The sequence below is a fragment of the Sesamum indicum genome, linkage group LG6, assembly GCF_026168435.1.
Source record: "Sesamum indicum cultivar Baizhima isolate 11 linkage group LG6, ASM2616843v1, whole genome shotgun sequence".
In the NCBI taxonomy this organism is placed as follows: Eukaryota; Viridiplantae; Streptophyta; class Magnoliopsida; order Lamiales; family Pedaliaceae; genus Sesamum; species Sesamum indicum.
Genome location: NC_142662.1, coordinates 10,111,169 through 10,255,347, shown reverse-complemented (window position 1 = coordinate 10,255,347; position 144,179 = coordinate 10,111,169). Strand labels below are relative to the sequence as shown.

General features: G+C 35.0%; 4 protein-coding genes and 3 long non-coding RNA genes across 22 annotated transcripts in view; 4 read left to right on the top strand and 3 right to left on the bottom strand.

Annotated features, from left to right (window-relative positions):
- LOC105179302 (uncharacterized) overlaps positions 1–2,439 on the top strand; it is a 2,673-nt gene extending 234 nt beyond the window's left edge. The window contains exons 1-2 of the mRNA XM_088881761.1: positions 1–185; positions 538–2,439. The exon at positions 1–185 is cut by the window's left edge and continues 234 nt beyond it. Coding sequence (XP_088737887.1) covers positions 23–185; positions 538–2,102 — 1,728 coding nt within the window. The 5' untranslated portion in view covers positions 1–22 and the 3' untranslated portion in view covers positions 2,103–2,439. The remainder of the gene's footprint in view (positions 186–537) is intronic.
- Positions 2,440–2,687: 248 nt separating this feature from the next.
- On the top strand, positions 2,688–7,137 carry LOC148787734 (uncharacterized). Its single transcript, XM_088881762.1, has 2 exons — positions 2,688–5,862; positions 6,023–7,137. Exon 1 carries the CDS (start codon positions 5,404–5,406, stop codon positions 5,851–5,853), a length of 450 nt encoding a protein of 149 aa, XP_088737888.1. The 5' UTR covers positions 2,688–5,403; the 3' UTR covers positions 5,854–5,862; positions 6,023–7,137.
- An 8,443-nt stretch (positions 7,138–15,580) lies between these two features.
- LOC105179296 (uncharacterized) lies at positions 15,581–26,528 on the top strand. The gene is made up of 3 exons (XR_016065762.1): positions 15,581–18,019; positions 18,601–18,771; positions 24,948–26,528. It is a non-coding gene; the product is annotated as an uncharacterized LOC105179296 (long non-coding RNA).
- On the bottom strand, positions 20,418–26,244 carry LOC148787733 (uncharacterized). Of its 2 annotated transcripts, XR_016065764.1 has the most exons (6): positions 26,105–26,244; positions 21,651–21,960; positions 21,449–21,553; positions 21,083–21,355; positions 20,912–21,003; positions 20,418–20,831 (listed from the first exon to the last, which is right to left on the bottom strand). It is a non-coding gene; the product is annotated as an uncharacterized LOC148787733 (long non-coding RNA). The 2 variants fall into 2 exon arrangements; XR_016065763.1 differs by having other exon boundaries at positions 20,418–21,003.
- Positions 26,529–27,532: 1,004 nt separating the features above from the next.
- On the bottom strand, positions 27,533–35,165 carry LOC105179297 (short-chain dehydrogenase RED1). 2 transcript variants are annotated; one of them, XM_020691276.2, is made up of 3 exons: positions 34,791–35,165; positions 34,191–34,350; positions 27,533–28,090 (listed from the first exon to the last, which is right to left on the bottom strand). In XM_020691276.2, exons 1-3 carry the CDS (start codon positions 35,125–35,127, stop codon positions 27,739–27,741), a joined length of 849 nt encoding a protein of 282 aa, XP_020546935.2. In that variant the 5' UTR covers positions 35,128–35,165; the 3' UTR covers positions 27,533–27,738. The 2 variants fall into 2 exon arrangements, with proteins under 2 accessions (XP_020546935.2, XP_011101208.2); XM_011102906.3 differs by having other exon boundaries at positions 27,533–28,075; positions 34,791–35,160.
- A 1,427-nt stretch (positions 35,166–36,592) lies between these two features.
- On the top strand, positions 36,593–38,524 carry LOC105179303 (uncharacterized). The gene is made up of 2 exons (XM_011102911.2): positions 36,593–36,664; positions 37,459–38,524. The coding sequence occupies exon 2, from the start codon at positions 37,463–37,465 to the stop codon at positions 38,522–38,524; it is 1,062 nt and encodes a 353-aa protein (XP_011101213.2). The 5' UTR covers positions 36,593–36,664; positions 37,459–37,462.
- A 49,601-nt stretch (positions 38,525–88,125) lies between these two features.
- On the bottom strand, positions 88,126–110,527 carry LOC148787732 (uncharacterized). Of its 14 annotated transcripts, XR_016065889.1 has the most exons (22): positions 110,085–110,527; positions 109,538–109,604; positions 108,639–108,697; positions 107,536–107,593; positions 106,989–107,055; positions 106,090–106,148; positions 104,983–105,040; positions 104,436–104,502; positions 102,436–103,595; positions 101,890–101,956; positions 99,884–101,049; positions 99,337–99,403; positions 97,331–98,496; positions 96,784–96,850; positions 94,784–95,943; positions 94,237–94,303; positions 92,239–93,396; positions 91,693–91,759; positions 90,832–90,890; positions 89,731–89,784; positions 89,185–89,251; positions 88,126–88,382 (listed from the first exon to the last, which is right to left on the bottom strand). It is a non-coding gene; the product is annotated as an uncharacterized LOC148787732 (long non-coding RNA). The 14 variants fall into 14 exon arrangements; XR_016065894.1 differs by lacking the exon at positions 89,731–89,784; XR_016065902.1 differs by lacking the exon at positions 94,784–95,943.
- Between the last annotated feature and the right edge of the window lie 33,652 nt (positions 110,528–144,179).

Here is a 144,179-nt window from a genome sequence, read left to right as displayed (position 1 = left end):
TTGGTGGAGTTGGTTGGGGAAAATGGCGAAGAAGAAAGAGGGGTCGGTGAACGTTTCGGGGAAGCCGGAGCACTCGTTGGATGTTAACAGAGATGGCGGCATAACTAAATCCAATAATGGACGGAGCGCCGCCACGGCGCAGCGGCTCAAGGAATTGCCATCAACTCGTATTATGCCTGACGGACGTAAGCTGTGTTACAGTCAGATTGTTTATTACTTGTGATTTTTTGAGCCAAAGACTATATGAATTGTGTTAAATTGGTGATTTTTATTTTTCGTATGGCATATGAGGGCGTAGGAACAATTGTTGCTATCTTTGTGCAACATTCGCTATTTTTATTTGCACTAACATCTAGAGGTCTGCCCTAATCTCATCAAATCTAGTTTATCAAACAAAAGAAAAATAGTTATTTTTGCCGGTTTAGATGTTATTATCTGCAGTTGTCATGTGATACTTAGCTATGAGGGTTTTTTGTTATAAATTATGCAATGCAATCCCCTTAATTATTTATCTTATTCTTTTTTCCAATTATGTAGCTATGGCGCAAGACATGGGTATGTTTACTGTGCCACAGACGATTGGTAGTGTTTTATGCTGCAAATGTGGTATTTTAATGCAACCAAATGCGGCGAACATGTGTGCCAAATGCCTGCGGTCTGAAGTAGACATAACAGAGGGCCTTCAGAAGCATGTTATTATCATCCATTGCCCTGAATGTGACACTTACTTGCAACCACCAAGGACTTGGATCAAAGCTCAGCTGGAATCGAAAGAGCTACTGACCTTCTGTGTGAAGAGGTTGAAGAACTTGAACAAGGTTCGTTTGATACATGCAGAGTTCATTTGGACTGAACCTCACTCCAAGAGGATTAAAGTCAAGTTGAGGGTCCAGAAAGAGGTTCTCAATGGAGCAATACTTGAACAAGCTTACACTGTTGAATATGTTGTGCAAGATCAGATGTGTGAGTCTTGCTCGAGGGTCCAAGCGAATCCTGATCAGTGGGTTGCTGCAGTGCAACTGCGGCAGCATGTTTCTCACAGACGCACTTTCTTCTATCTTGAGCAGCTAATTCTTAAACATGATGCTGCTAAATATGCCATCAGGATTAAGCAGATGGACGAAGGCGTTGATTTCTTCTTCAGTAATCGGAGTCATGGTGTAAAGTTTGTTGAGTTCTTGGGCAAAGTAACTCCAATTAGGAGTCGTAATGACAAACAACTTGTGTCTCATGATCCAAAGAGCAATAATTACAATTATCAGTATACTTTCTCGGTTGAAATCAGCCCTATTTGTCGTGAGGATTTGATTTGTCTTCCACCTAAACTTGCTGTCAGCTTGGGAAACTTCGGACCACTTGTAATATGCAACAAAGTGACCAACAGCATAGCTCTATTAGATCCATTCACCCTTAGGCAAAGCTTCCTGGATGCTGAGCAATATTGGAGATCATCATTTAAGGCCTTATTGTCGAGTAAGCAGCTGGTTGAATACATAGTATTGGATGTGGAGCCTGTTTCTTCTGAAGTCAATGTTGGTGGCTTAAAGTATGTTTTAGCTGATGCCCAAGTAGCTCGTTTATCTGATTTTGGAAAGAATGACACGATTTTTAATGTGAGGACACACTTGGGACATATTTTGAATCCCGGCGATTATGCTCTTGGTTATGACTTATATGGTGCCAACAATAATGATATCGAATTGGACAAGTACAAAGGTCTTGTGCTCCCAGATGTGATACTTATTAAAAAGAGCTATGAAGAGAAGCGCCAAAAGAGGCGGGGAAAACCTCGTTCCTGGAAGCTTAAGTCTCTCAATATGGAGATTGATAATACCGCCAGAGGTAAAGATAATGAGGAGAAGATGAATTCAGAGTATGAACAGTTCTTGAGAGATTTGGAGGAGAACCCTGATTTAAGATTTAATCTGTCCCTTTACCGCAACAAAGAATACCAGCCATCAGAAATGGCTTCTATGACTGATGGTGAGGATGTTCCTTCTGTTCCATTAGACGAGTTGCTTGCAGATCTTGATTTAAGTGATGAGGAAGAAGATGGTGATGGTGATAATGATAGTATGAAGGGCGCGGTAAGCATTTTTTGATAAGCTGTATGGTTTAATGTTTCTTGATGCTTTGTTTAGGATAGACTTCTCTCAAATCAAAATCACTCCTGATATTATTGGTAAGAAGATTTGTGAAGCATGAATTAGAAACCTTAAAATTGTTTCTTGGCTTCATTTTACTTTCATAGTTATAGGTTAAATTCAAGGAAGTGGTAAAAGAGCTGCTCCAGATTTACCTTTGTTTCTTTCTGTGTTCAAATTCAAGGGAGGTGTTGAAATTCTGTTGATATGTTCTCATGGGAAGTTATACCCAACTTCTGCCTCATATATTTATTTTTCTGGAGATTCTTGTAATAGAAATCTGAGCTTTAATGTTTTTGGTAGCCCCCACTTAGAGTTCCTCTTTCCTTTCCTTACATGTATGACTTTTGTAGCTGCCGCTGAATTTTGTTATCCATATCTATGGAGGAACTTCATTCACAATCATCTGTGGTTAACATTAAATAATCCAATACTTTGATTCAAAATTTGAAGTGAGCTATTTCCTTGGTATTTGAGAATTATTGATGTAGCTAAATGGGCGGTATCGGTTGCATCATACATTTTAGGCAAGATTTTTCATGGGTTGGTGCATGTATATGTGTAATGATTATGATTGCCATTTTGTAGTGTCTGCTATTATAGAGACTCTGAATTTTTGCAATATGTCTCGTTGCATGGAATATGCAAATGGGTCATGCTGCACATGTTCATGTGCGATGAGTATAATCGAAGGGACCAAATTGTACTACTATTTTGTTTAATTGGAAAAAAGAATTAAGTGATGCTTGAGCACTTATTAACCTCTCTTTATTTTTTTGATTTACAATCGACCAATCTAAATCATCAAACATCTACTAATATTTATATATGTGCAGCTCAATTCCTTTGGATTGTAGTTCAAATTTAAAAAAAGATACAAGGAAAATGAAAAAAGGAAACGGACGTGGGGGCAAAATTCATGGTAAATATGTATCACGATATGACCAAATTTAACTTTTGTAATGCAGGAATGGTGGTTAAGGGCCGAAGGTTACCAACCTTGTGTATCGATACACAACAAATTTAATTTTTTTTTATTCGAATAAGATTTTGCGGGATCAAATTAATCGCAAAAAGTAGATTTTTTCTTGTGGTAGCTTCCTTTGTTTCACTTTTATTCTCTATTACGTAATTTTGTATGTAATATTTCCTTTTTTTTTCCCTTTTTCTTTTTCCATTAGGCTTCTTTTATTTTTCTAGTGGTTTGTTTGTTTGTAATTGAGTGATATGTTTGGGTAAGTTTTCTGTTGGGGAAATAGGTATTAATTTTGTTATTATAGTTGGAGTGGGCTGCTGATGGTTAATCATTGCTTGATTCTTTTAATGGTTGTGTGGTACAGATCAAACGTGTAACTCCAATAAGTTTCTTACTGAACAGATTCTTTAATAATTCTTTTGGATTTTTAGTAATGGGAGTACCAAGTTGTTTTGCTATTTTGAGTTCAATGACGGAGCAAGAAAAGTTATGCGAGTGAACTGATCTAGATTGGTATTATAGAATAGAATTGTTGATGACAATAAAAATGACTTGTTATTAAGGTCGCATTTGAGTCCTTGATTTGAACGTAATCTTTACGCAATTGTTATTTTTGCCAGTGTAGATGTTATTTTCTGTAGTTGTCATGTTGTACTTAGCTATGAGGGTTTTTCTTATAAATTATGCGATGCAAAGATGTTATATCTGTGTCTTTTACATAATATTCTCCTTAATTATTTTATTTTATTTTATTTTTTAATTATGTAGCTATGGCACAAGACATGTGTATGTTTTACTGTGCGACAGATGATTGGTAGTGGTTTATGTTTCAAATGTGGTACTTTAATGCCACCAAATGCGGCGAACATGTGTGTCAAATGCATGTGGTCCGAGTTTTAATGAGTTTCAATTTGCTCCATTCAAGTTTTAATATATTATTATTTTAATTTATAGTTCTCGATGATTAAATTTTTTTAATAATTATTATTAGTGTCTCAATTAGGTATCAAATTATATGGATGTCACATAAACACATTAAGAGGTAGTATTAAAATTAATGTGATTTTTAGTAATATTTTAGATATTTAAAGAAACCTAAAAATATTTTAGATAATTTTTAGAAATCTTCTAGATAGTTATGATTTGTTGAGCAAGTTATCAATTACAATCACAAATGTATGATCAAGAACCTTCCACCATCTACTACAGCTAGGCTTGTAGGAAGATGATATGTGTAGAGAAAAAGTACGCAATAAACTACAAACTATCCTTCTCCAAGCTTTCTTGTTTCAGCTCCTCTTTTGTCGATATAGCCAACACCTTCCAATCTACCTTGTTCTTCATATTTCTAAGTAATTAACTTAATATTCTTTCAATCACCAATCCCCTTTTTTTAAAGTAAAACTATTTGTAGGTGCACGTGATTCTTACGAGTATATAACAATTATAGTGTGAGATAGAACAAAAAAAAATAATAATAAACAACTCAAAAACGTAGTGAGGTGATGAAAAGGAAAGAAATATGTAGAAAAATAAATTGTGGGGTAAAGTAAGAGAGACAAAATAAATTATAATTATAAATTTTTTAGAAAGATGAAAGATCGTTATAAAAAATAAATATGGAGAATGTGGGAGAGGAAAAATAGTTGTAATAGGGTTCATTAAAATTATAGAAGTTTGTAAGGGCAAAAATATGGAGAACGTGAGAGAGAAAAATGGAGTAGTGAGTTGAGTAGGGAAAAATTATAATTATAAAATAATTAAAAAGTAACAGCAAGAATCACAAGTTGGGGCAGTGGTGTTTGATTTTGAATTGCTGTGCTGTTTCAGTCAGGCCGCGAGTCCAAATTAATTGCTATAGCAGAAGATTCCGTGTTTGAAAATCCAAGAAGTCGAGGGTTTTGAATTTCGAAATTAGGGTTTTGCATGGGAGACGCGGCGCTGGGGAGGAAGATGACGGAAATTGGCTCCTATCCGGTCACAGACAATTGCTTTAGCAATATTGGGGATGGAGGTCGGATTCCTATGGATAAAAGAGAAGTCTTGATGATGTGGGGGGATATATCGTATCTAGGGTTTGGCCAAGCGAACCCTAGCGATGACAATGGAGAAAGTGATGCAAACCAGTCGCTGGCTAAATTCAATATTGAGGAGTTCTTGAATCTGGCGAACAAAGTGGTCGATGGTGACTATGCGTCCATGGATGCACTGAAAAAATTGCAGGTGTGGTGGGAAGCTAAATTTGGGTGATGTGGGTCGAGACAGGAGGTGGTGGCGCCGGTTATGCGTCAGCAGCCATGGAAAACGCTAGTGCCAATGTCTATGACCGGAAAACGCACGGGAGAAATACATATCCTGCCGGAAAAGAGGGTTGCAGTGCCTGAACATGCGAAAGATGTTGTTGCAGCAGAGTACGGCGACAAGCAGCAGGTTCCGGCTGGTTGCTTTCAGACTGTTCCGACGAAGGGCCGTATAGATGGGCCGGCGGCCAGGTTACTGTTCAATTTGTCCGATCAGCGAAGGCGGTGCGTTGACGATGATAATCAGGTTGAATTTCATGTGGATGAGTGTGCTGAGGTGGCACACGTAAGTGGTGACGTGGAGGCTGACATGGCGAGTAGTGGGAAGGATGAGGTGGACTGCGTGGGTTCGAACAATGCGATAAATGCTGCTGCCCAGTTGGAGAAACGGGTGCATGATGTGGATAAAGTTCATGAGATGGCATACAAATAAGCCCCTAAGGTACAATTTGGTCCCACCGAGTTATTTATTGGCAATGTTCCGTTGCATGCATGTCCTGAGCCTGTTGTGGATGATTAAATAGCTGATGTTTTTAATAATTCCTCCTGAAAAACTTTATCGTATATTGCTCCGATGGTACAAAATGGTGAGATCATTGCAGGTCCGACATTGGATTCCATTCAGAAGGGTTCTCGACGATGGAGATCTATGGCTGTGAGATATTTTCTTGAGAAATGGCCTTACTTTCATTACTTGAAGGAGTACGCCGAATCTGTATAGCCAGCTTTGCGTGAGGTCAATGCGACTGCAAATGAGTTCTTTTTCTTCCAATTCAAAACGATTATTGACATGGAAGAGGTTATTGAAGGGGGACCGTGGTTGTTCCAGTACACCTATTGTCCTGCAAAAGTGGGAACCAAGTATGGTGATGAGAAAGCTCAAGCATAAGCAAGTTCCTGTTTGGATCCGGTTACGTCACCTTCCAATGGAACTATGGACGGAAGAAGGGTTTAGCACGGTGGCTAGTGGTGTGGGGAAACCGTTGTATCCGGACGCCATTACGAGAGCATGCACGAGACTGGATTTCGCTCGTGTGTGTGTGATGCTTGATATCAGCTCTAAACTGTCAAAACATATTATCATGATGAGTCCTGATGAAGATGGAGGAGAATCGACCTGTAAGATCGACATTGAGTATGAGTGGTTGCCGCTAAAGTGTACCAATTGTATGACGTTAGGTCATAGTGCAAAAGAGTGTGGGGTGAAGAAAGTGGTCCAATCTAACAAGCCTCCGGTGACTGTCTATGTACGCAAATTGGGTCCTGCTCGAGATGGTTGTGAGAAGGGGACTAACCAGTTAGCTTATAGCGAGCAAGTTGAAAATCGAGACATACTAACGAAGGAAACGAGGCTGAGTTGAGTGGAAAGGGTAAGACCATTGTTACCTATAATGCTTTTGATGTTTTGCAATTGATTGATGAAGCAGATGAAGTTCTTGGGGGTCCTAAAGCACACAGCCCCTTGTGCCTTGAACCATGTTGAATGTTGGCATATGGAATGTTCGTGGCTGAACAAGCGGGACCACTAACTAGCTGTCAGAGATCTAGTTGCGGAGTTCAGGTTACAGTTATTTGGTCTTATTGAAACTCGTGTTCAGTTGAATAATGTTGCTCGTATTCAGTCTTTCTTAATGCCCTAGTGAAAATGGTTTGTGGATTATGCAACTGTTGGTAACCGTATTTGGTTGGCATGGGATGATAACTCTATTAATGTTAATGTGCTATCGTTGGGATTTTAATTTATCCATGCTCGTATTACATTTAGAGCCTCGCATAATCCTATTATCATTACTATTATTTATGGTGCTAATGAGGTAGCTGCTAGGAGGGATTTTTAGGGTACCTTGGAGGCTCTAGCGCTAAATTGTGTTGATATCCCATGGATGGTTGGAGGGAATTTCAATGCAGTTAGAGATCTTAGTGAAGTTTGTGGTACGTCGGGCGATATAAGGATAGCGATGGAGGAATTTAATTCCTGTATTCAGAATAGTGAACTTTTACCATTGCCTATGCAGGGTGAATGGTTTACTTGGCTTACTACAGTGCTAGCCCGCACAACCTTTGGAAGCGGCTGGATAGGATCCTCACGAATAATATTTGGATGTTGAGATATCCGAGTTGTCATATACATGCCTCACCCCCCGTATGTTTGATCATTCGCCCTCGGTGATTTCTGGGGACTGTCAGAGGCAGTTTGGAGGTATGTTTCGATTTGATAACTACCTTACGCTCTCACCGTCTTTTATCTCACGAGTGCAACAGATTTAGCAGCATGAGATAGTTGGTATACCTATGTATGCGGTCACTCGAAAGTTGAAAACCTTAAAACCTATTTTTCATGAATTAAGAAGGGAGAAAGGGAACCTTTCACATAACGTCCAGCTTGCAAAAGCGTTTCTTGACATGGCGCAAAATCTGGTAAGTTTGAACAGACATGATGAGTTTTACATATATTTAGAGCATTGTTGTCGATTAGTGTATGCAAAAGCAACCAAGTTGGAACAAAATATGTTACAATAGAAGGAAAAGATGCAGTAGATGAAGGAAGGAGACCAGTGCACACGTGTATTCTTTCGCAAGATTGCACATCGACGTGCAGTGAAGAGGGTGTTACAGATTAACAATGGTCATGGAGTCACCCAGATCGATCCTAATGCGGTGAGTGAGGAGTTTGTCTCCTATTATCAGTACTTACTTGGCGGAAATCGACGACGGGAAGTGCTGGATCTCCGATTTTTTGCGACCTTGGGCGCAACATCTTTTTGACGAGGACGAAACCTCGCACCTTATCAAGCCCTTCACGGCTGAGGATGTGAAACTGGCAATGTTTGATATAGCAGAGGACAAAGCTCCAGGGCCAGATGGCTATTTGTCTGGATTTTTTAAAGCTGCATGGACAGTCGTGGGTGATGAAATCACTAGAGCTGTCTTGGATTTCTTTGCTATGGGGAAACTTTTAAAACAGGTCAATTGTACACTCTTGGCGGTTATTCCCAAGGTACACTCTCCTATTACTGTAGCTGACTTTCGTCCCATTTCTTGTTGCAATGTGATTTATAAGGTTATTGCTAAGCTACTGGTCCAACGTTTGAGTGTGGTCTTGGGCAAGCTAGTTAGTCCTTGTCAGGCGGCTTTCATACCTGGCAAGAGTATTGGGGATAACATCATAATGGCACAAGAGTTATTCACCGATATAATCAGAAGCGATTACCTCCACGGTGTGCCTCGAAAGTGGACATACGTAAAGCATATGATACTGTGGAGTGGGATTTCCTCCTTGCCATACTTCAATTATTCGAGTTTCTGATCATATTTATGAGATGGATTGAAGAGTGTATTACAACACCATCATCCTCGGTGGGCTTGAATGGGAAGGCACACGGTTTTTTTGTGGGCTCAAGAGGGCTTCGCCAATGTGATCCTCTATCTCCATACCTCTTTGTCCTTGTTATGGAAGTGATGCACTTAGTCTTCCAACAAATTATTGAGCAAGATGGACGCTTCCAATTTCATTGGAAATGTGAAGCCTCCAATATCTTCCAACTGGGTTTCGCCGATGATGTTATCTTATTCAGTCGAGCAGCGGTGGACTCTATACGTGTATTCAAGGACGGATTGCATCGCTTTGGTGATTGGTTGGGGCTTCGGTTAAATGAGCAAAAAAGTTATCTCATACTGTCCCGAGCGGCTCAAAGAATGAAAGAGGAGCTGCTGACGATGCTTGAGTTCCAGGAGAGACAACTGCCGATGAGGTATTTAGGACTCCCCTTAATATCATCTAGACTTTCGATATCTGATTGCCTACCCTTGCTGAATAAAATTGAGTTTCATATTGCTGGATGGGAGGGGTTGGCTTTATCATATGCAGGACGAGTGCAAATTATTGAATTTGTGCTTTCGTCCCTTAGTATTTATTGGTTTTCGGCTTTCATTCTCCCAAAAACGGTCATTAATGAAATTGAAAAATGCTTACGAAAGTTCCTATGGAAGTCACGGGGAGTAGTGGGTATGCTACAGTTGCTTGGAGGGAGTTGTGTAAGCCGAAAGATGAGGGGGGTCAAGGATTGAAAGACATTGAGACGATGAATCGGGCCCTCATGTATAAAAAATTGTGCGATGTTATCGTTGTGACATGACATCAATTTGGGTGGAATGGTTACACCAAGGACGACTTCGGTACTCCTCTATTTGGAATATATCTGAAAATAGAGGCTCATGGTGTTGGAAGAAACTTATACGGTTAAGGGCATGGCTGTGATCAGAGGTTGTTTACCGCCTCGGTAATGGGCGGGATTTTTATTTATGGAGGGACCCTTGGCACCATCTAGGCCCTCTTATTCAGAGAGTTCCCATGCACCTATTGTTACGGAATTGCAGAAATCCAGTAGGTTGTGGGCTGTCATTTACGAGGGTTAGTGGCAATGGCCTTCTATCATTGACTTCGAATGTTTGGAGATGTTGCAGGTACTACCTATCATTCACAGAGGTAATGACCGAATTTTGTGGCGGTTCTCGGGCAACATTGTCACCACGCAAGCCCTCTATCGCTTATTTGATCCCCTGGGTTCAAAAGTAAGCTGATATTCACTACTTTCTGGACCTCTAAAAATTTCTCGGCACATGTTCATTCTCTGGTTCGATATTCAGGAAAAGCTTGCTACAACGGACAAGCAATGGTTATCACATTTAGGAGGATGTGTCATATGTATTGGGGACAACTTGAAGATACACACGCATTTGTTCTTTCATTATCAGTATAGTAGACGTTGTTTGACTATTATCAGACGAACTATTCGATTTCTCTGGCCTAACAGACAGTGGCGGATGGATATTGAATGGGCTTCTAGGAACTAGAGGGGCAAACACATTATTAACATGGCATACCGTGCGCTACTTGGGCCATGCGTTTATCACATTTGGAAGGAACGCAACATGAGATGGTTCAAACACACTTCGAGGTCGCCGGCTATGTTAGCTAGCTTAATCATAGAGGATGTTAGATTATGGATTATTAGCAAAAATCTTCCTAGCTCTGTTAGCTCTAGTGCACTTTATAGATTATGGCGTATCCCTTGGTCTGTCGAGGGATAACATATCATTCGAGCACTGTTGTATTATACCTCCTTTAAAATTATTTATGATCAAGTTTTTTTTGAAATAATAAATTGAATGAGGAGGTAAATAACAAGAAAAAATGTAGAGACAATGGACACTCAAAATTCTCTCTTCTCTCTCACACACTAGCACACCAAAAAATACACACACTAACACAAATATTTTCCTAGCTCATTCTTCACCGGCAGGCGACTCGGGAGACTGCGGCGACTCGCCGGCGGTTGACTGTGAAGTGGAGGAGGATGGAGGACAACAAAGGGAGACTGCCATGGTGGAGTTTCATCATGAACCGCCACTTTCTACCGCGGAATACGGACAGTCGGGGGACTGTTTGGAGGCTACAACAGGCGACGTTTCGTCTTCTACTTGCCTAATAGGCTTTGGGGATGGAGAAGAAGTTGTTTGGCCGGAAAAGATGGAGTTTTGACTGCTGGTTCGTTGCCTTCGGATTTAGGGTTTGGCACTGCCATGTGCAACGTGAATGGAGAAAAATCGGCGACTGTTCATTCGCTTGAATTTAACCTCGAGGAATCCTCATCCTTGCAAACAAGGTTGTTGACAAAGGAGATACCTATGCCATGGAAGCTCTCAAGGACCTGAAGAAATGGTGGGAGATGAAATTTGGGGCTGTTGCTCGAACACCGGCGACTGTGACGAAAGTGGACGCTCATCCTCTTGCTCGAGGATTCAGGCAGGCTTGCAGACGGCTTCTGACGCCGGCGAGTAGGTTTCAGACGACTGAAAATAATGGGTTGAAGGCTGCGTCATTTCAGTTTCTAGCAGCGGCGTGTTCCAATCGGATTTCTGCGATGGAGGCGCGTTGAACGTCTGCCCAGTTTTCGGCGACTGTTGTTGACATTGCATCACCACCTGTAACTATTCAGACTTCTTCGATGGTGACTGCAGCTCCAAAATAGCTGCTGCCGATGACTTCTCTGATGAATGGCGATGGCGAGTTGTCGGACTCATCGCTTGGTGATCACTTGATCCCGAAGGTACGTCCTGATCACACGGGTATTTTTGTTGGGAATATACCGCTGCATGCAAGTTCGAAAAATTGCTTAAGCATTCAATAATACATCCCATAAAACCCCATCATACATTACCCCAACAATGCAAAACGGGGAGGTTTTGGTTCGTCCGTCTTTGGACACAGTTTGTGATGGGTCTAAATGATGGAAATCTACAACAGTAGGATATATTTTGGGGAAACGACTGTATTATCAAGTTGAAGGAATTTGCTCACTCGGTTTAGCCAGCTTTACGTGCGATCACAGTGACTGTTAATGGCTTCTTTTTCTTTTAGTTTAAACCTGTTATTGAGATGCAAGAGGTGATAGAGAGGGGTCCGTAGCTGTTTCAAGGACAACCGGTAGTACTCCAGAAATGTGAACCGGGCATGGCTATGAGGAAGTTGAAGCATACACAGGTGCTTGTCTGGATCAAACTTAGGCACCTTCCGATGGAATTCTGGACAACGGAAGGATTGAGTACCGTTGTGAGTGAAGTGGGTACGCCCCTTTACCCAGATGAGATAACGAGAGCATGCACGAGACTAGATTTCGCTCGTGTATGCGTGATGCTTGATGTTACACAAAAGCTGCCAAAACATATTATCATCATGACACCTGATGAAGATGGAGGGGAGACATCTTGCAAAGTTGATGTTGAATATGAATGGCTCCCAACGAAATGTACAGGTTGAATGGCATTGGGACATACTGCGAAGGATTGTTCTCTGAATAAATCCAACAAACCTACTCAGCCACCGGTAACTGTATACGTGCCAAAAGAAACGCTCCCCGATAGCCACCGGCCACGGTTTGGAAAAAGGATAGAAGATCACAAGGTCCAGATTGTGAGGTTGTTGAGGTATCGAGACCCAAGGCGAGCAATGTCCCTGCTGAACGCAATGTCTCCAATCATAACAATAAGGGTAAGGCAGTGGTCACCTATAATGCCTTTGACGTTTTACATTTACTTGATGACACATATGAGCCTGCTAGGGGTTCTAATACATGCAACCTCGTTAGTAGTGATCCATGTTGAATGCCGTTGTATAAAATATCGTGGGCTGAATAAATAGGACCATCAACTCGTATTAAAGGACCTTGTCTCGGAATTTAGCGTTATATTTTGTGGGCATTTTAGAAACTCGCGTTCGCATTAATAATGTTATGCATATACAGTTTTTTCTGTTACCTCAATGAAAATGGTTTGTCGATTATTCTTCTATTGGAAATCGTATATGCCTTGCATGGGATAATAATGTTATTGATGTCCATGTACTTGATTTGAGAGAACAATTTATGCACTATTGTGTAACTACTAGGGTTGTCAATGAATCCATTATGTTTACTGTTGTTTATGGTGCATCTAAGGTGGTTGACCGTCGGGCTCTTTGGATCCGTGGCTGGTGAGGGCAGATTTCAATGCAGTTCGAGATCTTAATGAGGTATGTGGCATTTCTGGAGATATAAGGACGGACATGGAAGAATTTAATGCTGGTATTCAGGAGGCTGGATTGATGCCATTGCCTATGCAAGGTGAATGGTATACATGGCATAATCGCAGTTTGAGCCCGCGGAGTTTATGGAAGCGGTTGGATCGGCTTCTCATTAATGATAGATGGTTGGCACAATTTCCTACTTCATCTTAGTATAGCCTTACGCCACGGACTTCTAATCACTCTCCATTAGTCTTATATGGAGATAGACAACGGCAATTCAGAGGTATGTTTCGCTTTGATAACTACCTAACTCTTTTCGCTTAATTTCATCCCCAGTGTGCAAAATATTTGGCAACATGAGGTGGTCGGCGTGCCTATGTTTGCGGTCACACGTAAACTTAAGGCCCTGAAACCTGTATTCCAATAGCAGAGGAGGAGTAAGGGGAATTTGATGCTCAATGTCCAATTGGCTAAAGAATTTCTTGAAGAAGCACAAAACCTGTTGGGCTCTAACAGACATAATGAGCTCTACTGGTGCTTAGAACATTGTTGTTGCCTAGTGTATGCCAAAGCGGCGAAACTTGAACAAATTATGCTGCAGTAGAGAGCCAAGATGCAGAGGATGAAGGGAGGTGACCGATGCTCCCGGGTTTTCTTCCGCAAGAGTGCTCAGAGACGGGTGGCAAGGATAATCTTGCAGATTAATGATGAGTAGGGTACTGTCCACACAGAGCCAGGGGAGATTATCCATGAGTTTGTCTCATACTATCAGAGTCTTTTAGGCGGTACCAGACAGCGAGTATCAGTGGATATAAGATATATTAGACCGTGGACGAGACATGTACTTACAGATGATAAGACTCGCCAATTATTACTGCCATTCACTCTGGATAACGTGAAGCAGGCAGTGTTTGACATTGCCGAGGATAAGGCATGGGAACGAGTGGCTATGCAATAGTAGCATGGCAGGAGGTATGTAAGCCGAAGGAGGAGGGTGGACTAAGGCTTAAACATATTGGCACTCTTAATCGTGTCCTAATGTGCAAAAAATTGTGTGACGTCAGCCGGTGTGACATGACTTCTATCTGGATGGAGTGGCTTTACCACGGGAGGTTACGGGATACCTCCGTTTGGACTGTTAGTGATCGTGGGGGATCGTGGGGCTGGAGGAAGATGCTATGACTACACAGTGTGCTTCGACCTATGGCAGACTACCAAATTGGTGATGGACGGAGCTTCTATCTTTGGAAGGACCCATGGCACCACCTCGGCCCCCTCATTGATAGCTTCCCACATGGACTAGATCTTCTTGAGCTACTGGGCGAAATGAAGCTTAGCAGTGTTAGCAAGGAGGGGTAATGACACTGGCCCATCATCATTGACATTGAGTGCTTAGAGATTACAGAGGCACTGCCGCCAATCCTTAGAGGGAATGATCGTATCACATGGCGTTTTGAGAAGGGCAGACCCACACAGCACAAGGCTTTTACAGATTATGGAAGTCGTCGGGGACGAAAATAGCTTGGGCTGCACTACTTTCGGGCTCTTTGAAGATCCCTCGCCATTTATTTATCTTGTGGATGGCAATCCTTGGCAAACTATCCACGACGGATGAGCCTTGGCTTTCCCATCTTGGAAACTGTGTGTCATGTAACGAGGGGGTGACGGAGACACACACTCACCTGTTGTTTCGGTGTCGCTTTAGCAGGAGATGCCTTACAGAGGTATGAAGACTGGTTCGATTTATATAGCCTAACCGGGATTGGGAACAGACATTCAGTGGGCTTCACAGAAATAGAGAGGTAAGCATATCATCAACATAGCGTTTCGAGCCTTACTTGCCTCATACGTTTATCACATTTGGAGGGAAAGGAACATCCGGCGATTTGAGCATATAGAGAGGACGCCTGTCACATTAGCTATCTTGATCGTGGATGATGTCAGACATATGATTCTTAGCATTAATCTTGCCAGTTCTGTTAGTACAAGTGCTTTATATAGATTATGGCGTACCCATTGGACAGCCGAGGGAGAAACCAACTGATGAACACCTTGTTGTACAACTATTTTACTTAATGAAAATTATATTTACCCAAAAAAAAATATAAAGTGAATGAACGGTAAAATGTGACAATAAATATTGGTACGATCAATGGATTTTCTTATATAATAACTCATCGTCGTGGCATGCTGTCCCTGCGCGCATATAATAAATAATATTTTACGTTTTAAACTATATTATGAATAAGAAAAAATATATTAAACCAATACATTATATTTCTTTAAAGAAAAACGGAATAAAGAAAGAAAGCAATAAAGGAAAAAAGAAAATCAACTCAAGGGTATAATTGGTCTAACAATAAAATTGATGCTGCAGCATCTTAACCGCCGTTGTGAGAGAAAAATGCCTTTTTTTTTATATATATATAGATATACGAAATTAAATAATTGCAATTATATTCATGCCAACTGAGGGCATTGGGCTAGTTTATTAGTCACAAACCAACCCAACTAATATTCTAGGATGTTGAAATGGGTCGAGCCTAAAACATAATGGTTGAAATCCAAAACAGTTGTCCAGCCCAATTCAGCAATTTCTCTAAAACATCTTGTTTCAATAGCCCAAAATGCAAACCTAAACCGACTTCTCGACAAACAAATACCGCTATCCCTTTCCCCTTTCTCATTTCAAATCATTATTCAATTCCTCCCTCTCTGTTTGCAGCCGGCGCGAGATCAACTATCGCCTGAATTCTACTGCCGGAGTCCTCATCCAACATCACTCCTCAAGTCAATCAATTAATAGGATTTGTTAATCGTCGTTCCACGAACACCGCACCTAAAACACAAGGTCGCTGCGAAGCTAACTCTCAGTTATTTCCCGAGCTACTATCAATTGGATTTTTGCAAAAAAGGCACGCAAAAAGGTAGGTCATCTCTTGTGGTAGCTCTCTTTGTGTTGCTTCTATCACTGTGCATAATGTTTCTTTTTATTTTTTCCCCTTTTCCTCTTTCTTTTTTCATCGGACTTCTTTAATTTTTCTGGTGGTTTGTTTTTTTATTTGGAGTTTAGTGATATGTTTGGGTAAGTTTTCTATTGGGGATATAGGTAATAATTTTGTTATAATAGTTGGAGTCGGCTGTTGAGGATTAGTCGTTGCTTGATTATTTTAATGGTTGTGTGGTACAGATCAAAAGTGGAGACTCTAATAAGTTCTTTACTGAACTAATTGTTTAATAATACTTTTGGATTTTGTTGATACTTTAGTAATGGGAGTATAATTGGTAATACAATAAAATTGGTAATGCCACCAAATGCGGCGAACATGTGTGTCAAATGCCTGTGGTCCGAGTTTTAATGAGTTTCAATTTGCTCCATTCAAGTTTTAATATATTATTATTTTAATTTATAGTTCTCTATGATTAAATTTTTTTAATAATTATTATTAGTGTCTCAATTAGGTATGAAATTATATGGATGTCACATAAACACATTAAGAGGTAGTATTAAAATTAATGTGCTTTTTAGTAATATTTTAGATATTTAAAAAAGCCTAAAAATATTTTAGATAATTTTTAGAAATCTTCTAGATAGTTATGATTTGTTGAGCAAGTTATTAATTATAATTACAAATGTATGATCAAGAACCATCCACTATCTAGTACGAATAGGCTTGTAGGAAGATGAAATGTGTAGAGAAAAACTATACAATAAACTACTAACTATCCTCTCCAAGCTTTCTAGCTTTCTTGCTCCTCTTTTATTGGTCTATCCAACACCTTCTAGTCTAGCCTTGTTTTCATATTTCTAAATAATCAACTTGATATTCTTTCAATCACCAATCCCTTTTTTAATATAAAACTATTTGTTGGTGTACACGATTTTTGTGAGCATATAGAAAATTAGAGTATGAGATAGAGAAAAAAAAACTATAAACAACTCAAACGTAGTGAAGTGATGGAAAAGAAAGAAATATGTAGAAAAAAAAAAGAAATATGGTGTAAAGTAAGAGAGACAAAATAAATTATAATTATGAGTTTATTAGAAATATGAAAGATTGTAAGAAAAAATAAATATGGAGAATGTGCGAGAGAAAAAGTTAATTGTAATATGGTTCATTAAAATTTTGGAAGTTTGTGAGGACAAAAACTATGGAGAAAATGAGAGCGAAAAATGGAGTGGTGGATTGAGTCGAAAAAAATTATAATCATAAAATAATTAAAAAGTATTAAAATTATTATTATGAGCAATTTTGTTTGAAAGACTAAAGTTAATGAAAAGGGTAAAATGGGACAATAAAAGTTGGTACGATCAATGTGTTTTGTTTTATAAAAACTAACCATCGTGGCAGACCATCCCTGCGTGTATATAATAAACAATATTTTATATTTTAAACTATATTACGAATAAGAAAAAATATATCTAAACCAACATATTATATTTGTAAAAGAAAAAAGAAAGAAAGAAAGAAAGCACTCGGATGAGGGATACTTCCATGCTCGATGTCACACAGGATTTACCCCCGACTAGCGGTGTTTGAGATTCTATTTTCCTTGATGGCGGTTCTTATGCTAATAAAACAGTTTATGATATTTTTCGGCATTCAGGCCCAAAAGTAGGTTGATCTTCACTATTTATGGGCCTTTCAAGATTCCCCAAAACACCTTTCTACTATGATTAGCATTGCATGAGAGACTCTCCATCATGGATCGGCCGTGGCTTCATCACCTCCATGGTGAGTGCGTATTATGTTCCAGTGGCACCCTTGAGACTCAGCAACACCTATTCTTTTGTTGCCCATACACTAGACAGTGTGTTCGACTGTTGCGACGTGAGATCCGCTTCTCTTAGACCACTAGAGGATGAACCATTGACGTATTGATTGCTGCACGGAGATGGAGGGGGAAGCATGTTATCAATGCTGCTTATCGCAGTCTTTTGGCATTCCTTGTGTATCACATTTGACAAGAATAGAATCGACGGAGATATCAACAACTGATCGTGATGCATTATCCCTCGCTCGGATTATTCTTGGTGAGATTAGACTCCTTATACTGAGTGTTGAACTACCTCATAGTACTATTACTTTGTATAGAGTATGGTGGATATCATGACATACTAAGATCGCCATTTGCTTTATACACTCTGTACCTTTGCTTTACTTTAATGAAATTTACCTTTATCGAAAAAAGAAAGAAAGAAAGCAACAAAGAAAAAAAGAAAATCAACTTAGGGGTATAATTAGGAATACAATAAAATTGGTATTGCGGGGCCTTAACTGCCGTTTGTGTGAAAAAAATATTTTTTCTTTTTATATAGTATAGATATACGAAATTAAACAATTGCAATTACATTCATGCCAACTGTGGGCTAGTATAGTAGTCACAGGCCCAACCCGATTAATATTCTAGAAAGTTGAAACGGGCCGAGCCCAAAAACATAATGGTTGAAGCCCAATACTGTTGTCTAGCCCAATTCAACCATTGCTCTAAAAAGTCTTGTTTCAACAGTCCAACAAAGCAAACCTAAAGTGACGTCTCAGCAAGCAAATATTGCGTCCCCTTCCTGTTTTCTCATTGCACATCATTATTCAACTCCTACCTCTCTGTCTGCAGCCGGCACGCGATCAACCGCCTCCTGAGTTCTACCGCCAGAGTCTTTATTCGTCATCACTCCTCAAGTGAGTCAATTAATAAGATTTGTTAATCGTTGTTGCGCGAAGCCAACTCTCTGTAATTTCCCTAGCTACCATCAATCGGATTTCTGCAAAAAAGGCTCACAAAAAGGTAGGTATTCTCTTGTAGTAGCTCTCTTTGTTGTTCTTCTATTCTCTATTACGTGGTTTTGTGCGTAATGTTTCTTTTTTTTCTTTTTACAATCGGCTTCTTTTATTTTTCTAGTGTTTCTTTTTATTTGTAATTTAGTGATATGTTTAGGTATGTTTTCTGCTGCGGATATAGGTAATAGTTTTGTTATAATAGATGGAGTCGGCTGCTGAGAGTTAATCGTTGCTTGATTCTTCTAATGGTTGTATGGTACAAATCAAAGGTGGAGGCTCGAATAAGTTTCTTACTGAACTGATTGTTTAATAATTCATTTGAATTTGGCTGATACTTTTAGTAATGAGAGTACCATGTTTTTATGCTATTTTGTGTTAAAAGATGGAACAAGTAAAGTTATGTGACTGAACTGATGTAAATTGGTATAATACAACAGAATTGTTGATGACAATAAAATGGGTTTGTTTAATTCTATTAAGGTCCCATTGGAGTCCTTGATTTGAATGTAATCCTAATGCAACTGTAGATGTTATTATCTGCGGTTTTCATGTGATACTTAGTTATGAGGGTTTTTTGTAATAAATTATGTGATGCAAAGATGTTATATATTTGTCTTTTACATAATATCCCCCTCAATTATTTTGTTCTGTTTTTTTCCAAATTATGTAGCTATGGCGCAAGACACGGATACATTTACTGTGCCAACAGATGATTGGCAGTGTTTATACTGCAAATGTGGTACTTTATTACAAAACATGTGTGCCAAATGCCTGTGGTCTGAGCTTTAGAGTTTCAATTTGCTCCATTGAAGTTTTAATATATTTCAATTTTAATTTATAACTCTTTATGATTAAATTTTCTTAAAAATTATTAATTAATGTCTTAATTATGTATGAAATTATGTAGACGTCACATAAACACATTAAGAGGGAGTATTAAAATTGTTGTGTTTTTTAGTAATATTTTAGATATTTAAAGAAACCTAAAAATAACCTCAATAACTTTGACAAATCTTTTGGATATTCATGGTTTGTTGAGTAAGCCATTAGTTACAATCACAAATGTATAATCAAGAAACTTCCACCATCTAGTACAAATATGCTTGTAGGAAGATGAAATGTGTAGAGAAAACTATGCAATAAACTACTAACTACCCTTCTTCAAGCTTTCCAGCTTTCTTGCTCCTCTTTTGCTGATCTAGTCAATACATTCCAATTTAGCGTTGTTCTTCATATTTCTAAGTAATTAACTTAATATACTTTCAATCACTTGGAACACATATTAGATACTGATTAATAATTCTAATTGAAATGGTTATATATTAATTTGGAATGATTTGTCCAATTTAGGAACACTTTTTGGGGCAGTCGTTGGAACATGATTAGGAATGAGTATTTATTAAATTTGTAATACTTTTTAAAGCATTGCTAAACCCATTCATAAGTTTTGAGTTTTACAATTTTATATAAATTATTAATATATTTAATAAATTTGAAAAATAAATAAATTTATACATTTTAATAAATTTACAATTAACTTAATGAAATTTGAATTAATTTTATCTACAAATTTAATTAATAGAATAAATATAAAATGATGGAATTTAATCAACATTATGAAATAATTAATAGTTTAAAATATTATATCAATATGAAAAATTATGTAATTACAAAAATGAAAAAAAATATAAAATCTAATCTAAATGGTCCTCATCAGCGTCGTCCTGATTCTCAGCCTGGGGATCGTCAGAGGCCGTGCTACAGTGGACGAGGAGGCCTGCATCATGTCCATCATGTCACCCATCATTATCTCGAGATGGCCGATGCAGTCCTCCATGGCTGGATCTGGTGGTAGCGGTGGTGATGGTGATGTGAATGTGGGGCTAGACTAGACACGTGGGCATCAGAACCAAAGCCGAATACTCGACCCTTGTTCTTGCCACTGACTGCAGCCAACCACATCTGTTCCTCCATCATCGCCACCGAAGCCTCGAACTCGACGGGAGCATCGAGATCGTTGACCATGGGCTGTGGTTGACGATCCTCCAGCATCTTCTGGAACATCTCCTGCAAAATAAACAAAACTATTAGTACTTTATTAAATCAAGAATTAATTATTAAAAGAATAATATTAAATATTTAGCTACTTTCCGTGACCTCCGCCGCCATCGTCCTCTTTCTTCTTATAGCACCGCTCAAATAATTCCATCTACTTGGGCTGCCTACAAAGCTCTGTCTCCTGTATAAGAAAAAAGTAGTTAACTAATTAACATCATAATTAAAAATAATAATTTAATACATAAATAATTTTTATTTACTTATCAACTTGCTCTTGTGCATGTCGATTGAGGAAGACCCCCTCAGTACACCATCGAGGACGCTGTGGGGTTCACCTTATTCTTGGAGAACTCCTACTGGAAGTCCTTGCTGGCCCAATACAACTGGAGCTGGAGCCAGACCTCGTTGGCCAGCCATAGTGGCTTGACCAGGCTAGACCAGGCGACGGAGAAAGTCTTCCGGATGTACTTCCCAGCCGACCTGTGAAAGACCCAGAATGTGGACTCATCATCACAGTCCCACCAGGAGGTCATCTGTAGTAATAAAATTTTTTAAAACACTAGTTAAACAAATTAAACAATTAGATTTTATATTAGATTAAAAAAAATTAATTTAAAACTAATTACCTTCATGCTGTCAAACCAAAAATGCTAGTGCTCCGGCACTTGCTTCAGACACGACCACAGGTGGGGGAAATGTTCCCGCACGACCACATTGATACGCTTGTGGAACTGTAGGTCAGATCTTAATTTAGTTTGATATTAAATAATTAATTAACATTTTCAGGATAAAATTATTCATAATAGAAAGATTATTTAACAAACTTACCTTGCGTTATCGAGGCTGATGTACTGGTGCGCTGATAGTGGGGGGATTAATGGTGGTGGTGGTGGAGCAGCCGCTGGTGTGGCAGGCTATTGTAACGCGTCACCTGTAGCTGTACATGCAGCACCAGATATACCAGCATCATCTGGAGTCTGCGGGACAGGGGACAGTGCGAGCGTATCAGGGGTGTGGGTGGTCAAGGGAATGCTTCCCCAATATGAGAAGCATCTAATGGTACTAGTGGCAGTACAGGGCCACAACCGCGGCCACGACCACGACCACGCGATAGAGACGGTGTACCAATAGACATTATCTACAAAAATTATATAAAAGTATTAGTTTAAAGCTCGTTGGATTATAGACATTAATATGTTAAGAAAAAAGAATATACTAATTCTTTTTATTATTATGTAAAAATATTAATATTGGAGAAATTGGACCAGATTAATTTTGTGATTATTTACATTATTATGTAAAAATGTTAGTATGTATTGGGAATATTATTCTAATTTATTTTCCTAATATGTATTGAATCTAATTAAATACATAAACCCTTATTGTCTTCATTAGTTATCAAGATCCAACTTATTAAATAATAAGGTAATCTAATAACTTATGGAATTAATTTCAAATTAATTCTTTGTCCATTCCCGATGATTTGTCTGTGACTCTTTAGGTTCATCTTTCACCTAAACTCGGGGTAGTGTCTAAAATTATTATTAGTTAAATCTAATTTAATTAATAATGCTTGATTAACTCTTAATCAAGAAAGCCCGTTATTATGGGTGGCCGTTTAGCAACGGTCCATGGCACTAGAGACCAGGTGAATGTCCGTGTAAATATTTAAGCTCTCGATTCCATATAGATACGATTCTTCGATCTACCGTCTCCCGGCCTTAGTCTAAGGCATGGGATTAGGTATCGATTTCCATCCTAAACTAGGCTTCTATGCTTTAATACTTGAGACTGCGCAACGCTTAATTGATTAACATAGCAACCTCCTTACCTATTCGATAAACCACTATGGCCACAGGTTCATAAGGTGTAAGCGCGTCTTCAAGTACATAGGAGACAATTCTACCAGATATTGATAGGGGATGGATCCTTTTCTTGGAACTCACCATCCTCGATACATACTCCGATTGCACTCGACGAGGTTTATGATGATCATGTCTGCAACACAATCACCTCTCGCACATATCCAAGATACAGTCATCGTATGCATGTGATTGTTGTGGTTCCTTAAGTGTGAGGACTACTCCTGTAGTATTGGAACCGGGGATTCAAGTCGTACCGACCAAGCCTCCAATGCTTCCATATGATGATCCCTGCGAGTTAGTTCAGTTGATTCGGACACCTAGTCGATTGACCTACTAAGACATAAACACCCCATGTTTGTTACCGATGAAACACGGTACTCACTAATTGAATGCGACTCTTAGTGCAAGTCTCAATAGGACTCTCGATGCCCAATCTCGAGGTTCTCGACCTGGAACGTTTCAGACCTAACCGTTTGAAAATTGGTTTCATAACCACCATCTAATACCCGACCTAACTGCACGGTTGCCAATTGGTCTGTGAGCTTTGTTATGTTGTTCAAACAGATGCAAACATACAATATGAGCACAACAAACGAATACTCATTTTATTCACTTAAAATAATATTACATAATACCGATTAATTGTTATAGTAGAATACATCAAGGCCAATCTAATTGGTCTTTTGGTCATCTATCCTAACACCAGCTCCCCCCATAAATCTTGGGTTCGGGCTTTGTGCCGCGCCATTCGTAGGGAAAAAGGCTAAGATTGACCAAGTGGAGGACGGATAAAAAAGAAATTATCTGTCCAAGGGCTTACATTAGATTTGAGCTTATCTAAAAATTTACAGTTTGACTTAGCAGTAACATAGAAGAAGCACGGATCCCCGGACATCTTCGAGGTCACAAACTTATCAAGGGACTAGAAGTTATCAAAACTAGGCTCGTGATGACAATAACGCATAACTAATATAAACATGAGTATATGAAGAATCGAATTTGGGGCTAGCTTCATAGGGCATATGTCTAAGCGACCTAATATTTTGGATGTGGGTTGAGTAAGTGGAAAAACGAAGACCTGCTTCGAGGTGAACCGTAGATATTATGCAAAAGCCCTTAGGAGGTCGATGCATTCTAACAGAAGAATGAGGAAGAATTATCTCAAATTCATTGGGAATATAACACTTTTTGCTAATCGCTCTGGGAGAAATGTATGAAGATCTAACGACTCCAACCTAAAGGTTCCTAGACATCATAACTTCATACTGTTCTATGTTTTTATCACTCGGATCTACTATTTCTAAGTCGGTTTCTACCCTAGTTAGAGGAACGACTGAAGGACCAGCCTTAGTCGGAGGAACAACGCAAGGACCTACTCCATGAGGAATTGGTTGGGGCGAAGTTGCGGTCGACCTCGAAGAATTGGATTTGGGGCTAGACTCTGAGCTCGAACCAGGATTTGAAGATATAATGAAAAAGAATTAAGGGAAGGAGATCGTGAAAGATACCTAGAGAACGGGCCTCTTAAGCTCAACAGATCACACCTAGGCAAGCAGCTCACATGAAGGGTTTATGGAACAAGTCAATAGGTCGGCATATATATAGGCGATGGAAGGTGGAAAGGCGCGCTAAAATGGATGGTGGGATGCGAAGGACTATAAACAGATCCAGGGGTTCAGAATGAGTGATTGTTTAAATTCTTTTAGTGGGTTTCACACAGTAAGAACAATTGAGCGAGTATTGACGGGGATTTAAGTAATTATTAATGAAAATGACATACATACACCTTAGAGTAGATATTTATTAACAGGTTCTACCCCCGGGATCTGCGAACTATGATTCTGGGTCGGGTTGTGGAGCCGACCTGGATATGCGACCTGACCGAACGACCCACTTTAGGATGTTTACCTGCACATCCAAGTCTGGTCCCAAAACCTGACCCGTATCCACAATTTGGCTCCAAGATCCATTACGAGGGACCATTGATTATTCTAACACCTTATGAATTAAGATCACGACACGTAGTGCAATGTGAATGAACCGCTCCAGGCATGCAAATGGATTCATTCAGATATTATATAAATACCCCATATACAGTTCATTTATGGTAAGATATTAATTACAATGAATACCATACTAGTTTGCTTGAGATTGCATTTAGCTTGCTTATTCTATCTCGAATTCCTTCAATGATTTAGGCATCAGAGGGTTTTAGTTGAGGATGTCCCAACAAGCCTAATGATCTGCTCTCTTTTCTCAGGTACCAGACTTTTTGGAGGACGCGAGGTAGCCGATGACCTGCGACCCGGATCAGGGGGAGTGCCACTTTCACGGATTGCAACGCGTTCTTGGGCATCGCGGACAGCGGCCGCGAGCTGTGACATTTGAAACCACTGGATGTGGCGGCCGCGACTATACAAGCCAAACATGTCTCGCGGGCGACATCTATCTAGACAACATCAGGCGACTGGCAAAGGCGTGCGCTTGCCGGAGGGGGTTTTGCTAGGTGGACCACATAGAAATGGGATGGAGTGATATCTGACTCGGATTTAGGGGTAAGGTTTGTTTTAGACAAAGGAGAAAAAATGGAAATTGACTGCATAATAAGTACCAAACAAAGGATAAAATGTCCAATACCAACTAAAACACACCAAGTTAAGCTGGGTCAAATCTATCAAAATATTTATTATGTTTCGGTCCATCTCCATGAAAATGAAAACAAGCACAACGATAATTTTCTGTCTTTCATGCAAGCACATGTCTAGGCAAACATAAACAAATTCATCAAACCTTTATGGGACAAGCACGGAAGATTCATAAATACCTGTCACCCCTTCAACTAGTATATTCATCAAAACTGTACACAATAACAATATTATTGTTGCCACTTCAATGGTCCTTGTTCAATGCCTCTATAATACTGGCAAAATACAAAGGTATTATGCTGTTATTTTTGTATTTTTTCCTCAAATTGAATTTTTTATTTCAAATTTTATATATTATATTTGGGTAAAAAGCAATTTACCTTATTATATTATGAAAAAAGATAAAAAAATATCTCCCTATGATAAATAAATTAGCAAAAATCTCACCTATGAAAAAATTAAATAGGGAAAATACCCTTGTGGGGTAGGATTTGGGGTACACAATTCCATTTTCAGGTATTTTTATTTTTTAATTAGATAATCATATTTATTACCCTTTATTATGGACCGTCGACTCTTAACTAGTTAAAATCAATGATGAAGATTCTATTTCTTTTATTTATACATATATATATATATATTAATAAAGATAACCAAAAATTATGAAATACTTGATATTTAATATAAAATAATTAAAAATTACAAAAAAAAAATAAGAATTATAATTCAAATTACATTTAAAATGTAAAAGGAAAAAGATAAAAAAAATAACCTTGTAGCTTTCTCCCTTCACCCAAGGCAGCCCCCCTTCCCTCGTCCTCAGTTGCCACCACCGTTGTCTTCTTCAGTCTTCGTTGCCACTGCCATCTTCCCCCCTCTCTGACGCAGCCTTTGTTGTGAATATTGAATGGCATCCTGGTTGATTGTGGCTGGTTGATCATAGTGGTAGCAGACCAGGAACAGAGGAGAAATCATCCATGGAAGAAGATGCGTGTTAACGTTTTCTTGTTTTCTTTGTAATTGTAATTCCTGCCTTTATAAGTTGTTGACGGGGCATGACGTGTATGCCACCTAGTGCTGGTGTGGATTAGTGGTTTGGGTAAGTGGTTAGTTGAGTTTCTGTTCATCGTCTTCTCCCTTGTATTTAATAGAAACTGTACATTTTTTCTTTGGAATGAAATCTTGATTTCTGCACTTGAGAATGACGTTCTCCTTCATTGAATTCTACGTTCAAATCACTCAATTTCTGAACAGCTTTGCTTCCCCCTCTCTCCTCCCCTTTTCCCTTCCACCGCCTCCTCCTTCCCTTCCCCCTCAGCCCCCCTCTCCCTTCTGCTCCCCCCAGCTCATAGCTCCTAGCCTCCCGCTCAGCTGTCGTCTCTTCCCATCGCTTCCCCCTCCTCCTCCGCCCCTTCTTTCTCTTTCTATATATATTAGATATATATCTTTTAATTGTATATATATTACATATATATAATTTTAACTATATACATATATACTATATATACAATTTTAAATTTAAAGCCTTGATTCAAATTAAATACAATCTGAGCCATTCATTTTGATCAAATAAAATATAAATCATAGTCTCGTTAAGTGAAATCTAAACCGTTCGATTTTAGTTTGACAAATTTGGCCCTTTGATTTGTATTACTTAAATATAAACCATTGATTCATATAAAATAATATCTGACGGTGGGTAAACAAGGACATTTTTGTCGTTATACATGTACAAAACAAAAAATCCACATATTATTGGCGCGTGTACCACAACTCCAGTCCAAGGGGGTATTTTGTCTGTTCATTTTTCCAAAGAGGGTTCTTTTGCTATTTTTTTAGTATAAGGGAGTCTTTTTGATCTTTTTTGACAACACATGGGAATGAATTGTTTTTCACACTATTATATCTTATACCTCATTTAATATATTCGTGAGTGCGACTCATTCTAAGTATGTGCATAATTATTATAAAATATTTAAAATAAAATATTTTTAAAAATTATATTATTTAAATTTTATAGAGTTAAAAATTATCTAAAATATATAATATAATACATATTTAAAATATAAATGAATGAGAGAAAAAAAACTATCAAAAGGTAGTTATGAAAAATCATGATGAGTGGAAAAGTTAAAAACATTTATTCAGTATAAAAAAAATAAAAAAGTAACACATCAATAAATTAAAAATACCGGTAGGATGCTCTTCAATTATATATACTATAGATGCACACTACGTCTCATTTTTCTTGATATAGAATACATAACATAATTTTTACATATTAAATAAAATAAAAAATATAATATAATCTGAAAATTGAAAATTCAAATTCTACGGATCTGCATCATATATCACGGGGTTATAAGAGGAAACTAGCCAAGTTATTGCGGGACATAGCAAGATATATCAACAGTTGAATTTCTTCCTGACGAGGAAATCTCTGATGGAAAGGGGCATATGGTGCAAGATTGCCATTGCTCCGGACAGATGGCCTAAGGAAAGCCAAGCAGGTGGATTCTGCTTCAGCACTGCGTCGACCGTCTTCTTTGCAAACTCTTCTGCAAGCGTTGATTTAATGTTCTGGGAAAGCATTGCTCTTGCTCGAATTGCTTCTTCAAACTTCTTGTACAACTTCGATTCTGGCAGCCTATTGTATGTTGCTATGGAAGAGTTTCCTATGTTGGACTTCACAGCACCAGGTACAACATTGATCACATCAATCCCAAAGGGTCGTAGTTCCAGTCTGCACAAATATTTACTGATTCTCAGTTGTCTCAATGTCCTCTTGGACAATATATTTTGCTAACTTTTATGATCATATTTTCAACATAATTCGTTTAACTCTTACTAATAGTCCATCAAATAGGATTTACATGTGCAACACAAATGATCCTTTATCTTCCTAAACTCATAATTAAGTAACAAAGAATGACAGTGTTTGTGCTAGATCTACAGAGAAAGCAAAACACACTAATAGTTTAGTATTTGGGCTCTTATAGTTAGCAAGTATGGGAAAAATAAGTAGTATACAAGCAAAAATATGAAAACAGTTGCAAAATGCAATAGTGATGACCACAACAAGGCAGAACGGGTTCAATGCTTCTTTTTTGAAATATTGAAACAAAAAGATCGATCTGACTCGCATGTAAACCAACTATGTTGGGAAGTGGAAGGGCAGTGGCTGGTTTGAAGGTTGGTGGATAGGGGTTGATTTTATTATTTTTATTATTAAATAAAAATGTAGATATTATTAAAACTATTATATATTATATATAAAATAGTATATTCATTCTTTTTATAAATATTTGTATATATTTTAAATTAGATATTTAATATAAAAATAATTTTTTTGGAGAAAAAACTATGCACACTCGCAATAGGAGCGAGTGTATTACAGACGCCCTCCTAAGAGGATAAATTGCTTTAATTTTCAAAATACAGAGAGAGAATTTGATATATTTTTTTTCATAGGAAGATATTTTGCACATTACCCAAATCACATCGGAACAAAGATATCTTTATACTTGCCCAATTCTCCATCAAATATTATAAGGTTTTACGAACTTTAAATGGGGTGATTGTGGTTTTCAATCTAATTGAGATATATATTAATTGAGGCAAACCTCATGAGATGTAGATATGATGGACCCTATGTAAAATTACAGCATCAATGGAGGTTTATATCACTGTTACTCAGCTGCTGAAGGATAGCTTGACTCATTGCCGTAACAAGAAGAAACGTAATAAAACAAAGTTGCGCTTCCATTAGTTGCTCGTGACTTTATTAGTTGTGTATTGTATTAGAACTTGTTCTGTTCTTAAAAGCGCACACACGCCTTTATCAGTTAAAAGGCGAGTTAGTTTTAGTTAGTTGAGAATAGTAACTCTATATATATTTGTGTACGTCTTCTTGAAACAGAACAAGAAGAACAAAGAAGAAACTTGAGCTTTTGAATGAAACTTCTTTTCTTGCTGATTTTAATTCTCCATTCATTTTCTTTAACGAATTTCTCCATAGTTTCCATTGCCAATTTTACATGGTATCAGAGCCATCATTGATGGTTTCTGATTCCTTTCGCTTTGAAACCAAGAAAATCAAGATCACTGCCTTGTCGATTTCAAGAATCAGAAAAGGCTTCAAGAATGGTTGATGATGCAGAAGCACTCAAATTACAACCCAGTGACAATTCAGGGTTGAGGTTAGTCACTACACTTCTAGATGGAACCAATTTTCTATCCTGGAGCAGATTAATAAAATTGGCTCTAAGAGCCAAGATGAAATTGAGTTTCATCAGTGAAGATACAAAGAAACCTGAAGAAAATACGAAAGAAATGGAGCAGTGGGACAGAACAGATTCCATGGTGACTTCATGAATTCTGAACTCAATCTTACGAGACATAGTTGAGAGTTTTATGTGTACTAACACATCAAGAGAGTTGTGGATCTTGAAAGCAGATTTGGACAGAGTCATGGTCCATTGGAATATCGATTGAAGAAAGAACTTGGTGTGTCACAAGGATCTTTAACAGTTTCTGCCTACTTTTCAAAATTAAAGAAACTGTGGGATGAGTTAGCTTGCATAACCTACACTCCAAAATGTACCTGTGGGGCGGCAAAAGAAACCGTGGACATCAAAAGCCATTATCAAACCATTCAATTCCTTATGGGATTGAATGAAATACATGACCACGAGAGGAATCAAATCCTCATGATGGATCAAATGCCTGGAGTTAGTAGAGCTTATGCAATGATTCTCAGAGTTGAAAAACAGAAAGAAGCAGCCAAATACGTCCCAGAATATGGCAATGCAGGTGTACAAAAAGCCAGAATTTCAGAAAAAATTCCAAAGAAAGAAAAATTTTCCAGACAAGAGACTGCAGATATGTAAGGAATGGGGGAAGTCAGGGCATCTCAAGGAAGCATGTTTTGAGATACATGGATACCCTGACTGGTACCAGACGTTTGTGGAATAGAGAAAAGGCACTGCACTTACAGCAAATAAAGCAGCTGCAGCCATTGACATGAAAAATACTGGAACTGGTGGTGTGGATGGAAAAGCCAAAACTGCGATGTTGAGAATCGAATTTCACAAGATTCTTGGAGAACTAAAGCCCCAAACATTGACAATAACAGATGAAGACAAATATGATTTCATAGGTAAAACTGCAGAACCTGATTCTTTTAATACCAGAAATTCTAATACTTGGATTATTGATAGTGGTTCCACATCTCATATGAGCAATGACGAATTAATGTTTACTAATAAAAGAACCAATCTATCCAATATCTTTATACACTTGGCTGATGGAACTAGACATAAGGTTGAAAAATCAGGAGACATTAGACTTAACAACAAAATTACCTTAAAAGATACACTATATGTCCCTGGTTTACAATTCAACTTACTTTTTGTCAGCAAATTATGTGGTAGCCTTCGTATTAAGATTAAATTTATTGAATCTTGTTGTGTTATGCAGGACCACAAGACTAAAGAAGTCATTTCAGTGGCCTGCTTAGTAGGGAAACTTTACGTCTTGAACTCACAGTCATTTAACAAAAAAATCATAGAAGAAACCATCCACAATCATAGTGAACTTGGTCTTCATACTTCTCATGTATCATTAGAAATATGGCACAAAAGATGAGGACATTTGTCCCACAATGTACTCTTGCATACTGGATTACCAAAACTTGATAAGAATCATGATTTCACATGTGAAATATGCCCACAAGCTAAACAGCAGAGATTACCCTTTTCTATCAGTACTTCTATCTCCAAACATTGTTTTGAGCTTCTACATGTTGACCTATAGGGTGATTACAATGAGTATTCTACCTAAATGTACTTATATGTTCACTATAGTAGATGATTACTCTAGATGAACCTGGACTTATCTCATGCAACAGAAATCTCAAACTTTAGAACTGTTAGAAACCTTTCACAAGATGATCTTGACATAATTCAACATTAGAATTAAGAAAATTAGGAGTGATAATGACTCTGAATTCATGGGGAACAATGTCAAAACTTCTTTAAAAATGAGGGGATTATCCACCAAACTACATGCACATACACCCCGCAACAAAATGCCATTGTGGAATGAAAGCATAAACATCTCTTGCAAGTAGCTAGGTGCTTAATGTTTCAAGCTAACGTACCTAAAATGTTTTTGGCTGAGGCCATTTTAACTTCTACTTTCTTCATAAATAGAACACCAACTCCTATATTGAATTGGAAAACTCCTTATGAAATCTTATTTAATAAGCCTGCAGATTATTCTTCTCTTAAAATCTTTGGTTGTATGTGTTTTGCCACCAACAATATGGCTAACAAATCCATATTTGACATAAGAGCCATGAAATGTGTCTTCTTAGGATATGCTCCCAATCAAAGGGGTTATAAAGTGTATGACATGACAAAAAAATGCATGATGGTTTCTAGGGATATCATCTTTCATGAGGATGTGTTCCCTTTTGCTAAAAAATTAATGATCCTATAACATGTTAATTGCCAATGATTCTATCTGAAAATAACCGGGATGACACAGAGGTTGCTAAAGAACCAGAAAGAATAATAGATACTGAAGTTCATGATCATATAGATGAGAAACAAGATAATATCACTATCCTTAGAAGATCTTCTAAACAAACATCTGAACCTATAAGGTTTCAAGACTACATCTCCCTCCCAGACAGAATCTGATTTAGACATGCCTTCTATCATTCATTCTCCTCATATACACAAATGTCTACATACACCCTGTAGAAAATCCCATGGAACCTAGTAATTTTAATGAAGCTATCAAGAAATGGGAATGGGTAGATGGTATGACAAATGAAATAAAAGCACTAGAAGATAACAAAACTTGGGAAATAACCATATTACCAAAGGATAAAAGACCTATAGGATGCAAGTGGATCTATAAACTTAAGTTGAAACAAGATGGTACCATAGATAGATATTAAGGTAGGCTAGTTGCCAAGGGATATAACCAAATAGAAGGTGTAGACTACCTAGACAGCTTTTCACCTGTTGCAAAGGCTGTTACAATAAGAGTTTTACTTGCAATAGCAGCAAAACATAACTAGTATTTACACCAATTAGACATTAACAATGCCTTCTTGCATGATTTTTTGGATGAAGAGATTTATATGATACCACATGAAGGGTATTCAGTCCCTAAGGATCATGTGTGTAAACTTAAAAGATCACTTTATGTGCTTAAACAAGCCTCTAGGCAATGGAATCAAGAGTCTACATCCCAATTAGTGAATTATGGATTCATACAATCCAAGCTTGATCATTGTTTATTCACAAAACAAACTGAAAATGGATTATTCTGTCTTCTAGTATATATCAATGATGCCCTGCTTGCAGGACCATGCAAGAAGACTATAGCAGACATTAAAAGTTATCTGCATAACCTGTTCACTATTAAAGATCTGGAAGAAGCCGGATTTTTCCTTGGTTTGGAAATCTGCAGGTTAAGAGATGGGATTATGCTGTCACAAACCAATACATAAATGACATTATTGCTGATGTGGAATTATCTCAAGCAAAGTCTACAAACACACCTCTTCCAGCAGGGATCAAACTAAGAAACACTGAAGGAGAGCAAATGCAGAATCCAGAGGCTTACAGGAGATTATTAGGAAGGCTACTGTATTTGGGGTTCACAAGGCCTGATATATGCCATGGAACTCAACAATTAAGCCAACATATGCAGCATCCTAATAAGTCACATTGGGACGTAGCTATTCACCTAGTTAAGTATCTGAAAGGTACAACAAATAGAGGTCTTTTATTCAGTGCACACGATGAGTTTGAGTTGCAAGTTTTTTGGATGCTGATTGGGCAAGCTGCAAAGACACAAGCAGATCACTTACAGGTTACTGCATTTTTCTTAGAAAGGTCTTAGTTTCATGGAAAACAAAGAAACAAACAACGGTCTCAAAATCATCTGTCGAAGCAGAATACAGAAGTATTATCACTACTACTCGTGAACTGATATGGATCCATAATCAGCTTCAAGACCTTCAAATACATCCACCTACACCTATTCAATTCTACAGTGACAATCAAGCTGCTCTCTACATTACAGCTAGTCCAGTCTTCCATGAGAGAACAAAGCATATCGAAATTGAGTGGCATTTAGTTAGGGATAAATACAAGCAAGGATTTATTTCACCAATGCATATCTCTTCAAAATTGCAGCCTGCAAATTTATTCGCAAAAGCTTTACCAGGTCCTAGATTCGACTATTTGATATCCAAGTTAGGTCTTGTCAACATAGTGACAAGCTCCACTGTTGCTCACTATTTGGATGCTCAATGGAGGTTTATATCGGTTTGGATGCTCATTGTTACTCAGTTGCTGAAGGATGGCTTGACTCATTATCGTGATAAGAAGAAACGTAATAAAACAAAGTTGCGCTTCTATTAGTTGCTAGCGACTTTATTAGTTGTGTATTGTATTAGAAATTGTTCTGTTCTTAAAAGCGCACGCACGCCTTTATTTGTTAAAAGGCAAGTTAGTTTTAGTTAGTTGAGAATAGCAACTCTATATATATCTGTGTACGTCTTCTTCATCAAATAGAACAAGAAGAACTGAGAAGAAACTTGAGCTTTTGAATGAAACTTCTTTTCTTGCTGATTTTGATTCTCCTTTCATTTTCTTCAATGAATTTGTCCATAGTTTCCGTTGCCAATTTTACACCCTATAAGGCTACTCAAGTGATCAAGCTACAGTCTTGTCGTTGCTTACACAGGAGGAAGGTGTTTCGTATCTTGAATAGAAATGGAAGCTCAGACAAAATATTTATGGACGAATTTGGAGATAGGAAACATTCAGACACACCTGAGAGTATCAGTAACTGCATGTAGAGCAGCTTTGGATGCAGTATAACCACCTGCCCATGGCAAAGGGGCCAAAGCCGTGACGCTTCCAACATTAACGATTTTGCCCTTCTTCCTCAATGCCATGTGAGGTACTACAGCTTGAATCAACCTTAATGCACCTTAAAATTAAGAGGAATACAGACATTATCATCAGGCAAAACAGACAACTACACATGCTAGAATCCATCGAAATGCAAGACAGAGGGCTACAAGCGAAGGAACTTACTACAATGAAATAGTGCAAAAGCTTAAATATATCCTACATCCTTAACTACAATATTGATCAAGCAAACTTACCAACCAATTTTTAATTTTGGATCAAATAATATAGATCCATAAAAATTTTATTTGCTAATTAATTCTAACTATTTTTTTTTAACCAAAAGTGCACCCAATTTTCCGCAAACATATATCTACCTAAACTTCTTGAAGCAGAATCATCAGATATGGGTTCCAACAAGCTATAAAAATAAAGAAGGCAGAGTGAGCATCCAAACACCACAGAGACAAAGAAATTAAGATAGTAAAATTCTCAAAGATTAAACACTCTTTTGATCACCATAAACATTGGTATTGAAGGTCTGTTCAATGGCGGACAGTGGCACTTCAGCGAGGGGCCCCACGCACGGGACTCCAGCGTTGTTCACCACGACATCGATGCGCTCGAACTTCTTCAGAACAGTGGAGAGAGCATGGCGGACGCTCTTGTCGGAGGACACGTCGAGCTCTTGAAGGAAGAACCTTGGGTCTCTCTGTAGGTCGGAGACGGAGGAAAGCGAACGGGCAGTCGCTACCACGAGGAAGTCCCGGGCGGCGAACTCGAGGGCGAGTGCGTGGCCTATACCTCCGATGGAACACCCCGTTATCACAACCACTTGCTTCTCGTCGGTGCCCATGATACTTCACAGGGATTGCTACTGCTGGATAAGGATAAGGGCAAATGACATGGTAACTATTACTGGAAAATATCAATTCACCCCCCAAAAATTAGGTTAATTCAATTTTTGGGTCAATATTACAAGACTTATTACACTTTTTCTCATATTCTTTTAGAAATATACAGTTTGAGTCTTTAGTGTAGTCTCTGACTCTATATTAGTTATTTTTTTTAAAGAATTTGGACGTGTATGTAAATGAGGTATTATTCAACTAGTAAATCGGGACTCCACAATTAATTAGAAGACTTTAAATTTTATTTATTTAACTATATTGATATTAATAAAGAACACATCTTTGGTGTCTCTTCGTTTTTGGGTAGGTTTTATTTATATTTAATTTGATATTTTTAAATTTTTATTTGACTTCCTACCTCAATAATTATTTCATTTCTTTTTTTAAATAATCTTTCATTTTTTTCTATCCTTATTTTTTTATAAATTTGATATTAACTTATTATTTTAAATATACCTTTTTAAATAATAAAATATAAAAATATTTTATTTTAAATGGTATTTATAAAAGTTACGTAAACATGTGGCGTATCAGAAATTACTAAATTTTATGAAAGGGGAAGATGTCTCTGAATTTGAATACCAAGAACGTGGGTGTTCATTTATTTTATAATAATTTATTTTTTTTATTTGAAAATTGCCGATGTGTTGGATATTTCTTTTATATTATGAATATATTGAATGATATTAAAAATATTATGAACAGAAATATGCCAACTTTTCTAGAATCTAGTAGCATTGGTATTTATCTCGAAAATTCATCTATAACGAATTTATGTAATTTATATAAGTAATCACACTAAAGAAAAGATGATTCTTCAATACAGCTAATTGTTGTGGTTAAAAAAAAAACTATGATGAATACAAATTAGTCATCGACATATCAATCGTTGTTTTGCAAGTGAGGTCAAAATATAAAGTCATTGATATAATTTTGATCGAAGCTAAAAATTATAGAAAATATTAATTAATCATGATAAACAATTAATTTTTTACATTAATTTTATACTAAGTTAGTAGTATTAATTTACCCAATTAGATCATGGTCATTTATAGTGTAATAAAAAAAATATGTTTTTGATAGTCTCACCTCATTACGTAGAAAAGAGAAGATTAACACCCAAAAAACAGATTGAAGTAACAATTTTAATTTTATTATATATAATATGTATATATAAATGCATACACCTCTTCATATTCTTTTTTAAATACCCATTATGTTATATACCCTTTTGTATCCCCCATTATGATTTGTAATTATAATGATTTATGGTGTATTTTGTAACCACATTTTTTGTGGTCTATAAATACCACCATGTATTTCATTTGTAAAGAGATTTTTTGAGAGTGAATAAGAAAGTTTGTTGGAGAAATACATATATTATTTCTTTATATTCTATTAAGAGTGATAGGCCAATAAACTTAGAATTTCTCTAAGTTTATAACACGTTATCAGCACGACGTTACGTTACGATCGATCAAGGTAAAATATTAATTGTATTATTATAATTTTTATTATTTGTTTGTTTATCTCTACAATATCATAGTTACTTTTATTTTTGAATATTTCATAATAAAATATTATATATTTCAATGACTCCTGAAGTAGACATATATATATAAATTCTTGATTTTATCCCCTCAAGTGGATGTGATATTGCCTCCAGAAGCAGGCATACAATTCTTGATATTATCCCCTGAAGTGGATATATTCTATAAAATTTCATTGCTTCCTGAAGTAAGTAATGAGTTAAAATCATCTCCAGTAGTAGGTGAAATATTTTATACCAACTATGTGCAAATTTTATACCAACTATGTGCAATATCATCCCTGAAGCGATGATAAGTATATGTTTAATTTTCTCACCACCTGAAGTGTTTTGAGATAATGGCTTGATCAAGAAGCCCGATGCTTCTTCGTTTATTTATTTCATTTCTGATAATTTTTCGATAACATAGTTTTGTTTCATATGCCCATGTATGTATTTTACATGTTTTGCTAGTATTTGCAACAAAATTTATTTGTTAAGAAAATGATTTGGCATGAATACCATTTAATTGCTATTTGTAACATTATAAGATTTAAGGCAAACATTTTTATTTAATTCCATGTATACATGCCATTATAATTCATACTAATTACATGGTAACTTATATGTAACTTAATGTTAGTAATATTTCATGTCATTTTTACTTTATATCATGTGTAATACATATTATTTTACTTATATGTATATGTTGAATATTATGCTAAAAGTGTATATTAACTTGTTGTAGCTTAATGGCCAATCTCACAAAATTGGATTTCGTTGCTCTTGATGTTTCTGGAAAAAACTACCTATCATGGGTTCTTGATGCCGAACTACATTTGGCAAGTAGCAAATTGGGAGAAACAATAAAAGAAAATACTGTTGCTTCTGAGCAAGACTGTGCTAAAGCAATGATTTTGCTTCGTCATCATCTTCATGAGAGCCTGAAGTCTCAATATTTAACAGTCAAAAGTCCTTTTCAACTCTGGAAGAGTTTAAAGGATCGATTTGACCATCAAAAGACTGTAATCTTACCACGTGCAAGATATGAGTGGATACAATTACGACTGCAAGATTTCAAAACGATTGCTGAATATAATTCTGAAATGTTTCGAATTGTATCAAAGTTGAGGTTATGTGGAGAAGATGTGACGGATGAACAAATGTTGGAAAAAATATTTTCTACTTTTCATGCATCCAACCTTGTACTCCAGCAGCAGTACAGGGAACGTGGGTTCAAAACCTATTCAGAGTTGATTTCGTGCATGCTTGTTGTAGAAGAAAATAATCAGCTTTTGTTGAATAACCATCACACCCGACCCACTGGTTCTAAGCCACTTCCTGAAATTTCAGCGGCATTGCCTGAAGCAAATGCTACTTCTTCACGAAAGGGGCGTGGTCGTTACCATGGCTCACCACGGGGCCATTCTTATGGTCGTGGTCGTGGTCGTGGTCGTGGTAATGGTCGTGGTAATACATGGATCAATCCCATTATTCAGAAGCACAATGGGAACAAGGCAAAGAATCAACAAGAGAAAACTACAAATGAAGATCTTTGCTATAGATGTGGGATGTCTGGGCATTGGTCCCGTACCTGTCGTACGGTACAACATCTGGTCAAATTATACCAGGCTTCTGTAAAAGCAAAAGGTAAAGAAGTTGAGACTAATTTTGTTAAGGCTGGAATCTCAGACAATACCCACATGGATGCTTCAGATTTTTTTCAGTCTATTGAAAATGAAGATAAAAATCTCCCTGAGCTGCCCCTACAGTTTGGTGACATTACTGAGGATTTTGACATGCTTGTTGATTAGATTTGTCTCATATGTCATTAGTATGTTTCTATTATTCAGTTACGTTTACTTTCATTGATAGGGTATTTCTTTTAATCTTGTAATGCTTTTATATTTTATGAATGAAGTTTTTCTTTTACTTATTATATGTCTATTTCATTTATATAGAATGGATCAAGCCATTACAAATCTCAATGACAAGGAACATTGTCTTGTTGATAGTGCCACTAGGCATACAATTTTGAGAAACAAGAAATTTTTCTCAAGTTTGTTAATGACAAGAACAAATGTGAGTACTATTTCAGGAGTTAGTAATCTTATTGAAGGCTCCGGAAGAGCTACAATCTTGTTACCTGAAGGAACAAGATTACATATCAATGATGCCTTATATTCGAGTAAATCACAAAGGAACTTATTGAGTTTCAAGGATATTCGACAAAATGGTTTTCATATTGAAACCATGAATGAAAATGGTATCGAATATCTGTACCTTACAACATATAAAACTGGCTAGAAGCAAGTTTTAGAAAGAATGAGAACATATAGTTCTGGTTTATATGGCACATTGATAAGCTCCGTTGAAACACATAGTATCACTAACCCGAAGTTAGTTGATCAAAGTATTTTTACTTTGTGGCATGATAGACTTGGCCACCCAGGTAAAACAATGATGTATAGGATCATTGAAAATTTACATGGACACCCACTAAAGGACCTGAAGTTCCTTGTTAAAAGTAATTTCATATGTTCGGCTTGTTCTCTTGGAAAATTAATTACAAAGCCATCTATGACAAAAGTGAATGTAGAATCTCCTATGTTTCTTGAACGAATTCAAGGAGACATATGCGGGCCAATAACACCGTCATGTGGGCCATTTAAATACTTTATGGTGTTGATTGACGCATCAACACGTTGGTCACATATAAGTTTGTTGTCAACACGAAATGTTGCTTTTGCAAGACTGTTAGCCCAAATTATTAAATTGAGGGCTCATTTTCCTGATTATCCTATTAAAAGGATACGGCTAGATAATGCGGGAGAATTTACTTCTAAATCCTTCAATGATTATTGTCAATCAATTGGGATAGTTGTAGAGCATCCAGTTGCTCATGTACATACTCAAAACGGCCTGGCAGAGTCGTTAATTAAGCGGTTACAATTAATAGCTAGACCCTTATTGATGAGGTCAAAATTGCCTTCATCGTCATGAGGGCATGCAATTTTGCATGCAGCGGCTCTAATTCGTCTCAGACCTACCGCTTACCACAAATTTTCTCCATTACAATTGGTCTCCGGAAGAGAACCAAATATATCTCATTTAAAGGTGTTTGGTTGTGCGGTGTATGTCCTGATACCCCCTCCTCAACGAACTAAAATGGGGCCACAACGAAGATTGGGAATTTATGTTGGTTTTGAATCTCCCTCAATTATTAAATATCTTGAACCAATGACCAGTGATCAATTCACTGCTAGGTACTTGAATTGTCAATTTAATGAGACAGTATTCCCGGCATTAGGGGGAGTAGATAAGGAGATTAAAAGGAAAGATATTGCATGGAATGCAACATCTATGTCTTTTATGGATCCACGAACAAATGATAGTGAACTTGAAGTTCAACTGATCATACATTTGCAAAGTGTTGCAAATAGGCTACCAGAAGCGTTGATAGATACCAAAAAGATCACAAAATCACATATTCCGGCTGAAAATGTTCCAGCTCGTTTAGAAGTCCCTGAAGTGATTCTTAATAAATCAAATGCATTCTGAGTCACGAATACGCCGGAAGCGTGGTAGACCACTTGGCTCTAAAGATGCAAATCCTCGAAAGAGAAAGGAACATATCGTCTCAGTTAATCATGATATGAATGTGACCACTAGTGTCTCTAAGGATAAAATCCCTGAAGCGGTTTTATCTGAAGACTCTAAAAGTAATGAGCGAGATCTCGAGGACAGTTATGAGATGTCTATTAATTATGCTCATAACAGTTTAGGTTGGTATCATAAAGAAATTGAAATGAATGATATTTTTGCCTATTCTGTAGCCATCCAAATCATGGATGAAGATGAAAATGATCCTCAAACTATGGAGGAATGTAGACATCGAAATGATTGGAAAAGTTGGAAAAAGGTCATACAAGATGAGCTAGACTCGCTAAATAAGTGAGAAGTATTTGGACCTATAACTCCAACACCAAAAGGTGTCAAACCTGTTGGCTATAAGTGGGTGTTCATACGCAAGAGAAATGAACGAAATGAAGTTGTAAGGTACAAAGCTAGACTTGTGGCCCAAGGCTTTACTCAAAAGCCCGAAATTGATTTTACTGAAACATATTCACCTGTAGTGAATGCTACCACACTTAGATTTTTAATCAGTTTATCAGTAATTGAACAACTACAAATGCAGCTCATGGATGTGGTAACTGCATATCTGTATGGGTCATTGGATACAGATATCTATATGAGAATCCCTGAAGGATTAAAATTGCCTGAAGCATTACAGTCAAAGTCTCGTCATATGTACTCCATCAAATTGAAAAGGTCCTTGTACGGACTTAAACAATCAGGACGTATGACAATCGTCTTAGTGAGTACTTAATAAAGAAAGGATTTTGCCATAGTCAAATAAGTCCATGTTTATTCATAAAGAGGACAGAGTCGGGATTTGTAATCATAGCTGTGTATGTTGATGAGTTGAATATTATTGGATCTCCTGAAGAGATTCGACAAGCAGCTAATTACTTAAAAAGTGAGTTTGAGATGAAAGATTTAGGCACTACAAAGTATTGTCTCGGCCTGCAGTTCGAACATACTAAGGGTGGAATTTTCATTCATCAATCGAACTATATAGAAAAAGTCCTTAAGCGTTTTCATATGGACAAAGCTCATCCATTGAGTACACCTATGGTAGTTCGATCGCTTGATGTTAATAAAGATCCATTTCGTCCTCCAGCATATAACAATGAGATTTTAGGTCCAGAAGTACCATATCTCAGTGCAATTGGTGCATTGATGTATCTTGCTAATAATACCCGACCAGATATTGCATTTTCTGTTAATCTACTAGCAAGATATAGTTCAACACCAACAAAGAGACACTGGAATGGTGTTAAACACGTTCTACGTTATTTACGTGGAACAAGTGACATGGGACTATATTTTAAAAGGCATGATGATGCCAAAACAACCAAATTAGTTGGTTATTCAGATGCGGGGTATTTATCTGATCCACATAAAGCTATATCTCAATCTGGATATGTATTCATGTATGGTGGAACTGCTATTTCATGGCGTTCAACCAAACAGACTTTGGTAGCCACCTCATCAAATCATGCAGAATTAATTGCATTATACGAGGCTGGGCGTGAATGTGTATGGCTTAGATCACTAATACATTATGTGCATGAATCATGTGGACTACAATCAATCGAGAAAAGTCCCACAGTAATATATGAAGACAATGCGGCGTGCATCGCCCAAATCAAAGGATGGTTGTATTAAAGGCGACAGAACCAAGCACATATTACCAAAATTTTTCTCCACTCACGAGCTTCAAGTGGAAGGCAAAGTTGATGTTCAACAAATTTCATCAAGTCAGAACTTAGCAGATTTGTTTACGAAGGCATTACCAACAAAGTGTTCAAACAACTCATACGTAATATTGGCATGCGACACCTGAAAGATATCTGCCTCAATTGAGGGGGAGATTATACAACTGTACTCTTTTCCTTAGCCTTGGTTTTTATCTCATTGGGTTTTTCCAGGCAAGGTTTTTAACGAGGCAGGATGTATATGATAAAGAGGTATGCATTCAAGGGGGAGTATTATATATAATATGTATATATGAATGCATACACCTCTTCATATTCTTTTTTTAATACCCATTATGTTATATACCCTTTTGTATCCTCCATTATGATTTGTAATTATAATGATTTATGGTGTATTTTGTAACCACATTTTTTGTGGTCTATAAATACCACCATGTATTTCATTTGTAAAGAGATTTTTTGAGAGTGAATAAGAAAGTTTGTTGGAGAAATACATATATTATTTCTTTATATTCTATTAAGAGTGATAGGCCAATAAACTTAGAATTTCTCTAAGTTTATAACAAATTTCTAATTAATTATGGAACTTTTTTAGTAATAATAATTTTTATTTCATGACAAGGAGTCTTATAGTTTTAATAATGGCTATTATTTTCTATAAGATATTACGAGCAATAATTTTTGACAGAAAAAATGCATATAAACTTGTCAAAAAAAAAATAATTAGTGATGATCTAAGTGATGAAACAAGCAAGTTGTCAGTGATTACTTATATTAGTAATTTCATCTATAATTTTTGTCACTAATTATAATTATATAAAAGTAAGATAAAAATTATTATCACTTTGTACATATTTTTATTAACAACTTTGAAAGTATCACCTAATATTTGTCATTAATGCTCCATTTTGTTATAGTGCCTCTTATAATTGAGAAATTTAACTTTTCATTTTTTTTTTTTTTTGCATGTTTGGATGTCCCATGGTATTGGTTGGAGACTAGTCGACCCAATCAAACTGCAAAAAGGTGAAGAGCTTGAGATTGGAGGAATATATTTTTTGAAAAATCAAATTTAATATGGTGAGTCACATAACAATCCAAAAAAATTGTATAGGACCTAATTTTGAGAAAAAGAGTTTACAACAAATGGGTTGTAAGAGGAAAGAAGTGACTGGAGGATTATGTTAATGTACGTGTCGTTATCAACCCAACTTGAAGATCCTCGAGCTTTTCCACGTGGTAAAGCATCTTGATCCCATGCTATTGCACAGAGGATCTCTTTAGAGCTGCTAGCTGGTTTACAAAAGATCCCAATCCTAACGATAGATCTAGGGCCGGTTGTATAAATCCTTGTTCTTTTGTTCTAGATAAAAAAGATTTCATTCATTCATTCAAGTAGTTTCTTTTAGCCTTATTTTATTTATACTAGCTTATATAAAGGAAAGTGTCTATGTCGATATCTTTCTAGTGCAGAAAAATATTTTTGTGGCGGCATATCTAATATGCTTATCTGGAATCGGATAAACATCTTTCATGCGAAGCATTATCGACGCGACATCATTGTGCCTATTGTATTATTTCTAGATATCGTTTGGCATCGATGCCAGTACCATGTTGCTGACCTTCCGATTATCGTCGTGCCACCATCCAAACGTCATACGTTCTTCAAATGTGGAACCCTTGGACAAGGTCCTATGAAGAGACTTATCCAGATTGAAGTCTGGTCCTTGAAATTGAGGACAATCCTCATATTTCTAAGCCAATCCTTGTAGTTCGTTCTATTAAATTTGTTTGTCTCCAAAATCATAGTTAATGGATTATTAGAAATTAACATTCAAAATGTAAAGCAGAAATCAGCAAATTGATTGTAACATTAAATACAAGTTAAGACTTAGCCTTTAGTCATTAACCGCTCCCACTATTTCTTCAAAAGTCCATCACTCTCAAGTGGGATCCAGAAAATTATTTCCCAGTGGGCTTAGGATCAACAAATACAATTCTCCATGTCCCGCTTTTACGATTCACAAGGAAAAAAGTTTTGTGGGAGGTAACCATTATCATTTTCATCTAATGGGATTCCCAAGATATTTTGCCTTACCTCTTCACATAACCCCATGGACGCCAAGCGAATCACATTACTCTTCATTAGGCCCGACCTATCAACCAAATGAATATCTCAACTGTCGGCCCCACGACTCGAGAGATAGGAAAATAGGAGCATATTCCATTTGTTCACAATAATAGTGTTGCTTTCTACTATTCCAAATGTGCCACAACTCGTGAGACCACACAAGGGTGGAAGTAGCATCCACATTACATTATTGTGGATGGGAGGCTCGGAATTATCAAACCATTTGATTTAAATCTATTTTAGCCTAATATTTACTTAGACCATCTAAGTGAATTCAAGTTTGTTGTGACCGAGACCTCATCATTATAACATTTTACATGACAAAGATTTAATGATTGAGTATAAATGCATTTCAAACACATCATACATAAAAAATTAAAATATTTACCACATTAATAAACAAGCCTAGAAACCCCCGTATTGGATGATCACAAGCCCAATCCTATGTGACCCACTGAACCCCCAATGAGTCTATGGTCAATCTAGGGTGTGGCCTAACTATTACAAAATAGTAACCCATTATCATTCTAATGGGCCTTCCTCTTTGCTTTTCTTCCATCGTGAGCTCCATCCAACAGGCCTGCCTTAATCTCCTCATAAGCTTATATTTATTCAAAATAAATAAAATATCACAATCCTAACTACACTCATTATAACTAAAATTGAAAACCCCAATCAAAAGTTGGGGGAGTTCAAAAGAAGGGAGAAAGCAAAGCTTATTATTTCAAGGATAAAAATGAAAGAAGGAATTAAAACAAAGAGACATGCAGGCCTCACCGAATATAAAAGTAAACCATACATTCGGTCAATGCGCTTTGTGATCATCACTATTGTTTGTCTAATAAACAATAATTAACACATTTGTATCAAATATAAATATGTTGAACAAATAAATACAATTCATGAATTTAACAATTGATATCCAATATCAAATATCAAAAGAAAACATAATTAAATGCAGAAAATAACATACTAATAATGTAATTAAAAAATGGATAATATCCATGCATGCAATGTACAAATATTCTTTTGTTTGTTCGAAAATCGTTTTCAAATTAATTTAAGACACAATTTAATTTCAGAAAATTAGCAAAAATAAGGAAAACCAAATTTTCCAAGAAAAATGGCACAAAACGGCCCAAACGCTAAAACATCAGACGCTGTTTAATGTCGGCCGCGTGTGCGCTCGTCCTGGACGCTGCGTGCAGGCGCCCCTGTTTGTGTGCCGCGCATGCACGCCCTGTCGGCAAGTACCCGACCACACACCCTGCTGCCCAGTTTTCGGCCGGCAGGGTCGCAACGACTGTACTGCCTTATTTTTCATTGTTTTTTAATTTTTGCAATTAAAAAATTATATTAAAATTATGCATTTACAGACAAAACAATTTTCAAAAAATTCATACATATCGATAATTTAAAAGCAAAATTAATACCTATTTTCCAAACATATAATCATAAGTCAAAGCTATAAAACATGCTTCCCAAAAGCAAATTAAACACGTTGTTCATGTTCAACACATAATAACATGTTAATCCTATAGCCACAACAATGAACCGGAATTTGATACCACAATACATAATAAGATGACCGGGGAATATGATGGAAGCGTGAAATAAAAAATAAAATGAAACCGGTTCAAAGGGGTGTTTCCTTTGAAATTCCCTGGTGTTTGGTGTTTGGTGTTTGTCAAAAGCATAATAGCAAATATATAAACATGCTAGATAAGTGGCAACAAAAAGCATAGAAACAAAACATGAAACTTTACCTTTTTCTTTCTATAGGTAATCAGCAATATACGTTGTTCCCTTTACGTTCTCTAATTTCGTTTACTTGAGAATTCAAACTAGAATTCCTCTAAGTTGTCCACACCACAAAATAAAAGAGATATAGTTCGTTTTCTATTGCTAGATAGAATAAAGAACAAGAAGAAAAACAACTGCAAACAAACACTATTGTTTAGTGCTTTTGGATTGTTTTATGTTCTAACTTGAATCCAATTTAATATAGAACAAAAGGAGAATATTTAGAGGGAAAAAGAGAGCAAAATTCGTGGCTTACAGGTAGGTTATGTTGGATGTGTGTGTAGTTTTTAAATATCACATACAATTAAATTCAAAATTCAATAACTACCAAGTTTGCCTTCAAGACAACCTATACAACCACATGCATATAACCTCCAATCATGATGAAATAATGACTCCATCATGTTCATCATGGTGAGGAGTTTCAACTCATTCTTAGCTTGATCCAACCTCCCTCAAATGGGCTTGGACTTCAAGTATGCACCGAAATTAATTTAAACAAATTAAATCAAGCCCAACCAAAGTCTATTGGACAATAATTAATTAAATTAATTTTAATCAAATTACGTTCAAAGATTTATTTGATTCAGTTAAATAAATCTAAGCGCAAACACTAATTGATTGATCCAATCAAGTAATTAACCTAATAATTAATCCAATTAATTTAAAAGTATTAAGCCCAAAAATGTATTAATCCAAGTAATTAATTCTTGAGCCATCCATCAAATGGATGATTAAGTAATGATCCAATTATTTATATATTCTCCTTCTATTAATTTAACCCAATTAAGTTAATTCATTTTTTCTCGAATTAATTTTAAATTAATTCCACCAATTCATAGTAATTTGTGTGTAACTCTTTATGTTCACCCTCCCAGCTAGACTAGCTTGTGTCTAACAAAATTATTAATTAAATCAAATTTAATTAATTTATTTCTAATTAACCATTAATTGGAAATTCCCATCACCATAGGTGGCCGTCTAGCAATAGTACATGGTATTAGAGACTAGGTAAATGTTGCCGTGAACATTTAGGTCCCAAGTACCATACAGGTATGGTCCTTCTATCATCTATCTCCTGATCTAAGTGTAGGGCATGAAATTTGGCGTCAATTCGCATCTTGGACTAGACACTATGCTAGATAGCTCGAAATGTGTTTACTCTATTGATTACATAGGAAACCATTCTCAACTCAACCAATCGCCGTGGTCACAGACTTTAAGAGCTCAAACCATCTTTGAGCGCATAGACACCACTGTCATATACTGATAGGTGATGGATTTACCTTGGAACCCACCGTCCTACTATATATTCTAATTACACTAAACAAGATTTGTAATGACCACATCAAAGATAAGGTCCTCTTTTCATCAGATCCATGATACAACCATCATATGCATGCAACTGCCATGGTTCCTCAAGTTCAAGGTCTAATCCCATACTATCGGAGCCAGGAAGATCTAGTCATATCGACCAACCCTCCAAGGCTTTCATATGACGACTTCCCAAGAGTTAGTTTAGTAGGCTTGACAACCTTGTCAACCACCCACTAAAACTGCATAGACGTCCAACGTCTGCCACCGTGAAACACAACACCCATTCAATGAATGCAATTTTAGTGCAAGTCTTAATAGGACTCTTGATGCCCAGTCTTGAGGTCCTCGACTTGGAAAGTTTCAAACTTAACCATCAGAAATTGATTTCATGGGCACCAATTTAATGAGCAGCCCAACTACATAAGTTGTACAATTTTGTTTGTGAGCTTTGTTGTGATGTTAAGCATATAAACATAATTTGAACAAACTTCTCTATATGGATTCGCGGGGAAGGTAATCCATCTTAGGGGCATGGTTTCACTCCCCTTAACCCTAGGTACTGGCGCTACTCGAAAGACTTGCCTGTTGAAATTCTTAGTGGTAGATACCTCATCAGCCTACAACATCATTTTGGGAAGGCCCACCCTCAACGCTTTCCAAGCTGTCATCTCCACTTATCACATGAAAATGAAGTTCCCTACGCCTGAACGTATAGGAGAATAACAAGGAGACCCCCTCCAATCTTTCAATTGTTACGTAGAGGCTGTACACAAAGGACAAAAAAAATAGAGACGAAGTGCCAAAGGAGGAGTCCTCGAGCAAGTGAGAGAAGGGGCGGGATGAAGATAAAGAAAAGGAGGGGTTATCCTCCAAGTTTCAGCTGACTGAAAAGCTATTGAATATTGAAGTTGTACTTGGAAATCTAGAAACACTTACACGCATTGGTTTCCAAATAGAGGATGCGAAACGTGAGGAAATAATTCAATGCTTATGTCGCAATGCAGACATCTTTGCATGGACCCCCCATGACTCTGAAGGAATCGACCTTAATGTCATAAGCCACCATCTCAATATAGATTCCAACATCAAGCCAGTGAAACAATAGAAGAGACACTTTGCACAGGAAAGGACATAATTGTCCAAGCTGAAGTCGACAAACTATTGGCGGCGGGTGACATCGAAGAAATACAATTCCCGAAGTGGTTATCTAACGCTGTGTTAGTACCTAAGCCCGAAGGAAAATAGAAAATATGCAATGACTTCAGGAATCTCAACAAGGTGTGGCATAAGGATTTTTATCCTCTACCTCAAATCTATCAACTGGTGGACTCTACATCTAGATGTGGATTGTTAAGCATGATAGACATATCTCAAGGATATCATCAAATAATGTTAACTCCAGAAGATCGAAAAAAAGTCAGTTTCATCATGTCTGCTGGAACATTCTAGTACATGGCCATGCCAATTGGCCTGAAGGATGCTAGAACCACATATCAACGTCTGGTGGATAAAATATTTCGTCCACAAATTGGGAAAACATCAAGGTGTACGCAAATGATATGTTAGTGAAAAGTAAGGAAACCAAGGACCATGTTGCAGACTTGGAAGAGACATTCTCCATTTTGAGAAACTACTGAATAAAGCTCAATCCTGGAAAGTATGCCTTCTAGAGTGAAAGGGGAATGCTTTCTAGGATTCATGGTCACCTAAAGAGGAATCGAGGCCAACCCCCTCAAAATCAAGGCCATCCTCGACATGAAAGCACCCTCCAACACTAATGAAGTACAGAGGCTAATTGGGAGGATAGTAGCACTTAGCCGTTTTATCTCCAAGTTGACAGAAAAAAGCCTACCCTTTTTCAAAGTCCTTCGGAAGGCTAAAAATTTTGACTAGGACAATTCATGTCAACAAGATTTTGAAAAACTCGAGCGATATTTAACGGGACTCCTTCTACTGGTGAAACCATCTCTAGGGGATACCCTCTATGTGTATTTATCGGTCACCTCCTAAGTGATGAGCTCCATCCTCATTCTTGAAGATAATGGGAAACAAATGTCAATCTATTATGTCAGCAAAGTGCTCAATAGAGAGAAGAGCGATTCTCCTGTTCAGGAAAAATGGCTCTCGTACTGGTCATCACTACTAGGAGGCTACGACTATATTTCCTTTCGCATCCTATTGGAGTAAAAACTAACCTGCCTTCTGAAACAAACGCTGGGTAAGTCAGATACATCAGGATCACTGGTAAAATGGGCGGTCGAATTGAGTGAGTACGATATCTCTTATCTACCTCGAACTAGCATCAAAGCCCAAGCCTTAGCCGAATTTGTCTTAGAGAGAGCAGGGACGTCTAAGAAGGCACCTCTTAAAATGAAAAATGGCTATTGCATGTAGATGGATCATCTACGATTCAAAACTGTGGTGCGGGCATAATCATCACTTCATCTCGAGGAGAAGATCTAGAATTTGTTGTCAAGTTTGGGTTTAGGGCCTCTAAGAATGAGGTTGAATGCGAAGCACTCATAACAGGGCTTAGAATGGTGCATGAAGTAGGAGCCAGACACTCAATAGCATATTCAGATTTGCAGCTAATAGTCAAACAAGTGGATGGGTTATACGAAGCGAAGGAAGAAAATATGATCTAATATCTACAGTAGATAGCAGAATTAAAGATGGTGTTTGAAAATTTTCAAATTGTCTGAGGGAAGAAGACGTCAAAGCTGACTACCTCTCCAAATTGGCTAGTGCTTTAGAAGATTATAGGACGAGGCGTATTACCATATAGCACCTCCCTAAGCCAAGAGGTCCAATTCATGTTCAAGTTATATCCTCCTCGTGAAATTGGAGGACCCCTGCTATCTGATGGCTTGGAGAGGGGCACTTCCCAAACAGTAGATGGGAGGCCGCAAGACGCAGGGCTTGAGCTGCCCACTTCCTACTACAAGGAGGCTTCCTTTACAAGAAATCTTTTATACATCCTCTATTTCGGTGTTTATCCCAGCCAGAATGATTGCATATTCTTGAAGAAATACACAGTGGCTACTGTGGAACGCATGCGGGAATCTGGATACTCACCAACAAAGCATTGTGGGTGGGATACTTCTGTTCTTCCATGAAACAAGATGCGAGACAGCTGGTGAGCAAATGTGATAAGTGCTAGAAACACTCCTCCCTCATATACCAACCTGCAGAGCCCCTAACGACCATGCTATCGCCATGTGTTGTCGCACAATGTGGTAATAAATATCGTGGGACCTTTCCCCCTGACTCTTGACCAAAGAAAATTCCTTCTAGTAGCCATTGATTAGTTTTCCAAGTGGGTGGAAGTTGAGCCACTAGCTCGTATCATAGAACAAGAGGTGATGAAGTTTATATGGAAGAATATCATTTGTCGCTTTGGGCTCCCACGAGAAATAATCTCAAATAACAGTTGGCAGTTCTAAGGCCATAAAGTATAAGACAGGTGGAAAGGACTGCATATCAAATAGAGATTCACATCTATAGCACACCCCAGGGCAATGGGCAAGTAGAGGTCACCAACTGAATCCTCGTTCATGGAATTAAGAGACAATTAAAACGAGTTGATGGAAATTGGACAGAAAAATTAACTAGTGTACTATGGGCGTATCGCACGACTCCTCGAGGATCTATGGGAGAAAGTCCCTTCACCATGATTTATGGAACCGAAGCGATCATTCCAGCTAAATTGGGTGTGCCCTCCCACTGAATTTTCCATTTCTTTGAAGAAAACAATACAAAGTCATTAAAAAATTTTTGGATCTTATTGAAGAATTGAGACAAAAAGCTTTCCTTCGCATTCGGAGATACAAGAACACTATGATTAATGCCCATAATAGAAGAGTAAAAATACGATGTTTCCAAGTGGGGGATCTAGTATTAAGAAGGATGGACACATAAAACCAATGGAAAAATTAGACCGCACTAGGAAAAGACCCTTCAAAGTCATAGGGGTAATAGGACAAGGAGCATATGAGCTAGAAGACCTTGAGGGACGCCCACTATCACTTCCTTGGAACATACCAAACCTCAAGAAATATTATGCATGAAAAGGGCATCCCCTCCACGTTCAAAGAACCTTCCTGTAAGTCTCTTGAAAGACACCCTCTAAAATGTCCTGTTGAATGACATCCTCCAATAAGTCCTTTTGAAGGACTCCCTCTAAAAATGTTCGTTTGAAAAACATCCTCTAATAAGTCCTCTTGAAGGACTCTCTCTAAAATGTCCTTCCTGAAGGACACCCTTTGACAAGTCATCCTGAAAGATTCCCTCTAAAAATATCCTGTTGAAGGACACCCTCTGACAAGTCCTCCTGAAAGACTCCCTCTAAAAGGTCTACACCTGCAGACATCAAAAAAGGCAAATCATCACTCCCCTGTTGGGAGCACCCCCTTGAAAGGTACGCTTTATTGCATTTCTCGAGGCGAGGCACAAAAAGAACATAAAGTAAGCACTGCCAGAATTCATGTAGGTTCCATCATTGAGGGAGCCTCCAAGACTCCCATTTTAAGCCTTCATACGCTTCCCATTCATTTCTTTTCACATAAGTATATTTCATGATATGATATGGGCAGTAACCCTATGTTTGAGTACTCAGATACAGGAAAGATAAGGGAGGCATCCCTCTAGAAAGGTGAAGGGAACCCCCTAAAGGAAAGGTAAATGAGGCATCCCTCAAGAAAGCTGAAGGGAACCCCTACAAGGAAGGCAAAAGAGGTATCCTCCAGGATAATCCTCTCTACTGTTGTACTCATAAGTATGAGTCAGAAATATATGGATATATCCATTTCATGTCAAAAGAGATTCTTTATTTGTACATGCCTATAGAAAACATGAAGCTTCAGAAAAAGTGTTGCATGAAGAAAAGAAAGATAGCGAGAGAACAGTACCTTGAACAGATAATAAGTTCCCATTCCCTCAAGCTTCTCCTTAGGAAGGAGGCCTAGAAGCTGGTTATCCCCAAGAGATAAAACCTCCATTCTTAGGTCAACCACTAGGTGATTTCTCTCCCTCTCTGGATCCAGTAATTGACTGCTGTGAAAGCAGGCAGAGGAGGTGTGCAAAGACCGGGGTGTCCTTCCCTGTACCAGGGGGCAGGAAGATGCACAAATGAATGACGTGAGGGGGGAGTCCCCATTGAGTCTGTACGATGCCTCTTTGAAGTACTCCTAACTACTGGACCCAGAGACAAGGACGAGGAAGGTGTTTTTCCCATTCAATTCACTGGAGGCGGGGCCCCCCTTTGAAGACCTTGGAGTAGGGGTCACTCCAGCGCGACCCCTCAACACGTGGTCCTTCATGAGTTTACTAAACATGATATTCTCTGCAAACAAACATAGGAGAAGTTAATACTTCAAGAAGGCACAAGAAAGAAGATGCAACAGGAAGCAAAAAAAAAAAAAAAAAAAAAAAATACCAAAAGGATCCCCTAAAGCTTCCGTTTGAGGGGCGAAACCTAATGTACCCTAAAAGCCTCTTGTTAATAAGGAACTGACAGTCATAAAGAGCTTCGTTCAATCTAGCCAGCAAGGTAGATAGAGCTGCTGTTCTTGGGAGGATTAGGAGGCGACAAGAAGGACACCCCCTTTCGGGGAACAAAACAGAAAAATTCTTTTCAAGCCCACTTAAGACGATAGCACTTAGCAAATACGTGTGCTGTTACTGGGTGAAGCGAGGCAAAATAGGGTATGTCTTCCTGGCGGTGGCTTGAGAAGGATCATCTCTTAGAAAAGTCTCTTTAAGGAAATGCACTGATTCACTAGAAGAAGACATTTGAGGAAAAGATGAACCCTGGGAAGAAGGGAGAAGAATACTTACAAAGATGAAGACAAAAAACCCTTGTGCTTCAAAGGAGATTTTTGAAAGAAGAGGATAGAGAAAGGTTACGATTAGCCAAGATAATGGCTGAAGAAATTAACCCCATGATCCTCTAGTAACCACTTAGATGTGGGCGGTTACCACGAGTGTGGGAGGATGGTTACCAAATGCGGCCTCAGTGGTCACCCAAACGTTGCCTATCTTGCCATGATTACTGTTATCAAATTAATTTGACAAAAGCTGAGATACACTTTCCCAAAAATTGCAAAAGTCTATAGAAAGGAACAGGCACCAGAGTATTGAAGAAGGGTCCTTCTCGCGCTACAAAGGTTTCTAGTCTAAGGAGTTAGGGGCCATCCTTCCTCCTTAGAGTAGGGAGGACCGAATGATGTGTATGTCCCAAAAGAACTTGGCCTAAAAAAAGGTTTAACGCCCAAACCAGGCCCACCAGCCCATGATGAAAACAGCCTACTGGAAGATTACCAAACTCGGCCCAAGAGGAAAGCACAGTACAAGGCTTTCCAAACCTCAGGCCTGCCTGCAAGCCCAACCTAGGAGACGGGAGCCACTCCAAAAACTTTGGACTCTTTGACCTAGAAGGACTCCTTGTAGAGTAGGAGTTCTCTTCCAGACTGAAACGTGCTGATCAAGCTAAGGATAAGATGGAATCGTGCCTTATCCACAAATTTCTTGTCCTTTTTCATAGAGATATAGGCAACGTGTAGAATCCCCATGAAGGGGGACGCCTTCTCTATAAGTACAGGTAGCATCCTCCAATGGGAACACCTTCAAGAATCTGGAGATTACTTTATCATTTTTTGTTGCAACTCTCAACTTGTGTTCTAACCATATTATGCTTATAAAATTCTTACTTTTATCTCAATTTCTCATTATAATTTATTTCTTCACCTATTTATTCCTAAATAATGAACTAACTTGAGTGTCGGAGTACTAACATATTTTTTTTATAGGTCCTATTTCTCAAAGTTCTTTTGTTCAGTCAACCCAAATCTATCGTCAAGATTCAAGGACATGAAACCCATGCTAAAATCACACACATCACCTGTAATATTAACATAGGGGATTTCGCGCCATTTCACTCAAACATATAGGCATGTTATGCAATTTTCCCTAGTTTATAAGATTAGAAATAAAAAGAGTAGGAAATTTTCATGTTAATATGCTTTTTGCAAACCAATATCTCTTAATAAGGTCAATTTTATTGGGACAACAAAAGTTCTAAATGTTCTCATATACTCATAATAACAACATGATATAAACATTTACTATATAATACATCATGCTTGGAATTTAGTATTTTGGAACTTTTCCATATGATCCCCAACAAGTTTACACATTTTTGTGTATTAATTAAGAAATTGTGATACTCTAAAACTTTCAATAAGTCTCAGCATTGCTTCATCATCACGTCATTTTACTTACTGTTTTCTTTTTTTTCAATTGTGGTTTTGAATATAAAAACTATAACTAAGTGAAAATATCTCTTTCTCTTCCAACATATGTATATATACACATATAAATTAACATGTTCATATTTGCCAAGAGGGCTACGCCAAGTCCAATGTTGTTCACCTTAACTAGGGCATGTGCTTGCTCGTGCATGTGACATGTTATTTATAATTGATTTTTAACTTATAATCTGATGAAAAAAAGAAAAAAAGAGACAAATTCTTTAAGTATACAAAATAAAAAATGTTAGACAAATTACCTAAGTAACAGTCAAATGGAACTTGAAACTATAGAGAAAAAAGTCAAGTAATTATTAAAATAAAAAGATATATGAAATCTACTACATTGGTTCTTGTTCCACTTAGGCTATCAAAATATATCTTAAATTTTTTGAATTGTCTGAAGTTTCATTAATTTGAACAACTAATATCTTGACCCTCCTTTTGTTGCGGTTTTATAAGACTCTTGATTGTCTTTGAAGTAGCATTTACAATATGTGGTTATTCATTGTTTCTTTATTAGATCTTTGGTATACTCAAAAAGAGCAAGTGCAAAACTACATGTGGTGTGTGAATTACTAGAGATTTGTGCTTGATTGTCTTCCTTTCTTTTGTGGCTTTAAAGATTTTCATATATGTCAATGTCAATTTTGAAAGCTAAATAAGTAGTTATTAAGAAAGAAAGATATGAAATCTATTACTTTCGTATTGAACTATATTTAAAAATTTTCGAATAATTCAAAATTTAATAAACTTGAACAACCACCTCTTGTTGTCATTCTATAAGACCATTTATTGTTCTCAAAGAAACATTACTACATGTTGTCTTTCATTGTTACTTTATCAATTTTTTGACATACTCAATAAGAGCAAGGACACAGGCGCGTGTGGCTTGCGGATCTCCATGACCTTTGTGCTTGATTTTTCCACTTTGTTTTGTGGCTCTTAAGGTTTTTGCATATGCCAACGTCAATTTTGAAATCCAAATTAAGTAATTATTAGAAAAGATATATATGAAATCTTCCATGTTAGTTCTAGTTCCATTTAGACCTATCAAATTGCATCTAAAAATTTTCAAACTTTCCTAAGTTTCATCAATATTAAGAACCACTATGTTGACACTCCTTTTGTTATGGCTCTATAAGACCCTTAAATGTCCTTAAAGAAACTTTTGCTACATATAGTCTTTAATTATTGCTTTATTCTAAGATTTGACATACTCAACAAGAGCAAGTGCAAAAGTAAATGTGGCGTGCAGATCACTGGAGACTCTCTGTGCTATATTTTTCTTCTTTCTTGTATGGCTTTTAAGGTTTTCGTATATGTCAATATGAATTTTTAAAGTCAAAATGAGAAATAAGAAATCTACTACTTTGAGTCGTGTTTCATTTAGGCTTATCGAATTGCATTCAACAATATGTCAAACAATACTATATTTCATCCCCATGAACAACTACTATCTTGACTTGCTGTGATTCTATAAGACCATTAATTGTCATCGAAGAAATATTTACTACATGTGGTCTTTCACTGTTGCTTTATTAACCAATCTTCAACATACTCGACAAGAACAAGTGCGAAAGCACGTGTGGCTTGCGAACCATTGAACACCCTATTTGCTGTATTTTTCTTCTTTCTTTTCTGTTTTTAAGATTTTCAGATATGCCAATATCAATTTTAAATTCCAAATTAATTAATTATTAAAAAAAAACACATTAAATGTACAATTTGTTTTTCCACTAAGGCCTAATAAATTGCATTTAAAAATATCTTGAATAATCCTAAATTTCATCAACTTGAAATATTCAACTAGAGCAAGTGCAGAAGCGCGTGTGGCATGCGAATTACTGAAGACCCTATCTGCTCTATTTTGCTTCTTTCTTTTGTGGTTTTTAAGATTTACACATATGCCAATATCAATTTTTGAAGCACAATTAAGTAATTATTTATTTTTCTTTCTTCTTCTTTCTTCCAAAATTGACATTGGAATATAACTAAATATTAAAAGCCACAAAACAAAAAATAAATAAATAAATAAAGCACAGAGATCTCTACAGTGATCTGCATACCAAACGTGTTCTACACTTGCTCTTGTTGAGTATGTCAAAAATCTAATAAAGTTCGATGAAAGACCACGTGTAGTAAATATTTTTTCATTATTACTTTATTATCCAATTTTTCACATACTCGACAAGAGCAAGTGCAGAAGCATGTGTGGCTTGCGGATCACAGGAGACTCTCTATATTATATTTCCCTTCTTTCCTTTGTGGCATATATGGTTTAATATATTCGAATGTCAATTTCAAAAGCCAAATTAAGTGTTTATTAAAATAGAGAAATATTATAATCTACTTATTTGGTTTTTCTTCCACTAACGCCTTTTGAATTGAATTTAATAACATTTTGAACACTCCTAATTTTCATCAACTTGAACAACCACTATCTTTATCCAACCATTGTGGTTGTATAAGACCATTAATTGTGTTTGAAGAAACATTTTTTAATATGGTCTTTCAGTGCTTTAATCCGATTTTTAACATACACAACAAGAGCATATGTAGAAGCACTTATGGTTAGCGGATCTTTGAAGAGACCTTTGTGCTTAGTTTTCTTTGTTATTTTTTTGGTTTTTAATTTTTATATATATCAATGTTATTTTCAAAATAGAGAAATATTAAATCTACTTACATTTGTTATTCTTTCACTTAGGTCTTTCGAATTACATTTAAAAATATTTTGAACGGTCCTAAATTTCATCAAACTAAACAACCACTATCTTTATATACCAGTTATATGGATCTATTAGACAATTAATTATTGTTGAAGAAACATCTACTAAATGTAGTCTTTCGTTGTTGCTTTATCAAATTTTTGACATACTCAACAAGAGAAAGTGAAGAAGCACTAGTATTGTGCGGATCTTTGAAGAGACCTAAGTGCTTTGTTTTCTTCTTTTTTCTTTTTTTTTTCAGATTTTAATATTTGCATACATGCAAATGTCAATTTTGAAAGCAAACTAAAGTAATTATTAAAAAAGAGATTTGTGAAATCTACTTCTTTTGGTTCTTGTTCCACTTAAGCATATCAAATTGCATTTGAAATTTTAGAAAAAGTTCTAAGTTTGATCTAATTAAAGAGCCACTATATTGACTTTCATCCTGTTTTGGTTCTATAACTCCCTTAAATGTCTTCTAAGCAAATTTTACGGCATGTAGTCTTTAACTGGTGCTTCATTTTTAGATCTTGACAAACTCATCAAGATTAACTACAAAGGCCTGTGTGGCATGTGAATCACTAGAGACTCTTGGTACCATAGTTTTATTCTTTCCTTTGTGGTTTCTAAGGGTTTCATATATGCAAATGAAAATTTTGGAAGGCAAATTGATAAATTATTAAAAAGGAGAAATATTAAATCTATAGTTTTTTTTTTCACTTAGGTGTAACAAATTATATTTAAAAATATTTCGAACAATCCTAAATTTCATCAACTTGAACAACCAATATCTTGACCCACTTGTTGTGCTTCTATAAGACCGCTATTTGTTTTTGAATAAACATTTACTATATGGGGTCTTTCATCATTGCTTTATCAAATTTTTGACATACTCAACAAGAGCAAGTGGAGAAGCACGTGTGGAGTGTGAGTCACTGAAGTTCATTTGTGCTGTATCCTTCTTCTTTCATTTTTGATTTTTATGGTTCTAACATATGGCAATATCAATTTTGGAAGTGAAATTAAGTAATTATTAAAAAAAGAATATTAAATCTAAAGATTTTGTTTTTTTGTTCCACTTAGGCCTATCGAATTGCGTTAAAAATATTTCAAGCAGTCCCAAATTTCATCAGTTTGAACAATCACTATCTCGACCCACCTATTGTTGTGGTTCTATAAGACCATTAATAATATTTAAAAAAACGTTTACTACATGCGGTCGTTCATCATTGCTCTATAAGATTATCGACATACTCAACGAGTGCAAGTCCAAACGAAGTTAAGTTATTATAAAAAAATAGGATTGTTGAAATCTACATCTTTAGTTCTTGTTCCACTTAAGCTTATCAAATTGTATTTGAAAATTTTCAAACAGTCCTAAACTTTATCAACTTGAAAATCCACTAAGTTGACACTCCTTCTAGTGTGGTTCTACAGCACCATTAAATGTCTTGTATGCAACTTTTACTATATGCAATCTTTCATTGCTCCTTTATTGTCTGATCTTTGAAATACTCAATAAAAGTCAATGCAAATGCACATGTGGAGTGCGGATCACTGGAGACCCTCTGTGCTATATTTTTCAACTTTTTTTTGTGGCTTTCAAGGTTTAATATATTTCATTCTCCATTTTGCAAGCCAAATTAAGTACTTATTAAAATAGAGGAATGTTAAATCTGTGTATTCGGTTTTTGTTCGACTTAACCTTAAGAATTGCATCCAAAGCTATTTTGAATAGTCCTAAATTTCATCTATCTGAACAACCACTATCTTGACCCATGTGTTGTGCGTAGTTCTATAAGATTATTAATTGTGTTTGAAGAAGCGTTTACTAGATGTGGTCTTTCATCGTTTCTTTATCAAATTATTTACATACTCGAAAAGTAAAGCACGTGTGGTGTGCGGGTCTCTATAGAGACCTTTCTACTTTGTTTTTCGCTTTTGTTTTAGGCTTTTAATGTTTAGGGATATGCAAGTGTTAATTTATAAGAAAATTGAGTAATTATTAAAAAAGATGTTTATGAAATCTACATCTTTGGTTCTTTTTCTACTTAAGCCTATCAAATTACATTTGAAATTTTTCTAACAATTCTAAGTTTTATCAACTTGAAGATCCGCTAATTTGACCCTCCTTTTGTTGTGGTTATGTAACAGCCTTGAATGTATTTTTAGCAAGTTTTACTACATCTAGTCTTCCATTGTTGATTTATTATCAAATCTTTGACATACTCAATAAGAGTAAGTGCATAGCACATGTGGAGTGCAGATCACTAGAGACCCACTGTGCAAATTTTGTCCTTCTTTCTTTCGTGGCTTTTAAAATTTTCATATATCCAATGTAATGGAAGCTAAATTAATTAATTATTAAAAAATAAAAATATTAAATCTAATGATTTTGTTCTTGTTCCACTTAGGCTTGTCAAATTGTAAAAATATTTTGATGAATCCTAAATTTCATAGACTTGAACAACTACTATCTTGACCCACCTGTTGCTGTTCTATATGACCATTAATAATATTCAAAGGAAGCCAAACTCTTACTCTGGTGTAGTTTATGTTGTTGCTTTCTTATCTGATCTTTGACATGCTCAACAAGAGCAATCGCAAAAGCATGTGTTGCGTGCAGATCACTGGAGACCCTCTGTGTTATATGTTTTTTTCTCATTTCGTGACTTTTAAGTTTAAGTATATGCCAATATCAATTTTGAAAGCCTATCGAGTTACGTTTAAAAATATTTCGAACAGTCCTAAATTCTATCAACTTGAACCCATTATCTTCATTCTCCTGTTGTGGTACTAAAAGACCATTAATTGACTTTCAAGAAATATTTTGGTACATGTTGTCTCTCATTATTACTTTATAAGTTTTTGCCATAGTCAACAAGAGCAAGTGCAGGAGCACATGTGGCGTGCGAATATCCGGTGAGACCTCTGTGTTTGATTTTCCTACTTTATCTTGTGTCTTCTAATGTTTGCTTGTATGAAAATGTTGATTTTGGAAGCCAACTCAAGTAGTTATTAAAAGTGATGTTTATGAAATCTACTACTTTAGTTCATGTTCCTCTTAGGTCTGCCAAATTCTATTTGGATGTTTTAAAACCATACTAAGTTTCATCACCACTATCTTGACCCTCCTTCCATTTTCCTTCTATAAGACCCTTAATTGCCTTCAAAGCAACGTTTTCAACTTCTAGATTTTCATTATTGCTTTATTATCATATTTTGACGATTGGTTAACATCAATGGCATATGTGAATGTACTTTTGGGTACATACTGATTAATGTATCAAACTCTAGACGCTAATATTGTGGAATCATGTGTTGTTGTTCAAGATTTTTAACATTATTATCACGATATTCAATAAAGTAGTAGTGCAAAAAATTCTTTTCATTTAATTGGATAAGATTGTATGCATTTCTTGAGTATAAGGGACTCTTCATTGTAATATTAGTCTTGGTTGCTGAGCTAAAAGCTTTTAGAATATGTTAGTGATTTTTAGAGACGATAGGATTCTCTTCTAGGTCAATGACGACGAATATTTATTGTTGGGATCTCAACATTGCTCCCTTTGCAATACATCGTTTGATGCTGGACCGGATTTTGAGAAAAAAGAGTGAGTTGATGTTATTCCTGATTCTTTCTTAATCTTATTGACAAGTAATGATCCTACTGAGCATTCAAGGTTTGTTTTGCATATAATATCGGAAATAAATTCTTTGTAGTTAGGGTTCAATTGTAGGATCAGGATTTGTTTTAGATCCTTACTGGTGAGAAATGGAGTTCCTTTTTTTATGTTTTCCTGGAAACACATCCTCACAGGTCTCAAAGCTTCCTTACTTTTTTTTTTTTGGTATGAAAAATCATGTTTATGATGATAGTTGTGTGTATGCGGTCAACTAAAATATGGTGTATGCAATTTGGCATCTTTATTTTTTTGAATCTTTTTCTATGTCAATTGACCAATCAATTTTGTTTTCATTATGTGCTAGAAGAGAAGTCTAGACATGTCAGCCAACAAATTCTGGTGCAAAGGAGTTCAACTTTGGGAAGTGTATGAACCAAATTCTTAGTGTTGCACCATGAGGACATAACATTGCGACTTGCCACGTTAAAGAGTGTAACATATTAGAGCAATTCAAACTCTAGAAACTTTACACCTAGGTAAGGGATGAGACCATGCAGTTGGTAGAGAATGATTTGATTCTAGGTTTTGTAGGAAGATGATACTCGTGGAGAAGTAGTTTCTCTTTGTAGCATCTGTTTAGTGTAGTTCCCTTTTGATTTGCTTAATTCTAGACAAACACATGCTTCTATAGACCATTTTATATTTCATTGTTGTTTTTCATCTTGTTCATTGTGGAGTCATTCATCTTATCTTAATTCTAAACATAAAGATATAAAGGGGAGGGTTTTCAAACTGGGAGGCTCTGATCATGTTCTAATCCATGTGAGTTTGGTGGAGATTCTCAATATTCAGCAGCACAACACTTCTTCACCATCTACTGAATATTGTCTCCAAGTCCATGGTTGTCAGCGGACTCTAGGTGCTAATTCCTTGTAATTGCAGTTTGAGAGCTTGTTTTTTCATGTATTTTGCACCTCTTGGTTTGGCACGGAATATGTAAATTTATTTTGCCATCTTGTAAGTCCTTTGATGGTGACATGTATCTATATTTGGATCAATCAGAATTTGATGATTGTTCAGAAGCAAGATGGTGGATTCAATCTTGGGAAAGGAAAACAAAGTGTTCAGAAGCAAGATGGAACATGATTTGTGCTCTATGTGTAGTCTATGTAGGACTTCATATGAAAAACCAATAGGCTTAACGAATTGCATTTACAATTATCTCAAAAAATCCTATATTTCATCAACTTGAAAAACCACTATATCTTGGCCCACCTGTTATGGTTCTATAGGACCAGTAATTGTGTCTGAAGAAATATTTACTACATGTAGTCTCTCATCGTTACTTTATTAGATTATTGACATACTCGACAAGAGCAAGTGTAGAAACACGTGTGGTGTGCGGATCTCTGTAGGACCTCTGTGCTTTATTTTTCTTTTTTGTTTTGTGGCTTTTAATATTTACTTATATCCTAATGTTAATTTTGCAAGAAAAATTACGTATTTATTAGAAAAGAGACTTATCAAATCTACATCTTGATCCTTGTTCCACTTAAACCTATCAAATTGCATTTGAAAATTTTCAAACAGTCTTAAGTTTCATCAACTTGAAGAATAACTATCTTGACATTCCTTTTATTGTGATTCTATATCACCATTAAATGTCTAGGAACTTTCACAACATGTAACCATAGTGTCTTTATTATTAGATTTTTGACATATTCAACTAGAGCGAGTGCAGAAGCACGTGTGGCATGCGAATCACTTGAGACCGTATGTGCTCTACTTTTTTTTCTTTCTTTTGTGATTTACATAAGATTTTCACATATGCCAATTTCATTTTTTGGAGCACAATTAGGTAATTAGTAAAAAAAGGAAATGTAAAATGTAAAGGTTTTATTTTTTTTTTCAACTAAGCCCATCGAATTGCCGTTAAAAGTATTTCAAGCAGTCCTAAACTTCATGAATTTGAATAACCATTATCTTCGCCGGCCATTTGTGGTTTTATAAGACCATTAATAATATTCGAGGAATGCGTGTACTACATGTGGTCCTTCGTCTTGCTTTATAAGATTATTGACATACTCAAGGAGAGTAAGTCCAGAAGCATGTGCGTGTGGATCTCTGTAGAGACCCCTATTTCGAATTTTCCTTTATTCCCTTTTGGCTATTAATGTGCTTATTTATGTCAATGTTAATTTTGATAACCAAATTGAGTAATTATTCAAAAATCAGATTTATGAAATCTACTACTTTGGTTCTTGTTCTACGAAGGCCTATCCAATTGCATTTAAAATTTTTTCAAAAGTCCTAAGTTTTCTCAACTTCATGAACCACTATCTTAAATCTCATTCTATTTTGGTTCTATCACCGCCTTAAATGTCTTCTAATCAAATTATACTACATGTAGTCTTTCATTGGTGCTTTATTATTAGATCTTGACAGACTCACCAAGATCAAGTAAAAAGGCACGTGTGGCGTGCGAATGACTGGAGACTCTTGGTCCCGTATTTTTCTTCTTTCTTTTGTGGTTTTCAGGGTTTCATATATGCAAATAAAAATTTGGGAAGGAAAATTCATAAGTTATTTAAAACGAGAAATATTAAATATATAGAGTTTTATTTTTTTTTCTTACTTACGTGTAACAAAATGTATTTAAAAATAATTCAAACAATTCTAAATTTCCTCAACTTCAACAACCAGTATCTAGACCCACTTGTTGTGGTTCTATAAGGCCATTATTTGTGTTTGAAGAAATGCTTATTATATGAGTTCTTTCATCATTGCTTTATCAGATTTTTGACATACTCAACAAGAGCAAGTGCAGAAGCACGTGCGGGTGTGAATCATTTAAGACCCTTGGTGTTGTATCTTTCTTCTTTGTTCTTTATCTTTATTCTTTAATTTGTGGTTTTTAATGTTTTCATATATGCCAATATCAATTTTGGAAGCCAAAAAGTAATTATTGAAAAAATAAATATTAAATCTAAAGATTTTAATTTTTTGTTCCACTTAGACTTATCGAATTGCATTAAAAATATTTCAAATAGTCCCACATTTCATCAGTTTGAACCACCACTATCTTGACCGACCTGTTGTGGTTCTATAAGACCATTAATATTATTTAAAGAAATGTTTACTACATATGGTCATTCATCATTGCTTTATAAGGTTTTTGACATACTCAACGAGAGCAAGCGCAAACGAAATTCAGTTATTATAAAAAATAAGATTGTGAAATCTACATCTTTAGTTCTTGCTCCACTTGCCTACAAAATTGCATTTGAAAAATTTCAAACAGTCCTAAGCTTCATTAACTTGAAAATTCACTAACTTGACACTCCTTGTGTTATGGTTCTATTACATCATTAAATGTCTTGTAAGCAACTTTTACAATATGTAGTCTTTCATTGTTGCTTTATTGTTTGATCTTTGAAATACTCAACAAGAGTCAGTGCAAAAGCACATTTGGAAGGCGGATCACTGGAGACCCTCTGTGCTGCATTTTTCTACTTTTTTTGGGGGCTTTCAAGGTTTAATATATTTCATTCTCAATTTTGAAAGCCAAATTCAGTACTAACCAAAATAGAGAAATGTTAAATCTACTTATTTGGTTTTTATTCGAAATAGCCTATAGAAATGCATTTAAAACTATTTTGAATAGTCCTAAATTTCATCTATATGAACAACCACTATCTTGACCAATGTGTTGTATGTGGTTCTACAAGTTCATTAATTGTATTTGAAGAAACGTTTACTACATGTGCTCTTTCATCGTTTCTTTATGAATTTTTTTACAAACTCAACAAGTAAAGCACGTGTGGCGTGCCGATCTCTATAAAGACCTTTCTACTTTATTTTTTGCTTTTGTTTTGTGGCTTTTAATGTTTATGCATATACAAGTGTTAATTTTGAAAGAAAAATTAAGTAATTATTAAAAATAATGTTTATGAAATCTACATCTTTGGTTCTTTTTCTACTTAAATCTATCAAATTACATTTGAAAATTTTCTAACAATACTAAGTTTTATCAACTTGAAGATTAACTTGAAGATTAAATAACTTGACCATTCTTTTGTTGTGGTTATGTAATAGCCTTGAATGTATTTTAAGCAAGTTTTACTATATCTAGTCATTCATTGTTCATTTATTAGCAAATCTTTGACATACTCAATAAGACTAAGTGCAAAAGCACATGTGGAGTGCGGATCACTGTAGACCCATTGTGCAGATTTTTCCTTCGTTCTTTCGTGGCTTTTAAGGTTTTCATATATCCAATGTAAATTTGGGAAGCTAAATTAATTAATTATTAAAAAAATAGAAATATTAAACCTAATGATTTTGTTCTTGTTCCATTTAGCCTGTCGAACTGCAGTTAAAAATATTTCGATGAGTTCTAAATTTCATCAACCTGAACCACCACTATCTTTTCCCACCTGTTGTTGTTTTATATGACCATTAATAATATTCAAAGAAATGATAGCTACTTGTGGTTTTTCATTGTTGCTTTATAAGATTTTTCTACTCAATACGATGTGTAGAAGTACACGTGGCATGCGATCTCTATAGAGACCTCTATGGTTGATTTTCCATATTTTCTTTTGTGGCTTATAATGTGTATGTATATGCTAATGTCTACTACTTTGTTTCTTGTTCCACTATGGCCAATGAAATTGCATTTAAAAATTTTCAAACAATCCTAAGTTTCATCAACATGAAGAACCATTATCTTGATCGTCCTTGAGTTGTAGTTCTATTAGTCTTGCATTGTTGCTTTATTCTCATATCTTTGACATACTCAACAAGTGCAATTGGAAAACCACATGTGGCGTGCAGATCACTATAGACCCTTTATGTTGTATTTCCATTTTTCTTTTATGGCTTTTAAGGTTTTTGCATATGCGATAGTCAATTTTGGCAGCTAGATTCCGTAATTACTAAAAAAGTGATGTATGAAATCTACTGATTTGGTCTTGATCTACTTAGGCCAATTGAATTGCCTTGAAAAATATTTGAAAAAGCCCCACATTCTATTAACTTGAACAACAACTTTCTTGACTGTCCTACTGTGAATCTGTAAGACCATTAGTTGTCTTTGAATACTTAATTATATGAGGTTTCTCATTCTTACTTTATCATATTTTTCATATACTGACATGAGCAAGTGCAGAAGCAACTGTGGCACACAGATCTCATTAGAGACCTTTGTGCTTGCTTTCCTTCATTGTGTCTTGGTTATTAATATGTACGTATATGAAATTGTCAATTTTGAAGTCAAATTAAGTAATTATTGAAAAAAAAGATTTACAAATTATACAACTTTGGTTCTTGTCTACTCAGGTGTATCAAATTGCATTTTAAAAATTTTCAAAAGTCATAAGTTTTCTCAACGTGAAGAACCACTATCTTGCTCCTCCTTCTATTGTGGTTCTCTAAGACCTTTAAATGTCTTCAAAGCAACTTTACTATATGAAGTCTTTCATTGCCGCTTTATTATCAATTCTTTGACATACTCAACTAGAGCAAGTGTAAGAGTGCGTGTCGTGTGTGGATCAATGGAGACCCTCTATGTTGTAAAATATTTGTAAATGCCAATGTCAGTTTTGAAAGCCAAACTCTTACTCCATGTAGTTTAAGTTGTTACTTTCTTATCAGATCTTTGACATACTCAACAAGGGCAATTGCAAAGTATGTGTCGCTTGCAGATCACTGGAGACCCTCTGTGTCATATGTTTTTTTCATCTTTCGTGGCTTATAAGTTCTAGTATATGCCAATGTATATTTTGAAAGCCAAATTAAGTAATTCTTAAAGTACAGAAATGTTAATTCTGCAAATTTGGTTCTTTCTAAACTTAAGCCTATCGAGTTACGTTTAAAAATATTTCGAATAGTCCTAAATTCCATCAACTTGAACCCATCATCTTCATTCTCCTGTTGTGGTACTATAAGACCATTAATTGACTTTCAAGAAATATTTTGGTACATGTTCTGTCTCATAGTTACTTTATAGATTTTTGTCATACTCTACAAGAGCAAGTGAAGAAGCACATGTGGCGTGTGAATATTCGGTGAGACCACTGTGTTTGATTTTCCTACAGTATTTTGTGTCATTTAATGTTTTCTTGTAGGCAAATGTCGATTTTTCGAAAGCCAAGTTAAGTAGTTATTAAAAATGATATTTATGAAATATAGTACTTTAGTTCATGTTCCTCTTAGATCTATCAAATTCTATTTGAATGTTTTAAAATCGTCCTAGGTTTCATCACCACTATCGTGACCCTACTTTCATTTTCATTCTAAGGCACCCTTAATTGCCATCAAAGCAACATTTTCAACTTCTAGCATTTCATTATTGCTTTATTATCAGATTTTGACAATTGGTTAACATCAATGGCATATGTGAATCAACTTCTGGGTACATACTGATTCATGTATCAAATTCTAGACACTTGTTTTGTGGAATCATGTCTTGTTGTTCAAGATTTTCAACATTATTATCACCATATTCTATGAAGTAATAGTGCAACAAATTCTTTTAATTTGATTGGATAAGATTGTATGCAATTCTTGAGTATAAAGGACTCTTCATTGTAATTTTAATCTTGGTTGCTGAGGTTCATGCTTTTAGAAAATGTTAGTGATTTTTAGAGAAGATAGAATTCTCTTCTAAGTCAATGACGATGGATATATGTTGTTGGGATCTCAACATTGCTCCCTTTGCAACACATCGTTTGATGTTGGACCGGATTTTGTGAAGAAAGATTGAGTTGTTGTTATTCCTGATCTTTCTTAATCTTATTGACAAGTGATGATCCTACTGAGGATTCAAGGTTTGTTTTGCATATATTACTGAAAATAAATTCATTATAGTTAGGGTTCAATTGTACGTTCGGGATTTCATTTAGATCTTTACCGGTGAGAAATGGAGTTCTTTTTTTGATGTTTTCCCAGAAACACATCCTGACAGGTTTCAAAGCTTCTTGACTTTTTCTTTTTTGGTTTGAAAGATCATGTTTATGATGATAGTTGTGTGTATATGGACAAGTGAAATATGGTGTATCCAATTTGGTATCTCTATTTTTTGAGTCTTTTCCTATGGCATTTGACCAATCAATTTTGTTTTCGTTATGTGCTAGAAGAGAAGCCTAGACATGTTGGCCAACAAATTCTAGTGCAAAGGAGTTCAACTTTGGGAAACGTATCAACAACATTCTTAATGTTGCACCATACTTGCATGAATAAGAAAACATGGGGACATAACATTGTGACTTCCCACGTTAAAGAGTGTAACATATTAGAGCAATTCAAACTCGGAAAACCTGGTAATACACCCAGGTAAGGGATGAGACTATGGAGTTGGTAGAGAATGATTTGATTATGGGTTTTGTAAGAAGACGATCCTGTTGGAGTATTAGTTTCTCTTTGTGGCATTTGTTTAGTGTAGTTTCTCTTTTGATTTGCTTAATTCTAGACAAACAGATGCTTGTATAGACCATTTTATATTCCATTGTTGTTTTTTATCTTGTTCATTGTGGAGTCATTCATCTTATCTTAATTCTACACATAAAGATATAAAGGGGAGGGTTGTCAAATTGCGAGGCTCTGATCATGTTCCAGTCCATGTGAGTTTGGTGGAGATCCTCAATATTCAGTAGCACAACATTTCTGCACCATCTACTGAATATTGTCTCCAAGTCAATGGATGTCAGCGGACTCTAGGTGCTAATTCCTTGTATTTGCAGTATGAAAGCTTGTTTTTACATGTATTTTGCACCCCTTGGTTTGGCAGGGAATCCAAAGTTATTTTGCCTTCTTGTAAGTCCATTGATGGTGACACGTATTTATATTTTGATCAATTAGAATTTTAAGATTGTTTAGAAGCAAGATGGTGGATTCAGTATTGGAAAAGGAAAAAAAAATGTTGAGTTCACTTAGTAAAAGTTAACTTGCCATAACCTAAAACCAAATTCAAACAGTTAATATGGGCTTGGCTTAATAGTTTTGTGTTTTGACTTGTCATTCATCATATTATGGAACATGATTTGTGCTCCATGTGTAGTCGATGTAGGACTTCTTCTGAAAAACCACTAGGCTTAATGAATTGCATTTACAAATAATTTGAATAATCCTAAATTTCATCAACTTAAAAAATCACTATATCTTGGCCCACCTGTTATGGTTCTATATGACAATTAATTGTTTCTAAAGAAATGTTTACTACATGTGGTCTCTCATCGTTACTTTATTACATTTTTGACACACTCAACAAGAGCAAATGTAGAAATACGTGTGGTGTGCGGATCTCGGTAGAGACCTCGGTGCTTTATTCTTTTTTTTTTTTGTTTTGTGGCTTTTAATATTTACTTATATTCCAATTTCAATTTTGCAAGAAAAATTACGTATCTATTAGAAAAAGAGACTTATCAAATCTACATCATGGTTCTTGTTCTACTTAAACATATCAAATTGCATTTTAAAATTTTCAAATAGTCCTAAGTTTCATCAACTTGAAGAATAACTATCTTGACATTCCTTCTATTGTGCTTCTATATCACCATTAAATGTCTAGCAACTTTCACAACATGTAATCATTGTTGCTTTATTATTAGATGTTTGTCATATTCCACTAGAGCAAGAATAACTATCTTGACATTCCTTCTATTGTGCTTCTATATCACCATTAAATGTCTAGCAACTTTCACAACATGTAATCATTATTGCTTTATTATTAGATGTTTGTCATATTCCACTAGAGCAAGTGCAGAAGCATATGTGGCATGCGAATCACTTGAGACCCTATGTGCTTTTTTTTTTTTCTTTCTTTCGTGCTTTTTATGATTTTCACATATGCCAATTTCATTTTTTGAAGAACAATTACGTAATTAGTAAAAAAAAGGAAATGTAAAATGTAAAGGTTTTATTTTTTTTTCAATTAAGCCCATCGAATTGACGTTAAAAGTATTTCAAACAGTCCTAAACTTCATGAATTTGAACAACCATTATCTTCGCCGGCCATTTGTGGTTTTATAAGACCATTAATAATATTCAAAGAATGCGCGTACAACATGTGGTCCTTCATCTTGCTTTATAAGATTATTCACATACTCAACGAGAGTAAGTGCAGAAGCATGTGTGTGTGTGGATCTCTGTAGAGACCCCTATTCCGGATTTTCCTTCATTCCCTTTTGGCTATTAATGTGCACATTTATGTCAATGTCGATTTTGATAATCAAATTGAGTAATTATAGAAGAGCAGATTTATGAAATCTACTAATTTCGCTCTTGTTCTACGAAGGCCTATCCAATTGCATTTAAAAATTTTCCCAAAAAAGTCCTATGTTTCTCAACTTGAAGAACCACTATCTTGACTCTCATCCTATTTTGGTTCTATAACCCCCTTAAATTTCTTTTAAGCGAATTATACTACATGTAGTCTTTCATTGGTGCTTTAATATTAGATCTTGACAGACTCACCATGATCAAGTAAAAAGGCACGTGTGACGTGCGAATCACTGGAGACTCATGGTGCCGTATTTTTCTTCTTTCTTTTGTGGTTTTCAGGATTTCATATATGAAAATACAAATTTGGGAAGTCAAATTGATAAATTATTTAAAAAGAAAAATATTAAATATATAGAGTTTTGTTTTTTTTTTTCACTTATGTGCAACAAATTGTATTTAAAAATAATTCGAACAATCTTAAATTTCATCAACTTGAGCAACCAGTATCTTGACCCACATATTGTGGTTCTATAAGGCCATTATTTGTGTTTGAAGAAATGTTTACTATATGGGGTCTTTTCATCATTGCTTTATCAGATTTTTGACATACTCAACAAAACCCTTTGTGCTGTATCTTTCTTTTTTGTTCTGTTTCTTTCTTCTTTCATTTGTGGTTTTTAAGGTTTTCACATATGCCAATGTCATTTTGGAAGCCAAAAAGAAATTATTGAAAAAATAAAGATTTAATTTTTTGTTCCACTGAAGCTTATCGAATTCCATTAAAAATATTTCAAGCAATCCCACATTTCAACCGTTTGAACCACCACTATCTTGTCCCACCTGTCGTGGTTCTATAAGACCATTAATAATATTTAAAGAAATATTTACTACATATGGTCGTTCATCGTTTCTTTATAAGATTATTGACATACTCAACGAGAGTAAGTGCAAACCAAATTAAGTTATTATAAAAAATGAGATTGTGAAATGTACATCTTTAGTTCTTGTTCCACTTAAGCCTATCAAATTGCATTCGAAAATTTTTAAACAGTCTTAAGTTTCATCAACTTGAAAATCCCCTTACTTGACACTCCTTCTATTATGGTTCTATTACAACATTAAATGTCCTGTAAGCAACTTTTACCATATGCAGTCTTTTATTGTTGCTTTATTGTCGCTTTATTGTCTGATCCTTGAAATACTTAACAAGAGTCGGTGCAAAAGCACATGTGGAGTGCGGATCACTGGAGACCCTTTGTGCTATATTTTCCAGCTCTTTTTTGCGGCGTTCATGGTTTAATATATTTCATTCTCAATTTTGAAAGCCAAATTAAGTGCTTATTAAAATAGGGAAATGTTAAATCTTCCTATTTGGTATTTATTAGACTTAGCCTATAGAAATGTATTTAAAACTATTATGAATAGTTCTACATTTCATTTATCTGAACAACCACTATCTTGACCAATGTGTTGTGCGTGGTTTTGTGGCTTTTAAGTAAAACACGTGTGGCGTGCAGATCCTTATAGTGACCTTTCTGCTTTATTTTTCGCTTTTGTTTTGTGGCTTTTAATGTTTACACATATACAAGTGTTAATTTTGAAAGAAAAATTAAGTAATTATTAAACATGATATTTTTGAAATCTACATCTTTGGTTCTTTTTCTACTTAAGCCTATCGAATTACATTTGAAAATATTCTAACAATTCTAAGTTTTATCAACTTGAAGATTCACTAACCTGACCACTCTTTTGTTGTGGTTATGGAACAGCCTTGAACGTATTTTAAGCAAGTTTACTACATCTAGCCTTTCATTGCTCATTTATTATCAAATCTTTGACATAATCAATAAGAGTAAGTGCAAAAGCACATGTGGAGTGCGGATCACTAGAGAACCACTGTGCAGATTTTTTCCTTCGTTCTTTTGTGGTTTCTAAGGTTTTCATATATCCAATGTAAATTTGGGAAGCTAAATTATAATAATTAAAAAATAGAAATATTAAATCTAATGATTCTGTTCTTGTTCCACTTTGGCCTGTTGAATTGCAGTTCAAAAAATTTCGATGAGTCCTAAATTTCATCAACTTGAACAACCACTAACTTGACCCACCTGTTGCCGTTCAACATTACCATTAATAATATTCGAAGAAATGATTGCTACTTGTGGTATTTCATTGTTGTTTTATAAGAAGTTTCTACACAATAAGATGTGTAGAAGTACACTTGGCATGAGATCTCTATAGAAACCTCTATGGTTGATTTTTCATATATTCTTTTGTAGCTTCTAATGTGTATGTAAATGCTAATGTCTACTACTTTGTTTCTTGTTCCACTAAGGCCAATCAAATTGCATTTGAAAATTTCTAAACAATCCTAAGTTTATTCAACTTGAAGAACCATTATCTTATCCTTCTTGAGTTGTAGTTCTATTAGTCTTGCATTGTTGCTTTATTATCAGATCTTTGACATACTCAACAAGTCTAATTGGAAAACCACATGTGGCGTGCGGATCACTACAGACCCTCTAGTATTTCCCTTTTTCTTTTAAGACTTTTAAGGTTTTCGTATATGCGATTGTCAGTTTTGGTAGCTGGATTCCGTAATTACTAAAAGAGAGATGTATGAAATCTACTGATTTGGTTCTTGATCTACTTAGGCCAATTGAATTGCATTCAAAAATATTTGGAGAAGTCCAACTTTCTATTAACTTGAACAACAACTTTCTTGACTGTCCTGCTGTGAATCTGTAAGACCATTAATTGTCTTTGAATAGTTTATTATATGTGGTTTCTCATTCTTACTTTATCATATTTTTCGTATATTGAAGATGAGCAAGTGCAGAAGCAACTGTGGCGCACCGATCTCATTAGAGACCTCTGTGTTTGGTTTCCTTCATTGTGTCTTGGATATTAATATGTACATATATGCCATTGTTAATTTTGAAGCCAAATTAAGTAATTATTGAAAAAATAGATTTATGAATTATACAACGTTGGTTGTTGTTCTACTCAGGTGTATCAAATTGCATTTTAAAAATTTTCAGAAGTCCTAAGTTTTCTCAACTTGAAGAACCACTATCTTGCTCCTCCTATTGTGGTTCTATAGGATCTTTAAATGTCTTCAAAGCAACTCTACTATATGAAGTATTTCATTGCCGCTTTATTATCAATTCTTTGACATAATCAACAAGGGCAAGTGTAAAAGTACGTGTCGCGTGTGGATCAATGGAGACCCTCTATGTTGTATTTCTTTTTTCCTTTTTGTAGCTTTAAAGATATTTGTAAATGTCAATGTCAGTTTTGAAAGCCAAACTTTTAGTCCGTGTAGTTTAAGTAGTTGCTTTGTTACCAGATCTTTGACATGCTCAACAAGAGCAATTGGAAAAGCATGTGTCGCATGCAGATCACTAGAGACCCTCTGTGTTATATGTTTTTTTCTACTTTCATGGCTTCTAAGTTTTAGTATTTGCCAATGTGAATTTTGAAAGCCAAATTAAGTATTTCTTAAAAGAGAGAAATGTTAATTCTGCAAATTTGGTCCTTTCTAAACTTGAGCTTATCGAGTTATGTTTAAAAATATTTCAGGCAGTCCTAAATTCCGTCAACTAGAACCCATAATCTTCATTCTCCTGTTGTGGTACTATAAGACCATTAATTGACTTTCAAGAAACATTGTGGTACATGTTGTCTCTCATTGTTACTTTGTAGATTTTTGTCATACTCTACAAGAGTAAGTGAAGAAGCACATGTGGCGTGCGAATATCCAATAAGACCTCTATGTCTGCTTTTCCTACTTTGTTTTGTGTCTTTTTAATTTTTGCTTGTATGCAAATTTCGATTTTGAAAGCCAAATTAAGTAGTTATTAACAATGATTTTATGAAATCTACTACTTTAGTTCATGTTCCTCTTAGATCCGTCAAATTCTATTTGAATGTTTTAAAACCATCCTAAGTTTCAAACCCAATATCTTGACCCTCCTTCCAATTTCATTCTATAGGACCCTTAATTGCCTTCAAAGCAATATTTTTTACTTCTAGCCTTTTATTATTGCTTTATTATCAGATTTTAACAATTGGTTAACATCAATTGCATATGTGAATCAACTTCTGGGTACATACTGATTAATGTATCAAATTCTAGACACTAATATTATGGAATCATATCTTGTTGTTCAAGATTTTTAACATTATTATCACCATATTCTATGAAGTAATCATGCAACGAATTCTTTTAATTTGATTCGATAAGATTGTATGCAATTCTTGAGTATAAAGGACTCTTCATTGTAATTTTAATATTGGTTGCTGAGCTTCATGCTTTTAGAAAATGTTAGTGATTATTGGAGAAGATAGGATTCTCTTCTAGGTCAATGACGATGGATATTTTTTGTAGGGATCTCAACAATGCTCCTTTTGCAACACATCGTTTGATGTTGGACCGGATCTTAGGAAAAAAGAGTGAGTTGTTGTTATGCATAATTCTTTCTTAATCTTATTGACAAGTGATGATCCTATTGAGGATTCAAGGTTTGTTTTGCATATATTATTGGACATAAAATTCTTTATAGTTAGGGTTCAATTGTAGGTTCAGGATTTGATTTAGTTCTTTACTGGTGAGAAATGGAGTTCTTTTTTTGATGTTTTCTCGGAAGCACATCCTGACAGGTCTCAAAGGTTCTTCTTTTTTTTTCTGTTGGTTTGAAAGATCATGTTTCATCAACTTGAAAATTTGAAAATTTGAAAATTTCAAACAGTCCTATGTTTATCAACTTGAAGAACAACTATCTTGACATTCCTTCTTTTGTGGTTCTATATGACCATTAAATGTCTAGCCACTTTCACAACATGTAATCATTGTTGCTTTATTACAAGATTTTTGACATATTCAACTAGAGAAGGTTGAGAAGCGCGTGTGGTATGCGAATCACTTGAGACCCTATGTGCTTTATTTTTTTCTTTCTTTTGTGGTTTTTAAGATTTTCACATATGCCAATATAAATTTTTGAAGCACAATTAGGTAATTAATAAAAAAGAAAATATTAAATGTAAAGGTTTTAATTTTTTTTTCAATTAAGTCCATCGATTGCCGTTAAAAGTAATTCAAACCGCCCTAAACTTCATGAATTTGAACAACCATTTTCTTAGCCAGTCATTTGTCGTTTTATAAGACCATTAATAATATTCGAAGAATGCGGGTACTACATATGGTCCTTCATTATTGCTTTATAAGATTGTTGACATACTCAACGACAGTAAGTGCAGAAGCATGTGTACGTGTGATCTCTTTAGATATCCCTATTCCGGATTTTCCTTCATTCCCTATTGGCTATGAATGTGCACATTTATATCAATGTTAATTTTGATAGCCAAATTGAGTAATTATAAAAAATCAGATTTTTGAAATCTACTACTTTGGTTCTTGTTCTACCAAGGCCTATCCAATTACATATAAATTTTTTCCCAAAAGTCCGAAGTTTTCTGAATTTTGAAGAACAACTATCTTGACCGTCCTTCAGTCGTTATTCTATAAGATCGTTAAATGTCTTCGAAGCAACTTTTACTACATTTAGTCTTTCATTATTGCTTTATTATTCAATCTTTCACATACTGAACAGGAGCAAGTGCAAAAGCATGTGTGGCGTGCGAATCACAGGAGACCCTCTATACTATATTTCCCATCTTTTATTTGAGTCTTTTACGGTTTACTATATTCAAATGTCAATTTTGAAAGCCAAGTTAAGTATTTATTATAATAGAGAAATATTATAATCTGCTAATTTGATTTTTCTTCCAGTTAGGCCTTCCGAATTGAATTTAATAATATTTTGAACATTCCTAAATTTCATCAACTTGAAAAACTACTATCTTTAACCAACCATTGTGGTTCTATAAAATCATTAATTGTGTTTGAACAAACGTTTCTTAAATGTGGTCTTTCAGCATTGGTTTGTCCGATTTTTGGCGTTCATAATAAGAGCAAGTGTAGAAGCACTTATGGTTTGGGGATCTTTGAAGAGACCTATGTACTTTTTTTTTTTTTTTTTTTTTAGTTTTTTGGCTTATAATTTTTACATATATGCCAATGTCATTTTTAAAATAGGAAAATATTAAATCCACTTACATTTGTTATTCTTCCACTCATGCCTTTCGAATTACATTTAAAAATATTTTGAACAGTCCTAAATTTCATCAAAATTGAACAACCACTATTTTTACAAATCAGTTATGGATCTATTAGACTTTTAATTGTGGTTGAAGAAATGTTTACTACATGTAGTCTTTCATCGTTGCCTTATCAGATTTTTGACATACTCGACAAGAGAAAGTGAAGAAGCACATTCTTTTAACATTATTATCACCACATTCTATGAAGTAATAGTGCAACAAATTCTTTTAATTTCATTGGATAAGATTGTATGCATTTCTTGAGTATAAAGGACTATTCATTGTAATTTTAATCTTGGTTGCTGTGCCTTATGCTTTTAGAAAATGTTAGTGACTTTTAGAGAAGATAGGATTCTCTTCTAGGTCAATGACGATGGATATTTTTTGTTGGGATCTCAACAATGCTCCCTTTGCAACACATCATTTGATGCTGGACCGGATTTTAAGAAAAAAGAGTGAGTTTGTTGTTATACCTAATTCTTTCTTAATCTTATTGACAAGTGATGATCCTACTGCGGATTCAAGGTTTGTTTTGAATATATTATTGGAAAAAAATTCTTTATAGTTAGGGTTCAATTTTAGGTTCAGGATTTGATTTAGTTTTTTACTGATGAGAAATGGAGTTCATTTTTTGATGTTTTCCCAGAAGCACATCCTAACAGGTTTCAAAGCTTCTTGACTTGGTTTTTTTATTGGTTTGAAAGATCATGTTTATGATGATAGTTGTGTGTATGTGATCAACTAAAATATAGTGTATTCAATTTGGTATCTTTTTTTTTTTTGAGTCTTTTTCTATGTTACTTGACCAATCAATTTTTTTTTATTATGTGGTAGAAGAGAAGCCTATACATGTCGGCCAACAAATTCTGGTGTGAAGGAGTTCAACTTTGGAAAACGTATCAACCACATTCTTAATGTTGCACCATGCTTTCATGAAGAAGAAAACATGGGGACATAACATTGTGACCTTCCATGTTAAAGAGTGTGACATATTAGAGCAATTCAAACTCTAGAGACATGGTAATACACCTTGGTAAGGGATGAGACTATGGAGTTGGTAGAGAATAATTGGATTCTAGTTTTTGTAGGAAGACGATACTAGTGGAGAAGGAGTTTCTCTTTGTAGCACCTGTTTAGTGTAGTTCCCTTTTGATTTGCTTAATTCTAGACAAACACATGCTTGTATACACCATTTTATATTCCATTGTTGTTTTTCATCTTGTTCATTGTGGAGTCATTCATCTTATCTTAATTCTAGACATAACGACATAAGGGGGAGGGTTGTCAAATTGGAAGGCTCTGATCATGTTCCAGTCCATGTGAGTTTGGTGGAGATCCTCAATATTCAACAGCACAACACTTCTTCACCATATACTGAATATTGTCTCCAAGTCTATGGATGTCAACGGACTCGAGGTGCTAATTCCTTGTAATTGCAGTCTGAGAGCTTGTTTTTCATGTATTTTGCACCCTTGGTTTGGCAGCGAATATTTAAATTTAGTTTGCCTTCTTGTAAGTCCTTTGATGGTGATATGTATTTATATTTGATCAAGTAAAGAGGCACGTGTGGCGTGCGAATCACTATAGACTCTTTGTGCCGTATGTTTTGTCTTTGTTTTGTGATTTTTAAGGGTTTCAGATATGTAAATACAAATTTGGAAGGCAAATTGAGAAATTATTTAATATGAGAAATATTAAATCTACAGAGTTTTGTTTTTTTCTCCACTTAGGTGTAACAAATTGTATTTAAAAATGATTCGAACAATCCTAAATTTTATCAACTTGAACAACCAGTATCTTGACCCACTTGTTGTGGTTCTATAAGACCATCAATTGTGTTTGAAGAAATATTTACTATATGGGGTCTTTCATCATTGCTTTATCATATTTTTTACTTACTCAACAAGAGCAAGTGCAGAAGGACGTGTGGGGTGTGAATCACTGAAGACGCTTTGTGTTGTATCTTCCTTTTTTCATTTGTGGTTTTTAAGGTTTTCATATATGCCAACATCAATTTGGGAAGCCAAAAAGTAATTATTGAAAAAAGAAATATTACATCTAAAGATTTTAATTTGTTGTTCCACTTAGACTTATCGAATTGCAGTAAAAATATTTCAAATAGTCTCAGTTTGAACAACCACTATCTTATCCCACCTATCGTGGTGCTATAAGACAATTAATAATATTTAAAGAAATGTTTACTACATTTGGTCGTTTAACGTTTCTTTATAAGATTATTGACATACTTCCGATGCCGATTTAGTCGCTGATGCCTCACAGCTATTCGACGAGTTGCACGGTTCACTTGACCTAATAGAGAGTGGGCAATAGACATTGATTGGGCGTTAACAAAATGGATGGGTAAGCATATTATTATTGACATAGTCAACTAGAGCAAGTGCAAACCAAATTAAGTTATTATAAAAAATTAGATTGTGAAGATTAGTTCTTGTTCCACTTACGCCTATCAAATTGCATTTGAAAATTTTGAAACAGCCCTAAGCTTCATCAACATGAAAATCTACTAACTTGACAGTCCTTCTGTTATAGTTCTATTACATCATTAAATGTCTTGTAAGTAACTTTTACTATATGTAGTCTTTCATTGTTGCTTTATTGTCTAATCTTTGAAATACTCAACAAGAGTCAGTGCAAAAGCACATGTGTAGTGCGGATCACTGGAGACCCTCTGTGCTATATTGTCCTGCTTTTTTTTTTGGGGCTTTCAAGGTTTAATATATTTCATTCCCAATTTTGAAAGCCATATTAAATGCCTATTAAAATAGAGAAATGTTACATCTAGTTATTTGGTTTATATTCGACTTAGCCTATAGAAATGCATATAAAACTATTTTGAATAGTCCTAAATTTCATCTATCTGAACAACCACTATCTTGGCCCATGTGTTGTGGTTCTATAAGATCATTAATTGTGTTTGAAGAAACGTTTACAACATGTGGTCTTTCATCGTTTCTAAAGTAAAGCATGTGTGGCGTGCGGATCTCTATAGAGACCTTTGTGTTTTGTTTTTCGCTTTTGGTTTGTGGCTTGTAATGTTTACGCATATACAAGTGTTAATTTTGAAAGAATAATTAAGTAATTATTAAAAACGATGTTTATGAAATTTACATCTTTGGTTCTTTTTCTACTTAATCCTATCTAATTGCATTTGAAAATTTTCTAACAATTCTAAGTTTTATCAAGTTGACGATCCACTATCTTGACCCTCCTTTTGTTGTGGTTATATAACAGCCTTGAATGTATTTGAAGCAAGTTTTACTACATCTAGTCATTCATTGTTGATTTATTATCAGATCTCTGACATAGTCAACAACAAGTGCAAAATCACATGTGGAGTGCGGATCACTAGAGACGCACTGCAGATATTCCTTGTTTCTTTCGTGGCATTTAAAGTTTTCATATATCCAATGTAAATTTGGGAAGCTAATTTAATTAATTATTAAAAAAGAAATATATTAAATCTACTAATTTTGTTCTTGTTACACTTGGGCCTGTCGAATTGCATTTAAAAAAAACTCGATGAGTCCCAAATTTCATTAACTTGAATAGCCACTATCTTGATTCACCTATTGTTGTTCTATATGATCATTAATAATATTCAAAGAAATATTTACTACTTGTGGTTTTTCATTGTTGCTTTATAGGATTTTCCTACGTAATAAGATGAAGTGTAGAAGTACATGTGGCTTGTGGATCTCTATACAGACCTCAAACTTGAGCAACCACTATCTTGTTCCTCCTTCAGTTGTAGTTCTATTAATCTTGCATTGTTGCTTTATTGTCAAATCTTTAACATACTGAACAAGTGCAATTGGAAAACTACATGTGGCGTGCGGATCACTACTAACCTCTATGTTGTATTTCCCTTTTCTTTTATGAATTTTAGGATTTTTGTATTTGAGAATGTCAATTTTGGCAGCTAGATTCCGTAATTATTAAAAAGGAGATGTATGCAATCTACTGATTTGGTTCTTGATCTACTTAAGCCAATTGAATTACATTAAAAAATATTTGGAAAAGTCACACATACTATTAACTTGAACAATAACTTTCTTGATCGTCCTGTTGTGGTTCTATAAGTCCAGTAGTTATGTTTGAATTGTTTACTATATGTGGTCTCTCATTCTTACTTTGTCATATTTTTAATATATTGAACATGAGCAAGTGTGGAAGCAACTGTGGCGTACGGATCTTGTTAGAGATCTCTGTGCTGGATTTCCTTCATTGTTTCTTGGCTATTACTATGTACGTATATGCAAATGTCAATTTTGAAGCCAAATTAAGTAATTATTGAAAAAATAGATTTATGAAATATACTACTTTGGTTCTTGTTCTACTAAGGCGTATCAAATTGCATTTTAAAAATTTTCAAAAGTCCTAAGTTTCCTCAACTTAAAGAACCACTATCTTGCTCGTTCTTCTATTGTGGTTCTATAAGATCCTTAAATGTCTTTAAAGCAACTTTTACAATATGACGTCTATCATTGCCACTTTATTATCAATTCTTTGACATACTCAACAAGAGCAAGTGTAAAAGTACATGTCACGTGTGTATCAATGGAGACCCTCTATGTTGTATTTCTTTTATCCTTTTTGTAGCTTTCAAGGTATTTGTAAATGCCAATCTCAGTTTTAAAAGCAAAACTTTTACTACGTGTAGTCTATGTTGTTGCTTTCTTATCAGATCTTTGACACGATCAACAAGAGAAAGTGCAAAAGCATGTGTCGTATGCAAATCACTGGAGACCCTCTGTATTATATGTTATTTTTCCCTTTCGTGGCTTCTAAGTTTCACATAGGTAAGGGATGAGACTATGGAGTTAGTAGAGAATGAATTGGTTCAAGGTTTCGTAGGAAGATGATACTTGTGGAGAAGTAGTTTCCCTTTGTAGCATCAGTTTTGTGTTGTTTCCTTTTGATTTGCTTAGTTCTAGACAAACACATGCTTGTATACACTATTTTATGTTCCATTGTTGTTTTTCATCTTGTTCATTGTGGAGTCGTTCATCTTATCTTAATTCTAGACATAAAGACATAAAGGGAAGGGTTGTCAAATTGGAAGGCTCTTATCATGTTCTAGTCCATGTGAGTTTGGTGGAGGTCCTCAATATTCAGTAGTACAACACTTCTTCATCATCTGCTATATATTGTCTCCAAGTCTATGGATGTCAGCAGACTCTAGGTGCTAATTCCTTGTAATTACAGTTTGAGAGCATGTTTTTTCAAGTATTTTGCACCCCTTGGTTTGGCATGAAATTGTAAATTTATTTTGCCTTCTTGTAAGTGCTTTGTTGATGACATGCATTTAAGTCCAGGGGAAGTGCACATAGAACTTAATAATTATGTGATTCTAGTCAAGAGCTGCCAATACCGCATTGTGTTTATTACCTTTTTCTGCAATTACTAGTTCATCTTTCATTGACTTGTTAACTTGTTTGGATGTTTGACGATATGAAAGTTCAAACTTCTACATTCTGTTTTATGACATAAAATAAACTTTGCTAAAAAAATCATGAAAATTTCTTCTTCGTAAATAGTGAATAAGGAATCCGTGTCAGTTAGTGATTATTGTATTTGCTATCTGGAGGAGAAAGCTAAATATAATTTATCCTAGTCAAGATGTGTTCTCAAAATAAATACATAGATTGCTTGCAGCTTTCTAATCTGATAATTTTTTTTCTTGCTCTAGCAGGTACCAGTTATCACAAAATTTCATTTTAGGATGCCATTCTTACTAAGAAAATTGACAATCGAGGATATAAATACTTTAACAATCAAATAACTATGAAAATCATCAGAGTGAATGGCATGAAAGAAAGGTATTTCTTAAGTTTTCTGGATAGAATTTTATATGATAAAACACTATGAAATAGACTATTGGGAATGGAAATAATTTGGATTCTTCCGAACTAAGGAACTCCTTCTATATGTTTAGATGACACAAAACTTTTCTTGAGTCAATTTCCCCACCACCAGGCCTATCTTAAGAGATTAAGGTTTTAGATGAACATTTATTTCATAGTTGTGGATGTCATGCTTAACTCAAGAGGATATGTTGGAGTAAAGGTTAACTTTCATTTTTATCTTCCTAGGATGAGGTTATGGCTGGGTATTGGGTGTGCGTTTACTTTAGATGATAGGACTAACTGTAAAGCCCGTTGCATGCCAATTCCATGTAAAGCCAAATACATGCCAAAATTCCATGTTTACTTTAGATGGTCGGACTAATTGTAAAGCTGAATACATGCTAATTCCATGTTTTAATGCTTTTAAATTTTTTCATAAGAAACTTTAAATAGTATTTTGGTTTTGTAACTGAATTTATATATTTAAGTTCTTCATAGTAGTTTCTTATCAAGTAAGAGAAGTAAGAAAATAGGTTGTTACTTAATCAATATAAATGTAACTAAATATTATTTGATGTACATTTTCTTATACATATTTTTAGTAATCGTAACGCATTGTGTCATCATTACTAAGAAATCCTTTGTCGAGGCATAAAAAAATGTCTCAATGTGGTGCATATTGGGGCGCTTATAATTTTTGGGGCACTTAATATAAATGTCGCATATATTGGTGTCACATAAAGATTTAGGGCACCTAAAGTGCCTCTATATGATGATCTATTGGGCCACTTATATATGTGGTATTGATATATTTACAAGGCACAAACAAGTGCCTCTATAACAAAATAAAAAATAAAAATAAAAAACTATAATGAGACACTTATTTGTGCCATAAAACATATAGGCGACAACTATACATGTCGTTTAATATACTTTAAAATGTATCCAAACGAACATGATAGGACATTTATAAGTGTGAAGATTTAGTTTGGAGACAAAACTCAAGTGTCCCAACAAAATTCCAAAATGGCTAATTATTTTTGAGTTATTTGTAAGTGTCATTTAATAAACCAACAAAATTCCAAAAGTAGTTGCACAATCCATTCATTTATACTAGATTCATTTAATAAACCAACAAAATATACAAATCGAGAAGACCAAAATAATCATATTTTTATGATTATTATGTAATTTATGATTATTTACATTTATTGATATATTATTGTTAATATTGCATAAGTTGTTCCAAATTTGTTTATTAATGTGATTATTATGAAAAATTTTATTAAATTGCATAAATTCTACATACATTGCATAAATCACAAATAAAGTGCATAAATTTATTAAATTGCATAAATTACACATATATCACATAAATTACATATAAATTACATGATTACAAATAAATTGCATAAATTACACATGAATGCATAAATTTATTAAATTGTATAAATTACGCATAAATCGAATAAATTGCATAAATTTCACATAAATATATTCTAAAAGTATTTTGAAAATGTTTTCACAAAATATTTTGAAAATATTTTTGTGAAAATATTTTCTGAGGGTGGGGGTGCGGTTAAGTAGAAATGGAGGGGGGGGGGCGGGTTTGAAGAAGTAGAAATGGAGAGGGGTTAGGGGAAAGCAAAAATAAGGGGTGCGGGGTGGGGGCAAGTAAATCGCAGAAAAGGGGCAGGGAGAGGGAAGGAGGGAGGGAGGGAGGAGGAGGGAGATGCACCAGAAAATGGGGCTGGTGGCGGCAGACGGTGACTCACAACAGGAGGAGGTGATGAGGCACACTTCACAGCGGTAAACGGGGGGAGGGAGAAGAAGGAAGGAGGAAGAAGGATAAGAGAAAAAATTCTGCTAAGTATTATATATATATATATTGATTTTTGGAAAGGGCATTGGAACGGTCAGTTTTAAACGAACCATTCCTACGAAAAACAGTTCCTACTGAGTAAAACAACATCATTAGATTTCACGACCATCAATTAAAAAATCATTCGTATTTAGTAACAATTCCAAATACCCGTTCCAAATAGAACAAGATGATGCCGTTTTTGTATAAACTTAACGAGATCGTTCCTAATAATCACAAACCGTTCCTAATAGTGTCTCAAAATGAATGTCTCAAAAAATTAAGAAAAATAAAAAATATTGAAAAAACGTCCAGACATGTTAATGATTAGAAAAAAGTACACCAACAAGTAATTAAGGCAATTGGAAACATCTAATGTTACGAATAAAATTTGGCAACTGTTCAAAAGATCAAGTATGTTTGTATGTAAAGAATTGTTAGTATTACATAGATATAAATAGGATCTTATACTGTTGTAGTGGATCACATAATCAAACCGTTAAAATTTTAATCGGACAATTGGATATTATTAAATCAACGAAATACTACATTCAATGATGTTTTAGACATTTTTGTGGTACGTATCCTAAGATATAGTATCTGATACACAATCAATGATGTTAACAACGAGACAACTGTTTATTAGAACATCTGTTAAGTTGCAGAACACTAACATTGAGACAAAACTTGAACAGAAGCAGGGGCCCTTTCAGGCGTGTACCAGAGGAAGAAAGAGCATGACTTCAAAATTGTGTTTTCACTTATTAAGACGTGTTTTGGGCTCATGTTTTTAGTAACCGTTGGGTTATTCAGTTTAGTGGTTAGGGTCAGTTAATTAGTTAATTTCCCTCTTCTTTATTAATACGTTTGCTGTATTTTTTCTCCTCTTCAGTTTTTCTTCTTGAACAGTTTTCTTCCACAGAGTTCTTACTGTAACTTTCACTGCGCTTCAATGGAATTCTATTATTCATTGCTATCAATTTACATGGCATCAGAGTAGTAGATCTTATTCTACTGTCTCTTCCAAGTTCCCATCTCTATATACTCAAATCATATTGCCACGAAAACTACTCCCATTATCCTTCTTGACAATAGACAAGATGAGTGACACCAGACCTTCAAATCTTTCAGAAAATTTTAAACTGCAAGGCAATGACCACCTAGGGATGAGCCTTGTCATAGCACCACTCACAGGAGACAATTATTTTTCATGGGTGAGATCTATTAAGTTTGCACTAGGGGCCAAACAGAGGATTGGTTTTATCGACGGAACATGAGCATAAGCCAACTGATGATGTTAATGCCATAGAACAATGGCAGAAAAGCGACTGTATGGTGATCTCCTGGATCATAAATTCCATGTCGTAAGATATAGCTGAAGCTTTCCTCTATGCTACGTCTGCGAGGGATTTGTGGGTTGAATTAGAATCAAGATTTGGTGAAAGCAACGGACCATTGCTCTACCAAATCCAAAGGGAGATAGCATCCATACAGCAAGGTAAGGTGTCTATTGTTGTGTATTATACCAAATTGAAGAAATTATGGGACGAGTTAAACAGCCTAGATCCATTACCCTCGTGCACCTGTGGAACTAGTAACAAAATGGCTGAAAGAATTGCATCCTATCAACTGATACAATTCTTGATGGGTCTTAATGACGTGTACGAGCATGTGAGAAACCAAGTACTTTTGATGGATCCACTTCCCACTGTTGCGAAGGTATATTCAATGGTTCAAAGAGTTGAAAAAAGAGGCAAGTCCACTCTGGAATTACAGCCATTGACAAACAAGGAGTAATGAATGTTTGGACTGGAGAAATCAAAAGAAATTCGGCTGGCAGAGGTTTTCCAAGGAAAGGAGGAACCATAGACAAAAGATTCCTACACTGTGAACACTGCAAGAGAACGGACATACAAGGGACACCTGTTTTAAGCTGAATGGATTCCCAGAATGTTTTAAAAACCTCACTGAACAGAAAAGAAGAAATAACATAACCCCTAACTTAAAGGCCTTGAGTGCAGAAGTTGAAAGAGGTGACAGTTCACTCAATACTCTTTCAGGTCTAATAAGAACATAAATTCAGAAGGCACTCCAAAAACCAGATATTGATCTGGAATACTCCAATTTTGTAGATATCGAGGATTTTGCAGGTATGACTCTAACCTCTACACTGAACTTTGGATAATTGATTCTAGAGCTTCTGCTCACATATGCACTAAAGCTGTTTTTTTTTTTATTCTTTGAAACCTCTTGAAAATGATATATCAATAAGACTTCCCAATGGCTCATTGGAAAGTTTAGACAAGCTGGTAGTGTTCGCATATCTGAAAACATTACCTTAAAAGCAGTACTATATGTACCATCCTTTAAGTATAATCTCTTATCTGTTTACCAACTCTGTAAAGATAATTGTGTTAATGTGATTTTCACATACAAAAGTTTCATTGTGCAGGACCATCAAACCGACAAAGTCATTGCTAGGGGTAAACAACAAGGGAAACTATATGTAGTAAGTGGAGATATACTCCAGAACAAGAATAAAGATTCAGACCTAGCCAACACTACAAGAGAGAGCCTTGATTAAGAAAATAGCTTTGTATGCAAGGATAGAAAATTAGGAAATAGCAATTTGGGGCACTGCAGGCTAGGACATGCTAGAATAGATGTGATGAACGTTTACACCTTTGTAATAATGAACAGATTGATCAACTGATATGTGAAATATGTCCCTTGGGCAAACAACATAGACCCCCTTTTCCTCATAGTGATTCAAAACCCAAATCTCCTTTTGAACTAATTCATGTGGATGTTTGGGGGCCATATAGAGAGTATTCTATATCTCATTGTACCTTTATGCTCACCATTATGGATGATTTCACTAGAGCTACTTGGTCATACATGATGATGCACAAAACACAAACACAGCAAAAACTAGAAGGTTTTTATAACATGGTCCTAACTTAGTTTAATAAGAAAATTAAGCAGATTAGGACGGATAATGGAATAGAATTTGTTAATGAACAATGTCAAAGCTTCTTCCATGATAAAGGAGTAATACATTAAAGAACTTGTAATTATACTCCACAATAAAACATCAAAGTTGAAAGGAAACACCAACATTTGCTTCAAGTTGCTAGGTCCTTAATGTTTCTAGCAAGCATGCCTTCAAAATTTTGGACAGAAGCTTTATTAGCTGCCACCTACATCATTAACAGATTACCTACACTAACTTTGAATTGGAAAACCCCCTATAAGCTTTTATACAAAAAGGTTCCTAATTACAACAATATCAAAGTTTTTGGATGCATGTGTTTTGCTACTAATGTGACTCCATTTAAAAGGAAGTTTGAACCAAGAGCCATAAAGTGTGTGTCCTTAGGATACACACAAGGCCAAAAGGACTACAAAGTCATGGACTTAGAGAGTGAGAATGTATATGTGACTAGAGATGTCATTTTTCATGAAAATTCTTTTCCCTTTGCTAATGATTCCAAGCCAAAACTGACCTGTCCTTTACCTAATGTAGTTGAAGAAGAAGAAAATGACCCTAGTGAAGAATTAGCAGATAAGGACATAAATGAAGAAACTCAGACACAACCTAGGAGAACAAGCAGAGCTTACGCTAGGCCTGCCTGGATGAGGGATTATGTGTGCAATAATTCTGAAAATACTGAAGTTACCACTAACATTTGCATGAATCATGAATATAGATGCTTCATAGAAAGTTTTTCTTGCAAGCAAGAACCCAAAAATTACCTGGAAGCTCAAAGGAAACCAGAGTGGAGACATGCAATGGAACAACAGATAAGTGCACTAGAAAAGAATGGAACATGGACCATCACTACTTTGCCTCATGGAAAGAACACAGTTTGTTGCAGGTGGATATACAAGACTAAGCTCAAGCCTGATGGAATATTGGAGAGATGTCAAGCAAGACTCGTTCCCAAAGGCTATACCCAAATAGAGGGAGAAGATTACAGTGATTGTGTAGCACCCCCTTCGCTACAAGGGCTATATCTACCCTAAACGTCATACTTATAGCAATCCCTGTGTTTATAAATATAAATGCACATAATAATTTAATCCATATGAATACGTAACCCCAACGTCATAACAACATAATCAACCGACAACATCATATATACAAATCAAACACCTCGAGTAGTCCACCACAGTTAATCTCCATTCCTACGTTCTCTTTATACAAACAAACTAAGATTCGTACTCTAGCTGACAAAAAGGAGAAACAGCATACTGGCCCGACCTGACTGAGTATAGTGCGTAGACCTATTCTTCAACAGTCAGATACCTCAAAGTCTACTCCTGAAATAAAATGTCAACAGAGGGATGAGCCTGCCACTCAATAAGTAAATAATCAGCCCTATCTATATATGTACATCAAACACAGCCCAAACATGACAAGTAGGCAACATGCATGGATTACAGTCAATTTAACTCCAACATAATCAACTGTAGTACACCGCATAGCTATCTCACAATAAAATAATCAATTAAACTTCTTTTTTTCCTAGTTTGCTTACCAGAAGGTGATATCGTGTTTTTCCCGTCAACTCAGTCTCACCGTCAAATAAATTTAAGTGAATCCCCTTGACAGCCGGCTCATCAATCTCATTTCGCATCATAGCTCTTTTCAATTCGCATCATAGCTCTTTCAATTCGCATCATAGCTCTTTTATTTCGCATCATAGCTCTTTTCACATCACATCTTTTTTTTTTTCATATCGCATCAAAGCTCTTTTCATTTCATTTCTTTCTCATATCGCATCAAAGCTCTTTTCAACACGTCAAGGGGTATTCACGCCACAATTATATTCAATTTCCACCACTCCCTCATTTCCACATATCACCATTCTTGTAAGCAACTAGTAACGTAAAACAATATATCATTACATTCTCATTTTCAGATACCCACAACACAACATACAACAAACATGATATTCAACATATTTTCTCATTCCACGTACACAATGCCATCAATCAATTCAAATCATTCGCCACGCATATATTTTCAGATAAAACAATATCAGCATGAATCACAAAGTCATATAATAGTAATACCACAAATAAAGAGAACATATATAGATAATACTAATTGTTTACTTACCTCGACCTTACAACGTTTCTTTCTACTCAATCGCTAATTGTCAGCCATTTCACCTCACCCCCGTATCCTATAATGAGTTATACCACATACAATTAATATATCGAGAATATCGTAATTTCTTTTAAATATAATATTGACTATCATTTGTATCTATCGAAGTACAAATCTTCGTTTTTCCTCTTTATTAACATACCATTTATTAAATATAATTTTCAGAATATTTCTACGGATTTCTTATCACTTTCTCGCTATTATATAATTTAATTAAGCATAATACATAGAATTGCGTATTTGGTTAATCATTCCGATGGAATTACATAAATTGGCTATAACAACATTCAAATCTAATAAATTTAACAATCTAATTGACCAATGATATCATTTTTATATCCAATTTAATATTTAATTCGACACTATTTGAAATAGCCAAACTCGTAAAATACTCCGATTAAATAGTACATCACTTAGTATAAACAACATTTAATAAACGGACTAATTAAATACTATAATTATATAAATTAATAAAAATTAAATTACAATTCGTACCTCTGTTTCTTCCTCTTTCTTTTCGCTGAATTTGTGTGAGTTATGTGTATACAACTACAAAACAAAAGAAAAGAAAAGGAAAGGGATGGTGAGGCGGTGGGAGGTGGGCCACAGCCCACTCTCATCTTTTTCTCTACTCTTTCATATATATATATATATATATATATATTATTACTTAAATATATATATATATTATTATTTACTTACTAACATATATATATATAATATTATTATTTTATTTATTTAATTAAACTTTTCATAAAATACCAATTACGTCCTTCTTAATTTTCTTAACTAATACAAATTGTCCCAAAATATTATAACAATCTCCAATTTAATTCATTCAAGTGTTATTATATTCCAATTATAGCCCATAATTTATTTACTAATTAACTAAATTTCACAAAAGAATTATCAATTAATCCCCCAATTATATATTATAATTTTTGGGGCGTCACAATTCTCCCCTCCTAATAGAATTTCGTCCTCGAAATTTAACTATCTTACCTGCTCACGGAATAAATATGGGTGTTTTTCTCTCAGGTCCACTGAATCATTTCAACAAACTGTTGCATAAAAGGGTTTATTTCTGGTTGTGGGGCATTTTTATTTTGGGATTCTAACCCCTGATGTTCTGATCCTGAATCATGACCCTGCACAGACTCTATTGACTCAGCTGGGCCAGCAGCGTTTTCCCTTGACGCTTCCATCTTATATGAAATACACACATGTGAGTAGATTCCTAACATATACACCTTAAGTATAAAATAACATTTCATCTACTATCCCAAGGAAATCTAATCCCTGCTCTGATACCACCTAATGTAGCACCCCCTTCGCTACAAGGGCTATATCTACCCTAAACGTCATACTTATAGCAATCCCTGTGTTTATAAATATAAATGCACATAATAATTTAATCCATATGAATACGTAACCCCAACGTCATAACAACATAATCAACCGACAACATCATATATACAAATCAAACACCTCGAGTAGTCCACCACAGTTAATCTCCATTCCTACGTTCTCTTTATACAAACAAACTAAGATTCGTACTCTAGCTGACAAAAAGGAGAAACAGCATACTGGCCCGACCTGACTGAGTATAGTGCGTAGACCTATTCTTCAACAGTCAGATACCTCAAAGTCTACTCCTGAAAGAAAATGTCAACAGAGGGATGAGCCTGCCACTCAGTAAGTAAATAATCAGCCCTATCTATATATGTACATCAAACACAGCCCAAACATGACAAGTAGGCAACATGCATGGATTACAGTCAATTTAACTCCAACATAATCAACTGTAGTACACCGCATAGCTATCTCACAATAAAATAATCAATTAAACTTCTTTTTTTCCTAGTTTGCTTACCAGAAGGTGATATCGTGTTTTTCCCGTCAACTCAGTCTCACCGTCAAATAAATTTAAGTGAATCCCCTTGACAGCCGGCTCATCAATCTCATTTCGCATCATAGCTCTTTTCAATTCGCATCATAGCTCTTTCAATTCGCATCATAGCTCTTTTATTTCGCATCATAGCTCTTTTCACATCACATCTTTTTTTTTTTCATATCGCATCAAAGCTCTTTTCATTTCATTTCTTTCTCATATCGCATCAAAGCTCTTTTCAACACGTCAAGGGGTATTCACGCCACAATTATATTCAATTTCCACCACTCCCTCATTTCCACATATCACCATTCTTGTAAGCAACTAGTAACGTAAAACAATATATCATTACATTCTCATTTTCAGATACCCACAACACAACATACAACAAACATGATATTCAACATATTTTCTCATTCCACGTACACAATGCCATCAATCAATTCAAATCATTCGCCACGCATATATTTTCAGATAAAACAATATCAGCATGAATCACAAAGTCATATAATAGTAATACCACAAATAAAGAGAACATATATAGATAATACTAATTGTTTACTTACCTCGACCTTACAACGTTTCTTTCTACTCAATCGCTAATTGTCAGCCATTTCACCTCACCCCCGTATCCTATAATGAGTTATACCACATACAATTAATATATCGAGAATATCGTAATTTCTTTTAAATATAATATTGACTATCATTTGTATCTATCGAAGTACAAATCTTCGTTTTTCCTCTTTATTAACATACCATTTATTAAATATAATTTTCAGAATATTTCTACGGATTTCTTATCACTTTCTCGCTATTATATAATTTAATTAAGCATAATACATAGAATTGCGTATTTGGTTAATCATTCCGATGGAATTACATAAATTGGCTATAACAACATTCAAATCTAATAAATTTAACAATCTAATTGACCAATGATATCATTTTTATATCCAATTTAATATTTAATTCGACACTATTTGAAATAGCCAAACTCGTAAAATACTCCGATTAAATAGTACATCACTTAGTATAAACAACATTTAATAAACGGACTAATTAAATACTATAATTATATAAATTAATAAAAATTAAATTACAATTCGTACCTCTGTTTCTTCCTCTTTCTTTTCGCTGAATTTGTGTGAGTTATGTGTATACAACTACAAAACAAAAGAAAAGAAAAGGAAAGGGATGGTGAGGCGGTGGGAGGTGGGCCACAGCCCACTCTCATCTTTTTCTCTACTCTTTCATATATATATATATATATATATATTATTACTTAAATATATATATATATTATTATTTACTTACTAACATATATATATATAATATTATTATTTTATTTATTTAATTAAACTTTTCATAAAATACCAATTACGTCCTTCTTAATTTTCTTAACTAATACAAATTGTCCCAAAATATTATAACAATCTCCAATTTAATTCATTCAAGTGTTATTATATTCCAATTATAGCCCATAATTTATTTACTAATTAACTAAATTTCACAAAAGAATTATCAATTAATCCCCCAATTATATATTATAATTTTTGGGGCGTCACAATTCTCCCCTCCTAATAGAATTTCGTCCTCGAAATTTAACTATCTTACCTGCTCACGGAATAAATATGGGTGTTTTTCTCTCAGGTCCACTGAATCATTTCAACAAACTGTTGCATAAAAGGGTTTATTTCTGGTTGTGGGGCATTTTTATTTTGGGATTCTAACCCCTGATGTTCTGATCCTGAATCATGACCCTGCACAGACTCTATTGACTCAGCTGGGCCAGCAGCGTTTTCCCTTGACGCTTCCATCTTATATGAAATACACACATGTGAGTAGATTCCTAACATATACACCTTAAGTATAAAATAACATTTCATCTACTATCCCAAGGAAATCTAATCCCTGCTCTGATACCACCTAATGTAGCACCCCCTTCGCTACAAGGGCTATATCTACCCTAAACGTCATACTTATAGCAATCCCTGTGTTTATAAATATAAATGCACATAATAATTTAATCCATATGAATACGTAACCCCAACGTCATAACAACATAATCAACCGACAACATCATATATACAAATCAAACACCTCGAGTAGTCCACCACAGTTAATCTCCATTCCTACGTTCTCTTTATACAAACAAACTAAGATTCGTACTCTAGCTGACAAAAAGGAGAAACAGCATACTGGCCCGACCTGACTGAGTATAGTGCGTAGACCTATTCTTCAACAGTCAGATACCTCAAAGTCTACTCCTGAAAGAAAATGTCAACAGAGGGATGAGCCTGCCACTCAGTAAGTAAATAATCAGCCCTATCTATATATGTACATCAAACACAGCCCAAACATGACAAGTAGGCAACATGCATGGATTACAGTCAATTTAACTCCAACATAATCAACTGTAGTACACCGCATAGCTATCTCACAATAAAATAATCAATTAAACTTCTTTTTTTCCTAGTTTGCTTACCAGAAGGTGATATCGTGTTTTTCCCGTCAACTCAGTCTCACCGTCAAATAAATTTAAGTGAATCCCCTTGACAGCCGGCTCATCAATCTCATTTCGCATCATAGCTCTTTTCAATTCGCATCATAGCTCTTTCAATTCGCATCATAGCTCTTTTATTTCGCATCATAGCTCTTTTCACATCACATCTTTTTTTTTTTCATATCGCATCAAAGCTCTTTTCATTTCATTTCTTTCTCATATCGCATCAAAGCTCTTTTCATTTCATTTCTTTCTCATATCGCATCAAAGCTCTTTTCAACACGTCAAGGGGTATTCACGCCACAATTATATTCAATTTCCACCACTCCCTCATTTCCACATATCACCATTCTTGTAAGCAACTAGTAACGTAAAACAATATATCATTACATTCTCATTTTCAGATACCCACAACACAACATACAACAAACATGATATTCAACATATTTTCTCATTCCACGTACACAATGCCATCAATCAATTCAAATCATTCGCCACGCATATATTTTCAGATAAAACAATATCAGCATGAATCACAAAGTCATATAATAGTAATACCATAAATAAAGAGAACATATATAGATAATACTAATTGTTTACTTACCTCGACCTTACAACGTTTCTTTCTACTCAATCGCTAATTGTCAGCCATTTCACCTCACCCCCGTATCCTATAATGAGTTATACCACATACAATTAATATATCGAGAATATCGTAATTTCTTTTAAATATAATATTGACTATCATTTGTATCTATCGAAGTACAAATCTTCGTTTTTCCTCTTTATTAACATACCATTTATTAAATATAATTTTCAGAATATTTCTACGGATTTCTTATCACTTTCTCGCTATTATATAATTTAATTAAGCAATAATACATAGAATTGCGTATTTGGTTAATCATTCCGATGGAATTACATAAATTGGCTATAACAACATTCAAATCTAATAAATTTAACAATCTAATTGACCAATGATATCATTTTTATATCCAATTTAATATTTAATTCGACACTATTTGAAATAGCCAAACTCGTAAAATACTCCGATTAAATAGTACATCACTTAGTATAAACAACATTTAATAAACGGACTAATTAAATACTATAATTATATAAATTAATAAAAATTAAATTACAATTCGTACCTCTGTTTCTTCCTCTTTCTTTTCGCTGAATTTGTGTGTGTGAGTTATGTGTATACAACTACAAAACAAAAGAAAAGAAAAGGAAAGGGATGGTGAGGCGGTGGGAGGTGGGCCACAGCCCACTCTCATCTTTTTCTCTACTCTTTCATATATATATATATATATATATTATTACTTAAATATATATATATATTATTATTTACTTACTAACATATATATATATAATATTATTATTTTATTTATTTAATTAAACTTTTCATAAAATACCAATTACGTCCTTCTTAATTTTCTTAACTAATACAAATTGTCCCAAAATATTATAACAATCTCCAATTTAATTCATTCAAGTGTTATTATATTCCAATTATAGCCCATAATTTATTTACTAATTAACTAAATTTCACAAAAGAATTATCAATTAATCCCCCAATTATATATTATAATTTTTGGGGCGTCACAATTCTCCCCTCCTAATAGAATTTCGTCCTCGAAATTTAACTATCTTACCTGCTCACGGAATAAATATGGGTGTTTTTCTCTCAGGTCCACTGAATCATTTCAACAAACTGTTGCATAAAAGGGTTTATTTCTGGTTGTGGGGCATTTTTATTTTGGGATTCTAACCCCTGATGTTCTGATCCTGAATCATGACCCTGCACAGACTCTATTGACTCAGCTGGGCCAGCAGCGTTTTCCCTTGACGCTTCCATCTTATATGAAATACACACATGTGAGTAGATTCCTAACATATACACCTTAAGTATAAAATAACATTTCATCTACTATCCCAAGGAAATCTAATCCCTGCTCTGATACCACCTAATGTAGCACCCCCTTCGCTACAAGGGCTATATCTACCCTAAACGTCATACTTATAGCAATCCCTGTGTTTATAAATATAAATGCACATAATAATTTAATCCATATGAATACGTAACCCCAACGTCATAACAACATAATCAACCGACAACATCATATATACAAATCAAACACCTCGAGTAGTCCACCACAGTTAATCTCCATTCCTACGTTCTCTTTATACAAACAAACTAAGATTCGTACTCTAGCTGACAAAAAGGAGAAACAGCATACTGGCCCGACCTGACTGAGTATAGTGCGTAGACCTATTCTTCAACAGTCAGATACCTCAAAGTCTACTCCTGAAAGAAAATGTCAACAGAGGGATGAGCCTGCCACTCAGTAAGTAAATAATCAGCCCTATCTATATATGTACATCAAACACAGCCCAAACATGACAAGTAGGCAACATGCATGGATTACAGTCAATTTAACTCCAACATAATCAACTGTAGTACACCGCATAGCTATCTCACAATAAAATAATCAATTAAACTTCTTTTTTTCCTAGTTTGCTTACCAGAAGGTGATATCGTGTTTTTCCCGTCAACTCAGTCTCACCGTCAAATAAATTTAAGTGAATCCCCTTGACAGCCGGCTCATCAATCTCATTTCGCATCATAGCTCTTTTCAATTCGCATCATAGCTCTTTCAATTCGCATCATAGCTCTTTTATTTCGCATCATAGCTCTTTTCACATCACATCTTTTTTTTTTTCATATCGCATCAAAGCTCTTTTCATTTCATTTCTTTCTCATATCGCATCAAAGCTCTTTTCATTTCATTTCTTTCTCATATCGCATCAAAGCTCTTTTCAACACGTCAAGGGGTATTCACGCCACAATTATATTCAATTTCCACCACTCCCTCATTTCCACATATCACCATTCTTGTAAGCAACTAGTAACGTAAAACAATATATCATTACATTCTCATTTTCAGATACCCACAACACAACATACAACAAACATGATATTCAACATATTTTCTCATTCCACGTACACAATGCCATCAATCAATTCAAATCATTCGCCACGCATATATTTTCAGATAAAACAATATCAGCATGAATCACAAAGTCATATAATAGTAATACCATAAATAAAGAGAACATATATAGATAATACTAATTGTTTACTTACCTCGACCTTACAACGTTTCTTTCTACTCAATCGCTAATTGTCAGCCATTTCACCTCACCCCCGTATCCTATAATGAGTTATACCACATACAATTAATATATCGAGAATATCGTAATTTCTTTTAAATATAATATTGACTATCATTTGTATCTATCGAAGTACAAATCTTCGTTTTTCCTCTTTATTAACATACCATTTATTAAATATAATTTTCAGAATATTTCTACGGATTTCTTATCACTTTCTCGCTATTATATAATTTAATTAAGCAATAATACATAGAATTGCGTATTTGGTTAATCATTCCGATGGAATTACATAAATTGGCTATAACAACATTCAAATCTAATAAATTTAACAATCTAATTGACCAATGATATCATTTTTATATCCAATTTAATATTTAATTCGACACTATTTGAAATAGCCAAACTCGTAAAATACTCCGATTAAATAGTACATCACTTAGTATAAACAACATTTAATAAACGGACTAATTAAATACTATAATTATATAAATTAATAAAAATTAAATTACAATTCGTACCTCTGTTTCTTCCTCTTTCTTTTCGCTGAATTTGTGTGTGTGAGTTATGTGTATACAACTACAAAACAAAAGAAAAGAAAAGGAAAGGGATGGTGAGGCGGTGGGAGGTGGGCCACAGCCCACTCTCATCTTTTTCTCTACTCTTTCATATATATATATATATATATATATATTATTACTTAAATATATATATATATATTATTATTTACTTACTAACATATATATATATAATATTATTATTTTATTTATTTAATTAAACTTTTCATAAAATACCAATTACGTCCTTCTTAATTTTCTTAACTAATACAAATTGTCCCAAAATATTATAACAATCTCCAATTTAATTCATTCAAGTGTTATTATATTCCAATTATAGCCCATAATTTATTTACTAATTAACTAAATTTCACAAAAGAATTATCAATTAATCCCCCAATTATATATTATAATTTTTGGGGCGTCACAATTCTCCCCTCCTAATAGAATTTCGTCCTCGAAATTTAACTATCTTACCTGCTCACGGAATAAATATGGGTGTTTTTCTCTCAGGTCCACTGAATCATTTCAACAAACTGTTGCATAAAAGGGTTTATTTCTGGTTGTGGGGCATTTTTATTTTGGGATTCTAACCCCTGATGTTCTGATCCTGAATCATGACCCTGCACAGACTCTATTGACTCAGCTGGGCCAGCAGCGTTTTCCCTTGACGCTTCCATCTTATATGAAATACACACATGTGAGTAGATTCCTAACATATACACCTTAAGTATAAAATAACATTTCATCTACTATCCCAAGGAAATCTAATCCCTGCTCTGATACCACCTAATGTAGCACCCCCTTCGCTACAAGGGCTATATCTACCCTAAACGTCATACTTATAGCAATCCCTGTGTTTATAAATATAAATGCACATAATAATTTAATCCATATGAATACGTAACCCCAACGTCATAACAACATAATCAACCGACAACATCATATATACAAATCAAACACCTCGAGTAGTCCACCACAGTTAATCTCCATTCCTACGTTCTCTTTATACAAACAAACTAAGATTCGTACTCTAGCTGACAAAAAGGAGAAACAGCATACTGGCCCGACCTGACTGAGTATAGTGCGTAGACCTATTCTTCAACAGTCAGATACCTCAAAGTCTACTCCTGAAAGAAAATGTCAACAGAGGGATGAGCCTGCCACTCAGTAAGTAAATAATCAGCCCTATCTATATATGTACATCAAACACAGCCCAAACATGACAAGTAGGCAACATGCATGGATTACAGTCAATTTAACTCCAACATAATCAACTGTAGTACACCGCATAGCTATCTCACAATAAAATAATCAATTAAACTTCTTTTTTTCCTAGTTTGCTTACCAGAAGGTGATATCGTGTTTTTCCCGTCAACTCAGTCTCACCGTCAAATAAATTTAAGTGAATCCCCTTGACAGCCGGCTCATCAATCTCATTTCGCATCATAGCTCTTTTCAATTCGCATCATAGCTCTTTCAATTCGCATCATAGCTCTTTTATTTCGCATCATAGCTCTTTTCACATCACATCTTTTTTTTTTTCATATCGCATCAAAGCTCTTTTCATTTCATTTCTTTCTCATATCGCATCAAAGCTCTTTTCATTTCATTTCTTTCTCATATCGCATCAAAGCTCTTTTCAACACGTCAAGGGGTATTCACGCCACAATTATATTCAATTTCCACCACTCCCTCATTTCCACATATCACCATTCTTGTAAGCAACTAGTAACGTAAAACAATATATCATTACATTCTCATTTTCAGATACCCACAACACAACATACAACAAACATGATATTCAACATATTTTCTCATTCCACGTACACAATGCCATCAATCAATTCAAATCATTCGCCACGCATATATTTTCAGATAAAACAATATCAGCATGAATCACAAAGTCATATAATAGTAATACCACAAATAAAGAGAACATATATAGATAATACTAATTGTTTACTTACCTCGACCTTACAACGTTTCTTTCTACTCAATCGCTAATTGTCAGCCATTTCACCTCACCCCCGTATCCTATAATGAGTTATACCACATACAATTAATATATCGAGAATATCGTAATTTCTTTTAAATATAATATTGACTATCATTTGTATCTATCGAAGTACAAATCTTCGTTTTTCCTCTTTATTAACATACCATTTATTAAATATAATTTTCAGAATATTTCTACGGATTTCTTATCACTTTCTCGCTATTATATAATTTAATTAAGCAATAATACATAGAATTGCGTATTTGGTTAATCATTCCGATGGAATTACATAAATTGGCTATAACAACATTCAAATCTAATAAATTTAACAATCTAATTGACCAATGATATCATTTTTATATCCAATTTAATATTTAATTCGACACTATTTGAAATAGCCAAACTCGTAAAATACTCCGATTAAATAGTACATCACTTAGTATAAACAACATTTAATAAACGGACTAATTAAATACTATAATTATATAAATTAATAAAAATTAAATTACAATTCGTACCTCTGTTTCTTCCTCTTTCTTTTCGCTGAATTTGTGTGTGTGAGTTATGTGTATACAACTACAAAACAAAAGAAAAGAAAAGGAAAGGGATGGTGAGGCGGTGGGAGGTGGGCCACAGCCCACTCTCATCTTTTTCTCTACTCTTTCATATATATATATATATATATATATATATTATTACTTAAATATATATATATATTATTATTTACTTACTAACATATATATATATAATATTATTATTTTATTTATTTAATTAAACTTTTCATAAAATACCAATTACGTCCTTCTTAATTTTCTTAACTAATACAAATTGTCCCAAAATATTATAACAATCTCCAATTTAATTCATTCAAGTGTTATTATATTCCAATTATAGCCCATAATTTATTTACTAATTAACTAAATTTCACAAAAGAATTATCAATTAATCCCCCAATTATATATTATAATTTTTGGGGCGTCACAATTCTCCCCTCCTAATAGAATTTCGTCCTCGAAATTTAACTATCTTACCTGCTCACGGAATAAATATGGGTGTTTTTCTCTCAGGTCCACTGAATCATTTCAACAAACTGTTGCATAAAAGGGTTTATTTCTGGTTGTGGGGCATTTTTATTTTGGGATTCTAACCCCTGATGTTCTGATCCTGAATCATGACCCTGCACAGACTCTATTGACTCAGCTGGGCCAGCAGCGTTTTCCCTTGACGCTTCCATCTTATATGAAATACACACATGTGAGTAGATTCCTAACATATACACCTTAAGTATAAAATAACATTTCATCTACTATCCCAAGGAAATCTAATCCCTGCTCTGATACCACCTAATGTAGCACCCCCTTCGCTACAAGGGCTATATCTACCCTAAACGTCATACTTATAGCAATCCCTGTGTTTATAAATATAAATGCACATAATAATTTAATCCATATGAATACGTAACCCCAACGTCATAACAACATAATCAACCGACAACATCATATATACAAATCAAACACCTCGAGTAGTCCACCACAGTTAATCTCCATTCCTACGTTCTCTTTATACAAACAAACTAAGATTCGTACTCTAGCTGACAAAAAGGAGAAACAGCATACTGGCCCGACCTGACTGAGTATAGTGCGTAGACCTATTCTTCAACAGTCAGATACCTCAAAGTCTACTCCTGAAAGAAAATGTCAACAGAGGGATGAGCCTGCCACTCAGTAAGTAAATAATCAGCCCTATCTATATATGTACATCAAACACAGCCCAAACATGACAAGTAGGCAACATGCATGGATTACAGTCAATTTAACTCCAACATAATCAACTGTAGTACACCGCATAGCTATCTCACAATAAAATAATCAATTAAACTTCTTTTTTTCCTAGTTTGCTTACCAGAAGGTGATATCGTGTTTTTCCCGTCAACTCAGTCTCACCGTCAAATAAATTTAAGTGAATCCCCTTGACAGCCGGCTCATCAATCTCATTTCGCATCATAGCTCTTTTCAATTCGCATCATAGCTCTTTCAATTCGCATCATAGCTCTTTTATTTCGCATCATAGCTCTTTTCACATCACATCTTTTTTTTTTTCATATCGCATCAAAGCTCTTTTCATTTCATTTCTTTCTCATATCGCATCAAAGCTCTTTTCATTTCATTTCTTTCTCATATCGCATCAAAGCTCTTTTCAACACGTCAAGGGGTATTCACGCCACAATTATATTCAATTTCCACCACTCCCTCATTTCCACATATCACCATTCTTGTAAGCAACTAGTAACGTAAAACAATATATCATTACATTTTCATTTTCAGATACCCACAACACAACATACAACAAACATGATATTCAACATATTTTCTCATTCCACGTACACAATGCCATCAATCAATTCAAATCATTCGCCACGCATATATTTTCAGATAAAACAATATCAGCATGAATCACAAAGTCATATAATAGTAATACCACAAATAAAGAGAACATATATAGATAATACTAATTGTTTACTTACCTCGACCTTACAACGTTTCTTTCTACTCAATCGCTAATTGTCAGCCATTTCACCTCACCCCCGTATCCTATAATGAGTTATACCACATACAATTAATATATCGAGAATATCGTAATTTCTTTTAAATATAATATTGACTATCATTTGTATCTATCGAAGTACAAATCTTCGTTTTTCCTCTTTATTAACATACCATTTATTAAATATAATTTTCAGAATATTTCTACGGATTTCTTATCACTTTCTCGCTATTATATAATTTAATTAAGCATAATACATAGAATTGCGTATTTGGTTAATCATTCCGATGGAATTACATAAATTGGCTATAACAACATTCAAATCTAATAAATTTAACAATCTAATTGACCAATGATATCATTTTTATATCCAATTTAATATTTAATTCGACACTATTTGAAATAGCCAAACTCGTAAAATACTCCGATTAAATAGTACATCACTTAGTATAAACAACATTTAATAAACGGACTAATTAAATACTATAATTATATAAATTAATAAAAATTAAATTACAATTCGTACCTCTGTTTCTTCCTCTTTCTTTTCGCTGAATTTGTGTGAGTTATGTGTATACAACTACAAAACAAAAGAAAAGAAAAGGAAAGGGATGGTGAGGCGGTGGGAGGTGGGCCACAGCCCACTCTCATCTTTTTCTCTACTCTTTCATATATATATATATATATATATATATTATTACTTAAATATATATATATATTATTATTTACTTACTAACATATATATATATAATATTATTATTTTATTTATTTAATTAAACTTTTCATAAAATACCAATTACGTCCTTCTTAATTTTCTTAACTAATACAAATTGTCCCAAAATATTATAACAATCTCCAATTTAATTCATTCAAGTGTTATTATATTCCAATTATAGCCCATAATTTATTTACTAATTAACTAAATTTCACAAAAGAATTATCAATTAATCCCCCAATTATATATTATAATTTTTGGGGCGTCACAATTCTCCCCTCCTAATAGAATTTCGTCCTCGAAATTTAACTATCTTACCTGCTCACGGAATAAATATGGGTGTTTTTCTCTCAGGTCCACTGAATCATTTCAACAAACTGTTGCATAAAAGGGTTTATTTCTGGTTGTGGGGCATTTTTATTTTGGGATTCTAACCCCTGATGTTCTGATCCTGAATCATGACCCTGCACAGACTCTATTGACTCAGCTGGGCCAGCAGCGTTTTCCCTTGACGCTTCCATCTTATATGAAATACACACATGTGAGTAGATTCCTAACATATACACCTTAAGTATAAAATAACATTTCATCTACTATCCCAAGGAAATCTAATCCCTGCTCTGATACCACCTAATGTAGCACCCCCTTCGCTACAAGGGCTATATCTACCCTAAACGTCATACTTATAGCAATCCCTGTGTTTATAAATATAAATGCACATAATAATTTAATCCATATGAATACGTAACCCCAACGTCATAACAACATAATCAACCGACAACATCATATATACAAATCAAACACCTCGAGTAGTCCACCACAGTTAATCTCCATTCCTACGTTCTCTTTATACAAACAAACTAAGATTCGTACTCTAGCTGACAAAAAGGAGAAACAGCATACTGGCCCGACCTGACTGAGTATAGTGCGTAGACCTATTCTTCAACAGTCAGATACCTCAAAGTCTACTCCTGAAAGAAAATGTCAACAGAGGGATGAGCCTGCCACTCAGTAAGTAAATAATCAGCCCTATCTATATATGTACATCAAACACAGCCCAAACATGACAAGTAGGCAACATGCATGGATTACAGTCAATTTAACTCCAACATAATCAACTGTAGTACACCGCATAGCTATCTCACAATAAAATAATCAATTAAACTTCTTTTTTTCCTAGTTTGCTTACCAGAAGGTGATATCGTGTTTTTCCCGTCAACTCAGTCTCACCGTCAAATAAATTTAAGTGAATCCCCTTGACAGCCGGCTCATCAATCTCATTTCGCATCATAGCTCTTTTCAATTCGCATCATAGCTCTTTCAATTCGCATCATAGCTCTTTTATTTCGCATCATAGCTCTTTTCACATCACATCTTTTTTTTTTTCATATCGCATCAAAGCTCTTTTCATTTCATTTCTTTCTCATATCGCATCAAAGCTCTTTTCATTTCATTTCTTTCTCATATCGCATCAAAGCTCTTTTCAACACGTCAAGGGGTATTCACGCCACAATTATATTCAATTTCCACCACTCCCTCATTTCCACATATCACCATTCTTGTAAGCAACTAGTAACGTAAAACAATATATCATTACATTCTCATTTTCAGATACCCACAACACAACATACAACAAACATGATATTCAACATATTTTCTCATTCCACGTACACAATGCCATCAATCAATTCAAATCATTCGCCACGCATATATTTTCAGATAAAACAATATCAGCATGAATCACAAAGTCATATAATAGTAATACCACAAATAAAGAGAACATATATAGATAATACTAATTGTTTACTTACCTCGACCTTACAACGTTTCTTTCTACTCAATCGCTAATTGTCAGCCATTTCACCTCACCCCCGTATCCTATAATGAGTTATACCACATACAATTAATATATCGAGAATATCGTAATTTCTTTTAAATATAATATTGACTATCATTTGTATCTATCGAAGTACAAATCTTCGTTTTTCCTCTTTATTAACATACCATTTATTAAATATAATTTTCAGAATATTTCTACGGATTTCTTATCACTTTCTCGCTATTATATAATTTAATTAAGCAATAATACATAGAATTGCGTATTTGGTTAATCATTCCGATGGAATTACATAAATTGGCTATAACAACATTCAAATCTAATAAATTTAACAATCTAATTGACCAATGATATCATTTTTATATCCAATTTAATATTTAATTCGACACTATTTGAAATAGCCAAACTCGTAAAATACTCCGATTAAATAGTACATCACTTAGTATAAACAACATTTAATAAACGGACTAATTAAATACTATAATTATATAAATTAATAAAAATTAAATTACAATTCGTACCTCTGTTTCTTCCTCTTTCTTTTCGCTGAATTTGTGTGTGTGAGTTATGTGTATACAACTACAAAACAAAAGAAAAGAAAAGGAAAGGGATGGTGAGGCGGTGGGAGGTGGGCCACAGCCCACTCTCATCTTTTTCTCTACTCTTTCATATATATATATATATATATATATATATTATTACTTAAATATATATATATATTATTATTTACTTACTAACATATATATATATAATATTATTATTTTATTTATTTAATTAAACTTTTCATAAAATACCAATTACGTCCTTCTTAATTTTCTTAACTAATACAAATTGTCCCAAAATATTATAACAATCTCCAATTTAATTCATTCAAGTGTTATTATATTCCAATTATAGCCCATAATTTATTTACTAATTAACTAAATTTCACAAAAGAATTATCAATTAATCCCCCAATTATATATTATAATTTTTGGGGCGTCACAATTCTCCCCTCCTAATAGAATTTCGTCCTCGAAATTTAACTATCTTACCTGCTCACGGAATAAATATGGGTGTTTTTCTCTCAGGTCCACTGAATCATTTCAACAAACTGTTGCATAAAAGGGTTTATTTCTGGTTGTGGGGCATTTTTATTTTGGGATTCTAACCCCTGATGTTCTGATCCTGAATCATGACCCTGCACAGACTCTATTGACTCAGCTGGGCCAGCAGCGTTTTCCCTTGACGCTTCCATCTTATATGAAATACACACATGTGAGTAGATTCCTAACATATACACCTTAAGTATAAAATAACATTTCATCTACTATCCCAAGGAAATCTAATCCCTGCTCTGATACCACCTAATGTAGCACCCCCTTCGCTACAAGGGCTATATCTACCCTAAACGTCATACTTATAGCAATCCCTGTGTTTATAAATATAAATGCACATAATAATTTAATCCATATGAATACGTAACCCCAACGTCATAACAACATAATCAACCGACAACATCATATATACAAATCAAACACCTCGAGTAGTCCACCACAGTTAATCTCCATTCCTACGTTCTCTTTATACAAACAAACTAAGATTCGTACTCTAGCTGACAAAAAGGAGAAACAGCATACTGGCCCGACCTGACTGAGTATAGTGCGTAGACCTATTCTTCAACAGTCAGATACCTCAAAGTCTACTCCTGAAAGAAAATGTCAACAGAGGGATGAGCCTGCCACTCAGTAAGTAAATAATCAGCCCTATCTATATATGTACATCAAACACAGCCCAAACATGACAAGTAGGCAACATGCATGGATTACAGTCAATTTAACTCCAACATAATCAACTGTAGTACACCGCATAGCTATCTCACAATAAAATAATCAATTAAACTTCTTTTTTTCCTAGTTTGCTTACCAGAAGGTGATATCGTGTTTTTCCCGTCAACTCAGTCTCACCGTCAAATAAATTTAAGTGAATCCCCTTGACAGCCGGCTCATCAATCTCATTTCGCATCATAGCTCTTTTCAATTCGCATCATAGCTCTTTCAATTCGCATCATAGCTCTTTTATTTCGCATCATAGCTCTTTTCACATCACATCTTTTTTTTTTTCATATCGCATCAAAGCTCTTTTCATTTCATTTCTTTCTCATATCGCATCAAAGCTCTTTTCATTTCATTTCTTTCTCATATCGCATCAAAGCTCTTTTCAACACGTCAAGGGGTATTCACGCCACAATTATATTCAATTTCCACCACTCCCTCATTTCCACATATCACCATTCTTGTAAGCAACTAGTAACGTAAAACAATATATCATTACATTTTCATTTTCAGATACCCACAACACAACATACAACAAACATGATATTCAACATATTTTCTCATTCCACGTACACAATGCCATCAATCAATTCAAATCATTCGCCACGCATATATTTTCAGATAAAACAATATCAGCATGAATCACAAAGTCATATAATAGTAATACCACAAATAAAGAGAACATATATAGATAATACTAATTGTTTACTTACCTCGACCTTACAATGTTTCTTTCTACTCAATCGCTAATTGTCAGCCATTTCACCTCACCCCCGTATCCTATAATGAGTTATACCACATACAATTAATATATCGAGAATATCGTAATTTCTTTTAAATATAATATTGACTATCATTTGTATCTATCGAAGTACAAATCTTCGTTTTTCCTCTTTATTAACATACCATTTATTAAATATAATTTTCAGAATATTTCTACGGATTTCTTATCACTTTCTCGCTATTATATAATTTAATTAAGCAATAATACATAGAATTGCGTATTTGGTTAATCATTCCGATGGAATTACATAAATTGGCTATAACAACATTCAAATCTAATAAATTTAACAATCTAATTGACCAATGATATCATTTTTATATCCAATTTAATATTTAATTCGACACTATTTGAAATAGCCAAACTCGTAAAATACTCCGATTAAATAGTACATCACTTAGTATAAACAACATTTAATAAACGGACTAATTAAATACTATAATTATATAAATTAATAAAAATTAAATTACAATTCGTACCTCTGTTTCTTCCTCTTTCTTTTCGCTGAATTTGTGTGTGTGAGTTATGTGTATACAACTACAAAACAAAAGAAAAGAAAAGGAAAGGGATGGTGAGGCGGTGGGAGGTGGGCCACAGCCCACTCTCATCTTTTTCTCTACTCTTTCATATATATATATATATATATATATTATTACTTAAATATATATATATATTATTATTTACTTACTAACATATATATATATAATATTATTATTTTATTTATTTAATTAAACTTTTCATAAAATACCAATTACGTCCTTCTTAATTTTCTTAACTAATACAAATTGTCCCAAAATATTATAACAATCTCCAATTTAATTCATTCAAGTGTTATTATATTCCAATTATAGCCCATAATTTATTTACTAATTAACTAAATTTCACAAAAGAATTATCAATTAATCCCCCAATTATATATTATAATTTTTGGGGCGTCACAATTCTCCCCTCCTAATAGAATTTCGTCCTCGAAATTTAACTATCTTACCTGCTCACGGAATAAATATGGGTGTTTTTCTCTCAGGTCCACTGAATCATTTCAACAAACTGTTGCATAAAAGGGTTTATTTCTGGTTGTGGGGCATTTTTATTTTGGGATTCTAACCCCTGATGTTCTGATCCTGAATCATGACCCTGCACAGACTCTATTGACTCAGCTGGGCCAGCAGCGTTTTCCCTTGACGCTTCCATCTTATATGAAATACACACATGTGAGTAGATTCCTAACATATACACCTTAAGTATAAAATAACATTTCATCTACTATCCCAAGGAAATCTAATCCCTGCTCTGATACCACCTAATGTAGCACCCCCTTCGCTACAAGGGCTATATCTACCCTAAACGTCATACTTATAGCAATCCCTGTGTTTATAAATATAAATGCACATAATAATTTAATCCATATGAATACGTAACCCCAACGTCATAACAACATAATCAACCGACAACATCATATATACAAATCAAACACCTCGAGTAGTCCACCACAGTTAATCTCCATTCCTACGTTCTCTTTATACAAACAAACTAAGATTCGTACTCTAGCTGACAAAAAGGAGAAACAGCATACTGGCCCGACCTGACTGAGTATAGTGCGTAGACCTATTCTTCAACAGTCAGATACCTCAAAGTCTACTCCTGAAAGAAAATGTCAACAGAGGGATGAGCCTGCCACTCAGTAAGTAAATAATCAGCCCTATCTATATATGTACATCAAACACAGCCCAAACATGACAAGTAGGCAACATGCATGGATTACAGTCAATTTAACTCCAACATAATCAACTGTAGTACACCGCATAGCTATCTCACAATAAAATAATCAATTAAACTTCTTTTTTTCCTAGTTTGCTTACCAGAAGGTGATATCGTGTTTTTCCCGTCAACTCAGTCTCACCGTCAAATAAATTTAAGTGAATCCCCTTGACAGCCGGCTCATCAATCTCATTTCGCATCATAGCTCTTTTCAATTCGCATCATAGCTCTTTCAATTCGCATCATAGCTCTTTTATTTCGCATCATAGCTCTTTTCACATCACATCTTTTTTTTTTTCATATCGCATCAAAGCTCTTTTCATTTCATTTCTTTCTCATATCGCATCAAAGCTCTTTTCATTTCATTTCTTTCTCATATCGCATCAAAGCTCTTTTCAACACGTCAAGGGGTATTCACGCCACAATTATATTCAATTTCCACCACTCCCTCATTTCCACATATCACCATTCTTGTAAGCAACTAGTAACGTAAAACAATATATCATTACATTCTCATTTTCAGATACCCACAACACAACATACAACAAACATGATATTCAACATATTTTCTCATTCCACGTACACAATGCCATCAATCAATTCAAATCATTCGCCACGCATATATTTTCAGATAAAACAATATCAGCATGAATCACAAAGTCATATAATAGTAATACCACAAATAAAGAGAACATATATAGATAATACTAATTGTTTACTTACCTCGACCTTACAACGTTTCTTTCTACTCAATCGCTAATTGTCAGCCATTTCACCTCACCCCCGTATCCTATAATGAGTTATACCACATACAATTAATATATCGAGAATATCGTAATTTCTTTTAAATATAATATTGACTATCATTTGTATCTATCGAAGTACAAATCTTCGTTTTTCCTCTTTATTAACATACCATTTATTAAATATAATTTTCAGAATATTTCTACGGATTTCTTATCACTTTCTCGCTATTATATAATTTAATTAAGCAATAATACATAGAATTGCGTATTTGGTTAATCATTCCGATGGAATTACATAAATTGGCTATAACAACATTCAAATCTAATAAATTTAACAATCTAATTGACCAATGATATCATTTTTATATCCAATTTAATATTTAATTCGACACTATTTGAAATAGCCAAACTCGTAAAATACTCCGATTAAATAGTACATCACTTAGTATAAACAACATTTAATAAACGGACTAATTAAATACTATAATTATATAAATTAATAAAAATTAAATTACAATTCGTACCTCTGTTTCTTCCTCTTTCTTTTCGCTGAATTTGTGTGTGTGAGTTATGTGTATACAACTACAAAACAAAAGAAAAGAAAAGGAAAGGGATGGTGAGGCGGTGGGAGGTGGGCCACAGCCCACTCTCATCTTTTTCTCTACTCTTTCATATATATATATATATATATATATATATATTATTACTTAAATATATATATATATTATTATTTACTTACTAACATATATATATATAATATTATTATTTTATTTATTTAATTAAACTTTTCATAAAATACCAATTACGTCCTTCTTAATTTTCTTAACTAATACAAATTGTCCCAAAATATTATAACAATCTCCAATTTAATTCATTCAAGTGTTATTATATTCCAATTATAGCCCATAATTTATTTACTAATTAACTAAATTTCACAAAAGAATTATCAATTAATCCCCCAATTATATATTATAATTTTTGGGGCGTCACAGATTGCTTTACCCCTGTGGCAAAGGCAGTCACTGTAAGAGCACTCTTAGCTATAGCTGCTGGTAAGGGTTGGTCTTTACAACACTTTGACGTGAATAACGCCTTTTTACATGGGAGATTAGATGAAGACATCTATATGGAGGCAGTAGAAGCTTACCAAATCCCAGAAGGAATGGTATGCAAATTGAACAAATCATTATATGGGTAGAAGACCGAATGGAATGAGGAATTCTCTCACAAAATGACCGAATATGGGGCTTGAAATAGCTCGTTCAGACCAAGGAATTATAGTCAATCAAAATAAGTACACTCTTGAAATTGTAAGAGATGTGGGATTGGAGTAGGGAAAGCCCACCACTTCACCATTACCTGCAGGATGCAAATTTACATCAGAGGCAGGAGCTGCATTTAATAATCCTTCAAAGTTTCGAAGGTTGATTGGTAGGTTGTTGTATTTAGGCTTCACAAGGCCTGAAATTTGTCACGCCACACAGCAACATAGCCAATATGTACAACATCCTTGCCAGCAGCATTGGGATGCTGCAATACACTTAGTAAGATACTTGAAGGGAACTCCTTCGACAAGTTTGTTCTTTCCCTCTAATACTAATTTCCAACTCAAAGTCTTTTGTGATGCAGATTGGGGGACATGTCAAACTACTAGGAAGTCGTTAACAGGCTATTGTGTGTTTCTGGGGGCTACTCCAATATCATGGAAGACCAAAAAGCAGACTACAATTGCTAGATCATCAACGAAGGCTGAGTATAGAAGCATGGCAACTGCAGTCTGTGAGTTAACTTGGATCATATACCTATTGAATGACTTTGAAGTTTCAGCAAACACACGTGTGCCATTTTTTTGCGACAATAAAGTTGCCTTACACATAACGGTCAATCCTGTATTCCACGAGAGAACTAAACACCTGGAGATCGACTTCCACGTTGTAAGGAACAAATACAAAGAAGGGCATTCAGCCTAATTATGTGGTGTCTAAACAGCAAATTGCTGATATCTTTACTAAACCACTGGGAGGTACTACTTTCCTCCATCTACGTTCCAAGTTGGGCTTGGTTTCCTTGCCACCAAGTCCAGCATGCAAGGGGGGGATTAAGTTGTAGAACACTAACATTGCAGACAAAGCTTGAACAGAAGCAGGGGCCCTTTTAGGCGTGTACCAGAGGAAGAAAAAGAATGACTTCAAAATTGTGGTTTCACTTATTAAGTCGTGTTTTGGGCTCACTTTTTATAGTAACCGTTGGGTTATTCAGTTTAGTGGTTAGGGTCAGTTAATTAGTTAATTTCCCTCTTCTTTATTAATATGTTTGCTGTATTTTTTCTCCTCTTTAGTTTTTCTTCTTGAACAGTTTTCTTCCACAGAGTTCTTACTGTAACTTTCACTGCGCTTCAATGGAATTCTATTATTCATTGCTGTCAATTTACAACATCTAATTTCAGATCAGACCGCTTGAAAATATTCACATATTGTAAGTATTGTTATACATTTAAATTTAGCATTAATCAGGGTCTTGGATGTAGAGATATCATAATAAAGAACAAAACAATCAAGCTACGGACATCTGTAGGCACAGATTCAGAAACTCATGTAGAAATGGTAAGTGAAAATTTTTTATGAACCGATTTATCAACACACTTAGGAAAGGGTATGGGAAAAATTCAAACTTAGGAATGGTTAAAAAAATATCAAACCGTTTCTAATTTAATTTTCTCTCCAGTTTTCCGTTTGGCGCGTATTTAAAGTTTTTGGAACATACTTAGGAGCAAAAAAATTTAGCCGCCCATTCCTAAGTTTTGAATTTTCCTCTCTTTTTAGAATACAAGCCAGATATAGGAACGATTGCACAAACGCTCTAGCAGTTCTGGACCGTTCCAAGGTGTAAAAATGTTATACGAAGGAATGGTCTGGGAACGGCTCTCGAAAAACTGACCATGCCTAAATTTAAAATTTTCCTCTCTTTTTAGTATATCAGCCAGCTATAGGAACTATTTTAGGACTGGTCTAGCAGTTCTAGACCGTTACAAGGTGTAAAAATGTTATACGGAGGAACGGTTCTAGAAATATTGATCGTGCCTAAATTTTTAAAAGTACTTTTTTGGGTATCCAATATGAGTGACATTTAGGAACATTTTTAGGAACGGATTTTCAATTCTTCACCTTTCCAAAAATTAAAATTAAGTTTGAAAGTTATACTTCTATAACTTTCAGAATTAAGTTTGAACTTACACTATCGACATTACTTTTTGCCACTTCTCTAGATGATCTCTTATATAATTTCTTCTCGACCAGTGATAAATCCTCACCAACTCTGACGATAGCCCCATTTTCATAGTTAATGCTGTCCAAGTACAATTGTAAGCGGCACAATAATTGTTATTGGACAACATTAATTATGAAAATGGGACTATGGTCGGAGTTGATGAGGAATTACGAGTGGTCGAGAAGAAATTATGTAAGAGATCATCAAGAGAAGCAGCGAAAAACAATATCGATAGTGCAAGTTCAAACATAAGTTTTAAAGTTATAAAAGTATAACTTTCAAACTTGAGTTTCTAATTAGAAAGAGAATAGAGAGAGAATAAGAAAGATTGAAAAAGATAGTGAGATTGAATTAAAAGAGAGCAAGACATAAATATACAAAAAATTTGAACGGTCTTATGAACATACATAGGAACACATAAGGAGCTGTTAAAAAGTAGCCGCTAATTCCTAATTCAGGAACGGCCATTGTCACAGTTTTTGGAGCGGTTTGCCTACCTTTGAAATGTAGCTGTTTAAGATCATTTGGATCGAGCACTGTAACACATAGCAAAAAATTCTAGGGAACCGTTCCAACGTTATTTAGGAATATATTTTCAAACTGTCAATTTTGAGACATATTCTGCAACGGGTGTAAGAACAGTTAGTTTGTGTCTCTTTCTACATCTAATATAGTGTTCCAAACTAAGTTGCAACAATTTTTCATTACCAATTTGAAACGGAATGTGGTACGGGTCTAGTAACTGTTCTTTTTTAACTCAACTTGGGACGTTTGTGTCGTGCCAAATTCATAACCCAAAAAAAATGTTCCACTTGATGTCATCTTTCAATATCCGTTCTTCAAGCATTCCAAAACCCATTCCAATGTGGAACGGGGGCTCTGACCATAACAAATTCCACATTTTTTTTGTAGTGTATCACCAATAAAAATAAATACAGTCAGTATTACAAAAATTGTTCCAAAAATAATCCGAAATAAATTATATAAACATTTCAAATGTTGTCCAAGCGTTCCAGTTAAAACAATATATTTTTATAATCACATACAATTTCAGGAACGGTCAACATATATGTGTTCTAGTGACCGTGTCAAATCAGAATGGTTCTTCACCTACCGTTTGTAAATATTTGTAATGCTATCCGGTCCAAAATAATATTTTTCAATTATTAACCATTCCAAATAACAAACAAACCGTTCCTGAACCCATTTCAAATCCCATATCTTTTTATATTGTTTGAGTAGGTTTGGTTTAATCATTCTTATATATTAATAATATATTAAAGGACCTAATTAATAATTATTTTTTATAATACCTATGACAATCTTATTAATAACTATAATAAAACTATAATATGTAGTAAAAAAATTTCAAATGACCTTTTGAACCATTCACACCTTTTATAACAGTATAGGTAACGCTTATCTATAGTTTCATGCTAATTATTTCTCATTTTTCTTTTCTTTTGTGAAAACGGGTTTATATACATGTGGTGATGGTTCAAAATTAGATTTTATACATTTCAATATTTTTATAAGAAACAATTTCAATCGTACTACTAACATTTTTTCTTATTATATCATAGATGAATAAAAATTTATACAATAAAGTCAACGTCAAAATAACCTTTGAGTTCAAAATTATTTTGCGAAGGGAAAAATAGACCCTTGGAGGGATACCCCTTCAAATACTTGACGACATGGATTGCAGCTGCTCAATGTGCCTCACATGGATGATTAAGAAACTGACTTAACTACTGCACACTATGAGATATGTCTGGCCAGGTGAACTGCTAGTATAAAAGCGAATTGCCAATGTCTATAAGATTTAGGATTCTATAAAGAAGCCCCACAAATTCAAACTATGCTTCAATCCTTGTGCAAATGGCGTAGAAACTGACTTTGCATGCAGCAAACCAGTGTCTCGAACAATATCCAGCAAATACTTATTATAGAAAACATATGTCCTTGTAATGTCACAAGTAATCTCAAGCCCAAGAAATTATCGAGCATCCCCAATGTCCTTAATTGTGAAGAGATCATGTAAATATGTCTTAACACTTTGAATATCAAACAAAGAAGGACCTGTGAGCAAAACATGATCCACGTCTACTAAAAGAGTCATCAATCCATTTTCAGTAACTTGGTGAAGGGGGAATGATAATGAGCAGACTGTAGAAAATGAAATTGCTGGAGCGTGCGTGTAAATTCCATATTCCATCGGCTAGAGGCCTGTTTCAGGCTGTATAATGAACGTTCCAGCTTGCAAACCTTACCTATTTCTATGCAATAACCTTCTAGAGGCAACATATAGATATCCTCATCTAAATGAGAATGGAAAAATACGTTGTTGATGTCCATCTGTTGGATAGGCTACTGATTTGCTATAGCCATAGCCAAAAAGGTGCAGACTGCAACAACATTGCAACTGGAGAGAAAGTGTTTATGTAATCAACTCCTTCCACTTGATTATACCTCTTTGCAACAAGACAAGCTTTGTATCTCTTCACATTCCCATTAGCCTTTAATTTTATTTTCTAAACACAGTTACAACCTATTTCTTTCTTTCCAATTGTTAGAGGAGTTGAACAACAAGTATTATTGCTTTCCAACACATAGATCTCATTTCTCAGGGCTTCTCTCCATCGTCATGCTAGTTGGCCTCTGTGAAAGACTTAAGTTCTTGCAAAATTGACAAGGAAGACACAAACGACAAATAGCAGGGCTAGTGGAATCTAAAATGGAAGAATTGGGAAGATGGGACACAAAGTCATTAAGCCAAGCAGGCATTTCAGTAGTTCTTTCTGACCTTCGAGGAGGGAGATCAAGAACTGAGGAAGGAATAGTTTGGAAATCTACAGTAGGATTTTTGGTAGGAAGAATAAAGAATGTGGTTCCAAGAGGAGATGAATTAGGAGGAACTGAAGTAGGACTTGCAACATACTGACAATCAACATCAGAAGAAGTTTGATGAGTAGGCTGAGGGTGGTCAGGAGTTAAAGGTACAGTGGGAAGAACACAAGAATCTGTGGGATTGGCATGAGAAGTGGCAAAAGGAAAAATATTTTCATGGAAGAGAATGTCTCTAGAAGTTAAGACTTTTTAAGTCTCTAGATCATAGAGTTAGTAGCATTTTTTAGTCATGGAGTATCCTAGCAGAATGTATTTGAGTACTCTCTTGTGGAATTTGAATTTTTAGGAATCGAGATTAGTGACAAAACATAGACACCCAAAGGTTCTGAAATGATTGTAGGAAGGGGTAGTATAATACAATATTTGCAAAGGTGTTTTCCAGGCTAAGGTTTGTGTTGGAAATCTATTTATCAAAAAAGTAGCTGTCAAACTGGATTTTTTCAAGAATTTTATAAGAAATGAAGCTTGAAGCATTAGTAATCTAGCCACATTTCAAAGATGCTTATGTATCCTTTCAATTCGACCATTTTGTTGTGTGGTATAAGTACATGATGTTTGGTAAATGATTCCCAGATATTGACATAATGAATGGCACTCTTGGTTAACAAATTCAAATCCATCGTCAGATCTTAGTATTTTAATGTTTTTGTTAAATTGAGTATGGATCATTCGACAGAATGTGGCAAGAGTAGTAAGGACTTGGGATTTATGTCTAAGAAGAAATACCCATAATGATTTATTGTGATCATCAAGAATTGTTAGAATGTAACTGCAATTAGATATAGTATGTTGTTTGTATAGTCCCCACATATCTATATGAACTAAATGAAAAGGAGCTAAGGGTTAGGAATCACTAAGAGGAAATGAAACTCTGGGTTGTGTGGCTAAGGCACAAACATCTCAAGCAACATCTAAGGAAGCATAAAAAAATGTTAAAATGACCCAGTCTCTTGTGCCATACATTTACATTATAATGAATTGATGCTGAGCAAGATACATCAGTGAAAGATAAAGAGGACATCTTAGGTACTCTATGAGTGTGCTGCTGAAAGATATAAAGATTTCTGAATATAGAAGCCTCAATCAAAATCTCTCTAGTAGCCTGGTCCTGCAAAAGACAAGAATCTTGATAAGAAGAAAAAGCATAGGAAGTATTTTTGCATAGCTGACTCACAGAGAGCAAGTTTGTTGAAAAACTATCTATGTATAGGATAGAATGCAATGTGATTTTGTTGGATAGCTGTACAATTCCAGTGTATAACACAAGTTTTCTTAAACCATCAGGTAGGTGTATGGCTTGAAAATGTGACGGCTTGGAATAAAACTGAAAGAAATTAAGCATTACATGCAAACTCATCATCACATTGAGCAAAGAATGCAAACTGAATAATAGGATCTAATAGCATGTCCTTATGTTTCACCACTTTTAACAATTTTGATACAATTTCTACAACATGTGCATCTGCGACACCCTTCTGCATGGTCATTATATTACCATGATTAGCATCCACAGTTGCTACTAGACCTCTGCCAAGTACTCCTTGTTTCTTTTTGTCTTTATCAGCTAAGGACTTATACCAATTTGGTATGCCATGCAATTCGAAACAAGTGTCCATATATGTAGCAGCGTGTATGAAAGAATCGGTATAGCACGGGAACGTAGCAGAAACGTGAAATAAAAATTTTAAAAACAGCTCAAAGGGGTGTTCCCTTTGAAATTCTCGGGCGTTCGATATCAAAATCATAATAATAAATATATAACCATGCTAGACATGTGGCTAAAGGATGAAACAAAAGCATGAAAGTACACATGAAATGTTACCTTTTATATTTTTAGATGAGCAGCAACGTGCATTGCTTCCCTTTTCGTTCTGCTTTTGTGCAGTTTAGGATCCAAATTAGAATCCCTCTAATTTTTTCACACCATACTATGGAAAAAAATATAATTCGTTAGCAATATAGAACAAATATCAAGAAGGCAAAACAACTCCAAACAAACACTATTATTTAGTGGTTTTGGATTGTTTTATGTCCTAATTTGATTCGAATTCAATATAGAACAAAAGGAGAATATTTTGAGAAAGGAAAGGAGCAAAAATTCGTGGCTCATGTGTTAGGGTATGTTGGATATGTGTGTAGTTTTGTATATTACATACAATTGAAAAATTCAAAATTCAATAACTACCAAATTTGCCTCCAAGACAACCTATACACACACATGCGTATAGCCTTCAACCATGATTAAATAACACTTCTTTAATCTTTATTCAGGTCCTAAAAAGTAATCTTGACTGCTAACCAGTGGCTTCTCGATACACTCCGGATATCCACTGTTATGCTTCAGACCACATACCTATGTTGTCAACGACAAAAGACATAGAGGATGTCAAACATCTTTCTATGCTCCTACTCAGTCCACTAAGACTGAGTCTTGGACAGCTTAACCTTATAATAAGGCAAGGAATAATATTTGTGCTTTAGTGTTTCCCAAGATCTTCACATCGTTCCAAATGAGTAAGACGTTCACACCTAAAACACTAGGAACACAACTAAGCTCCTATTGTCCTTCCAACTCATTCTCGACCTGAGTTATATCCTGCATGACCTTGTCTAAACGAATATTCCAGGTTCAGGAAGTTTCAAACCTATTTGTACTCGATGTCGAACTTCATGGCTCCAAGCTATGTACCCAACCCGATATCCTACATCGCTTCTCCCTACCTTTTTTTATCATAATCCAATTGATTGGTCAGACTTAAAAATTTGTACCTATTACGTAACTTAGATGTTCTAGTCTTTGAATGACCACATCAAAGACACAGTCATCTTTTGCCAGATCTAAGATATAGCCATCATATGCATGCGACTGTCGTTGTTCCTCAAGTCCAAGGACTAATCCTGTATTACCAAATCTGGGAATTTAAGTCATACCGAACAAGCCTCCAAGACATTCATCTGATTATTCCCGCAAGTCAGTTCAATCAGTTAACAACCTTGTTAACTATTCCACTAAAATTGCATAGACATCTCATGTCTGTCGCTAATGAAACACGATACTCATCCAATGAATGTAATACTTAGTGCAAGTTTCTATAGGACTCTCAATTCCCAGTCTCGAGGTCCTCGACTTGAAACGTATCAGAACAATCATCACAAGTTGGTTTCACAGCTGCCATCTAATGTGCAGCCCAACTACATTGGTCATTCAATTGGTCTGTGGGCTTTTGTTGTGACGTTAAAACATGTTTCAACATAAATAGTAAGCATAACAAACATATAGTACCATAGATGAATGCTTACTACATTCATTAAGATAATATCACATTCATAAAGAGTGCTAAATGGTTCCCAAAATCGCCAATCCAATTGACTTTCTGGTCACCTAATGTAACAGTGTACAGATCAAACTTTTTGTATCAACAATTGGTTTCTTCTTTTGTGCATATTTATCGCCACCCTATCTCCTATTCTCCTTAAGGCAAGTTGATAAGCAACTTGACTGGTAGAATCAGCCAAATTGATGTGGACAGACCTCTGTTTATCAGCTGCAAAAAACATAGAATAAGCTTTTCCAATATCTGGTAATGGATTTATCATTAACACCTGACTATGTTCACTGTCAAAGGCATTATGTAGTCCTATGAGAATCTGCATCAGTTGCGTTGATACACACAAGTCCGTAATAAACTTTTTTATCCCACAAGAACACCCTCCCCAGGTGCAGTTAGGCGTAAGAGCCAAACAATTGAGTTCATTCCACAATGTTTTCACCTTTTTAAGTGAGCAGTGAGGGATAGATCTCCTTGTTATATAGAGGAAACCTCTCGCTGAATCTCATAGATAAACGACCATTATATCCGGCCTGCAATTCTAGCCAGAATTCACACGAAGAACTAGTTTACATAAGAGCTTCAACAATCTCTTTAGAGATTGACTTCCAAAGCCATGAAGTGACCATTAGAACTACTCGTCTCAACTATTCAAAATTCGCAGATCCAACAGCTGGACGAGGAAATGTACCATCAATAAAATCGAAAGCTTGCAGCCAAGTGAAATGTGTACTTCTATGCTCCATGCCAGAAAACTGATTCCATCTATAGGTGATGAAGCTAAAACAAATCCTGAGTGGTTTGATGGATGCAAATAAAGCACCGCCTTCTCATATTGATTTAGTTTCCTTAGCTCAAGAAATAGTTTCTGTTGTACCTGTTGTTTCCGCCATAATCACATAGTTTTACTAGCAACTCAACTAGATGTAAATCGCAGTACACAAATATTCAATATGCAGAGACCTTCAAGAAGAAGGCTCTGATACCATATTGAAATTGGTAGATTAAGAGAGAATTGGAAGAGAGAAGAAGATGAAAGCCATATTCAGAGAGAAAATTTGTACTTGGTTATGAAAAAATCTGACATCGTATATCAAGGAAGGAGGAAATCCTCGCTTAAATATCGAAGATGCACTGCCTCAATTCCAACTAACTTTGACCGTTTGCCCAATGATGTGGACTAATAAACAAGAGAACATATGACTCAACATTACACCTCAAGAAGAACAAAAACGTGCAAAATGAAAACATGACTTTGGCTACTAATCAAGTCTTCATCCCTTGTCCAAGACATCTGCAAAAGTACCTGCACCCTCACCTTCTTCCTCAAGAATAGCTGCAGCTGCATCATTATGAAATTCAACACTCATTCATACTTATATAGATATGTAGAAGTAAATAAAAGTATAATTACTTCCCCATTTTCGGTAAAATAACCAAATTTTTGGATATATATCTAAGGGCATATTCACCCTAAAAGAATCTAGATAAAAATAAATAGGGGGTAATGAACTTGACGAATTACCTTTTCTCTCTCTAGATAAAAATAAATAGGGGGTAATGAACTTCACGAATTACCTTCTCTCTATCTCTCTCTCTCTCCCTTCCTCTCTCTCTCTTTGGTTTAAGGTGCCCGGTGGGGTGTTGGGCGAGAGGGATTGAGAATAGTGCAGTAGTGAATAATTTTCATGGCATGTAAACATGCCCTAAGAAATTAGTTATTTATTCATGTTTATTTACTTTGGGTGGAGGAAATTTTTCACTCAAAATCTCTATAGGTAGATTGTTTTATTTTAAAATATACAGGGATAAATTGTTGTTACTTTGTTTATTGTAGGTAATTTATTCATTTCCAATATTACAAAGACGTAAATTGCATTAAACCCTTTTTCTATATGAATTAGCTGGTATATAAGGGGATTCATTAGAAAACACTTGTCCATCAAAGAAAGTTTTTTAATTGGATAAATTGTATAACATTCCCTGTGTTTTAAAAATTTTGGTAAAAACTGCCTTGTGTAAAACAAATAGGCAAAAAATCCTTTTTGTTTTGTAAAATAATGCATATTCTCTCTTTCCATTAATTGTCATTAACGGCCTTAAACTTTTTACTGAATTACTTGTTAAACATTTTTATGATAGCTATTGATCGTGGATAGTTAAAATAAAATTTTCAAATTTAAACAAATATAAAAATGTATTCTTTATTTTTATTTATATATAAAATTATATACATACTATACATATAATATCATATATATAAAATAAACAGAAGCAGAGATGGGTGCCGCTCACAATGCCCCCAGTGCAAAAAGGGTGAAGCGACAATCGCCCCTTCAAAAAGTGGGAGATGCGATGTCGCCATATGGGGACGATAATGGTCTCTCCTTAAAAAGGGGCCCAGGCCGTCGTCCACTCCTCGCCCCTCCAGAAGTGGGAGACGCGACATTGCCCAGATAGGCACAATAATGGTCTCTCTTTCAGAAGGGCCGATGCACTGTCGTCCCCTCTTCTGCGTGATTACGGTCCCCCCAGATCCAAGGCGACGGTGATCGCGTAGTGCAACATTTATAGTGCCCTGTTGCGAAGTGGTGAAAAAATGGTCTAATGATGTTTTTTTAAAAAAAAAAAAATCAGTTAAATTTATGTAATCTTTTAAAATTTCAAAAGTAATAAAAATATATTAAAATTTTATTTAAATACGATAATTTTAATTAGATATTTTTTTTAATAAATAATATAATTTAAGTAATTATGATATAATATTCTATTTAAATATTTAATCAATATATTTTATGAGTAAATTAAATATATTGGGAAAAAATTAAATAAAATAATAATTTGATTTAGGTAGTATTATAAAATTGTATAATTGATTTTAATTTATATTTATATAAAGGTATAAATTAAAAAAAATGAATTTTAGTGCATTAAATTTTGTATTGTGTTTTCTAAATTCAACATTGTTGGAATAGGCAACCAAAAAGTCAATTAGATTGGCGGTTTTGAGAACTATTCAAGCGATCTTTACTTAAGTAATACTATCCGGATGAATAGGGTAAGTATTCATCTTTGGTGCATGTGTCTGTTATGCTTACCAATTACGTTAACCTCTGGTTTGACGTCATAACATATATCCACACACCATTTAATAACCTATGAAGTTAGGATGCGCATTGGATGTCGGATATGAGACCAATTTCTGAGAGTTGATCTAGATGAGGACCTTGAGACTGGCAATCGAGATTCCTATTTGGACTTGCACTAAGTATTGCATTAAGTGTTTCATTGGCGACAAACGTTACACGTCTATGAAATTTTACTTGGTTAGTTGACAAGGTGGTCAACTGATTGAACCGACTCACAGGAATCGTCATATGGAAGTCCTGAAGGTTTGGTTTGTATGATCTGAGTCTCCGACTCCGATAGTACAAGAGTAGTCCTCAGACTTAAGAAATCACGATGTGCATACGACGGTTGTATCTTAGTTGAGCGCGGTGTCTCAGACATAATCATCATAGGCCTTGTCCTTTGCAATTGGAATATGTACCAAGGATGGTAAGTTCTAATAAGAGGATTTTTCCCTTATCAGTATGTGATAGAAGTATCTCCTATGCACTTGGAGATGCGTTCACGCCTTATGAACCTATGACCACAGTGATTGATTGAATGGGAAAAGAGACCTATATCGATCAATTAAGTGTAGCGCAGTCTTGAGTATTAAAACATAGACGCCTAGTCCAAGATGAGAACCGACATTAAATTCCATACCCTACACTAAGGTCGGGAGTCGGTAGACGGAAGGACTGTACCCGTATGGACTTTGAAGCCTCAATGTTCTACAGACATTCACCTAGTCTCTTGTGCCATGCACCGTTGCTAGACGGCCACCCATGGTAGAGGGTTCTCTTGATCAAGGGTTGATCAAAAAATTATTAGTAAATTAGATTTTATTAATAATAGTGTTGGACACTAGCGCAAGTCTAGCTGAAAGGTGAACCTAAAGAGTCACACTCAAATCAGCAAGAAAGAATAATGAATTAATTTCAATAAGGTGTAAGTAATTGGATTACTCACACATAGGGCTCCATTGGATGGATGGCTCAAGTTTAAATTAATTGGATTAATTTAAATTGGTCTTGTCTTTATTAATTAATGAATGAATTTTATTAATTAATAAAGAGATAATTTGGGCTTGAGTATTTAATTGGATTAAATACCTAGTGGGCTCAATTGTATGAATTCTATTAAATTGTATTTAATTAAAATTTTGGACATTGTATTTATTTTTAATAAATTCAGCTCACTCATTAAGGCCCACTAGCAAAATTGATGGAGAGAAAATTGCACTTTTAGAAAGTGCTATCTAGGTTATGTATCTAGACACATTCTTATTCATCTATTCAAGGCATATATATTAGTATTTTGTATAACTGTTTAGGAAATAATTTCATTGCACAATACAATACATAAAAGAAAAACGCCCTCCCTCTCTTCCTAGTTTCAGCCGCCTCTCCCCTTCTCACTAGGTGAGAGTTTTGGTTTTGATTCCTTCAAGAAAAGGGATCAAAGTCTCATTTATTTCGGTGTGGTGTAATTTATTTTTGGAGGATTCCTACGTTGGAATCTCGAATAGACAAATTCGACGAAGTTGCCCGATTGGAATCTTGAAACTTTGAGAGGTAAAATTCGATTTTACATTTATGCTTCACCTTCTTATTTTCCCAACCATAGCCTTTAAAGTGGTATCAGATCTCTGTTCCATGTAAAAGTTATTGGTTTTATGTGATAAGCATGTTAACGTGTTTTAACGGTTTTTTCAAGTATGTTTTAATTGCTTACTTCATTGATAATTATGTGTAGAAATTAACTTGTTTAGTTTTGTAATAAATTGGATGATTTGAGTGTGAGAAAAGTATTAGATTTTTCTATAAATGCTTTGTTTTATTTTTAATGTAATGTTTGGAATAAAAAATAATTCAAAGAAACACTGTAGCAGCGCACTGTCAGACCGCGTCGCACAATGTGTGCGTGCCCTGCGCAGGCGTGCACACAGGTCGTCTGCACGCGAGCAGCATAGTGTCTAAATGGAATAGAGGCAAGCTGCACATGTTTGATCATCCTTTTAATTGAAATTTTAAACGTTTATTTTCTATAGACGCTGTAAGCGTGTTCCTTTGTTAACAATAATGGTGCAGCTTGCCTATATCTTTTATGCATAGGATGCACAGCTATGGCATGTTTGGAATAGAGGCAAGCTGCACTATTATTGTTAACAAAGGAACACGCTCACTATTTTTCTCTCTCACGAGTTGTGGGGGGCGATAGTTGAGGTGTGATTTGGTTGATGGTTGAGCATGACACTAAGTAAATATTAGGCCTGTAATGGACTTCGATCTAAATGATTTTTTGATCTGTCCTGGCCATCCATCCATAACAATGTGAACCACTACCCATATGTTATCTCACCAGTTGTGGCACATTTGGATTTGTAGAAAGTTGAAATATTGTTATGAACAAAGGAATACGCTCCAGTTTTCCCTGTCTTATGAGTCGTGGGAGGCGACAATTGAGGTGTGATTTGGTTGATGGGTCGAGCTCAACATCAAGTAGCATGATTCGCTTAGAATCCTCAAGATCATGTTAAAAGGTGAGGCAAAATATGAGAATTTCATGGAATGAGACTGGTATTGGATACCTCCCATGAGCCTTTTTCCTTGTGAATCATAAAAATGGGGCATGGAAAATTGTGTTTGTGGATCCCAAGCCCATTAAGAAATAATTTTCCGAAACCCCACTTAAGAGTGGTGGTCTTTTGTAGAACTAATGGGAGGGGTTATTGACTAAAAGACCAAGTCTTAACTTGAGAAATATTACAACAATCTACTTATTTTTCTGCTTTGCATTTTGAACCTCTTCCATTAGGTCTAGGATCTTTTTTCCATTATATTTTTTATTTTTATTTAATAGAACACATTAATCAATAAATTGGCTGTGAAATCTGAGAATTGACCTCGATTTTTGGAACCTGACTTCTGTCATGAATAAGCCACTTCTATTAAACTAGCGAGAGGGGTTCTCACCTGAAGAATATTTGATGTTTAGGATTAAGGCATCAGGACAATCGTAAGGTCCACAGCATCTTATTTGCTTCGATGACCAATGAGCAGTTTGACACGTTGGACATTCTTGGCTAAATAATCCTCCACATAAAATGAGTTATGGGGCATCAAATCGGCATATTAGATATGCCGCGATATAAGCATTTCTCAAAGCCAAGATGAGTGATGGTTCCGGATGCTGAATGAGCAAGAAGGATGGAGTAGAGTCATCCGCTGCAAGTGCTTTCAGGCTCCTGTTGCCTAGTTGGGCGAGGGTAAAGGAAATGAAAAAATGGTTTGGCAGTCAAGAGTTACACATAATGTTTGCATAAATTGCCAAGGGGCATTGGAAGAGGGAGTGTCATGAACTCCTCTTCACCCAAGCTATTGCATTTATTATTGAGCAACATGATTGCTAATCCTACTACCTAAGTATTACATACTTGCTTTAGAAGTACGTTTTTGCAAATGGCTTGCAGAAATGAAAAGGAGTAGAAATCTAAAACATGTAGTCTTAGAGCTAGGCAATGGCTAGGCCATTGCTACAAAAGCTATAAGACTAAGTGGACTTACCCATTATTATTTATGTTAAGATAGTATACAACTATGTAACCCAACATGATCAAGGTTTTTTAGTCAATTGTTGGACAAGTTGGACTACAAACTTGATCAATAAAAGTTTCTTTTATTTGACGATGAGTTTGCTGATTATAAATTATCATACTCTATTAGTTTATGTATGATCATAACAAATGCCTTAATCAATAGTCAAAAAAAAAAAACTTACAAAGAATGGCATGCATAAACTAGACCATATTCCTCTTAGTTAGGGTAAGTAGGTTGGTAGATTCGAAGAGTTTAGCAATAGATAATTTGTTTACTAACTTATAAATCCTTCCTAATATTGAAGAAAATCGTGAAAGCACTTTGTGGGACAAAGTATGCTTGTCGATCTGTTTGATTAGATCCAAATAGATATCTGTAGGTCACTAAATACATAAAGACCAGTGGAGGTTTCACAAGTCTAACGACATTTAGAATGTTAGGGGAATTAGACTCGAAGTGGAGAACCAAGTTGGTTACGGACTCAAACGCTTCGATTGGATCGAGGTGGTGTGTATTTAGTAAGAGTTCTTGATGTATCTTAATGAGAATGGAATTCTAATTCAGTGAAATTCTTCCTGTAAAAGAAGATGTTGAATTATCTCTAGTGAGAAAGAAATCAAACTTTAATTGGACCTGGTTTCATCGGTGTTTCACTGAATTACCTGGCCCATCTAGATATGGACTTTTAGAAACTGTCAAGTTGAAAAACATGGCATTTTCTTAAGGTCGTGATCTAGACACCATATTTGATATGGATTGGCAAACCCGTGTCTACAAAAGGTCTTGAGTATGAGGAATGATCCTGCGTACATCACGGGACTAGTGGGAGGCAAACTAGGATCGTAGTCTGATTTGTACAGGTTTGTTATAGAATAATGCTAAAATCATTTATAATCAAATCTTCACTGACTATATTTCAGTTCTACAAAGGACGATCTGGAAGCTCCAGTTACCTGATATGTAAGAGTTTCTTAATCTAACCGATAAGGAGAAGGGATGTAAGACCTCCATCCAGATAAATTACTTGGATCCATAATATCTTGTATGGAGTTCAAACCTAGTTTGAATGTCCTGTACCTAGAATACTTGTTTTGTCAAGTTCTTGAGGTATATGACTCGGTCAAGAATAAGATGGAAGGTCAGTGAGAGCTCAATTGTGTTCGTAGTATTTTAGATGTTAAAAACGTTTTGATCATTTGGATGATAAAAAGATATCGTGGAACTCTAAAACCGAATATTGTTCACATAATTCTCCATATACGAATTGGATTTCTATCTAGAAATAAGCTATCTAAGATTCAACCATGGTAGACTGAACAGGAGCTTAGATGTTTGACATCCCCTACTTCTTTATTGTAAGTAGCATAGGAATGTTGTTCGGTGCACCATTTCCAATGTTGCTTATGCTTAAGCATAACAACAGATGTCGAGTGTACACTGACGAGGCAATATACAGTTGTTGAAGAGCAATCTTTAATACTAGAATAAGGATCAAAGAAGAGCTCTTAACACAAATCAATAGGAGTTGATTCTGGAAGGCTATAGCGATAATAGCTTCCAGCGTCATATGAATAATGTTCAGTCTCAGATTAAGTGTATATTCAAACTTTATGATGATGTGGTAATTCGGAAAGGTTCCAAGTGGAATACCACAAGGAGCTCCGTCGTGAAAGTTGAATGTATGGCAACTTTAGAAGTTATATCGGAAAGTGGTTAGGAATGAAAATTACACCTGATTGTTGGGTGTACTAGCTAGCATCATCGCCTGCTTGGAGCGAAGTTAGGAAGATGCCACATGCGGTTGGACCACAGAATATCGACAGAAGTTACGATAGACCCATAAGACCGAATCGGTATTGCAGATTGCTCATGATTAGGTTAGTCTGAAAACATGAGTAATTGATAGCTTAGGGTTGGTCTGGAACGTTCCAAGTCAAGGACCTCGAGACTGGATATCGAGATTCCTACTGAGACATGCACTGAGTATTGCATTCATTATATGAGTTTCGTGCTTTTCGGCAATAGATGTTGGACGTCTATGCAATTTCAATGGGTTAGTTGACAAGATGGTCAACCGACTGAATTCACCCTTGGGGATCGTCATATGGAAGTCTTGAGGCTTGGTTGGTATGACTTGAGTCCCCGACTTCGATAGTATTGGAGTAGTCTTCAGACATGAGGAATCACGGCAATCACGTACATACTATGGTTGTATCTTATGAAGGATCACATGGTACGGCCCACGAACGCGCTAGCGAAAGCGGTAATGAAAATGCATATAACAATTAAAATTAAAGCGGCAAGTAAACGAATCCAAGGGGTCTACCCTTGGAGTTACCGCGGGTTTGATGTAGTATGAAAATTATGCAACAATAAAATATAACCTTACGAGGCTATGGTTGAGAAAATAAAAGGAGAAGTATAAATTTAAATTCAAAATTTACCTCTTAAATTTTTAGCTTCCAATTGGCTAATTTCGTTGAATGTCCACCTGAGATTCCAACGTTGAAATTCTCAAAAGATGATCCACACCATAGCAGAATAAAAGAGGTCTTGATCCTTTTCTAGAAGGAATCCAGACCAAAGAGAGGGGCGGTTGAATTGATGGAGGTAGAAAAGGATTTTTGTTTTTTGTTGTTGTATTGTATAATAAATTATTACTCTTATAATTATACAAAATATATATTTATATACGTTGAATAGATAAACAAGAATGTATCTAGATACATTTTATTATCTACATGGTAACTCTTCAATCCATTCCAAATAGAGAAGCATGTAATTATGACCAAGCTAGCACTTTCCAAAAATACAATACTTTGGTCAAACTTTCCCTCCATCAATTTTGCTAGTGGGCCTTAATCATTGGGCTGATTTTATGTAAAATAAATTCAAGATCCAATAAATTTTAATTAAATCCAATTTAATAAAATTTATTTAGTTGAGCCCACTAGGTATTTAGTTTAATTAAATACTCAAGCCCAAACTGTCTCTTATTAATTAATGAAATTTAATTTCTTAAATACAGACAAGCCAAATTTAAATTAATTCTATTAATTTAAACCTGGGCTTATCCATCCAATGGACCCCTACGTGTGAGTAATTAAATTACTTACACCTTATGGAATGAATTCAAAATTAATTCCTTGTTCTTTTTTGATTATTTGTGTGTGACTCTTTAGGTTCACCTTTTAGCTAAACTTGGGCTAATGTCCAACGCTTTAATTAAATCTAATTTGATTAATATTTCTTGAGTAATCCTTAATAAAGAAAGTCTGCCACCATAGGTGGCCGTATAGCAATAGTCTATGGCTCTAGAGACTAGGTGAATTTTCATGTGAACATTTAGGCTCCCTAGTCCATACGGGTACGGTCATTCCGTCTACCATCTTTTGGCCTTAGTCTAGGGCATGGAATTAGGTTTGGTTCCCATCCTGAACTAGGCATATATGCTTAATACTTGAGATTGTGTTATGCCAAGTTTCTCAACATACGAACCTCCTTTTCCAATTCGATCAATGACTGGCCATTGATTCATAAAGCATGAACACGTCTCCAAGTGCATAAGAGATACCTCTGTCACATACTGAGAGGGGACAGATCCTCTTTTTAGAACTAACTGTCCTCGCTACCCATTAAGACCGCATAGACGTCCCACGTGTATCGCTGATGAAACACGACTCTTATCAAATGACTGCGACTCTTAATGCAAGTCTCCGTAGGACACTCGATGCCCATTCTTGAGGTCCTCGACTTCGAAGATTTTAGATCCAACCCTCGGCAGTTGATTTCATGATGGCCATCCAATGCATATTCCAACGGTTGCACGGTTGTCAAAGTGGTCTATGGGCTTTGTTGTGATGTTTAAAAGAAATGCGAACATATACAATGAATACAAAAAAGCAAATGCCAATAGTGAATACTCATTTTATTCACTAAATAATATTACATGGAATCGAGTTATTGTCAGAATAGATTACAAGGATGCCAATCTAATTGGCTTCCAAGTCACCTTTTCTAACACGTCAATGACCAATGACATTAAAAAACAGTACGTCCTACAAAGTGCTTCTTGGTCCTCATCTTGCTCAGGAAGGACTTGGAAGCTTGTAGACTCAACTTGTTTATTTCTGGACTCATTGAATTGACCTTTCGTATCCTAACTAGATAAATGTGACCTAGCTTCCATGCCAGATTTGTGAGTTTATCTTGATTATCTATTTTTATAATTTTTTTGAGCACTCATAATCCATTTACGAGATAGTGTTTAAATTATTACGTAAACAACCCAGCAGACAAGAATTGCCATTCTTTGTCAAATGAAATAACCATCATTGACCAAAATCATGTAATCTAAATTGTCCAACATGGAAAGACATAAATTTGATCATGTTAGGTTACATAATCATATCCTATCAACTTTATCATAACATGATCACTAATGGCTAAGTCTATCTAGTCGTTTAACCACAATAACAACAACCCTACCATTGCTAAGTTTCAGGACCGTTTGTCTGAACCTTCTACTCCTTTTCACCACCTGCAAACCATTTGCAGATATGAGCTTTACAACTAGTATCCAATACCCAAGAAGTATAATAGTAATCATCTTAAGGTTGAACAACAAATTATACCTTGATTATAGAGAACTTTAGGATACTCCCTCTTCTTTTGTCCATTTTCACGGCAATTAATGCAAACATATTTTGGAATCTATGACTCCCTAACCATCTTCCTCTTCCCTTTGCCCATGCCGAGTAGGGTAACAGGAGCGCTCTGAGCCCTTGCAGTAGCTGATTCTATCTTATCCTTCTTCCTTCTTCAACGTCCAGCTCCTTCGCATTTCGCTTCTGAGGTCGAACCGCCTACCAATACGTACGATGCAGACTTTTCAATCATTGTCTCATACTGTACCAATATATTTATCAACTTATGAAGGTCTTTGTCAAGCCCATTTATGTTATAGTTCATGATAAACGTGTCAAAAAAAGGAGGAAAAGACTGAAGGATCACATCAATGTACGTCTCTTTTTCAAGATCAACCTTTATGGTCTTGAGCTTCTCCACAAGGCATAGCATCTTAACCCCATGATCCTATATAGAAGACCCTTCAATCATCTTGGCACCGAAATATACTTTTATCACCACATATCTAATATGTCGATCTGGAACCACATAAACCTGCCTCATGACCATTATTGATGTGTTAGAATAGGTGATCTGGAAATCAATTAGATTGGCATACTTGTAATCCATTCTGACAATAACTTGTTTCCATGTTATATTATTTAGTGAATAAAATAAGTATTCAATATTGATACTTCCTTTGTTGAGCTCATTGTATATGTTTGCATTTCTTTTAGACATTAGAACAAAGCCTATAGACCACTTTGATAACCGTACAACAGGTGGACTGTGCATTGGATGGCGGTCATGAAATCAATTGTTAAGGATTGGGTCTAAAATGTTCCGAGTCGAGGACCTCGAGTATGGACATCGAGTATCCTATGGAGACTTGCATTAAGAATGACATTCATTTGACGAGTTTCATGTTTCATCAGCAACAGACGTAGGACGTCTATGCGATCTTAGTGGTTAGCAAAGACGGTGAATTTCAAAAACACGATACGTTCCCTGTCACTACGTGACAGAGGTATCTCCTATGTACTTGAAGATGCGTTCACGCTCTATGAAACTATGGCCACAGTCATTGGTCAAATAGGAAAAGAGGTTCCTATGTCGAGCAATTTGGCGTAACACGATCTCAAATATTAAGCATAGACACCTAGTCCAGAATGGGATTTGACACTGAATTTCATGCCCTAGATTATGGTCGGGAGACGGTAGACGGAAGGACCGTATCGGTATGGACTCGAGAGCCTAAAAGTTCACATGGATATTCACCTAATCTCTAGTGACATGAACCGTTGCTAGACGGCCACCTATGATGACAGGCTTTCTTGATCAAGGTTTGATCAAGAATTAGTAATTAAATTAGATTTAATTAATAATAGTATTTTACACTAGCCCAAGTCTTGTTAGAAGTGAACCTAAAGAGTCACAAACAAATCACCAAGAAGAGACGAGAAATTAATTAGGAATTAATTCCACAAGTAATTGGATTACTTACAGATGAGAGAGATCCATTGGATGGAGGAGAGGAAGAATAAATCAATAGGACTGATTTATATTGGGTTTGCCCTTATTATTTAATAAGTTAGACTTATTGAATAATAAAGATTTACTAGGCTCATGTATTTAATTGGATTAAATATATGATGGGCTTAATTAGGTGAATTTTAATTAAATTAGATTTAATTAAAATTAGTTGGGCCTTGTATTTTTTATCCTAATAAAATCGGCCAAACACCCTTAAATTAAGCACATTGGATAATTCTAGGGAAGGAACTAATTAATTAGCAATTCTCACTTTTGGAAAGTGCTATGTTGCTCATTCTTTAATTTGAATAAAGAATAAATTGTCTTATAAATAATGGAACGAACCTAGACACATTCTAGTACATCCATACAAGGTATATATATATATTTTAATTAGTTATTTAGAATAATTAATTATTACACAACAAAAACAAAAATACCTACCCTAGAACCACCCCAATCGGCTGCCCCCTCTCTAGTATTAATTTAATTTAATTTTTTTATTTTGCAATCTTTTCTTTAAATGGTTTTTGAACAGGAGGCGCAACTCGGACACACCGTCAAACAATTGAAGGCGTTCGAGAAGTGCTACAAAAAGAAGGAGGACAACCAATGGAGTGGCCCGAGGGCAGTAGAGGTCGCGGTAAGTATAAAAATAATTTAATTTTTGGATTTAAATTATTTTTTTAAAATCTAATGAATTAATCTGTTCGTAGGAGTTGTTCCTAAGGATGATGGAGGAATGCCAGAACCAACAAAACAGTGATCAAGACCCTCCATTGTCCTCTCAAGGCATGGTGGTCCCAAATGAGTAAGATGTATGGTAGTTAGCAGTGGGCGGCCGAAAGAGGAGCCGAGTATTCGGTCTCGATTCCGAGGCCCACCACACAACCGTTGGACCATTATAGTCCAACATGTCCACTTCTCCATCGGCCTCGCCACCACAACCGTCGCGCCCCCACCTTGATGATCGGGTAGTGAGGCTCGAGGAGTCATGCGGCCGATTGATGCCATTTGGCTGATCCTCCAGCACCCCAGCCTCCAGCTGATTCACCGGTTCTCAACGGCGGCGACGGCGAACACACGTCCAAAGGAGATGCTGGGTTTAGATTATGATTTATTTTAATTGTAAAAATATAATGTTAAAACCATACTTTTATTTAATGTAATTAAATTATTTTTATTTTGTTATTATATTATATGTTTTTTGTATAGAATATTACAAATTCAAGAGATTAAAACTGCTTAGATATAAAAAAAATTCAATAATATATTTTTACAAAAGTAAATATTAAAATAGATCAAATAAAATTAAATATGATAAAAAATATTCTTTTGTCATTGCTTTTCTAACGACTTTTGAAATAAGAATAACTATCATATAACCACGAAGCCGTTACAAAGACCATGAAAAATATAGTTATCAATTTTCAAAACGATCGTCCAAAATGCAAATTCTAAAACAGTATAAAAAACAGTAACAAATGCAGTTGGAAAACTAAACCTACATACACATAAAGAGTTACAAAGGCCGTTATAAAACTGTTGAAAAAATAAATTCAAAGCTCAATACAACAACCATTACAACATAATGGAAGGCCATTAAAAAATGTATTCCAAAAACCAATCCAACATTCAGACAAAACCATTATGTATTACAAAGGCTGTTCCAATAATAATTAAATCAAATTTAATTTGGTGGTTCAAAAAACAGGTCCAAATACATTTTTTGCAATTAGACTACTCTTGTAACGGCCTTTCATGGCTGTCAAGAAGGTCAGTATAAATTGTAACGGTAGTCGAGCAAGCCGTCACAAACAGGTCCAAAAATGCCACGGTAAAGGGTGTCGCTACAACTTTCAAAAACTGTTCCAAAATAATAACTTAGTCATTACAAAAGTCGTTACTATAGAATAGTTTTTTTGTATTGTCTATAAATAATATGAAAAGTATTTAATATTATTTGTATTAGTTCCAATGAGCTTCATCCTTATTTAGCTGTACACATTGCTATACATGGATAAACGGTTAGACACTTAAGCAAGGAAATGACAAGTGTGCAATTTTCGGCTAAAATTCGAAAGTTAGCTGGAAAATTACATAAAAGAATCTTAAATTGGACTAAATTTCATCAACTTTGTAAACTTTATGATTATATTATTAAAAGGCATACTTACAATACTAAAATTAATATTTTATAAAGTTAAAGAATGAAAAAAATAATTTCTCCTGCTTTTCTATGTTAAAGACATAAACACGAGGAATCTTATGTTTCTATAACAAATGAATGGCTATCAAGGATCAAATTCCTCAATGAGATGACAAAAATGTACACATAATGTTTGAATGTTCTCTATACGTAAAAGAGCATATCCATAGATCAAAAACAAGAGTATGAAGTTCAAAACTTTTTGGAACCACGGCCCAAATGAAAAGTAAGGGGTAAAACAATTGAGGAATAGTCTCGAAGCATATACCATTCCGTTTTTCAGTATATCCAAATGTTGTTTCTATATAAAGCAAAGAAAATTGTTGGTGTTCAAGACATGAACTCGAAATGACATGGCGTGTTATAACATGCAGCTTCTTTTGAAGAACAAATTTAATTGTGAGAAAAGGAATAACAGTGTGATTCTTCTTTGGCAGGGTGGACGTACACATGCATGCTTCATAATTTCTCTGCCAAAGAAGAATTGCTCTGCTATTCGATCCCACAATGTTGCAATACTTCAGCTTTATCCTTCTTATTTGGTATAGCAAGGTATAAATTATATGATTTCTAATGATACTTTTCAGAAAATGATTATGATTAATAAAAGAGTAATGCTACATTTAGTCTCTCAAGTTTTTATTTAAAATCACTTTAGTCATATTCAAGTTTATTTCTTAACTTGCATCCCTAAATTTTGATTTTTGTCTCAATTTGATTTCTCTGACGAATTTTCGGCATAATATGTCCGAATTTTGATATTTTAGAGGATGAAATGGTCAATGTAAGTTTGATTTACTTACATGTAAAATCCTTAGGCCGTGTTTACTAGATGGGAATACGCAGTATATCCGGGCTAATCGGGGTCATCAGTCTGTTTACTTGCAAAATGTGTGGCCCGGTACTTTTACCAAGACCTGGCACTATACTGCAATATTTGTTTTATTAAAATCCAGCCTCCAAGGGTCGGATTTAATTATCTCGTTCAGCTTGGAAGACTCCTTCATTCTTCATTCCCTAATTTACCCCCAATTTGGTTGCGAAGAACCTCTTCCTCGTACAGATAATCCTCTTCACTTGGGTACAGGTCTTGCGAGATTGACATTAGGAAGACTTGTTAAAGAAAAAGGACAAAATGAATGAAGACTCCTGCAGAAACCCCAATTTGGTTTGAACAAGAGGATTTGAACACCGGTGGTCTAAGGCCGTGATTCGTTCGGACGGTGGCGCAGTGGTGGCGTGAAAGTTTCAACGGCGGCTTGAGAAGGAAATTGTATCGATCTAAGCCAATCCTTGATGAAAATGGGCGAGGTTGGTCGCATTAGAACTGCGAGGACGAGGCGAATCCAATGATGGTAGTCCGCAACTGGAATTCGTCCGAACGGCAATGAATCGAGGTGAAAATCATTCAAAGTTCGTGGTCGGAGCCCACTCTTTTCGATCAATAAAAATCCAAATTGATGGTATGTAAGGGTTCCAACGGTATATGATATGCCCAGAAATTCGTTGGGACGCCTCTGAAATCTTAGAGAGAAGATTCTGACGAAAAAGGGGGTGATTTCGTCCACTTTGGGCGGCGCGTGAGGGCACGTCCGACATCGGTTCACGGTATTTATGACATGGTTGTGACTGTCTTTTTGACACACATTTGATGGTGGTGAGAGTGTTGAGGTACGCGCCAGTCAGAATTTTCATCGACTTGCCCAATTTGTATGTGGTTATTAGGCATGGTATCACAACATATCAGGCCCAATTTGTTATTTACTTTCAATTTTCTTGGCCCGTGACATGAGGCAAGGGCCCGGTACTGATTGAGCTTGTGTTGTGATTATATTATAGGCCAACAGCTGGTATGAAATTAAGACTTGGCCCACACTTGTTGAGAAAAAATTGTGTTTGTCCTTATTGTCCTCTTGAACTTAATTATTGTTCCGAAAATGCCCCATTGTTTCCGCAAATTTACCCACATCCTTGTTAGGTGAATTATGTGAAGACAGGCTTTTGACAAAAAACACACAATCAAGGTCTCCATCTTGACAAAAGGTATGACAATGGCGTCCTAGCTCTACATTCAGCTAGTTTGGTAAAATGCGCAAATTCCACTCTTTATTTTGAGATCAATTTTACCTTTGAAAAAATATTTGCTCCTGGTTTTTGAATCTTTATTTTTCTATTTATATGAAAGAAATTTGCAGGAGAGGTGGAGGGGGCTAAGGCGGCAGTGTTGGGCGGGGAGGAGGTGGATTAGTGGGAAAGGGGCGGTGTAAGGCCAATGTGGAAGAGGCTGGCGCCTCGTCATTGGCAACGAGGGTGGGACCGGGGAGGGAGATGAGGGCAAACTGGCGCGGTGGAGAGACAGGCTGACGTTTTCGTCGATAGATAGAGAAAGAGCGAGGGAGATTAGGGTGGTGGCCGGGAAGTTAGCGGCGAGGGGCTAACGATTTCTTACAGGGAAGAAAATGATGTTTGGCAGTAGCGAATTTTTTTTAATAATTACTTGCAATAATTTAATATAATATAAATATTCATTTATTATTGATTAATTAGTTATACTTTCTAAAAATACTTACTTATAAACTTATTTTAAATTTTACTTTATTAATTATGATACTAAATATTTATTATAAGTTTAAAATTAGAGAATAACAAATAAGTACATTGATATTGAAAAATTAAAATTTCTTTTGATATGTTATAAATTTAGATTTGTACAAGTTATATATATATATATATATTTAATATCTGTTATATTATACAAATATATTAATAATATTGTTATAAGATATATAATTTATATTATTATATATTCATAAAAACATTATGTTCTTTTTGATGAAGATAAATATGGTGGTGGTAGGGAAAATGATATAGATATAAGATGTATATATAGAAAGTTTAAATATTTTGTAGTCCGTGATGTAACCACATGATCATAGTGATGTTTTTGTGTTATTATGGTTAGTTTTGTCAATTGCACATTTTATCCCAAATAACAACTACTAAAATAAATATATCATAAAATTATCACATAATAATCACTCAATAACTCATACAAAGTAAATAGGTTATTAAATCCATCTTACAAAATATCTCACCCTCAATCATGAAATTATCTAACCCCCTTTCATTCCATCCGAAAAAGTAAAGGAGGAGTAAGTATATAAAATTATTAATTAGTTCTTTTTTAGGCATAAAATTATTTTTTTATATATATATTTTTGCATGATGCATAAGATTGTAATTATCTTGTATGAGTAGCGAAAATTTTTGAATTTTTGTGAACATAATAATAATATATTATTTAACGTAAAATAAAATAGTCTCCTTTTATTTTCATTTTCAGAAGTTACAAAAAAAAAAAAACAATTATGAATAAATTTTATAAAACTTATATAATCTAAAAATATAAAAAATTTAAGTTAGTATTTTTTATCGTAGGAGTTACAAATAAGTCTTAAAAAATTAATATCTTAACAATATTTATTAAATATTAACAGCTAGAGTTTTGAACAGAATGTTGGTGGAATGTATTTGTAATTAGATTATTTGGTGGATTTCGTATATATATATAATTCATTTTAAGAGGATTTTATAAAAAAAAATTCTATAAAATGGAACTACATATTTATACAAATCTTTTAAATGAATTATATATTTATATAAATATGAAATCCATAAAAAATTCTAGTTAAAAAGTATACTTCTCCAACTTTTTATTTGAAACTCCAAGCATTTAATATAAATATTATTAATATTTATTTTTTTAACTTAACTTCTAACACTTAAGGTTAAATATTACTAACTTAGTTTTTCTTATTATATTTTTAGATTATATAAATTTTATAAAAAAATATCATAATTTTGATTTCTTTTAACTATTGAAAATGAAAATAAAAAATTAAAAATGAGTGTCTACTTATTTTAAGTTAAACAATACTATTATTATGTTGACAAAAGTTCAAAACTATCATTATGAAGAAATAATATTTTTAGTCCCATAAGTTAGACGCATATTACTTTTGGTCACATTCGTTACTGAATTAGCACTTTTACTCCCATAATATATAAAAATTAGCATTTTTGGTTCTTATGCACTTTTTCGTATACAATTTAATAATGTAGGCTATGTACATAGCACGTTGCCATTAAATATATTTGGTTGGAGGAAAAATTAGCCCTTTTTTCCAATAATGACATATGATTTGCTTGCTTTTTATTTTAAAGATATAAAACAAGAGGAATCTTATTTTCTACTCGTATGAAATCAAATCAAAGATCAAATTCCTCATGACATGGCAAAAATGTACACATAGTTTTCAATGTTTTCCATATGTAACTGAGCATATCCATGGAATAAAAATGAAAAGAGTTAAGTTCAAAACTTTTTTTTATCCATATTTGTTATAAGAACTTCTTTCTGAAACATTTGCTTATACTAGAGAGCAATAGATATGTATTACGTTGTTGATCTAATTGGATATATGTGCCTGCTCTTTCATGCATGACCTTCCGTTTTTTTTTTTTTTTTTTTTGAAGTTAAAGGAGGATGAACGTTGGTTCTCCAATTTTCACTGATTCTTGAACCCATAACCTATCTTTTATAGAAATAAGGTACCATTATTAGTTACTAAATCGCCCCTCATCAAATGCATGTATGGCAGTTTAAAGGTTGTCTGCATATGTGTATTCATGACACTTATGATCCTAATAGGTTGACTAAATAGCATATCAAAAGTTTGAGATTATACTAACAAAAGTTTGGGTTACTTGGATTTCTCTCTATTGTTGCACGGTCTAAAAAACCCTAGGTTCAAAACATTATACCATGTGTGGCAGAGAATCAATGGGTGGCATGAAAAGCTTTTATCACAAGCAGACAGGGAGGTTTTGCTAAAATCGGTCATTAGACAGTTCCTACATATGCTATGAGCTGCTTCATATTACCAAATTCACTACTTAAGGAAATTCAAAGCTCGATATTACATATCTAGTGGAGCAGCAACGGGTCAAACGAAATTCACCGGCTGTCGTGGAAAAAGTTATGTGAGAGTAAGTTCAATGGCTGTTTGGAATTTCGTAGTCTCCAACTCTTCAACCTTGCTATGCTAAATAAAAAACTTTGGCATATGTTGAGCATCCCAAGTTACCTCCTTAACCGTGTGCTTCATTTTCTTTACTTCCCATCTGGAAACATATTCGAGGCTAAATTAGGTTATACGCCATCATATACGTGGCCCGACATCTTCTTGACTATTTATTCAAGGCAGGGTGTCCTTAGTGTGCAGGCTCAAGTTCCTCAATTGATGTTTGGTAGGATCCTTGGACCAACCTTGTTCAAGCTTATTTCCCCACCTACACCTAACATTGTCACTCTTGAAGTCTCAGACCTTATCGATGAGAATGATCACGATTGAACAATAATCTTGTGTCTTCTATTTTGTGCTTGGAGGACTGCACAGTTGTTCTTGGAATTCCCCTTAGCAGATTCTGGTCTTGTGACATAATTGTTTGGCAATATTCCTCCAATTGGATTTTTTTTGTTAAAAGCTCTTATCACTTGGCATGTTCTTTTGATTCCAATTGTAGCTAGGGTTCTTTGGCAGGGTCAGAAATCCATGGTGGAGAGCTCTTTGGTAGGTCTATGTTCATTGGTGTGCTTGCTCAAATGCACTTCCATCCTTATTGAGATTATCAAGTTCCAAATCAAAGGACAGAAGCAACCTAATGAGCATGTTGTTCCAATCGCTTTTGTAATATGTTGAATTTGTTTTTATTATATAATGCGTGTTCTTTAAAACACATTTGTTTCTAGTCTTTTACACTTATAAGTTATCTTTTGTTAGTTATTTTGTTAATCCGTTATTTGTTGTTAGGTTAGTTGATTTTATGCTGATAGTAGTTGTTAGGGGGAGTTAATTAATTACTTGCCCTCACTTTATTTAAGCTTTGTTTTTGTATTTTCACTTTAACTTACTGAAATATATTACATAGACATCTTTCTCCCAAATAGCCATGGCTTCTACTGCGTATTCAAACGCTTTCTTCGCAAGGGTCATAATGGTATCAAAGCAATCAATTAATGGTCTCTAATCCTGCCTTTCTTCGATCTTGTCTTCTCTATTAGAGGTTAGATAGTTGTATTGTTTCTTAGATAGAGTTCTAGAGGTTCTTGACGCTCTCATGCCTGGAAAGAATGATGGCAACAAGGGATTTGAGCATGCAGATCAAGAGGCATAGACAGTGCTCAAAATATCGTGTTAGCAAAGTGGTGACAATATAGGAATGAGTTTTGTATCGATATCCTGAATGAGGAAAATTACCTCTCCTGGAGTAGATCATCAGATCGACGTTAGGGGCCAAGTTAAGCTTGGTTTCATGTATGGGATTTGCAAGAAACCAGTGGAAGAAATAGATGACTATGAACAACGGTAGCATGTGGACTTCATTGTGGTTTCTTTGCTACTGAATTCGATCTCCCAAGATATAACTAATGAGGCCTTTTTATGCCTAACTTCAGCTAACAAAAATTGTGGGTTTCATCTTTAGGATAGGTTTCGAGAGAGTAACAACCTTTTGCTCTACAAAATATAAAGGGGGACTATGTTCATTTCCCAAGGTGATTATTTTTTTCGTTTTTTTTACCAAGATCAAGAAACCATGGGAGGATCTAGCATGTATAACTCCTTTGCGAGCGTGTTCTTGTGGTTCTGGGAAAGCCTTAGCCGATCAAGTGGCATCAAATCAGTTGATGCAATTTTCAATGGGGCTCAATGAAACATATGATGGTATTTGCAATCAATTGTTAATGATGAATCCTCTCCCTACTGTTGCCAAGGCATAATCCATGATAATTAGGGTAGAGGAGCAGAGAGAGAAGTACAATATGAAATAACCAAGCATATCAAGAAAGAGCAAATGAATGCATGGTTGCTTGACAAAGGGAAGCAAATGGCCAGACCTAGTAAGAAGGGTTTGTTGACAAAAGAAGTCAATACTGCGACAACTCTGGTGAAATCGATTATACTAAGGATACATGCTTTAATTTATGTGGATATCTCGAGTGCTATAGGTCCCTAATCGAACAAAAATATGAGGATTGGAGGACAAGCTGGTAGAGCCCTCAATGTGGACATGGGAGTAGCTGGGAGCAATTCCCAAGGTGCTGCAGCTGATCAGTACATATCTCATATAATTAGGTAAGAGTTGAGAATGTTTATGCAAGGGAGAGGCCAAGATCAAGCAACCAACACTAACTTCATGGAATACGAATATTTTGCAAGCACTAATCTTGACCCTATTAGTCATAAAGATATACCTTTTAGTAGTTGGATTATTGAAGTGGGGCATCTAATCACATGTGTGCTAATAAGACTGTTTTTCATTCACTTTATACATTGAATAAGAGCTTATTTGTTCGTCTGCCTAAATAAACTAAGAGGCCTGTCAGCAGTGTTGGTGACGTGCATCTTTTGGATCGTATTGGTTTGACGCAAGAGCTGTATGTTCCATTTCGTAAATATAACCTTTTATCAGTCAACAGGATATGTACTGACAACTCTATTCGAGTCATATATTTTCTCAACATTGACTATAGAAAACTTGGTTGTAGGTAGAGGAGTAAGCAGATTTTATGTGCTAGAGAAGCAGTTTTCACACAGGATGTAAAGGTTTTTGCTTAGCGTGAGACACCATTGGCATGTATGCATATTGTTGTAAATAACTTATGAATCTGGAACCGGAGGCTTGGTCATACCTCCTTTGATGTACTCAAACATGTACAAGTAATATAACATAACGATGATGTTTCTAGTATATGTGAAATCTTCCCTCTAGCCAAGCAACACAAATTGCCTTTCCAAACTAGTGATTCATGGGCTTTTGCACCATTGATTTAATTCATGTGGATGTTTGGGGGCCTTATAGAAAAACTTCAATCTCTAATTGTCATTTTTTGCTCACCATAGTGGATGATTATATTAGAGCTACATGGACCTTCATAAGACAATGTAATAAAATTCTTTTTTTACATGGTTAAAACACAATATGATGTCAAGATTGAAAAAAAGTATAACTGAGAATAGAACAGAATTTATCAAGAAATATTGAACTACTTTCTTACAAGGACGGGAAACCATCTGTCAAAGAACCAGTGTTCACTTCCCACAGAAAAATGGTACAGTAAAAAGAAAACACCAACATCTCTTTCACATTACCAGGTCTTTAGTGGTACAAGCTAGGTTGTCTCACAGAGCTTGGGTAGAAGCACTATTGACATATACCTATGTCGTTAATAGACTTCCTACACTAGTATTAAAATGGAAACCACCTTATGAGGTGTTACTTTAAAGATAGACTGTCTATAGTCACCTCAAAGTGTTTGGTTGTCTTTGCTTTGCTGCAAATGTACTGCCTCGTAAGTGGAAACTTGATAAGATGGAAAGTAGGTGTGTATTTTTACGCTATGCCTTAGGGCAGAAAGGGTGCAAGGTCTTTGATATTAAGTTTAATGCTATGTTTGTGTCCAAAGATGTTACCTTCCATGAGGAGAATTTTTGTTTCAGTAATTTTGTTGTGACTAAACCTCATATCCACTCCCTTTGCTAGATGAAATTATAATGGAGCAAGAGGCTCCTCATACTAACCATATAGTAACACAGACCACTAAGCCTGTACAATACCCTCAGGAGTAGGGTACAACCAAGAAGGTCAGGTAGAACAATAGTAAAACTAGCTTCGAAAAAAACTGCGTGTGTCACACATCTTCTGATCCTGCTTCTGTAAATGTTGTTTCTTGTATGCCTATATACTTTTGCTTTATAAAGTCTTTATCTATACTCCAGGAGCCACCTTTGCAGAAGCAGAACGAAGGCAAGAATGTAAAGAGGCCATGCACTAAAAAATACAGGCCTTAGAGAAAAATGGAACTTGGGAGTTTCCTCAGCTACCTGGAGGCAAGAAACATTAAGGTCTATTAGATTACAAATTGAAATGCAAGCCAGATGGTAAGGGTAGAGATATAAAGCCTAGCTTGCTGCCAAAAGGTACACTCAAGTTGAAGTGTAGATTGCATAGACTGCTTTGCTCCAACTACAAAGGGGAGTCACTACCACGGTGTTCTTCCCTATTGCAGCTTCTCATATTTGGTCTATCTAGTATTTGGACATTAATAATGTTTTTCTACACAATTTACTTGATGAGGATATCTAAAGCTACTTTCTAAAATCGCATGTGCAATTTACTGTTGTGTGATTGTTCCTCCCTATTGTGATTCCTTTCGGCGCACTGCGTTAGTGCCGAGCAAGAGTGTGTGGAATTTGGCGGATGTAGTCAGCAGACTACTAGCTACACATTGCGCTTTGCGGAAGGCGCCTCGTGAGACCTTGTCACTCCCGAACGGTACAATAGCGAGCATAAGTGAACAAAGAAAAGTATCTTTTGAGAGCACAAGTACTGGTCGACGAATCTAATACGACATAATCTTGATGTCATGCACATTCAGAAGAATGTGTTTGATAATATATTCAATAGCGTGATGAATATATAGGAAAAAACGAAGGATATCTGAATCCATTGAAGGACCTCGAGATCATATGTATCGACAGGAGCTTTAGGTGGACGGAAGGAGGTCGAACGTGGTGCCCAAAGTCATACCTTGACTAAGGAGCAGAAGAAGAGGATATGTGAATGGATTAATCCTCTGAAGTTTCGTAATGGTTATGCATCTAATTTGGTCCATTGTGTCAGCATGAAAGAGTTGAGGCTTCAAGGCATGAAGAGTCATGATTTTCACGTATTCATGTTCAATTTGATCGGGATTGCCTTTTGTGAAATGCTTCCTAAGCTGGTGTGGAGTGCGTTAACATATGTCAGCCTTTTATTCTAGATTCTATGTGCAACGATGCTTGATGCGAACAAGGTACAAGAATTGGAGGATAGTGTCGCAACCAGCTTGTGCAACCTCGAGAAAATATTTCCGCTAGCTTTCTTTGACTCAATGGAGCACCTAATTATTCACCTGCCATATGAAAGCGCACGTGT

Bases quoted from the DNA above. Each gene is read 5' to 3' on its own strand.
- LOC148787734 (XM_088881762.1), top strand. From the start codon at position 5,404: ATGCGTCAGCAGCCATGGAAAACGCTAGTGCCAATGTCTATGACCGGA.
- LOC105179297 (XM_020691276.2), bottom strand. From the start codon at position 35,127: ATGGGCACCGACGAGAAGCAAGTGGTTGTGATAACGGGGTGTTCCATC. The intron at 34,351-34,790 runs GTGATCAAAAGA...CTTAATTTTAAG, and splicing joins CTTCAATACCAATGTTTATG to GTGCATTAAGGTTGATTCAA. The intron at 28,091-34,190 runs GTGTGTCTGAAT...ACTGAGAATCAG, and splicing joins GCAGTTACTGATACTCTCAG to TAAATATTTGTGCAGACTGG.
- LOC105179303 (XM_011102911.2), top strand. From the start codon at position 37,463: ATGGCCAATCTCACAAAATTGGATTTCGTTGCTCTTGATGTTTCTGGA.